Raw genomic sequence first — 137,493 nt, 5'->3', positions numbered from 1 at the left:
TGTGATATACAGTTTAAAATTAATTGTGGAATAATTCTGCACCAGTTATACCAAATGGTTTTACTTTGGTAATGTTGCCCTCATCAAGTTGCACAATATTATATATTATATATGTAATGGTTATTATTCTATTATCCAACAGAAGGGTTTTTTTTAAAATCACAAATCTGAAAGAAATATAAGTACAAAGAAAAAATAAAATGAAGAAGCAAGCAGTTCCAAATATATCTGTTCAAAACTTTTGTCCAAGCAACCATTTCTTTATATTAGCTCACCCTAAGAAATCTATTCTTTTTTAAATGTATTTTTATTTTTTATTGAGGTAACAATAGGACTCCCTCATCAGGTTCACTATTGTAGTGCACCCACCACCAAATCACCCATAGTCCACCACCATAGTCCATTGTGCTTCCTTCCCTCAAAAATCTGTTCTTAAATATTAAATATAGGAGTGAATCCCAGAAGTTCATAAATCTATTTGGTTTGAACTAGCATATGTTTCAGTTAAGAATTCTTCAGAAATTGCTGTGTATTCCAAGAAACAACATTAAACCCTTAACAAATAGTTAAACTCATCTGATCAATAGAGGTGTGTCAATGGTTGGAGTTATAATGAACAAGAGTAGAAAATCATTTGTATTAGAACCACCTAGTTTTCTGGGTATATATTCCAGCTTACAATTCATAACAGACTGTTTAAGATTCATAACTAGGATCAGTATTTAACAGACCATTAAGTTCTGAGTTGCTGAGGAATGTGACCTGGAAACTACATTTTAGAAACTCTATCATTCACTCTAAGAAAATTAGAATCAAAGGAATAATAAAGCATTATTTTGGTGTCACAAGAGATTTTTATCTCTACCTCCAGAAAAGCAAGTGTAGGACATCATTTTACTCCCCAAAATGAGCCTATTAAGGCCTTACTACTCTGCTAGAGGTTTCCTCACTGAAAATTGAAGTTCAAGAAACTTCAACTATTGAGAAATGAGGATAAAATAGACTGGTTGAAAAGTTTCAAAGACTAGTCCATCATAGACATAGATGGAGAGTTATTTTGACAATGTCATCACAAATTTTCAGGAAAAGAACTATGAGAAATCAGCTTTAGGAAAGTGGTGAAGGAAAGTTTATACTGTGTGACATGGACAAATGAGGTTGTCTATAAGTAGAAAATAATGTTGAATAAAAGGCTAAAATGAATGTACCACTATCATCCACCTCCTGACCCCCCTCACAAAATGTTACCTACACCCCTCAAATGCCCCAACTCTAGAAATCTGGATGCTGAGAGAAGAGTGACAGACAGCCCACACAAACACTCTGAACATCACCTCTTTCTTTCTGGCTGTTTCTCTGTGATTCTCAGTTACAAGAAGAGAATTATGAGAGCTGCTGTGACACAGAAATAAAAGTGTAGGTGGTGAGGTGGATTCATGAGTATTTGACTTTGGCATGTCTTATATTTCTTGCATCTCCTTGATGGATATTGGAGAAAATGATGAATAAAGAGAATAGACATAGTGCGTGTCCCGTGTAATCTTGCACAGATGTCCAAAAAAAAAAAAGGAGGAAACATAGAAAATGGAAGAGAAAAAATAATTCATTTGTGTGCTGATGAGAAGGTGAGAATGAAGAGTCTGTAAGGCTGCCCTTGTGCTACTTACTGTTGCTGATCCGTAGATGAAGAAAATTCACTTCTAGTATAATTTTAGGAATGATAGGAATTGAGACACTACTGAGAAATAAATACTTAATAAAGAGTTTGTCTTGGCCAAAAGTAGAAATTAGTGGGAGTAAATGTTATTCAAATAAACAGCTTATGCAAGAAATTCTGAGGGGTGTCCCCAGAACTCAGCACACAGTCCAGGTTAGATAAATACATGGGGTAAGATTTTGTTGTTCTTAGGAAAAATATATCAGGTTGTTTCCAAAAGCTCAAAAGTGTTGGAGATAAGAGAACTGCAGGTAGGCATCATATTACTGAACTTTGGCAACTATATTGCTAACAGAAAGCTGTATTTGAGGTTACAACAACCGCTTTCTGGGCATAAAGGATGGTTAGTAAAGTCTTTCCAATCTGTCTCAGTGGACAGGTGTCCATTCCTCTGGTCTTTATTGCACCAATCTATGTAAAGCTGCTACAACTGTGGAAGGTTCCAAGCACTTTATAAACTCAGAGTATTTAAATTCTCTTCACCAAAAGATACAGTTTTCCTTCCCAAGTGATGCCCTTCCATTTCTGCTTTTTCCTTTAAGTAGACATTACAGAAGACTCTGTCTTTTTTTTTTTTTTTAATTTTGCAATATTTAAATTTTCTCAAGTTTGCCCTACCTTCAGTCTTGGACTCTTTATCCCATCTCAGTCATCCACTGCCTGCATAAATTGCTGCTTAATAATGAATTAAGGGTGTCACTAAACATAGAATTTGATCCTAAGGAAGATTTTCAATCCTTTCAATATATAAATCTTCACTGTTAAGTTGCTTAACTAAATGTCATTTAATCTTGTAAAAGCTAAGCCTGACTCTTATTTCACTTGTTTATTAACAAGCCAATCTATTTTGTGTGAGTGGCATAGCATGAAAAGTAGAAATCAGTGGGAGTAAATGTTGTTCAAATAAACAGCTTATGCAAGAAATTCTGATTTCATAACACATTTTCATTGACCTGAAATTTTTGGAGATTTTTGAGATACCTGAGATCTTTTTTTGTGTTCCTTCCTTGTTTAATAATCTTTAATAACACAAAAGTGAAAAAATCCGTTCTGCATCTGTGACCAAGGGAATCTTTTTAGATACTTCAATATTTTTTTTAAGATTTATTTATTTATTTATTTATTTATTTATTTATTTATCTATCTATTTATTTATTTATTTATACAAGCACTGGGTATAGTCAGAAGCACGGGAGGGTGAAAGAATCCACCAGAGCGGGGAGCAAAACAGGCAGACTGATAAAGTACACCGCTGAGGGGAGCAGCGGGTGTGGCAGGAGAGGTCTGTGCACCATGTGGGACCCTCCCCAGTGGCCAGGGATGGAACTGGTGTTGCAGAGGCTGCGGGCAGCTTTGCAACCCAGCACGAAACCACTACGCCACCCGGGAGGTCCCAGTTACTTCAAAATTATACAAAAAAAATTGATATGCTCACCTAAGAACTAAGAATATTATTAACATTTTGCCTTCTTGGAGGTATCCAAAGTTTAGTGAAAATCTTAACTTTCTAAGATTTTTGGATGGGTACCCTGTTCTAATAATGGTCTGTTTAAAATACGAACCAAAGGCAAAAATGGAAAAATGGATGTTAAAGTCCTTGTGTAACTGTGATGCAGTAACTTCTTCCTCTTCCTTACTCCACATGTACAGTTCATTAAAATTTTTTACATCTTTTTTGAGCATTTGGGTTGTTTCCATATCTTAGCTATTGTAAATAGTGCTGCTATAAACATAGGTATGCAGGTGCCATTTGGAATTACTGTTTCGGTGTCATTTGGGTAAATACCTAGGAGTGGAACTGCTGGATCATATGGAAGCTCTATGTTTAGTAGTTCAAGAAATCTCCACACAGCTCTCCGTGGTGGTTGGACCAGTTTGCACTCCCACCAGCAGTGCAGGAGAGTTCCTTTTTCTCCACAACCTCACCAACATTTGTTGTTGCTAGTTTTTTTAATATGTGCCATTCTCACCGGTGTAAGATGGTATCTCATGGTAGTTTTGATTTGCATTTCCCTGATGACAAGTGATGTTGAACATTTTTTCATATGCCTGTTGGCCATTTGCATTTCGTCTTCAGAGAAGTTTCTTTCTAGCTCTTCTGCCCATTTTTTGACTAGATTATTTTCTTTGTTTTTGTTGAGTCTCATCAGCTCTTTGTAGATTTTTGTGATCAGTCCTTTATCATTAGTGTTGTGCGCAATAAACACATGCAGTTTGCAGCAACATGGATGGAGCTAGAAGGGATCATGCTCAGCGAAATAAGACAAAAAGAAAAAGAAAAATACTGGATGGTCTCACTCATAGCAGGAAATTAGAAAACCTAAATAAGAGACCAGGAAAAAGACTAATCAATACAAAGTAATAATCAAAATCAACAAGCAACTATAAACCAGAGAAACACTATTTTGGGGGGAGGAGGGATGGGAAGGGAGAGAAAGAACTAGAGTCAAAATAAGGGGGGGTGCAATGTATAGGGGATATAACCAAAATGAAAATGCATACATTGTGCAAAGATGAAAAATGATGTAAGAATTATATAAAATAAAATATTAAAAAAATTTAAAATTAAAAAAATCTTTTTACATCTTTTAAGAGTTTAAAGAATTGAGTCAATTGGGAACACACCATTTCATATCATTATCAAATTATACAATAACATATTTTCTAGATCTGTCTGCTATGGGACCTAAAAACAATGAAATATAGAGCAATGAGCATGCCAACAGCCAAGATCCTGGTTTATAAAAACCAATCTCTATTTAGAGGAACACAAGGAAATGGTTGATTTCAGAGGAGGGGAAAGAAAGGTACAAGTGCAAATTGTTATTATAGTGGAAAGTGAAGAAATACATAATGAATGCTAGAGACATGTCAAAAAAACCCCAACAGAATCAGCTCGAATTTCTTGAATTCAAGTAATTCTTGGGGAATTTGTATATAAAAATAAATGATAGTTACCTTTACTGGTCAAAAGCTTTTTAATTCCATATGGTCCTACTGTTCATTTTTGCTTTGTTTGCTTTTGCTTTTGGTGTCTCATGAAATCATCACAGATCTTCTTCAAGGAGCTGACTGCCTATATTTTCTTCTGGGAGTTTTATGACTTTAAGTTTTACATTGAGTCATCCATTTTAATTTTTGTGAATGTGAAGTTTACTGGTTCATTTCATTTTTTGTATGTGACTGCCAATTTTCCAAGTAGTGCTCATAGTCTATTTTCTTGTATCAATTTTAATCAGTCAGAAATGGTAAATGTGAGGATCTTCTTGTGATAATTGTTCAAGGACTAAACTGCTATGTTAATTCCCTGTCAATAGACCTAATGATTTTTTTTTCATCCACAAACCAAAGTCAGCTGCTAGACAGTTGAGCTCTTGTTGCAAATAGTTTATGGCTTAGTTGTTGTGCTAATCAGGGTGAACTGTGAAAAATTGCTGAGGAAAAGAAATGATCTATTTTCTTAAATGAACTTGAAACCAAAATACAATGTGAAACACGTTTATGTTGAATTTGGTGTTACGTTGAATGTTAATAGGAAATATGAATCTCAACATTTTTTCTTTAAATAAATTTGTAAAGTTTATTTATTTTATTATTTTAATTTCAGAGTTACCTTTTTACTCCTTCGGTGTATACATGTTCCACTCACCCTTCACCAAGTTACTCATGACAATATTCTATTTCCCTCCTAAACACTCTCCTCCCTCCCCTCTGGCCCTTCTGGTAACCAAAATATTTTCACAAGATTTGGTTTTCCTATATTTTTCCAGTATATGCTTTTATATATATATATACACACACACATATATTTAATATATATGTATATTCCACAGATGAATGAAACCATCTGATAACTTCTTCACTTTGTGGTTTATTTCTCTGAATATAACCACCTCAAGAGCCATCCATTGTTTTCCTAAAAGACACTATTTAATCCTTTTTAACACTGATGTATTGAATAAGTACTTTGTTTAGTTTAGAATGTACACCTTATCAGATGTGTGACGTTCAAGTGTTTTCTCCCAATTTTTAGAGAGTCCTTTTGTTTTCATGACAGTTTATTTTGAGATGAAGTTTTTTTGTTTGTGGTCCCACTTGTTTAGTTTTGCTTTTGCTTCCCTTGCCACTGGAGTTGCATTCCCAAATTCATCTTGTGGTTACATGTCTGGTGGTATCATCCCGTGTTTCCTCTCAAGTATTTATAGTTTGGGTACTTATATCCAGACCTTAATCCATTTTGAATTATTTTTGTGAAGGGAGTGAAGAATACATTTAGTTTTATCTTTGGCACGTGGCTATCCACTTACCCAAACTTCCCAGCCCTCCTCCCACCTACTCCTTTCTGCCGCAGACTGTGATTTATGAAACTTAAATCTCCTGATGAGGAGGATTATCTATGGACCACAAGGCTTATGCTCTGTGATCCAATGGGCCTGGCAGACAGGAGGCACCTGAGTGGACTGTGTGTGCTATTGCCCAACTATGGCCATAGGGCATGCCCACCACAGAACCATAGTCTCCTGCTACTTTCCAGGGCCACTTTGGAAGAAACTTTGCAAAGTATGACTTATCTGTATCTTTCCAAGCTCAATACTGAAGTGTCACAGCCTAGATAGGTAAGGATTTAGGTGAGAGATTGCCTGTTTCAACAATTTATGAGGCTATTTTCGGGTATCAAGGGGAAAAAAACATTGCCAGCCAGTTTAGTCTCTGGAGTGATTTCATCAATGGATCAAGAAGATCTAATACATATACACAATGGAATACTACCCAGTGATCAAAAAAAGGTAAATTCTGGCCATTTTTGGCAACATGGATGAAGCTGGAAGGGATTGTGCTAAGTGAAATAAGTCAGAAGGAAGAAGATAAATATCAGATAGCTTCACTTATATGTGGAATATAGAGGAACCAAACAAAGGGTCAGGAAAAAGACAACATTTGCAAGCTGACCAAAGATCTGAGGCACCCTTGAGCTTTGGTCTTTCTTTTAAATCCTACATTAAGACACTTTTTGCACTCAATCATTTCAACTCTGAATGAAACACTTTCTCACTAACACTTTCATATCAGGGCTCTTGCTGACTGCATATGGAATAGAGCATGTTCCACACCTGTGAGAACCTTACATGGTTGGGGAAGTCAGGTAGGGAAGATTATGGGTTCCTGATAAATGGCAGATGTAGTTTGACATTCAAGTCTTATTTCCCACTTTGATATTTCCCTCAGGAATTTTGTCACAGAGCTGGATGATAGCTGTGATATGTGTGGTGACACACTAATCATCAAAGGCTAACATCATGGCTCTGCTTGTCCCCCCTAATACGAGCCCCTTACTTTCTGGTGGATTCTGTGTGATACACAAACTTGCCAAGTTTAGAACTAAGTCAAGGCTGATTTTGTAACATACTTCAACTCAGCCAATTAAATTCAAACCCAAGGAGGTGTGCAGGGGTGGGAAGTGTGTATTTTAAAAGAACTGGCAACTTTTCCAGATTATTTGTAAAGACTTGAGGGTCATGAAAGAAAATGAGTTCAAATTCTAAGTGCTGCTTACCTATCACTTGAAAAAGTATAAAGTGTAAACAGAAGAAAATTCTTGGAGTGTCGCCTAGACAAATGAGAGCTGGTAGAAATTGCATAAGAAGGAGAGAATACTAGCTACCAAACAGAAAATTTGATCTGTGTTTTGAATCTCTACCCATCTAAATTTTTTTATGGGATAAAAATCAAGCTACTTTAGGGAAATGAAATTTTCATCCATTATTTTTCAAATTGACTTACATAGAAAGTGAAATAGTCATTGACAAAATTGGAAGATTTTTCATTATATAAGCATAACCTTTGTGCCTGGTCTATGTGAGGTTTCCTATATGTTGTCACTGCCCTTCTCACATGATTTAGAGGAAATGACTTGTCAATACAAATTGTGTAAGAACTTAATAAATTAATGCTTAGAGTTTGAGAAATAAATGTATGTATATATATAGATATATATTTTTAAAGATTTATTCATGCATACAAGAACTAGGGTGCAGGCCAGAGTTGCGGGAGAGTGAGAGAACTCACTAGAGACAGAGTGGGGAACAGAACAGGCAGACTGACTGAAATATATTGCTGAGGGGAGTAGCAGGCGAGATAGGAGAGGTCTGCCTCGCCATGTGAGTTTCTCCCTGGCAGGCTAGGGATCAAACTCATGCTGCAGAGGCTGTGGGTTGCTTCATTGTGCAGTGCTTAATCCCCTGCACCACCAGGGAGGCCCTCAATCTGCTTGTTCTTCTCCCCACTCTGTCTGTAGTGAATCCTCTCACCCCCTGCATCTCTGGCCTCCCGACCCAGTTCTTGTCTGCATAAATATTTAAAATGGATTTTTTTTTAAAAAAAAGTGTTTAAAAAAATAGAGGCAGAGAGAACTTTAGTACATACCTGGTTTTGGGCATGGGAATAGGAGTTAACAATCACAGACAGATTGTGAGGAATTAATTGAAGTTTTCTAAATCAGTTATGGCAATGTTTGCACAAGTCTGTCAATTATTAAAAATCATTGAATCATACACTTGAAATGGGTAATTTTTCTGTAAAAATAATCTCTTATTATCAATAATGATTTTACTGTTAATATGGTCTCATTAAATGCTCACATTTTGGAGGTAAATTATCTTCTCTTATCTTTCACCTCCAAAACAGGTATAGTAAAAGATAGATGAGAGTAGATACTTCAGCTCAGAATTCTCACTAATGGAAATGTTAACATGATAGCTCTCGGTTCTGTCTCTGACCTGAGTCCTCTGAATAAATATACCTATAATTATATCTTTCCACTCATATGCCTCACCAAAGGAGGGGGGGGTGATAGGATACAATGACGGAGAACATATAACAGTTTCACCAAAAATGTTTTATTTTTTGGAATCTATTTTAATTTTAAATATACATATTTTTTACATCATCTATTATCCTTCCATAGTTAGTTTCCCTTAGGTGTGCCCCTCCCGCCAATAACCCACCTCCTAGCACCACCCAGCTCTCCCATGTCTCCCTCCCCTGCCCCATCACTCCCACACCTCCCCTGCTGCCACACACAGCTGGATGGTTGGCCCATTGACCTTGTCTTGTCCCTGGAAACTTTCCGTTTCCTGGGCAAGGACCTGAGCTCCTGGACCACAGCAGACCAGGCTGCTCTAATCCTCAGGGGCAACTGTGAGGCAGGTAGCAAGGCCAAATCATTCAGGAATATTTTGTAGGGCAGGTGTGTGGAGTGGTTCTCCAGACTCCTTCATTTTGGAGCTTCCTGTGGTATAGGAGACAGCCCAGTTTTGTCTAGGCCGGTGCGGACTCTGGGTTTCGTGCCTCCCCGTCCCCACTAGTTGTACCATCCATTGCAGTGACTGCCATGATGCTGCTTCTGAGTCTTTTTTAAATTTATTTATGCATACAAGAGCTGGGATGTGGGCCAGAAGTGAGGGGGGGGTTGGGGGGTGAGAAGGATTCACCAGAGACAGAGTGGGGAGCAGAACAGGCAGATTGACTGAAATACACTGCTGAGGGGAGCAGCAGGTGAGACAGGAGAGGTCTGCTGCACCAAATGTGGGTTATCTCCCTGGCTCAGATCAAACTCAGGCTGTAAAGGTGATGGCACTGAGATTTAGCCCTGAAGCCACCGGGGAACCTCCCCCCTCACCCCCACCCTGTGTTTCTTGAAGCCAGTGTGAACCACAGTAAGAGTAAAACTGACTTGTGTGGGCAGAGGTTTACACACCAAATTATTGGCCTTGAGATTTAGTATCACTCTTAAATCTTATTTCGGCAGTAACAGAGTATCCCTCACTCAATAACTTCAACTCTGAATCTAAATTCTTATCACTAACACCTTCAAAGCAGTGTTCCTGCTGCCTCCATATGGAATGGGGCATGGCCCACACCTGGGAGAACCTGCCAGATAATTCAAATGCAAAGCCCTGAATCTGCTGTCCTTCTACCACCCCCTCCCCACCAGCACTAGCCACTTAGCTCCTTGGTAGGTCAGGACTTTAATTAGTGCTGTTTGTTAACTTTGGGAACTGGTGACAATCAAAAGCAATTTCCTAATTTTATGAATAATTCCTGTCTAGTTAATTTTCTGGTGCCTTGTTTTAGGGTGCAACTAGATTGAGCACAAAGTCCCTCTTCTGAAAATAAATTGCTATTATGTAGATGTGAAAATGTTAGGGGGAAAGGATGTCCTGAGCAAACTGCACACAGGTTTTGTGGCCTCTACCCCCACTCCAGACCAAAGCCATCAAGACACCCAGAACAACAAATCCCATCATCACTGTAGAGCAACCAGCCCAAACCAGGTAGGTTCATCACTGGTTCAAGCAGCCTCTTTGGTGTTTTAGCTATTCTCATGTTCTCCACTGTACTTCACTGCCCTGCCAAGCCATGCCATGCCATGCCGTCCTCTGCCACCCTGGCCTTATATGCCCAGTCTCTTGGCTCAAGTGTGCCCACCTATGCATGCCCACAGCCTACTCCAGGTGTCCGCCATCAGGCCTGCATCTAGGATCCCAGGGATCCATCATTAATGCTAATGGCGGGAGGGCAGAAAAGCCTGATAATCACTTACCTACAGTCACTGAAGGGAGGGTTGCTGGGACCTGAAGGTGCAGTTAAGCAGCCAGGTTTGGTATAAAACAAGACATGTGGGCCTTGGGGTCTCTTGTGTACTCTTGGCTCTTCACCAGCGCTCAGCATGCCATTGGGAGTCCAGGTCAGGGAAACTTGTAGCATGCATTCACCCATTTATTTCTGTAGCGCCAGCAAAGCACGGAGCAGGATCTCTATGACCTGGGCAGACGGGTTAAAGGAGAGTCCTGGAGCCCTCAGTGGCTTTTTCAGGTTTTTATTGAGTTTCTCACACCATTTGTAGTGCAGCACCCAGGTACACAGCAGGCAGGGAGGCCGGGGGACCAGGAGGCTGGCAGCCCTCCCAGCCCCTGCAGAATCTTCACTCTGGGCTCTCTGCTTCTCCTTTGCTGCTCTGCTGGTTCTGCTCTCGTTCTGCTGCTCTCTGCTCTTCTACTTGTTCTGCTGGCGCCCCCGTGACGCCACCCTTATAAGCCCAGTCTCAGCCCAGGTGCGCCCACCTAGCAGGCCACACCCTACCCCAGGTGCCCGCCATCAGGCACGCATGCAGGACCCCAGGGATCCATCATTAATGGTAGTCGCAGGAGGGCAGAAAAGCCTAATAATTTTTCACTTACCCTATAATCTCCCTCTCTTTCTCCCTGAGTTATTCATTTCTTCATTTCCCCTTCTTTTGTAAATAAACCCTTTATTAACCTTTTTGTGTGTGCCTGCAGTTGAGTCTTATTGTAAGTCCCTCTAAGCGCAGGGGTGAGGACCCACAACCAGGCAGCCCATTTTAAACATAAAGAGACCCCGAGGCTCAGGAGGGCCATTCCTTTTTGACTGCCTAACTGGGGCGCTAACTAGAGAGACCCAGTGGGTGGATTCTGTGAGGTACAAGCCCTTCCAGGTGCAAAGTTTGGAATCCTGTGCTTTATCAGGCAGAAACCAGAATGTCACAGCTGATTTTGGAACATACTCCAATTCAGCCAGTTAACTTTAGAGGACCAAGAGGTGTGGGAAGGGGGTATGGGGAAGAGGGGTGCTGGTGGAGAACATATATTTTAAAAGACCGGACAACTTTTTTTCTTTTCTTCTTTTCGCTTTCTTTCTTATTTATTTTCTTTTTTTTTTTTTTTTTTTTTTAAGATTTATTTATTTATTTATACAAGCACTGGGCACAGTCAGAAGCACGGGAGGGTGAGAGAATTCACCAGAGCCAGAGCGGGGAGCAGAGCAGGCAGAAGAACCGAAGTACACTGCTGAGGGGAGCAGCGGGCGGCAGGAGAGGTCTGCGCGCCATGTGGGACCCTCCCCCAGTTGCCGGGGAGCAGCCGGGGATCGAACCGGCGCTGCAGAGGCTGCGGGCAGCTTCACAACCCAGCGCTCAACCGCTGAGCCACCGGGGAGGCCCTTTATTTTCTTATGTTGTTCATTTTTGTACAATATTTTATTTCTCCCCTCAGATGTAGTCCCCATAATTCTCATACCCCCATATCCCCGTGAACCATCACCATAGTCCCTTTCTCTTTCCGCCTCTGTTTTGGCCCCTCTTCCTACCCCTCCCCTGCTGTATGCCTCAGATCCATAGTTTGCCTGCAAGTGTTGCCTTTTTCTTGACCTTTGTTCAATTTCCCTATATTCAGTTTTTCACCCTTAAGAATGGTGTTAGCTGTGGGTTTGAACACCAGACAACTCTTAAGGTTTATTTATGGAGACTTCCAAAGTCACAATCATGCTAAAAAAAAAAGGGGGGGGTCTCTTTGAGTCCAAGTTCTAAATCTTTGTTACCCATTACTTAAAAAGATAAGTGTAAATAAGAGAAAGTACTTGGAGTTTTGCCTGGCCCAGAGAGAGATGCAACAAATTCTTCTGGTTTTGCTCAGAAAAGTGCAAAGATCATCCACTGGCCATCAGGTTTGTGTGTTTTTTTTTTTAAATATTTAAAGATCATCGTGTATTTTATCCTTCATTTTGTTAATTTGATTTATCATCTATCTATGTTGAGTCATCCTTGCATCTCTGAATAGATCTGACTTGATCATGGTGTCTGATATTTTAATGTATTATTTATGAATTCATTTTGCTAATATTTTGTTGAGGAGTTTTGCATTTATGTTCATCATAAATATTGGATTGTAATTTCTTTTTTTTGTGTGTGATGTCCTTATCTAGTTTTGGTATAAGTCTATGCATGACTCATAAGAGTTGTTAGGGAGTGTTTCCTTTATATTCTATTTTTTCAACAATTTGAGAAAGATGCATATTAGTTCTTTGAATTGTTTAAATATTCATCAGTGAAACTATCTGATCATGAAATGCTGGTCTTTGATAGCTTTTTATTTTACTTTTTTTCAGTTTCTTTACTTGTGTCTCATCAGATTTTCTGTTTAAGATTTCATTCTTGTGAAGCTTGACTACTACCTCACACCATGCACAATATCCAACTCAAAATAGATTAAAGAACTAGACATAAGACCTGAAACCATAAAATATAAAGAAGGAAATATAGGTGAAACACTACATGACATACACTTTGGTAACATCTTTAAAGACTCATCACCCAAAGCAGTGATAGTGAAGGCAAAGATAAATAGCTGGGACTACATCAAATTAAAAAGCTTATGTACAGCAAAAGAGACAGTAACCAAAACAGACACCCCACTGACTGGGAGAAAATTTTTGCACACAACACTAATGATAAAGGACTGATCACAGAAATCTACAAAGAGCTGAAGTGTCTCAACAAAAACAAAACCAATAATCCAGTCAAAAAATGGACAGAAGAGCTAAAAAGAAACTAGCTACAACAAATGTTGGCGAAGATGTGGAGGAAAAGCAACACTCCTGCACTGCTTGGTGGGAGTGCAAATTGATCCAACCACTATGGAAAGCTGTGTGGAGATTCCTCAACCTGCTAAAGAGGGAGCTTCCATATGACCCAGCAATTCCACTCCTAGGTATTTACCCAAAGGACACAGAAACATTAATTCAAAAGGGCACCTGCACCCCTGTTTATAGCATCACTACTTACAATAGCTAAGCTATGGAAACAACCCAAATGCCCAAAAATAGATGATTGGATCAAGAAGATGTGGTACATATGCACAATGGAATACTATTCAGGGATCAAAAAGAAACTCATGCAATTTGCAACAACATGGATGGAGCTGGAAGGGATCATGCTCAACAAAATAAGCCAGAAAGAAAAAGAAAAATACTGGATGGTCTCACTCATAGCAGGAATTTAGGAAACCTAAATAAGGGACCAAGAAAAAGACTAATTATAATAAAGATCAAAATCAACAAGCAACTATAAACCAGAGATACACTATGGGGTGGGGGAGGAGGGATTAGGATCAAAATAAGGGGGAGGGGGTGGGAATTATATGGGGACTATAACAGATGAAAATGCATACATTGTACAAAAATGAAAAATGGTGTAAAAAATATATAAAATAAAAAGGAAAGGAATTTTAAAAAAGAAAAAAAAATTCATTCTTGGAAGATTGTGCAGTTCAAGAAATTAAGTCATTTCTAGGTGGTCCAACTTGTTAGTATAAATGTGTTGATACTGGTGTCTTATGATTCCTTGTATTTCACTTTTGATTATTTATTTGGTTCTTTTCTCTTTTTTAAATTAATGTGTCAAATCAAAGTCTTGTCAATTGTGTTTACTTTTTCAAAAGTCAGCTTTTCTTCTCATTTTTTATATCCAAACGGGCAGGTTTATTATAAAATGGAAGGGATGAGTAAAGGAGGTTTGCACAGACAAGCAGGCAGAATAAGCTGCCCCCAAAAGGGACAAGTTTGTTAAAAGAGAGACCTGATGGTCATAGGCGGGCAGCCGTGGGAGCAGAGCTGCCTCTGCTGCTTTGCAAAGGGAGGAGGTTGGTGAAGGGACACACCTGCATGGTCACAGGCTGGCAGGAAGGTTGCTGCCTGGTTGATATTTTGTATTCCTTTTGGTTTTTATCTCATTTTTTCCACTCTGACTTTTGTTATTTCCTTTCTTTCACTGACTTTGCCCATATTTTTATCTTCCTTTTTCTTACTCTGTAAATGTAAGGTTACATGGTTTAATATCAATAATTCCACATTGACTTTCAAGTTTTTATATAGTACATCATTGTTCATTTTTAAACAATATTTGCTTCCCCCCACCCCCTCAGGTCCACATTAATTTTCTACCTGAACTATCTATCCATTGATGTAAGTGGGGTGTCAAAACTCCCTACTTTATTTTATGCTATCTATTGTATTTCTCCCTTTAGAACTGTTAATATTTGACTTTTATATTTTGTTGCTCCTATGTTGGGTATGTACATATTATCACTGTTATATCTTCTTAATAAATTGACCTGTTCATCTTTTTGTTTTATTGCAGTCTGTTTGAAAGTCTATTTTGTCCTATATGAGTATAGGCATACCAGCTTTCCTTTTAGCTGCATTTGCACAGAATGTTTTTCTATCCCTTCATTTTCAGTGTTGTCTCTTATCCCATAAAATTTGGTCTTATTTTTATACATTCAGCCATTCCATGTCTTTTGATTTTAGAGTTTAGTCCATTTACATTTAAGGTGATGATATGTTTGTTGTCATTGCGATTTTACTAGTTGATTTCTTTTTGTTTCCAAGTTCCTCTCTGTGTCCCTTATATAATTTCCTTGACTAATTGTATTATCTTTAATTACTTTTACTACATTGGTCTTTTAATCTTCATTCTACTTTTTAGGTGATTGGTCCACTACTTTTAATATGAATATCTAATATGAGTAACAAAATTGAATAGTGAGGAATACAATGACCCCCTCCTCCTTTGGCCAACTTCTCATCCAAAATATCTATAAGAATCTCATGTCACCCTCAACCTCTAAACTGTGCTTGAACAGTAGATGCAGCACTGAATGAAGATGATAGTTGAAATAGTCATAGTCAGAAATTCTCTGCCTTTTGAGTACTGAGCTTTACCACAGGGCACATGTTCCTGTTAAAATCCAGGTACCTCAAGCTGATTAATGAGAGAATTTGGTTATCATCTAGGCTTTAGCCCCAGGTAGGAATAAGGCAGATCTTTTACATACCACAATTACAGGCTCAAATAATAGCCTCTTGTGTAAGGAAACACAAGTGATTCAGTCTGGCTCTCCCTGCCAAACAGACTCTAACTGTTCTTTTAGGAGCCACAGGCTGAACTAGATAATGACACTACATGGCTCTATTATTTCTTTAGTCACATACCCTCTGTCCTACATACCAATTCTGTGCACTCCTCTCAAGTATAGTTTCATGATTTTAAAGTCCTCAATATGGTCATGAGCCCTTGAGTTAACAACAGTAGAGACCTCCATATGACAGCTGCCCTCACCTTGTGGGTTATACCACCTCAAGTGGTTCCAAACACAGTTCAATTAATATTTCCTACCTCTTCAATCATGCTGCCACTTTTGATGTATACAGTAGTCATCTGTTCATATCTTTGCTTGGGGGTAATTTGGTTGCATATATGAGGATCAGTTGAGCCCATCATCTTTCCAAACCTCTGGAGGAATGATTTTACGAGACAACTTATGTTGCAGTTTGAGGAATCATTAGGTGTAAGACTTGTGCCAGCAATAGGGTCATGCATTTGCACTGCTTGCACTTGACCTATAAAGTCCTGTGATTCTCATTTAAGACCCACATTGTATGTATGTGAGGGTTAAAAAGTACCAACAGTAAAGATATTAAAAATTGTCAGGTGGCTCTTACTGCTACAATTAATAGACTAGACAACTTGAACTCTTCCGAGTTGGTGGGTGGCCATTGTAACTGGTCGATTACAGAGACTAGATGGGTACTTCTGGTGACCAAAACTTAATATCAATCATTAAAATTTGGATAAGGACTTTCCTTTCTGGAAAGAAAGAATATAATTAGGTTACATGAAGTCAGTCCTCCCATGGGGGGAAAAAATGAAAGCCAGATAAAGTAAAAAATTATTTTAAAAACCTGGGATCTCTGAAAACAATAAGAACTAGATTAAGCAAAATTCCAGAGGGAAGAGCCCTTTTTAGTTGAATTCTCTTTGGTTTTCTTTCTTGGGTACATTTGCCAATTCTGGGTTTATTGTGATTTTGAAATTTAGGGCAGGAGACTAAAGAACTACAGTCAACCATGCTGGTATTAAGAATTAAATACCTCCATTTTAAGAGCTAAGAGATATCTACATGTTTGTGAATAAACTTAATGAGCAATTGTTTTATAAACACCTTGTGTCTTTACCAAGTGAGTTAAAGAAACACAAATAAATAGGTGTACAGTATTTCTAGATGTTAATAGTAATACTATTGGTTTTTTAATTGCTTTTCAAGTATGAAGAATATTTAATGTAATTCCAACAAAATTCATTCCGGCCATTTATAAATTTATTTTAGAAATTGTCATGCCCTTGACTAAAGAAAAGTAGTCAGTAGAATAATATCTCATTATACATGAGTCAACTCTAAATACAATTACTTAGAACATGATAATATCTATTTTAATCAGAAATAAAGTGATAGATTATTCAACACATGATGTTGCCTCGATTTGTTATTTTTGGAAAAGCACTATATTTTCACAACAGAAGTATAATATCCTGATTAAAAAAATGAAATATGAAAATGTTTGGGTTAATGATATACCAATGTAAAACATAAAATCTAAAAACTTTAAAAGAAAAGTTGATTATTTCATTGTGCAAAAAAATTAAAATATTATACATGAACAAAAAACAAGGGCAGTTTTTAAAAATTGAAAAGGCTTCCATTTCAACATAGCAAATTGCACATGTGATGATCTCCCATTTTGCTCAAGACTCAGAATAATAAGTAAAATCCTATTTAATCAGAAATCACAGATAGCAAATGATGTTAAGGACTGCTACATTAATATTTATTAATAACTGATGTTTTCTAATAATGATGCAATGATAATCAAGGATGAAAGTGTATAAGAAAAGTATATGCTTCTGAAAGTGCTTTCATAGTATTTTTTTTGTGTGTGCTAAGTTTAGAATTCTATTCTTCATTTGTCTCCCAGACGAACTCCAAGGGAAAATCTTTCATTTTCTTTTGGAAAATCTTGTCAAACCTTTCATTCTGTTCCACAGTCATGTGGGTTTTCCAGTCTCCAACAGTGCCTGGTAAGTGAAGCAAAGAAATTATTTCATGGAAAGGGATAGGAGTGGAGGAACATGATAACTTAGTGTTAAGAGAAATATCATTTTTCACATTTTTTTTTAGGAGTATCTAAGTTACCAGTTACTCCTCTGCAAAGCTCTGACCCTCACTCTCTAACTTTAGGCAGCTGATAAACTATTCATTACAATTATATTAAATTAGGTACAAATTAATCCACCCTCCTAACTATCAGCTGGATGGGAGAAATACAAAATAATTACAATACAGTAACTATTTTTGTTCCAGGCTATCACTGGTTATTGCATTGTAGAGTCTTTAAAAATCCATTGGATCAGGTATCACTGAGCTACTATTTATTAGGAGAATTTGGATGCTGAGGAGAATTTTGAAAATTGACCACAGATCATACAGTTCATAATACAGAGCTGAAATTTCTCCATATTTACCAAGTTGGGATATGAGACAGGCTTCAACAACATATATAGAGTTAGAGAGTGGTGATGACAAAGAGCAGCTTGTAGGAAGAAAGTCAAGAAAAGAACAGTTAATTTCAAAATAGTCTGATCTGAAAATAAATAACTGAAATGAACAAAAATACTAAAATGCTAAATAAACAAGCAAAAACTTAGTCCAAAAGTGGCAAAAAGAATACAAATGATGTTCAGATAGATAACATCAAAGAGAGCAGTGTATACGTCTGCAAAAGCAAAATATGGTACAGGCTTCATTTTTCACAAAGACATTTTTCTAGCTCCCATTTTTTTTATTAGTCATTTCAGTATCTCATTTTGAGGGTTTTCTAAAGGCACAGGAACATAAGACATTTCCTTTTTTTTTCAACCAAAAACAAAATGCAAGTGCAACTATTTTGTTTTGTGCCCAAAGGTAGTAGCATCTGGAACACAATAGGGTGTGCTGGGGCTAAAGGTATAGGGCGTGGCTCCTCTTTGTGTTGGCTCAGACTTAGAAGTGCTTCATACATTTTAAGAGACAGGGGAAAGATATACCTAAGAGATAAAGGGGAAGAAATGCTACCTTAGAGGAATCAAAGTCGGTATTTCTTGCCACTCGAAAGAGAGGCCTAGAACATTACAAGTGCAAAATCTGTATAATTTTATATTACATGCTTTCCAGATGCTAATTAGAAAATCATAAGATATAATTTAGAATGATTATATAAAATAATAAAAACATTTTAACCTGTTCAACAGTAACAGTTGTATGAAGAATTAATTCTAAAAATGCACTGACCATTACTTAGCTACTACTTCAAGTTCTATAATGTGAGTCTGGTTTAATAAAAAGACATACAATTTTCCCTCCCAATAATGAAAGAGCAGCTGATCTGAGATCTCAATTTAGTCCTGGGGGATATTCAAGAGAAATCACAAGGATGTAAAAGCAGGTAATGATGGCCAACAGATTCATCATTATTACTTCAGCATCAGATGCTGTGGCCAAAATAATGAAGGGAAAGAGTCTAACACTGAGTGAACATCCATTTTGTGGCAGACACTGTGCCAGGCCTTTGCAGTTTTTCAGGGCCTATGTAGCAGGTCTTTTGATTTTAGGTTTCTTATATCTTCAGGGACCAATTAATGTGGGTTCATGAAGAATACTGAGTAGAAATCATGGAAAACAAACTGTGTAGATAAGAGAGAAAGGTCATGAAGTTTCCATTTTTGGAAACTTGGGGGGTGGGGGGCAAGGCCAGAAGCTAAACTTTTGTCCACTTGTTCTACAATCCAAAACAATTCACTGCAGAACTTCACCTTTGCGGAGGAAGCGGCCTGCAGTTCTTTTAAAGTCAGGATTTTCATTCAATACATTTTCATAATTTGCTAGTGGGTCATTCTTCATGTTCTGAAATGTGGCCTGTCTCACAACAGTGTCCACAGCTTCCTCACTCAGTTCTTTCCCCAGAAATTTGCAGATTTTTTTCACAGAACTTTTGAGATCCTGAAATGAATTGAGAATGTAGTAAATTACACAAATTATAAGAAAAAAAGCATAGAAATGTCACAACCAAATATCATGATAGAAGTGGAAGATGTAGGTGCTTTGGCTGGTTATAAATTCAAAATTGAACACTGAGCAATGCCTTTGTTATTTCTTCTTGGTAAATTAATCTTTCGTTTGTCTTCTGTTTTAGTGCTTATTTTGGTTCACTTCAAAGGTTCTCATAATTCATTTAATCTGTGTTCATTGGCAAATGTCTGAGGAGCAGCTGCTCTGTGTTGGACACTGCCCTGGGGGCTGGTGGAAGTGAACAGAGGGATGACAATGAGATCTGTGCTCAGAATTGATTATCAAGACCTACAGGGAGAGGATAATTGTTTAAGAGAATTCAGAGAGTCTCAATAAAAAGACAAATTTATTCTGAGACTTAAAGGAAAAATAGGAATTTTCTAGGTAGATAAAACTAGAAATAGTCTAGATAAAAGAAACAGTCTATCCTATACTGCAGTTGCATGGAATGGCGAGATGTTGGATCACAGCAAAGCTATAAGTTGAGCATTTCCGGGGTTAGTGGGAACAAGCCCAGGATAAGAAAAACAGGAGACATGACTGGAGGTACTGGAGTGGGTCCTCCTGTAAAGCGGATTACGAAAGCAGCCTCATCTTTGAAACTCTCCCTCTAAGGTGGCTCAACAGCAAAGTCTAAGCTTATTATCATGATTTAGAGGCAGATTTTAAGTAAAGCTAGTTGTGAATATTTAGCAGGTGGCAGCCATCATTCAGTGCCTGCATTTCAGCCCTAAGACTCCTTTCTTGCTGAAGGCTCCCTGGTGGTGTTCTAATAGCAGTACCTATTCCCATTCCAATTTATCCTAGTTGATCTAAGATCCTTGTGGAAATCTCATTCTCTGGGACAGATTAGTCTCAGGTGGTCATATGACCCAAATTTTCTCATTGAAAAAAATTAATCAACCATGCAAGAGAAAAAGCCCTTTTGTTCTAGCTTCCTTCTTTCTGCTGTAGATATTATTAGATGAGAATGTGAATGTGGATCCAATGACAACTATCTTGAATTTATGAAAGAAGTATCACTGTCATACAAATAAAAGATAAAAAATGCTTTTAACTTTCAGGTAACCCTTGAATTGCTATAGCCAGGCTCAGAATAGCCTACTTCTGGATTTCAGTTAATAAACAATAGAGGCTCTTATGTTTTAAACCACTTATATTGACTGTTACTTGGAACTGGACTTTTCTAGTAATACGCAGATATTTTCTTTCTTTCGTTTTGAAAGATTGATTTATTTTTATACAAGAACTAGGGTACAGGCCAGAGGTGCAGGAGGGTGAGAGAATTCACCAGAGACGGAGCGAGGAGCAGATCAGACAGATGGGCTGAAGACACTGCTGAGGGGAGCAGCAGGCGAGACAGGAGAGGTCTACAGCACCATATGGGTATCTCCCTGGCTGGCTGGGAATCAAACCGATGCTGTAGAGGCTGTGGATAGCTTCACAGCGCTGCGCTCAACCTGCTGTGCCACTGGGGAGGCCCCTACACAGATACTTTCATTTACCATATCATGCAATGCTTAACACAAGTCAGACAAGGTTAAATTTCCCAAGAAATGCTTCCCAGTGTGTGAACATAAAATCTAGAAAATCAGAGGGTGAATAATATATGAAGCAGAATCAATAACACATAACTGAATGGATAGTAGTCTGGTTCAAAAATGAAACATATATGGGACCACATTCAGACAGATAATCCCTCACACACATGATTTTTTTTTAAAAGAAATGTTATGGTATTAACTGTAAATGAAAACCTTGTAAACAAAATACATAAGATAGAGGGGAAAAGTCTCATAGTACACTTAATCATGGATCTCAAATTTCATATTGTTCTTAGGTGTTCTAGACAAGAACAACTGATACGTTAGGCTTAGGTTAAATCACAAACGTAATCTCATCTTACCTTCTTCATCTCCTCATACATCATGAAATGAATATTAAAATAATTCTTGTGCTCATACCAACCTTTGATATGATCAAACCAAAGACTTCCTAACACTGTGGGAAGAACAGATAGGTATTTAGGTAAAATTGTTGAAAAAGCTGAAAATTAATTTATACTCTTATTACGAGATGCAAGAAAATAATTAGTAACAAAAGAAGGAAAATGAAGTCTGTTGCTCAACCATAGATTTTCCTTTTCACATGGCATCAGAGAATCATCCCGCAGCCAAGAGGAATCAATGACATAAATACAAAGAGAAATTGACCTCTTATAAGTATATTTGTATAAACAGAAACACACCTTAAAGTCAATTAGGAAGAAAACAAAATGAAGAACAAACAAAAGAGCAAAGCCTCTCCTTCCTGCAAGCCCCACTATCCACCAGACACACACAGCTATTTCCCCTCTCCATTGACCACTGCAGCGTCCTTGACGAACTTGCATAGCGTACTATAACCTAAACTTTGACCTCCAGTGTAGAGATCATCTCTATCTCAACAGATCTTGTTCTTGCTCAAGTTGCACCAGCTCCTCAGAAAAGAATGTGGAACAGACTTCATCCAACAGAAGTTTCTGGGAGGCACCATTTACAGCATGCAGTACCATAACACCCAACCTACTGTGATCTGAACTGTGTTCCTTTCGCAGTTGAGCTGGAACAGAAACCTCTATGCAAGTGTATCACTAATCTCCTCTGCTGTTTAAATCTAAATATCTCCTGGCCATATGATATTAGGATCTAGACAATCTCCTGAGAGTGAGCAAAAGAGAGCAGAATGTGCATGAACATGGCAGAACATGGTCATCCAAGATAACCCTAACAATTTACTACTGACCACCCCCCTACTATTCTATTCTTTTCACTCTCTCAAATTCACTAAGCTTAAAAACTCACTTCAGGACAGCAAATATTAAAACGTGGTTTATAAGTTCAGTTACCTTTTCCCTCTAGAAATAGTTTCATGAATTCCTCAAATGTGGCTGTAGATTTAAAAGTTGACAACATGTTTGAAAAATGAAAATAGGAGCACATAACATCCTTGGGGTTTCTGTATACATAAATAATCTGGAAAGAAAGAAAGAAATTATTGTTTCTTATGTTTACATCCTATCATATTTCCACCTGAATACATTTCAGTTTTATGAAAGCCTGTTATTATTTTAAACTTTCACAATTTCTTAACCATGCTGTGTACAGGCTCAACTCTCCCCGTTGTATTTCAGGGTTCCCCTTTCCTGCAATGCCTTTCTTCCATGCCTGCTAGTGATTATCAATTACTCTTCAAGGCACAACTCAGAAGTTACTGAGTTACTTCTTAACTCCTCCAGGCAGAGAGAGCAACTTCATTCTTTTGCACCTACAAAAACTAGCTAATACATGTTAAAATGCTTCAAAATCTATAAAGTTACTTACTAAAATATTTTCAAGTCATGCTATAAAATTAAAGTGTGTTTTTTATCATCCTCGGGTGTATAGTTTACATATTCTTTTTTAAAAAAAATCTTCATAGAAAAAAGTATGTGTCCAGCACACAGAATTTATTTCTTATGTTTTTTATATTTCATAAGAAATATTAAATAATTCAAATATATCAGAAAAAAAATCAATATCTGTCCCAATCCACATTTAAGTGCCTTTTTCAGTGTCTGTACAGAGTATTCAGGTGCACTGGTTAAAATGCAGATATGATACCTGAAATGATGTATATCTTTTCTTACTCATCTTGGTAAATATACAAATTAAGTAAAGGAAACTTCCATCCACCTGCCACCTCCCTGGGCGCTCCTTAGAGCCAAGCCTGAAAACTGAGAGATGATTTGATGGATGCTGCTTGTTTCTGAGGATGTCCTTATCCCCAGTGACCTCTACTTCACTGAGGAAAATCTTTCAACCATGGGACTTGACAGTTGTCAGCAAATGAATTTTCTGATTTAAAAGTCATTAACTTCGAGTGGAATGTTGACATTTGTAAAGAGAAAACTAAGATCAAAATTCTTTTTGGAAAATGAGAAAGCAAAAATATTAGAGAAGTAGATTTTGAGAATTATGGCCATAAATTTAAAAACCAGGCACAACTTTTAAGTGCTTGGGTTTCCCCTCCACCCCTATCACTATCATATTGTGGAAAATAGGTAGAAAGCATATTTTGTATTTAACCAGTTAGTGTTACCAGTTGATTATAACAGATGAATGGAACAAGGGAATTTAAACAAAAGGGACTAAAGGCTAAAGTATGGAGTTTATAAGGGGTAAATGAGAAAAATGAGGATCCTTGAGGGTGATGAAAAATAGTGAAGAAGTGTAGGGTGAAGGAACTTGAAATTTCAACAATGACGAAAATCACTGGAATGAGACCACCAGAACAAGTGCAGGAAGAATAGGAGGCAGCAGTCATATAACATGATGTTTAAAGTCACAATTCAAGTTAAGACAATTGCTGGTGACTCCTTTATTCATTCATTCAAATCTACCACCTGCCAGCCACTGTTCTAAAAACTTAAAAACAACAGTGCACAAATCTTTACTTCTCTCATGGGTTTTGCTGGTCAAAAAGATAGAAAATAAATAAATATTATATCAGAGGGCAAAGGTGTTATAAAGTCAGGTTTATAACAAGTGGATACAGGAGAAGGTGACTGTATTTGGTAGAGGAAAAGATTACAGGAGTTGAAGTCAACAGTGAGAGGCCTGAGAGCTCTTGGACCTAGGAGAGGCAAGATAGAGCCGGAGGGGTAAATTTGAAGGAGGTCAGCCCTACATTTGCACAATGTTTGCCTCAACATTGTTTGGCCCTGCCAGAACTTTGAAATAATCCCATGAGTCACAAGAGTAGGAGAGAAGAAGTAAACGAGCCAAGTGCTGAATTTATCAATGGAGAGAGGTGATTAATCCAGGGAGAGATAGGACAGAGGGAGAGAGAATCATTCTGCAGAGATGAGTGATTTGTTATGCAATTCCTTGAGCTTCAAAAGAACTAAGTACTTTGGGGAATAAAGGGACAAAAGAGGTTGGAGGTGCAAAGGGAAGCATGGAAGTCACTGGGAGTGAAAGAGGTAAAGAATTGCTAGTTTTATAGATATACATATATGTAATTACTGCTAATTTTATATATATTACTAATTTCAAAATACTATTCCTTCCTTTTAAAATTAATTACATTGCTTATACATTTAGAAAAAATAAAAAGTGAAAAATAATTTCCAAATATTATGAAATAAGAATTCAAATGGATACTGAAAATTAACATAAAACAGCCATTATTAACAGAGGATGAGTGTAGGATTAAAGTAATATAATAAAATGAAATAATTTTAAATTGCAATTATCTTCCAGCAGTCATAGTTTTTCTGTATCTTACTTTGGCTTTTTTGTTCTTCAGTCCTCTGGGAACCAAATAGTAGGGGAGGTGGGAAGAGAATAAACGAGGTGATGGTCTTTCATCAAAATTCATTTTTCGAAAATTGTACTCAAGAAAAGGAGCTCGATCAATTGTTTCCACATTATCTGTTCCTTTGCAGTGTTCCTCAAAATAAATCAAGCTTAATAACTGTTGAGACCAGATGGTTCCTATAAAAAATAATTTTGTTTTCAATATTAAGGATTTCTCAAAAATGTACATAGATAGATATGCCATCAGTTTTTAAATCTTGTGAGGGTTATTATTATACTAGAAATAATGACAGATTTGTTTGGATGGACTTGTTTTTATAAAGTGGAGTTTGGGTACAAGGCAACAAATACTGATTTATTTTTCCTTTTAAAAACATAGCCAATTGGCTATTATGTGTAGAAAAACCCTAAAGACTCCTCCTAAAGTCTTCTAATAAACATATTCAGTAAAATAGCAGAATACAAAATCAATGAAAAAAAATTAATAAGTTGGGTTTCTATACATGAAAAATGAACTAAAAGAAAGAAGTTAGGGAATGGTCCTACTTAAAATTACATCAAAATGACTAAAATATCTAGGAATAAGTCAAGCATTAGTCACATTGGACTATCAACAGGAAAAGAGCAGGCATAGGGTAGGACGGTACCAGGCCCTGAAGCAAGATCTTGGGATTGAAGTGAGAGAAAAATAGCCCCCCTATCCTTTCCCATGCAGATTAGCATTTTGCTTTAATTGCACACCCATTTTAAGACAAACTGGAAATGTCTGAAGATTATTACATACAAGGTAAATAGCATAAGTTAAATTCCCCCTTCTTGTGAACTTAGTCATCAATTTAAATATATATCTCAAGTACTTGCCCATATGGTGAATATTCTTGCTTCCTTTCCTAGCTCATCTCAGAAACTCAGTGTTTGATAGATTGTTCCTCCATCTAAAAAGCATCAATATTTTGACCCTTTTACTGGCCAAAATCAGAAATAACTTTAAGCTGCATGACGAAAGATCTTATTTCATAAGATTATTAAATTTGGTTAACATTATAACATCTAATAGACTAAGAGTATAAAGTCTATATGTAATACTATTAAAAAGACTGAGTCCCCATACTGTAGAAGTACTATTTTATTTATTAGATTAACTACTGAAATAGATAATTTACCAGATTTGGGGTATGTAATTATGAAGACATCATCATCTCTGACTTCAAAATCATCCAAATTTTCTAAAAAGTCGACATCAAGTGTCTCACGTCCAAAATAAAATCCTTTAAATTTTAACAGAAATGTGTCCATGTCATCCATAATTCTGTTGCTGCAAAAGACACAAAGTGTTTGATAGAAAGTTAGTAGACATTTTTAAAATTGAATTTATTTTCTTACATGGTTATTAATTTTTGGACACTTTTTGATTTCTTCCCTCAGGTGTAGCCCCTTTTGCTCTCCCACCCCCATAGCACTTGTGATCCAGTGCCATCATCCTTTGTGTTCTTCCCTCCCCAGTTTTGACTCCTTTCTCTCCCCCTCACCTGCTGTGTGCCTCAGATCTCCTCCTCAGCTTACACACCATACAACTGATGAGGGACTGATATCAGAGATCTACAAAGAACTTACACAACTTAAAAAAAAAAACCCAAAGCTAACAACTCAATCAGAAAATGAGCAGAATTGTTAAGACACTTCTCCAAAGAAGAAATGCAAGTGGCCAACAGGCATATGAAAATATGTTCAACATCACTTAGTATCAGGGAAATGCCAATTAAAACCACAATAAAATACTACCTCACACCTGTGAGAATGGCCCATTTTAGAATTTTATATATTTTCCCCTTCTGTTTCTTTCAAGTGGGTGAAATATTGAGAAAATAATGTGATTCATTTCTTCCACAAATACTTATGACCTACTGACCCTGAAAGCTCTTATCACAGATTCCAGGTGTGGCACATTTGCCCCAAAGTCTGGGAACCTGCTGTTTTCTTTGTTTTATGTGTGTGTGCCTCATTATGTAGGTACAGGGAAAATGATTGAAAAGAAGTAATTGCAATTAAAGTTTCTGTGTCATTTGGGTAACTACTTAGGAGCGGAATTGCTGGATCATATGGAAGCTCTGTGTTTAGTAGGTCAAGAAATCTCCACACAGCTCTCCATAGTGGTTGGACCAGTTTGCGTTCCCACCAGCAGTGCAGGAGAGTTCCTTTTTCTTCACAATCTCACCAACATTTGTTGTTGCTAGTTTTTTTTAATATGTGCCATTCTCAGTGGTGTAAGATGGTATCTCATTGTAGTTTTGATTTGCATTTCCCTGATTACAAGTGATGTTGAACATTTTTTCATATGCCTGTTGGCCATTTGCATTTCCTCTTTGGAGAAGTTTCTTTTTAGCTCTTCTGCCCATTTTTTGACTGGATTATTTTCTTTGTTTTTGTTGAGTCTCATCAGCTCTTTGTAGATTTTTGTGATCAGTCCTTTATCATTAATGTTGTGTTCAAAAATTTTCTCCCAGCCGGTAGGGTTTCTTTTTGTTTTGGTTATTGTCTCTTTTGCTGTGCAGAAGCTTTTTAATTAGATGTAGTCCCAGCTATTTATCTTTGCCTTCACTATCACTGCTTTGGGTGATGTGTCTGTAAAGATGTTTTTGAGGTGAATGTCATGTAGTGTTTCACCTTTATTTCCTTCTATATATTTTATGGTTTCAGGTCTAATGTCTAGTTCTTTAATCCATTTTAGTTGGTTTTTGTGCATGGTGTGAGGTATTAGTCAAGCTTCATTCTTTTGCATGTAGTGACCCAGTTTTCCCAGCACTATTTATTGAACAAACTTTCTTTGCTCCAGTGCATATTCTTTGCTCCTTTGTCAAAGATTAGTGGGCCATAAATCTGTGGGTTTATTTTTGGGTTTTCTATTCAGTTTCATTGGTCCTTGTGTCTGTTCTTGTCTCAATACCATGCAGTTTTGATGATTATGGCTTTGTAGTATAGTTTGAAATCTGGGCATATGATGCCTCCATTCCCTTCTTTTTTTTTTCAGGAGAGCTTTGGCTATTCGGGGTTTTTGGTGGCTCCATATGAATTTCATCAATATTTGTTCTATTTCTTTGAAGAATGTCACTGAAATTTTTATTGGAATAGCATTGAATTTGTAAATTGCTTTTGAAGGATGGCCATTTTGATAATGTTTATTCTTCCAATCCATGAGCAGGGGATGTAGTTTCTTCTTCTATTTTTTTTTTTTAAAGATTTATGTATTTATACAAGAACCGGGGTACAGGCCAGACGCGTGGGAGGGTGAGAAGATTCAGAGACAGAGTGGGGAACAGAACAGGCAGACTGATGAAATACACTGTTGAGGGGAGCAGCGGGTGAGACAGAAGAAGTCTGCTCGCCATGTGGGACCCTTGCCAGCTGTACAGGATTGAACCGACACTGGAGAGGCTGCGGACAGCTTCACAGTGCAACGCTCAACTGCCTATGCCACCAGGGGTGGCCCACTTCTATTTCTTTTAACAATGTTTAATAGTTTTCTTTGTATGGGTCCTTTACCTCTTTTTAGGTTTAGTCCTAAGTATTTGATTTTTTTTTGTTTCAATAATAAAAGGGATGGTTTTCTTCATTTCTTCTTCTTCATGTTTATTGTTTATGTATAGGAGGGCTACTGATTTTTGCATGTTGATTTTGTATCCTGCCACTTTACTAAACTGATTGATTAATTAGTTTTTCTGTGGAGTTTTTGGGGTTCTCTATGTGTATTATCAAATCATCTGTGACTAATGCTAGTTTGACTTCTTCCTTCCCTGTTTGGATTCCTTGTATGTCTTTCTCTTGTCTTATTGATCTGGCTAGGACTTCTCCAGTATTATATTGAAAAGCAGTGGTGAGAGTGGACACCCTTAACTTGCTCTAGATCTTAATGGAAATGCTTTTAGCTTTTCACCATTGAGAACGATATTGGCTGTGGGCTTGTTATATATGGCCTTTATGATGTTGAGATATGTTCCTTGTATCCTGAGAATTTCAAGGGCCTTTATCATAAATGGGTGTTGTACTTTGTCGAAAGCTTTCTCAGCATCTATTGATATTATCATATGGTTTTTACTTTTCTTTTTGTTGATATGTTGGATTACATTGATTGATTTTTGGATGTTGAGCCATTCTTATGTCCCTGGAATAAATCCTACTTGGTTGTGGTGAATTATCTTATGGATACATTGTTGGATTCTGATAGCTAAAATTTTATTGAGGATTTTTGCATGAGTGTTCATTAGAGAGATTGGCCTGTAGTTTTCCTTTTTTGTGTTGTCCTTGTTCAGTTTTGGTATTAGTGTAATGTTGGCTTCATAGAACATGTTTGGTATTGTCCCTTCCTTCTCAATTTTTTTAAAAGAGTTTGTGAAGGATAGGCACTAATTCATTTCTGAATGTTTGGTAAAATTCATTTGTAAATCCATCTGGTCCTGGGCTTTTGTTTTGGGGGAGGTTTTTGATTACCATTTCAATTTCACTTCTTGTTTTTTTTTTTTATACACTTTTTTTTTTTTTTTTAAGATTTGTTTATTTATTTATTTATACAAGCACTGGGTACAGTCAGAAGCAGGGAAGGGTGAAAAAATTCACCAGAGCCAGAGCGGGGAGCAGAGCAGGCAGGACCGAAGTACACTGCTGAGGGGAGCAGCGGGCGGCAGGAGAGGTCTGCGCGCCATGTGGGACCCTCCTCCGGTGGCCGGGGAGGAGCCGGGGATCGAACCGGCGCTGCAGAGGCTGCGGGCAGCTTCGCAACCCCCAGCGCTCAACCGCTGTGCCACCAGGGAGGCCCTCAATTTCCCTTCTTGTAATTGGTCTGTATAGGTGTTCTATTTCTTCTTTATCTAGCTTTGGGTGATTGTAGACTTGTAGGAATTTGTCCCTCTCTTCTAGATTGTTGAGCTTGTTTGCATATAACTGCTTGTAGCAGTTTCTGATTATTCTTTTGATTTCTGCTGTGTCTGTTGTGATTTCTCCTCTTTCATTTGTGATCCTATTTATTTGTGCTTTCTCCCATTTTTCCTTTGTGAGCCTGGCTAGGGGTTTGTCTATTTTATTTATTTTTTTGAAGAATCAACTTTTGTTTTCATTGATCTTTTGGATTGTTTTCTTAGTTTCATTTCTGCTTTGATTTTTATTATTTCTTTTCTTCCACTCGTTGTAGGTTTTTTTGTTGTTGTTGTTGTTATTTTTCTAGTTCTTTGAGCTGTGAGATTAGGTTGTTTCTTTGAGTTCTTTCTTATTTCTTGATGTGAGCCTCTATTGCTGTATATTTCCCTCTTATTACTGCTTTTGCTTCATCCCATACATTTAGGAAATTGGTGTCCTGCTTGTCATTTAACTCAAAGTATTTTTTAATTTCTTCTTTGATCTCCTCCTTAGTCCAGTGATCTTCCAGTAGTGTGGGTTTCAATCTCCATGAGGTAGGATAGTTTCTTGCCTTCTTTTATAGTTTATTTCTGGTTTGATGCCTTCATGGTCAGAAAAGATGGTTGGTATGATTTCAATCTTGGTGTATCTGTTGATGTTTGTCTTGAGTCCCAGTATGTGATCGATCCTGGAGAATGATCCATGTGCTCTTGAGAAAAATGTGTACTCAGATTTTTTTGGGTTTAGTGTTCTATAGATGTCTGTTAAGCCTATGAGCTCTAGCTCCTTATTTAGGGCTTTAGTGTCCTTGCTTATTTTTTGTCTCATTGATCTATCCATTGTTGATAGTGGCATGTTGAAGTCTCCTACTACATATGTGTTTTCTCTGATGTCTGTTTTCAGAGATAATAATAGTTGTCTGATATATTTTGGTGCTCCTTCATTTGGTGAGTATATGTTAATGAGAATTATTTCTTCTTGAAGTATTGTCTCCTTATCATAATGCAGTGACCATTTGGGTCTCTTTTTATCTTTTTGAGTTTGAAATCTGTTTTATATGATATAAGTATGGCTGTTCCTGCCTTCTTTTTTGATCCATTTGCTTGTAGGATTGTTTTCCATCCTTTTACTTTCAGTCTATTTTTATCTCTTGTAGTTAAGTGAGTTTCCTGGGTATAGCAAAAGGTTGGGTTTTGTTTCTTAATCCAGCCTGCAACTCTGTGTCTTTTTATTGAAGAGTTTAGTCCGTTTACATTTAGAGTTAATATTGATACGTTAGTGTCTGTATTTGCCATTTTGTTTGTCTTTTCTCTGGTTTTATTTATTTTTTTTACTTGTTTTTGGGGGGGTCTTGTTTCATTCTTATTCATTCCTCTGTTGTTTCTGGCTTTAGGACTCCTTGTAGTGTGTTTTGGAGTGGGGGTTTAGTCATAATGAAATTTCAGAGTTTCTGTTTGTCTGGGAAGGTCCTTATTCTTTCTTCATAGAAGTAGGAAATCTTTGCAGGATAAAGGATTCTTGGCTGGCATTTGTTGTCTTAGAGTCTGTTGACTCTGTCCCTCCACTCTCTCCTTGCCCGTAGTGTTTCTTCAGAGAAGTCTGATGTCAGCCTGATTGGTTTTCCTTTGTATATTATCTGTTTCTTCCCTCTTGTCAGCTTCATTATTTTTGCCTTGTCTTGGATTCTTGGGAGCTTTACTATTACGTGTCTTGCTCCATTTTTCCTTTCATCATGGAAGTTTGGTGTTCTTCTCTCTTCTTGTATGTCTATTTTCAGCTCCTTCTTCATGTTTGGGAAGTTCTCTTCAATTATTTCTTTGAACAATGTCTCTGTTCCTATATCTCTCCTCTCCTTCTGGGATTCCTTTAACTCTTATATTTCCTTTCCCCATGGAGTCAGATAGTTCCCGAAGTCTTTCTTCATTTTGTTTCTGTCGTACTTCTCTTTCCTTTTTGTTTTGGTTCTTTTTATTTCTGTGTCTTTGAGAGTACTTATTCATTCTTCCATTTCATCTGTTCTGCCTTTTCTGCTTTTCCCAGAGTTCTTTAGCTCCTCCGCTAATCCTTTGATCTCCTGCATTTCTTTTACTGCCCTCTTTAGGGACTCAGTTACATTCTTCTGATAGTTGATTATTTTTCCCATATCATTTTTGACTTCTTTCAGTTTTTTAATCATGGCAATTTTAAATTCTCTTTCTGGAAGGCTCAGAAGTTCTTCCAAGTCACTGTTGTTGCAATCTGGTGGGTGATTTTCTTTTTGTGGTGTGTCTGTTCCCTGAGGACTCGCTTGATTGCTTGTAGTGTTTCTTCTCCCTGCTGCTTGTTTTCTAATTTGTCCTATGCATTGGGACACTGTATCTCTGGTACTGGCTGGCATCTTTTTGGTGCGCTCTTTTGGGATGTCAGAAACTGGTAGTCCAATTGAGTCAAAAACTGTTATGCCAGAAGTCCAGTAAGGCAGTGGTACTCTGAATATGTTAGTGGTCGCTGTCACAGAAAATCTCCTCCTTCTGTATTTGTTTAATTCCAAGGTGGGTCTTGTGATCCCACAGACTGCCCTGTGATAGCAGGATCCCCCTCTGGGCTCCGACTGGTGGCCAGATGGGCCTGGCTTGTGAGAGCTTTTCCGCTTACATCTGGCTGTGTGGGCAGCCCTTTCCCAGCTCCAGGCAGTCTAGGTGGGTTCCTCCAGATTCAACAGGTCCCTGATCTAAAATGTCAAGTTGGAAGGGCACTTCCCTGCACTTGCAGTCTGCCTCAGTGGAGACTGGATTCCCCTCTCGTGAGTCATCATTTATGTAAACATTTTGTCTTTCATTCTTTTCTGTTACTAGCCATATTAAAAAAAAAAAAATCTATTCATCACCTGAGTTATAAATTATAACAAAAAGAGGAAACAAGCAATTTTTAGGATACATTTTGACAATCACACTGTAACTGGAAAACCCGGGTTTGACACAACAAATCAAAAACAAATAGATAATTATAAACCAGAGATATCCTGCAAGGGAGGAGAGGGAGAGGGACCACAGGGAGGAAGGGAGGAACACAGGGGACTGAGGTGATAGTGTACTGGTGCATTGGTGAAGGAAATAGGGGGGAGGAGGAAGCAAACATTGTTTAAAAATGAACAATGATGTAAAAAATATATTAAAAAAATAAAGGAAAAAAAAGAAAACCCAGGTTTGATAGCCTCTCTTAAAATATTAGATTTATGAAAAGTAAAAATTATTTGGAAACATCATATATTTGGTTACCTTGGCTGAAATATTTTAAGAGATGCATCTGGGACAGAGCTTGATCATGGTCTGGATGACCCTTACATAGATCAAATGGTTTATATGATCCTTGGTGTAGAGAAATGGACACAGCAAGCTATAAGGGGATTCAAATATCCCACATCTGAGCTTCTAGAACATTGTAAATTGGACTGGAAGGAATATTGGATCTATGACATATGTAAACTTACACATGGAATGTTGGGGCTCATGATACAGAAGATATAGAATGTAGACTTACAATTCAAATGGTAAAGAATCACAATCTGTTCAAATGATCCATGCAGGCTATTTTTAAATTCTTCACATTCCATGAAATGCAACAAAAATGAGGGAATTTGTCTTTAACACTAGGTAATCAGGAGGAGCAAGAACATTCATAGCTCACGGAAATGGAATAGAAATTAAAAATACTTTTTGGAAATAACAGGGGGAATGTGAGTATACTTTTAAAAATTGGACAAAATAATAGATTAAAAATATTTGTGGTAGCCAAAAGATATTGCTTCTGAGTACAGCAATTGAGCTTAATTATGAGGGAGATTTCATGAAGAGATTAGGGCTGCTTGTGTAGATTTCTGGGAACATTATAATATTAAGAAACATTACTTTTCTTCTAGTATTTTACTATTCTAATAGAGAATAAAGAAATAAAGTAAGAAGATAAAGACGGACATATTATGAATGGGCTCTGTTTCCTGAGAAGATAAAAAGTTTGGAAAGATATGGAAAAATTTAGTTGAAAATAAAAAGGAATAGAATAAAAAAAATCATGGTAGACATAATAGTTCATTTAACTATTACACAGAATATAAATTCTACTATCTTTTATCCTACTTATACTAGGACCTAGTATAAATACTGCTATCATGAGAATTAAACTTTCTGTTTGTATGTATTTTAAAAATCTTGAAATAAATATTTTGGAACTATGTTGTAACTAGATTTATTGAAAAGCAAAATAGTTACAATATATCCTGGCCTCATGTTTAACAGATACAGACTTGTAATACATAATATATGTAATGTAAAATATATGTTAAATATATTTAACCTAGTATTTAGAAAATCACAAACTAAAACTACAGTAATACAGATAAAAAAGAAAGTACTCACCGTGGAAGTTAGCTGAAATGAAGAATTAGCTTCTCATACAAATACGAGTGAATAATTATTTTGCTACTGACAGGGGAAGATACAGATAGAGACTGAATATTCCACAAAGAAATTTTCAGATTGACCAATTAGCAGTGCTCCCAGAATCAGTGATTATTCAAAAGGATTAGAATGATATGGAGATCTCACAAGGAACCAGTGAAAAAGCCTGATCCATTTACCATAAATACCAGACCAGCTCAAAGCTACAAAGAACTGAGGGTAAGTTTCAAAATCTCTGCTTTGGAATAACTTCCAAAAATAAGGATGCTGTCTTTATGACCTATGTATGCCATAGATCACAAATACAAAGGATTGAGTTGCTTTTACTTCAATAACACTATAATTGAGGCCTTTAAATCCTTCTGTTGTTTTTTATAAAACAGAATTGAGGATGGGTATAATGTGAAAAACTGAGAAAATTAGAGAGAAAAGTCATAGGTCAAGTAGTAGATATGGCTACTTTAAAGAAGCAGGCATTTCCCCAAATTCAATAATACATTTGATACAAATGTTCATTTAAATACAAACCACCATTGTCTGCTGCAGGGGGCCTTGCTGTCCCAACCAGATAAGACAGCTGGCAAGCAGCTAAGAATAGGGCCTCACATCGTGTGGGCGCAAGGCTTTTAAAGAGTCTCACACCGTGGGGCTGAAGATTAATTAATTAATAATTAATTAATTAATTTCAGGACCATAAAGGGAAAGATATAAGCATAGCCTCTCCCATTTGCCAATAACACATCAGGGCCTTTCCATGTTCCGGAAAGGAGATCTTTCCACATAACTTGAGGTTTAGGGTCCAGTTGGTCAGGATCCCAATGTTTATTAATTGGTGACATCCCTTGAGAATTACAATTTAAATAATTGATGACAAACATAGCATGAGTTAAAATATGATGAGCCGAACTATGTTTAAAATCAGATTGTTGTAGTTTACTTATCTGAGACTTTAAAGTCTGGTGAGCTCTTTCAACAATAGCTTGCCCTTGTGGATTATAAGGAATTCCTGTAGAATGTGCAATTTGAAACGAAGTACAAAATTTTTTAAAGGCAGAGGATGTATATGCAGGAGTATTGTCAGTTTTAATAGCACGAGGTTTGCCAGCGTAGGCAAAACAAAACATTAGGTGTTGAGAGACATCTTTAAAAGTCCCTTTTGCCACAAAACACCGGTTGGTGTGTGTGAGGTGGCCAAAATTATGAACTCCCAAGGCTTAGTATAATCTAGCCACAACAGTTGTTGATTGTTGAGTGCATCATTGACCTTTTGTGAGGCTAGTGTAGCCTCAGGTGTTAATTGCCTAGGGGAGTTAGGATTAGAATTACCTTTTAACACATCAAACAGTGGACATAAATCAGCAGTGGTTAGCTGCAGATGAGCTCTTATCCAATTTATGTCTCCTAGTAGTTTTTGAAAATCATTTAATGTCTGTAAAGAGTCTGTTCGTAGCTTCAGTTTTTGTGATGTCACAGTTAAAGAACGAACAATCCTTCCTAAATAATTAATTGGCGGAGAAGTTTGAATTTTTTCTGGTGCCACTGCAACAGGGTGGTCCCCAGGAAAGGGGGAGGTTCCCTGCCCCACCCAAGGGAGGGTGGAGCTGAGCAGGAAGGGGAGAAGCTGAAGAAGAGACTGAGGAAGGAAGCAGGATGGAGCCAGAAGGAGACCTGGAGGAGGCGCATGGAGCCTAGAGACACGTAAAGAAACTGTGCTTGTCTTTTGGTCGTGGACTGGGTGACACAGATGTGGGTGAGACCCATGGGGAGGTGACAATGGCAGTTTTTATCTTGATGTTGATTTTGCTCTTTTCCTTCCGGGCTTGTCTGGTTATTTCTGACCCTTTGCTGTGGGTCCCCACTGGAAGATGCTTTAGACTTGTGGCAGGCTTTGGGGCTTTGCTCTGGGCCGATCCCATATGGATGGACTTTTACCCACGAGGGGACGGGTAACTTTGGGTGCTTCATTTAGAAACTAGACTCTTTGCCTTACCTGTATTGTTTCCTAGTTTTATTAAAGTTCCTTCCCATTAAAGTCTCCTATGTTTTGTGTTGATGCGGCGGATGGCAGAACCCATTTAGAATAGGCAGGTTTGCGGGGTTTGGGCTACCCCTCTCCCTGTCCTATAACAGATTTGGCGTCCAATGTGATTTAGGACAGAGCCATCCGTGGTTAGTCAGCCCCATGGGGAAATTGGGCTTCCCTATGGCACTGGCTACCATAAGCGCAAATGCGATTTTGGTTTCTCCAGTGTGTTTGTTTCATATAACAGATTTGCTGTTGAAAAACTGGCTTGGGCTTTGTGAAGATTCTGTGTGTTTGTGTGTAATTTGTTTGTAGTGACTTACTAAGAGATTTTAATTTGTGGAAATTGTTCTGTGCCAGTTTTACTCAAAAGATTAGGCAGTACATTGGACCATGTGGTCAGATCAAAGATGGCGTCTGAGGCCACTTGGAGTGCTCTTGTAAAATTCAGAGGTTCTTGTTGCTAGGACTTTGGAACTTTTTTTTTCTTTCTTTTTATAATCTCTGCTGTCTCATTAGCATTTCTAAAGGCAATAATGGTTCTTCGTTAATATGTTGCTTTGTCTTTGACTACTTCCTGCCCTGTGTCTGACCGGTTTTGCAAGCCAACTGTGGAGCAGTGGTGTTTTAATTAGCAAATGTATGCCTGGGTGTTAAGGAAAGAGTAGCCTTAAGCAGTAACTGGTAATCGCTGGTATCCTTGATGGATTCTTGGAGATAACTTGAATTTTTGCAAAGTCTGGATCAGAAAAATTAACAAGATTTTGTCTGAGTCTGAAAGGATTTGCTGCTGTGAATTTTGTCTACACAATTTGTTTTGGGCATGTTTGCCATTTTGAATCCTGAATTTGTTCAATTGCTGGTGTAAGACAAGATTCTAAGTTTCTGCTTCCTACTGAGGAAGGTCTGTTATGGAAAGCACTCTTTAGGGTGCATCATGTAACTGTACCAGGTTTTCATACCTGTGTTTTTGTTGTCCCTCCCTAGTGTGGGGGAGGTGTAATCTGTGCTTAGATGTTTAATCTGCTCTTTCAGCTTCTGTCCCAGAGTGGCTTACAGAAGTAAGGAGATGATTCCTTTTAATTGAAAGTTAATTACTGATATTTTGATTTTGCTTTTTCGGGTTCTATTCCAGGAAACCCAAGGAGTGCCTGCTTGGTGGCTAACAAGAGATGACTCCTTTTGCTTAAAAGTTAACTGTTACTTTTATTCTTTCAGTTGCTGTACAGAATACCCCAGGATTGACTTCTAATAAAAAGTCTTCAACACTGAAAACCCTAAGGTGATAAACAAGGTCATGTAATTCTTGTGATTAATAAAACTTTTCCTTCCTATTTCCAAAGTCTTAGGTTTGCAGGATGACAACTGGAATTTTTTCTGCCAGCAACACTCCACATTTTTTTTGGACTTTGATATTTTTTTTCTGAGCCTATGGAGTAAAACTGCAGTTACATAACATATTCTACGTGGCATAACTAAAAAAAAAACTGTCTTTGTCTATACGTTGTATGTCTGTATGTCCTTGTGTCTAACTGTCTTGACCTCCAGTGATCGACAAATTGGTATACATGGTGCCCATAGACGTTGAAAAAAAAGTCTCCAGTTATGATAAAAACAAAAAAGTTATGGTTTGATTGTCAACATTGTGCTACTGAACTAAGCCGGTGCCTTCATAGAGATTGAATATTGTTGTTTCTGCTAATTTTCTGATATTTATGGCAAAGCTTCCCAGAAATCTAAATTCAAGTACAAATTTGGTAGCCTGTCATTTGACTGATGCAAGGAAATTTTGTGGAACCTCAGTAGAGCTCCTGAGACACTCCACGAAGTTTCTCCCTTTCCTCCTGGGAAGGCATTAGATGAATTTGTTCTATTTGGCTTTTACCTAATGGAGTAAAACTGGAAGGGAAGCATTGTCACTTGGGAAAATGGTAAAACTTTGGTATGTACAAAATGTTAACAGTAGTTTTCTAAAATGTGTATGAAAAAACCTCTCAGTATCTGGTATGTATGTAAATTGTCAATGGTGATTGTCACCTTGTAATATTGTATAATTCAATTGTTTCACATCTACAGAAATTGTTTCTGGAAATATAGGGAGAAAAGGTCTCAACAGATTCCTATTGATGGAACTGTTGAGAGTAAAAAACTTTCCTACAAAGGACTAAATAGACCTGGAAATACACCTGACATTTACAAGTTTTCTTTGACATAATACTGGTAATTTTTTTATGCATTTTGTCCTGAATCCACAAAGTTTTGTTTTGTTTTGAGTAACCAGGATCTGCAGCAATTTTTTTCCAGCAAAGCTAACTTGTCACATTTTCTCTCCCCTTGATACCAACACAGCATACAAATAGTGGTAGTAATTTTTGCTACTTTTTTCAGAGTCTGTTTTTGCATAACTTCCATAGGGATTTTGTCTGTTTTAACAAAAAAATTGGACGTGAGTTTGATTGTGTGGCTTTGTGTGGAGTTCTTCCAGAAAGTTGAAAAAGAGCTGAACCAAGAAGAGGAGAACCTGTTTGCCTTGTTTGTAGGGTTCCAGAGACCTCCAAAGAAGGTGAGGAAGCTTGCCTCCATTGGCAGGACTGGACAACCCGGCCAACGAAAATGCCCTGGTACCCTCGAGAAGAGGAAAGCCCAGGTGGAGTCTGATGAGACCAATTTTATACCTGAAGCATACATCGACTGGATGCCACCGGTTCACTCTGATCCTGTATGGAGTATTTCAACAAAGCCAGCTAAAAATTGCTGTTAGTTATTTTCTGCCCTGTAATTTTATGCAAAAATAAGAAAAATGATTTAAAAGTAGATTTAGTTTGCAAACTTTTGCTATGCTGTTAAAAGTTTGGGATCAAGGTTGAGAAAATTTGTGTTTTACATCAGTTGAACCATTTTAAGATTTTTTTTTCCTGTGATTTTTACATATTTGCTGTCTTGTTTTAGCTAACGCTCCAATTTTTTTTCTTTTGGCTTGGATAATGGACTATTTTCAAGTAATGAAAAATTGTCATACTGGACATTCATGGACAATGCTGCTGACTAATTGTTGCTTCTCTTACACACATTGTAACCCTAAAAAAAGACTGTCTCCTAAGACTACACCCTAACATTTGTGCCACCATAGATAAGGTGGAATAAAAATTAAAAGGGGGGATTGCAACAGGGTGGTCCCCAGGAAAGGGGGAGGTTCCCTGCCCCACCCAAGGGAGGGTGGAGCTGAGCAGGAAGGGGAGAAGCTGAAGAAGAGACTGAGGAAGGAAGCAGGATGGAGCCAGAAGGAGACCTGGAGGAGGCGCATGGAGCCTAGAGACACGTAAAGAAACTGTGCTTGTCTTTTGGTCGTGGACTGGGTGACACAGATGTGGGTGAGACCCGTGGGGAGGTGACAATGGCAGTTTTTATCTTGATGTTGATTTTGCTCTTTTCCTTCCGGGCTTGTCTGGTTATTTCTGACCCTTTGCTGTGGGTCCCCACTGGAAGATGCTTTAGACTTGTGGCAGGCTTTGGGGCTTTGCTCTGGGCCAATCCCATATGGATGGACTTTTACCCACGAGGGGACGGGTGACTTTGGGTGCTTCATTTAGAAACTAGACTCTTTGCCTTACCTGTATTGTTTCCTAGTTTTATTAAAGTTCCTTCCCATTAAAGTCTCCTATGTTTTGTGTTGATGCGGCGGATGGCAGAACCCATTTAGAATAGGCAGGTTTGCGGGGCTTGGGCTGACCCTCTCCCTGTCCTATAACACCACCACAAGTCCATAACTTTGCAGCAAAGCTACCAGACGGGCCAAGGCCTGATTTAACAAGTCCACTTGAGCATTACTTATTAAAATATCATCCATATAATGAACACAGTAAATGGAAGGGTACTCATCCCTAAAGGATGACAAAACCATATCCACAAATTTTTGACATAAAGTAGGACTGTTTTTCATGCCCTAAGGAAGAATTTTCCATTCATACCGTTGAAATGGCCTTTTCAAATTCACTGATGGGACACTAAATGCAAATCTTTTGCAGTCTTGGGGATGTAAAGGGATGGTAAAAAAGCAATTTTGCAAATCAATAACAATAACATGTTCATCTTTAGGGATGGCCACAGGTGATGGCAAACCTGGTTGCAAGCATTCCATATCTTGCATAGTAACATTTATTGTTCTTAAATCCTGTAACTGTCTCCATTTTTTTTTTAACAATAAAAATTGGGGTATTTCATGGTTCTAAAATTGATTTGTATTAATTGATCCTGTATTGAGTCAGATGGAATTGATCCTGTATTAGGTTTGTTACAGCCTGTATTTTTTTTTTTTCTTCTGTAAGAGGCCACTGCTCAACCCATGCTGGTTTATTATCTTTCCAGGTGATTGGGTCCGCTGCAACTCGAGCATTGGCCCCTAGGTTAAATTTTGACCGTACCCCAAACCGGCCTTAGAACTGGCTCAATTGGAGCTGTTCTCCCATAAAGATTTTTTCCTAACCCTTGGTCAGGGTGAAAGCCCATTTGCAACATTTGTGATGTAACTATATCATTAGGGCTGAAAATTAATGTTTCTATTTGTGATAACACAGCTCTTCCCCATAATGTCATAGAAAGGGAAGGAATAACATACGGTTGAGAAGTCCCAGACACCTGTCCATTATTTTATTTTAAAATTTGAGAACTTTTTGCCACATTTTGTGCTGATCCCAGTCCGACCAAAGTAAAGGGCGTGGCTTTTGTGGGCCAGGCGTTAGGCTAATCATGCCCTGCTATACAAGTAACATCAGAACCGGTGCCTAACAATTCCTCAATTTTTTTTTTTTTTTATAGACATCACTAAAACGTTTAACAAATCATGATAGTGGTTTCTTTTCAGTAATCCAGAACACAAGGAGGTGCTTTGTGTGTTTGTCACCCCAAAATGCTACTTTAAACATTGCAGTTTTTAAAATTGACTTAAAAACAGTATAGCTTAGTTTCACTTGGTAAAGTTAATATGACAAAAAATTTACATATGTAAGTATAAATACACACACACACACTTTTCTAGTCAAGAAAACACTTTAAAGATACATTTAAACAGTAAATTATTAATATTTAACATAACTTTAATGCATATATGCTTTGAATTATATTATAAAATTTGAACTAGTTTTTGTATATTAAAAATTTTGGATTATGATCTCAAAATTTGTTTTTATGAGAACTTATATAGGCACCGTTTATGATTAATTCTCCAGAGGTAAAAAACAAAACAAAACAAAAACACAAAAGCAGACACAAACAGACACAGAGATTTCTTGATATACATTTAAAATTTTGGCCACGTGTATATATTTAAGACATAGTTATTTTACCAATATGTGTGAAGATACTGAGGTTTAGAATTTTGCTCAAAAATGTCTGTATTACCACTTTATATTTTACCAGGTTAATTAGTTTTAACAAGAAACTTAACTTTTCACAGGTCCAATAAGTAAATTTAAAAGCTTTTATTCAACCAATAAGTATTCTGTGTAGCTTGTTAGCAAGTCAAAAGTAACTCAACAGTTTTTGCCTAAGACAATTTAGACTTTAAAATCAGAGAAACACAGGGAAATAGAACCTTTTTTGTACAATGAACCAAAATAGTTTTTTTTAAGGTGGACAATAGAAAAGTTCAGTCCCCACAGCAGGAAGGCAGTAGAGACCTGCCAGTGATCCCAACACTGGAGAAAAAGTCCAGGCAGCTGCTTGTTGAGATCAAGGACAGCCTCCACCAGCCCACTGCAGTGGGTTTTTACTATTTTAATAAAAACCTTTTAGTCATATTATAGTCATATAATCGTACATAGTCATATTTAACCATTTTCTATTACTTTACCAATTGTGAATGAACTTTGAATGTTATTATTTAGAAATACCTTATTTATTTATTTATTTTAAAAGAAACAAATGGCAAAACTCCACCAGGGGGAACCTAGCCTCCTCCCCAAATAATTAACAGGAAAAGATTGGAGCATTTTTTCTTTCATTTAAGATCATGACACATTATCTCTTACTTGTTTTTGAGTTTTTATTTTTATCTCAACAATTTTAGCCAAGTCGGGGCTGGAAATTTGGGCTGGATTTTGGAATGGTCTCATAATTGGGAGCCGATGCCTCTGCAAAGAGGTCAGTACTAGCTCTAGAATCAACTTTTGGCTTTTGAAAAACAATTTCACTATCCCAAGAATCCTGATCACTTTCTCTAATACTGTTTTGTTAATACGGGGCTGTCAGCTGAGTCCTCTTTGATGTCCTTTAGGCATGCAGACAGCCATAATTTTCTTCTGTCTTTTGGAAATCAAGAACTACACATCTCAACAAAATTTAGGAAACTAGCCAATTGCGCATGAGAGATCTTAAGGCCTCTCTTAACAAGTATACTTATATCAATAAAGAGTCCTCTTTCCCTAGACTCAATATGGCCCAATAGCTTCTCAACGATAAGACACTCACTCGCCTTGTTGCGGTTCTGACTTACCGCTCCCCTCAAACCTGCTTTCTCTACAGGCGGGTATGCGCCCTACTCTATGGAGCAGATCCTAGCCGTCCCTGCACGGGAAAGAAATCTTACCTTTCAAGTCCCTGCTCCAGGTGCCACTTGCCCAGGACCAGCGAAAGGGCTGAAACAAGGGCTGAAGGGGAGGGGATGAGGTAGTGAGGAGACACTAACACTTGGATGAGGTGCAAGTATCTTCTGCCGAGAGACTCAGCAGGTCTTTATTTATGCATTTTTAGTAAGCAGAGAAAAAAAAATACATTGTCATGTGTAAAGCAGAAACAATTAGTGTATTTTATTCCCATGGACTACTGGCTCCTACGGGTCCCAGCTAGACGGTAGCCTTCAAGGTTAATAGATAAAAAACCAGACCTAACACTAAAACTTATTCTTTCAGCTAGACAATTATCTAAGACAGTGGATAGCCACCAGTGCATCCCTATCAGCTAAAGCCTAAGCATCAAAAGACTATTTTATTCACATGGCCTTCAGTCAGAGACCAGCTGCTACTCAGCTATCAGAACTTTTTCCACCTACAAACTTCTTAACACAGTTAACTTCATTTAAAAACTTTCCTAAGAAACTTTTAAATAAAAGGAACTTCTAAAAAAGCAAAAGAAGGACTTACTATAATAGTTGTGCTGGGTTGCTTGTCAGATATGTACAATAAATCATCTCCCATTGTCAAGTGGGCCAAATTGCTTAATAACTAATATCTAAACAGGTAATTTTCCATGCCAATTGCTTGCAGTCTACTGATACATATAATTTACTGCCCAATGTACTTTTCTGATAAATTTTTCTCTTTTTATGACCAAGAACAAAAAATGAAGGAATATTCGATCTTTAGCCCCACGGTGTGAGGCACAAGGAATCTTCAGCCCCACAGTGTGAGGCCCTTTACCTTCGGTCCCACAGTGTGAGGCCCTTTACCTTCCAGTGTCTTATCTGGCTGGGGCATCAAGGCCTCCTGCAGCAATTAAACATCCTTTTGTTTTTTGTTCTTGGTCATAAAAAGAAAAAACTTCTCAGAATATATATTGGGCAATAAATTATATGTATAAGAATATAGGGCCTCCCCAGTGGCGCAGCGGTTGAGCACTGGGTTGCAAAGCTTCCACAGCCTCTGCAGCGCCGGTTCGATCCCCGGCTGCTCCCCGCCCACCGGAGGAGGGTCCCATGTGGCATGCAGACCTCTCCTGCCGCCCGCTGCTCCCCTCAGCAGTGTACTTTGGTCCTTCTGCCTGCTCTGCTCCCTGCTCTGGCTCTGGTGAATTCTCTCACCCTCCCGCGCTTCTGACTGTACCCAGTGCTTGTATAAATAAATAAATAAATATTTAAAAAAAAAAGAAGAATATTGTAAGTACATGGCACAGAGAATTACTTGCTTAAAAATTAAATGCTGAACAATTTGGCTCACTTGACAATGGGAAATATTTACTGTACAAGAGCATGCCTGGTAAGCAACCCAGAGTTGGCTGCAATTTTCCTTATATAGAAGTTCCGTGAAGAAGTCTTTCAATGGTTCATAAAGTTAATTACATTAGGAATTTCTAGGTAGAAAAAAGTTTCTGATAACTGATAACCAGGAAGCAACTGGTCTCTAGCTGGAGGCCATATAGAGGAGTCTCCTGATATTGTAGCCATGGCAATAGTACCAAGGACTATTAGCTGTCTTAGGTAGTTGTTTAGGCTGAAATAAGTTTTTAATATCTAAGTTTTTTCATCTATTAACTTTAAAGGTCAAAACAGGTAAATGCCAAATGTCCATGAGAAAGGAATGTACTGATTGTTTCTGTTTTGCTTCTATGCATATGATGATGTAATCTCACCGCTTGCCTTAATGTATAAAGACCCGCTGAGACCCTCAGTAGGAGATACTTGCACCAGGTGGAGTGTCTGTGTCTGCCTCACTCCCCCTACCTCTCAGCCCTCAAGTTTCCCCAACACAGTCTCAGCTGGTCTTTGGCAATTGTCCGCCTTGGTTGAGCGAAAGTTATCGAGGTGTCCTTACACCGTATCACAAAGGGAGAGACAGGTCCTGGGGATGGCTCTTCACCATTGTTTTATGCCACCTTTTTTATGGATTCCACATTCTGTCCAGTTAGTCTTCTAAATAGAATGGCCATGAAAAATAATTATTCACAGTTTATACAAATTCCTTCTATATTCACTTAGATTATTGACCATAACTGCTACTTCTCATCTATTGTTAGTGCTTCCTGAATAATAGCAACTTCATGAAATAATCATGACTCTTTTGCATTTGTTGATTTTACACTGGACACATAGCCTAATTTGGAACATAACTCAAGCTCTTCCTAATACTGTTCCCTTCACCCTTATTCTGAGCACTGTACCCAGCAGTCAGCTGTAGTTCTTACTCAAACCTACTGTTGGTAGCTTTGGAGTTCACGTTTTCATCTTTCCTATTATCACATTTGAAAAAATATTTGATCCAAAAAAAGACTTCAGTCCCTTTCATTAGAGAGGTCTCAACTGGTAAGAAAATAAGGGTTTAATGTGACAGAAATTTGATCTTGTAATTATTCAAACTGCTTTTTTCCCACAGTGATTTCTAAATCTTTAAAAAAAAAAATGTCCTTTCATGGGGGGGGGGGGGGGGGGGGGGGCGGGCCTTGCTGCCCCAGCCAGGTAAGACACTGGCAAGCAGCTAAGAAAAGGGCCTCACACTGTGGGGCCAAAGACTTTTAAAGAGCCTCACACCATGGGGCTGAAGATTAAACATCCCTTTGTTTTTTGTTCTTGGTCATAATAAGAAATAACTTCTCAGTAAATACATTGGGCAATAAATTATATGTATAAGAATATTGTAAGTACATGGCACGGAGAATTAGTTACTTAAAAATTAAACACTGAACAATTTGGACCACTTGACAATGGGAAATAATTACTGTGCAAGAGCATGTCTGATAAGCAACCCAGAGCTGGTCATAATATTCCTCATATGAAAGTTCCGTAAAGAAGCCTCGTAATGAATCATGAATGATTACGCTAGTGGTTTCTAAGTAATTGAAAAAAGTTCTAATAACTGATTACTGGGAAGCAACTGGTCAGTAGCTGTAAGTCATATAGATAGAAGAGTCTCCTGATATTGCAGCCTTGGTGACAGGGTGGTACCAAGGACTGTTGGCTGATCTAGGTAGTTGTTTAGGCTGAAATAATGCGTCTAAGTTTTAATTATATATTAACTTTTAAGGTTGTTTCTTTTCTCAAAAACACATAGGTGACAAAATGCTATGGGAAAGGAGTGTACTGATTGTTTTATTTTGCTTCTATGCATACAATGCTGTAATCCCATCGCTTGCCTTAAACATATAAATAAAGACCCCCTGAGACCCTCAGCAGGAGATGCTTGCACCAAAATAAGAGTGTTTTGTATCTGCCTCACCTCCCCTTCCCTTTCCCTTCCCTTCCGCCCTTAAGAAAGTTTCGCCTAGGCTGTCTCATCCTTTCAAGGACACCTGACCCGTCATTTTGCCAAAACTGGTCTCCCGCACTTTCATGAAAACAAGGTGTTAATGGTTAGAAAAGAAAAATGGTGAGTCCCTTTCTAAAATGAATAACTTGAGGAAAGTAAATAAAAACTTATGCTTGTTGGGCCTCCCGGGTGGCGCAGTGGTTGAGCGCTGGGTTGCGAAGCTGCCCGTGGCCTCTGCGGCGCCGGTTCGATCCCCGGCTGCTCCCGGCCACCGGAGGAGGGTCCCACATGGCGTGCAGACCTCTCCTGCCGCCCGCCCGCTGCTCCCCTCAGCAGTGTACTTCAGTCCTTCTGCCTGCTCTGCTCCCTGCTCTGGCTCTGGTGAATTCTCTCACCCTCCCGCGCTTCTGACTGTACCCAGTGCATGTATAAACAAAACAAACAAACAAACAAATAAATAAATAAAACATGCCTCTATAAAAAAAAAAACAACTTATGCTTGTTAAACTTTTTAATTTTTGCCAATATTATAAGGATGAAAAGATGGGGCAGAAAGAACAGCTTATAGTTTTTAGACACAACTTCTGACCTATTATTTTGTATTGAGGTTATGTTGGTTTACAACTTTATATATAATCAAGGGATAGAGATTCACATTTCTTCAAATATATAAATCTTCAAGACTAGGAGAGGTTGAATTGCCTAAAATACAGAATCAAATATAGAGAAGCAGGAATAAACTATCTGATGAAGAATTCAAAGTAATGGTTACAAAGATGCTCATCATTCTCAGAAGAATGGATGAACTAGAAAATTTAAGAACAAATCAAATAGAAATCACAGAGTTGAAGGACAATGGAATAATATATACAGTAGAATACATCAACATCAGACTGCATGAAGTAAAGGAATAAACAAGTCAGTTGGAAGACAAGTAATAGAACTGATCCAGATAATAGCAAAATGTAAAAAGAATTGAAAAAATTGAGTATACCATACCCTAAGTGGAATAATATTCACTTACAGGATAGCAAAATGAGAAAAGTGAAAGGGCCAGAAAAGTTACTTGAAGAAATAATCACCAATAACTTCCCTAATATGAGGGTAGAAGAAAACATCCAGGTACAGAGAACTTAAAGAGCTCCAAATAAATAGAGCCCAAAGAGGTCACACCAAGACAAATAATTAAAATGATAAGATTTAAAAGAGAATCTTAGCAGCAGGGAAACTCCATAATCCTGTCAGCTGATTTTTGGGTAGAAACCCTGCAGGCTAGAAGAGAGAGGCATGACATACTTTAAGTGTTGAATGAAAAAAACATTGCCGGGGATCAGCCTCCGGCAAAATGTCATGTCAGGGGTTCCTGAAAGGATGAGACAGCATCGGTGAAAACGAAAGGACTGAGGGGAAGGGAATGAGGTAGAATGAGGAGACACTGACACTTGGTGAGGTGCTAGTATCTTCTGCCGAGAGACTCAGCAGGCCTTTATTTATTCCTTATTAGTAATAAAAAAATACATTATCATGTGTAAAGCAGAAACAATTAGTGTATTATGTTCCCATAGACTACTGGCTCCTACAGGTCCCAGCTAGACTGTAACCTTCAAGGTTAATAGATAAAAAACCAGACCTAATGTTAGGGGGAAAAGGATGTCCCAAAGCTAATTCCATACAGGCTTTGTGGACTCCACCCCCACCCCAGGTCAAAGCCAAAGACACTGGGAACTCCAAATCCCATCACCACCAAAGGGAAGGTGGCTGGGACCTGAGGGTGGGGTTAAGCAGCCAGGTGGATATAAAAGGCAGACACGTGGGCTTTGGGGATCCCCCATTTTGGCTCTCCGCCAGCTCGCAGCATCTGGCCAGCTCTGAGAGTGACTTTGGGTTTCCAGGTCGTCGGATCGGGTAGGATGCATTAAAGACTTTATTTCCCTATTTTCTCCCTGAGTTGTACATTTTCCTTATTTCCTTTTCTCTTGTAAATAAACCTTTTATTAACCTTTTGTGTGTGTCTGTAGTAGAGTATTCATAAGTCCCTTTAAAGCGCGCGGGTGAGGACCCACAGCTTGGAACCCATTTAATATCGGGGCTGCTCTATAACACTAACACTAAAACTTATTATTTCAGCTAGACAATTACCTAAGACAGTGGATAGCCACCAGTTTCTATTTAGAAACTCCTAACTAACTCAAATAGCTTCATTTAAAAACTTTCCCAAGAAACTTCAAGGGAAGGCAATAGAAGGACCTACTATAATTATTGTATTGTAATGCTTGTCAGGCATGTTCAATAAATTGTCTCCCATTGTCAAGTGGGCCAAATTGTTTAATAATTAATTTCTAACAGATAATTTTCTGTGCCATTTATTTGTAGTATACTAATGCATATAATATAGTGCCTAATGTACTTTTTGGGGAATTTTTTTCTCTTTTTATGACCAAGAACAAAAAGTGAAGAAATGTTAAATCTTCAGCCCTACGGTGTGAGGCACAAGGAATCTTTGGTCCCACAGTGTGAGGCCCTTTGAGTTTCACTGCTTGCCCAGTGTCTTATCTGGCTGGGGCAACAAGGCCTCCTGCAGCAAAACATACAACAAAAACATCTATACCTATCAGTTACTATTCAGCATTGAAGGAGAGATCAAGAGTTTTCCAAACAAACTAAAGGTGAAGGAATTTATTGCCACTAAACTGGCCTTACAGGAAATGTTAAAGGCACTTCTCTAAACTGAAAAGAAAAGGCACTAAACAAAAACATAAAAAAACTCACTAGAAAAGGTAAATTTACAGTAAAAGTAGTGAACCAGTCACCTAAAAAGAAAGTGAAGATTACAATATGAGAATGGTAAAATTAAAACTGTAACAATACACAACAGAATTTATATAACATAAAAATGACATCAAGTAATAAGACATCAAAAATATAGAACAAATGACATCAAAGATACAAAACAAATGGGACTCCATCAAACTGAAAAGCCTCTGCATTTCTTTTTCGTTTAAGAATGAAAAGGCAACCTACTGCATAGAAGACATTTGCGTTGTTGTAAAGCAGTATCACCTCAATATAACAAAAATTAACAGACTAAGAGACTTGTCAAAAACATCAATTATACCATAATATATAAAAGAAGGAAAGCAAAGAAAAAAGCAGAAAAAAAGAAATTATGACCCAAACTTCCCAAATTTGATGAAAAGCATTAATCCATGCATCCAAGAATTTCAATAAATAGCAAGTAGCAGAAACATGAACAGATCTATACCTGGCATATAAAAGTTAAACTGTTGAAAAAAATGTTTTATTTGTGAAGAATGCCTTGTGAATTTTGATAAGGATTGTGTTGAATTGACCAATATCTTTAAGTCAATGACTAAGTTTTTTAAATATTGACATTTTAATATTAATTTTTCCAACCCAGGAATACTGTCTATCTTTCCAGTTGTTTATGTTTTTGATTTCCTTCAGTAAAGTCTTGTAGGTTCTTTTTGTATGGCTCTTTCATTTCCTGGGTTAATTTACTGCTAAGTATTTTATTGCTTTTTAGGTTATTGTGAATAGGATAGTTTTTTTTTTTTTTCAAATATTTCCTCATTAGCATAAAGGGATTAAACAGATTGCTGATATTCAGTTTGTATCCTGCCACCTTCCTGAAATTGATTACTTTCAGCAGTTTTTCATAATGAATTCTCTGGAATTGTCTATATAAAATTACATCATCTACAAATAGTGACAACTTTACTTTTTTCTAAACTAGATCACTTATTTCTCTTAGAGTTTGGTTGCTGTAGAATTATCATTTTTCTTTTGTGATATCATATTACCATGATTTTTCATAGTGTTTGATGAAGTGTGCCTCTATCTCATTTGAAATAATAGACGCCTTTCTTATTTAAAGAAGGTTTTGTTTACTTTGCTTCTAGTAGTTTATGGGTCGTCAATTAGAAACCTTGCCTTTGTTTTCCATAAGGTGGTGCTATCACTAGTTTGGGGCTTGAGCAGCATGAACTGTTGAAGTTGGGTGCATGCCTTAAAAAGCTGACATCACAAAAAAAGCTGGAGGCAGTGGAGGACGGTATGGGTTCAGTAATTGCGGATTTGGGTGTGCCCATAGTGTGTCAGGGGATCCTCAAGTGGGAGTTATCCCAAAGTCCATGAGTGACTGCTGAAATCCTGGAACAGATAACAAGAAACAAGTTCCTTTGACTCTGCTTTTTTCCAATCCCCAGTCAGAGTTTCCTACTCAGAAATCCAGGTTATGCTATAGAGCAACAGGTCCTTCAACTATAGCCTAAGCATTTTCATTTTCCACTAGCTGTGCAAAAGAGTGTTGCCGATGCTGCTGCCACTCCCTTATTAAACGGTCACCTCCTCTGCAATCCGACACACCTACTTCCAGATGCACAGATGGATGGACCTCTCAAAGTGTTCTGCACAGGCACTTTTGTTCAGTTTTGGAGAATTATTTGTAAACACAGAGGGAGAGAAAAAGGAATGACTATTGTCATCATGATGCTGACTCACTCCCTATTTTTCTTATTTCAATGGAGGTGATTGAGAGACTAAAAGGAATCTCTTCTGAGATTTTATCTAATCAGGACTGAGATGAGATTTAAATGAAGTACAACAGGTATGTGGACAACAATAGGAAGGCAGGAAGAATTAGGCAGGGAACCTAATGGAGGCCAGATTCCAAGGAACAATTGCAGGTGCCTGTTTTTCTTTATGGAATATAAAAAGAAAAGAGACTCCTACTTGGAAGGTCAGGTTTTGTCTGAGATCACTCTTGTCTAGATGAGTTGAAAGCTCAATGTGGCTACTCATAGCTCCACAAAATTCTAGAATCAAAATACTATTACCTGAGTTCTGATTCCAGTATAGCAGTGTAATCCTCCTTCAATTAGTCTTCAAACATCTTAGGAAAAAAAGACTATTATGAATAAATCATTTCTTACAAAATGGTAATAATGTATTTGTATTATATGGCAGTTCCAAATGAAATTCACATAAATCTCATTTCTCACTTTCACCACTTCAGATAAACTTATCTAATGAGCTTATTTTTGCACATTTGCCATCATAAGAAATATGGAACAATAAAAAGAAAAGCTTGGTTTATTTGCTCCAGCACAAGCACTACTATCTTTTTGAAACAGCTAGTACTAAATATTCTTGGTGTGTAACAGCAGTACCTACATGACTTCCATACTTACAAGTATCTTTAGTGGAGTATCCTCTATGCATATTTATTAGCTAAGGAATTTGCTCCCTAGAAGTCACCTGATTGCACTGATTCAAATTCAAGGCAAGGCTTTAATTATATTTATCTCATTTAATTCTCCCACAACCAAGTAAAGGGGTTATACTTTGTGACTCAGCAGCATATGCTGAGTATATTTCTTGTTACCAATCTCATCTTATTCTCAACCCTCCTTCCCTCTACAAAGAAAATTAAATCTATGGATTAAAAATCATATATCTTCTCCAGTGATAAGCAGTGACTTGAGGGAGGTGAACTTAATAAAGACAATTTAAATTCCCTGTGAGAGCTGTTTCTCCCCTCTCCACAGTTCTTCCTTATCCCTCCTTCCCAGAAGGGCACATGCGTTGGAAGAAGCCCAGTGTTCAGATATTGGTGGAGGAAGACCCTGTTAGTCTGAACGCAACAAAATATAATCCTTTCTCAATTTACATAGCAATTGCATTTGTACACAATTCAGTAGTTTGTACAAAGCAAATATTGAGTTTATATGCAAAATGGGAATGAAGCTGAACACTCAGGTAGTTTTTTTCAGTCACAAAAGTACAGAGGAATATTAGAAAAATTGTGCAGGATTCATAAGTTTTTTTGTGTTACAATGCTCCCTACACCAGGAAATGTCTTCTATCCCTAGCTTTTACCTTTTCTGATATACTGTGACAACCAAAAATACTCCCCCACATATCCAACCCCACCCAGAACCACTTCCCTATCTCCACTTGGGGTGTGTGGGTAACACAAGGGCACAAACTCAATACCCATCTGTAGAGGCAGGACTGGACACTGAGCAGGTTTTCTGATCCAGCAGACCAGGTAAAGGAGGAGTCAGAGTCCTCAGTGGTTTTGCCGGTTTTTGTTGGGATTACCAGGTACAGGGCAGGCAGGGGTGCTGGGAGGCCTCCCAGCCCTCAGCAGGTCTTCACTCTGGGCTCTCCCGCCTCCTCTCAGCTTCTGCTGCTCTTGCTACTCTCTTGGCTTCTCTTTTGGCTTCTCCTGGCGTCCCCGTGACGCTGCCCTTAAAAGCCCAGTCTTAGCCCAGGTGAATCCCATCTACCTCTGCCCACACCCTATTCCAGGTGCCCGCCATCAGGCATGCATTCAGGACCGCAAGGATCCATCCTCTATCCTGATGGCGGGAGGGCAGGAAAGCCTGACATTTTTCCTTACCCTACACCATCTGTAGGGGCAGGACAGGCCACTGAGCAGGTTTTCTATGATCCCATGCAGACAGGGTAAAGGAGGAGAGAGTCCTGGAGACCTCAGCGGGTTTGCAGGCTTTTATTGGGATTTACCTGGTACACAGCAGGCAGGGATGCTGGGGGGCCGGGAGGCTGGCAGGCCTCCCAGCCCCCAGCAAATTCTCACTCTATCTGGACTCTCCGGGCTTCTCTCACGTTCTCTCTGCTCTTCTTATGGCTCTGCTTCTATCTCAGCTTCTCTGCTCCTCTCTTGGCTTCTGCTGGCGTCCCCGTGACGCTGCCCTTAAAAAGCAGTCTTAGCCCAGGTGAATCCCATCTACCTATGCCCACACCCTACTCCAGGTGCCCGCCATCAGGCATGCATTCAGGACCGCAAGGATCTGTCATCTATCCTGATGGCAGGAGGGCAGAAAAGCCTGACATTTTTCCTTGCCCTACACCATCTGTAGGGGCCAGCAGGAAGGCACAGTGCAGATTCTCTATGACCCAAACAGACAGGTAAAGGAGAATTCTGGAGCCCTCAGTGGATTTTTTTCAGGGCTTTATTGAGCGTTTACCAGGCACATGGCAGGCAGGGGTGCTGGGGGGCCAGGATACTGGCAGGCCTCCCAGCCCCCAACTCATCTTCACTCATTCTGGGCTCTCTGGCGTTCTTTCGTGGCCTCTGCTTCTCTGATGGTTCTGCTGTCTCTCTGTTGCTTTCTCGTTCTCTGCTCTACTTCTGCGTGATGCTGCCCTTCTAAGCTCAGTCTCAGCCCAGGTGTGCCCACCTATGCATACCCACACCCTACCCCAGGTGTCTGCTATGAGGCCTGCATTTAGGACCACAGGGATCCATCATTAATCCTAATGGCAGGAGGGCAGAAAAGCCTGATACTTTTTTCACTTACTCTACACCATCACACTGAACTTTTGCTCTGAGCAGGTTCTGTCCTATCGTTATTCTGCCATCAGGTCACCATGATGCTAGAATTTAAATCACTTTGTAAGATGTTTTAGTTTGTGTTCTCCCAAGAAACAGACATAGGTGCATGTAGATCAAAGAAGTGCTCTCAGGACCACCTGTGAGGGAGTGAAGAAAGCATGATAGACCAGGGAGAACCTGACCTGTAATACTGTGGCCACAAAGGCCAAAACTGTATGTATTGCATATGGAAGAAAGGAGCTGGGACTCCCAGAATTGTTCGACTTAAAGTGGTTTTGCTGCCACAGATGCAAATGTAGCATAACACTTAGGCAACTGTAGCTGGGGGGAGGAGGGAAGCCAAGCTGGTGTTGTCCAAATTGCTAAATAATCTGTTCTCTCTCTGAATAAGTTTTTGATGAAATATTGGTAAACAGAAGATGGAATGTTGTCTTAATCTCTTTAGGCTGCTATAACAAAAGAGAAAAATATAAGACTGAAAAGTCTATAAACAAGAAATTTATTTCCCAGAGTTTTGGAGGCCAAGAAGTCCAAGTTTATGATATCAGCACATTAGTGTCTGGTGAGGCTTCCCTGCTTTTTCACTGTAACTTCATATGCCAGAAAGGACAGGGAATTTTCAAAAATCTCTTAGGAGAGCACTAGTCCCATTCATCACCTCCCACAGGTCCCACCAGCTAATATCATCACCTTGGGAGTTAGGATTTCAACATATATATTTGAGGGGGTCAACATAAACTTCAGTCCATAGCAGTGTATTTCTTCGTAACTTAATGGTAGGGCAGATGAAATAGGTGGAATGGCAAAGTTGAGAGAGCTCAAAGTCTTGCAAAGAACTTCACTGGTAACACACTACCAATACTGAACATGCTTATTAGTTTTCCCTTTTAAAATAAGTCTTTCATAATAAGAAAGTATTACAATCCCTACTTTACAGATGAGAAAACTGAGGATCAGAGGGTAAGTCAATTTCTTTCAAGTTCCCAGAGTTAGTAGAGGAGTTCATTATTCCAATTCTCATCCTTACCATATATATTCATTCCAAGGTGCGCACTAAATTTCAGTGGTGAACAAAAACATTATACTTTAGTATTAAACTTTTTCCCCCTGTTCTCAAGTTCCCTGGGGCTGGCTCAAGTGTGCCAGTAAATTATCAATTGAATACCTCTGTCAGAGACAAATCCTAACCTCCCTATATAAAACATACACATGCACAGATACAGTTCCCATCTCAAATACAATCCCATAAAATTAGTTGATAATAAAGGACTTTTAGAACTTGGAGAATTTGCCAACACTCTCCTTTAGCATTATTTTGCATAAACATCAATACTTATCTTTTAAAACAAATACCCTTAGTATCATATGCTAATCTCTTAAGGGCCTTTAGATAAAAATGGATAGATACATTTAACACCTGAAAAACAAAATTAAATCAGAAGGTACATTTAAATTAATATCATGAAGTTTTATTAAACTATCACAAAAGTATATGTGAAAAATGTTCTAGATTCCTATTTTCAAAAGTCTAAGATCCAAAAAAAACCAATCTATTACAGTTACCATTTTGGATTCATTTTAACAACCATCTCATATTTAGATATATTTGGAACTGTAATGATCAAAACGAACAACCTATTTCTTAATATCTTAGGCATGTGGTCGTAGCCCATATTCCAGTAATTTCCAGACCCTGAATTTTTTTTTAGCTTAACTATTTGTTTGCAGCTGCCAGTAATAATGATTTCATCTGTCCACTGAGCCTCTTCATTTATGCAAAAAAAGTCTCTTTACCTGAAAATTCAAAGATTCCACCTCCAGGCTTTTCTAATATTCTTGGGGATTTGTGCGCTCCACTTCAAAAAACCATAGTTTCTGATTAATTCCCAGAATATAATGTCAACTTGCTGCACCTCCCCCTGCAGTGACCCTTAGAGCTAATGGCTTTCGCCACCCTCCCTAGGTCCGGCTGGGCAAGGAACCAGCGTGCAGGGGGAGAACAGCAAAACACCCTGAAGCAGGGGAAGTACAGCAAAGTTCCCTGAAAAGACAAGCTTATCAAAAGATAACGACCACCAGGAACCACTACAAGAATGCTAAAAAAACCTTATCCCTTCTTTCTAGAACTACTTTCTAGAACTACAAACTTCAATCCCTTATTGTCTTTCTAAACTTCCTTCTTTCTTCTATAAAGGTCATTGCTTGTTAATTAAAAAATCATATGAAATCCTTAAAACAAGGCTGACTCAAATGAAACATTACTAAACCCTGTAATAATTAAAATATAGTTTAGGTAAAAAAGTAGTTAGTAAAAAATGCGATTATATAGTTTAAAAACAAAACTAATGGTCTATCTACTTAAGAATGAGGCTGGGTCCAGATGTAAATCACTGCCCTGTCAGTGATGGCTGAGCCCATGAGCAAGCTGATTTCGTTGATATTCATTGTTCCTGTGCTTTTGGAAAATATATATATACTGGTCACAAACTCAAAGAAAATTACACTCAGATTTACACTCTCTCTTGAAGTGTGTCTGTTTGTCATTTCTTTAACTGAATCCCTGACCACCCTGCGCAATCTCTCAACCCTGAGACGGCCTCGAGACGGCCTCATCGTTAACTGCTGTGCTGGTCCGCGGCATCAACTTACAAAGTTTGTATCTACTTTGGATAAAAATATCTGGAACCATTATTAGAACAAATCAGCTTGTCTTCCTATTGCAACAGGGTGGTCCCCAGGAAAGGGGGAGGTTCCCTGCCCCACCCAAGGGAGGGTGGAGCTGAGCAGGAAGAGGAGAAGCTGCAGAAGAGACTGAGGAAGGAAGCAGGATGGAGCCAGGAGACCTGGAGGAGGCGCGTGGAGCCTAGAGACACGTGAAGAAACTGCGCTTGTCTTTTGGTCGTGGACTGGGTGACACGGATGTGGGTGAGACCCGTGGGGAGGTGACAATGGCAGCTTTTATCTTGATGTTGATTTTGCTCTTTTCCTTCTGGGCTTGTCCGGTTGTTTGTGACCCTTTTCTGTGGGTCCCCACTGGAAGATGCTTTAGACTTGTGGCAGGCTTTGGGGCCTTGTTCTGGGCCGATCCCATATGGATGGACTTTTACCCACGAGGGGACGGGTAACTTTGGGTGCTTCATTTAGAAACTAGACTCTTTGCCTTACCTGTATTGTTTCCTAGTTTTATTAAAGTTCCTTCCCATTAGTCTCATGTGTTTTGTGTTGATGCGGCGGATGGCAGAACCCATGTAGAATAGGCAGGTTTGTGGGGTTTGGGCTGCCCCTCTCCCTGTCCTATAACAGATTTGGCATCCAACGTGATTTAGGACAGAGCCATCCGTGGTTAGTCAGCCCCATGGGGAAATTGGGCTTCCCTATGGCACTGGCTACCATAAGCGCAAATGTGATTTTTGGTTTCTCCAGTGTGTTTGTTTCATATGTCGATTTGCTGTTGAAAAACTGGCTTGGGCTTTGTGAACATTCTGTGTGTTTGTGTGTAATTTGTCTGTGATTTTGATATATTTGCTGTCTTGTTTTAGCTAACGCTCCAATTTTTTTTTTCTTTTGGCTTGTATAATGGACTATTTTTCAGAATGCAAAACTGTCATACTGGACATTCATAGACAATGCTGCTGACTAATTGTTGCTTCTCTTACACACATTGTAACCCTAAAAAAGACTGCCTCCTAAGACTACACCCTGAGATTGTGCCACCACAGATATGGTGGAATAAAAATTAAAAGGGGGGATTGCAACAGGGTGGTCCCCAGGAAAGGGGGAGGTTCCCTGTCCCACCCAAGGGAGGGTGGAGCTGAGCAGGAAGAGGAGAAGCTGCAGAAGAGACTGAGGAAGGAAGCAGGATGGAGCCAGAAGGAGACCTGGAGGAGGCGCATGGAGCCTAGAGACACGTGAAGAAACTGCGCTTGTCTTTTGGTTGTGGACTGGGTGACACAGATGTGGGTGAGACCCATGGGGAGGGGACAATGGCAGCTTTTATCTTGATGTTGATTTTGCTCTTTTCCTTCCGGGCTTGTCCGGTTGTTTGTGACCCTTTGCTGTGGGTCCCCACTGGAAGATGCTTTAGACTTGTAGCAGGCTTTGGGGCCTTGTTCTGGGCCGATCCCATATGGATGGACTTTTACCCACGAGGGGACGGGTAATTTTGGGTGCTTCATTTAGAAACTAGACTCTTTGCCTTACCTGTATTGTTTCCTAGTTTTATTAAAGATCCTTCCCATTAGTCTCATGTGTTTTGTGTTGATGCGGCGGATGGCAGAACCCATGTAGAATAGGCAGGTTTGCGGGGTTTGGGCTGCCCCTCTCCCTGTCCTATAACACTATCATTAGGTTCTGCCTACATTTTGAAATGACAGGGCAAAAATTCACTTCAATATCTGTAAGAAATATAAGATTTTAAAACATGTGTGAACAGAAGGTGGAATCATGAACACTTCAAGTCTTCACTGACCTCAGCACTACGTTGCCCACCATTACTTTTCTAGACCTTACTTGAATAGCCTTTTCAGATTCTTTTGCATCTCCTAGCCACTTTCAAAAGGGATCTCCTCATAGAAAAAGTAAAGTCTCATTTAACGTAAACTTTTGTACTTCTCTCTGTACAGAAATACTGAGTATTATTGCTATTCCCTTCTACTGGTCTAGAGTCAAAGATAGTGAAAAACATTAAATTCCTCAGTTATTAGGTTTTTACCTTAAGGTCTGACTCCAAAAATAAACATGGATTTGATATTGCTTTGTTTGTATGTGGCATATGTGCTCTTGAATAGTTATTTTCAATAGCACAAGTGATTTCTGTTGGGGTGAGCTTCTTCCCACCAATAAGAGGAATTTGACATTTCATATTTGAAATTTTAAGCTCAGTTTATTAAGTTCAATGATGAAAGTTATCAGAAGAATATTCTCCTGAAAATTATTTTTTCTTAGAAAAAAAGAAAGGAAAATTAACACCCTCTCAGCAAAGCCACAGATGCTGTGGCAGTCAAGCCTCTCTGCAGATGGGTTTAGTCCATTAGTCAGTCAAATCACTCTCTGGGTCAGCAGGATTATAGTCTGGATCATCCTCATCATCTTCCAGCTCCAAGTCATCCATTTCCTGGAACAGAGACTCATCTACCTCCACATTGTTTCCAGCTGCAAAGAGAAAAGATTTCACCTTCAGTTTATTCTCAGGATGAAAGATACAACTCATTGGCAGAATCAAACAGAAACTTGATGCAATCCTAAACTACTACTGCAAATCACACCAACAATGATCTGCATTGGTGGGCAGAGATGCACACTTTTTAAGAGCAACTTCATGCTTCAGTTCATAGCCTAAAAAGAGAAGTTATTACCAAAAAATCCTGCCTAGAATGAATTATTTATATGGCAGAAACTGAAGACAATGATGATATGTCCTCATTATCCAAAGTTGATTATTACTGACCATGAGACTGCTATCAGTTTGTCTCTTCCCACAGTGGCAGCAGATACATTATTAAATAAAGCTCAACTATTCTTCTCAATTAAATGATAGATTTGATTTGATCTTTGCCCTCATCATTCAGTTCTCCTGTAATCAGTGGTATGCCTTTCTTTTTTTGTGAGATTCCAAGTGTTTATAGGAAGGCCAGTAAGGGAGCAATACCCAGACTTTGCATTAAACCTCTTGCTCCTCAGTTTGTCTAAAGTACAAAAAGGTAGGCTATTTCAGCACTCTCAGATCATCACAATCTCTAGCCCATTGCAATTTAACTCAATGAGTCTTGCTTCACGCATATGAGTTCAGTAATAAAAATAACTGGTAAGTACAAGCCAAACAATAACAGACTTTTGACTCGGAGAGGTAAAAAAGGCTTCAGAGCTGATGACATTTGAAATAGTTTCATGATAAATTTGAATTCACCAGTAAGAAAAGGGACCAGGATGAAGTCATTCCTAAGTAGAAGTATATATAAATGCAAAACGACCTCAAAGGCTTCCAACTGGAACAAAAGATTCTTGAGGAAAAATTATCTGGGAATAACACAGATGAATAACACAGTTGACATTATATTCTGGGAATTAATCAGAAACTATGGTTTTTTGAAGTGGAGCGCACAAATCCCCAAGAATATTAGAAAAGCCTGGAGGTGGAATCTTTAAACTTTCAGGTAAAGAGAGTTTCTTTGCATAAATGAAGATGCTCAGTGGACAGACGAAATCAGATTAAAGGATTGTATAAATCAACCTTTTCCTCTAAAGAGTAGAGAACCATCAATGGGTTTTAGGGAGTGAAATGCTATGACTACATATGGGTTTTAGAAATATCACCTCAGAGGTAGTAACTACAGAGTACATCTGAATGAGGAAGAGACTAAAGCAGGGAAATAATTTAAGAGGCTCAATGTGAAAAATAATAATACTTTCAAATCAGGAGGGAGGAGCTGAAAAGACATTTCAGAGGGAAAAAAAATAGACAGATCCTGGTATCAACTATCAGGAGATACTTGATCTACTGGATAGGAAAGGAGTCTAACGTGAATGAAGATAGTAAAACTTCTAAAACTTCTAAATTGTTGTGAAGCTTAGTTTTTTCAATCTAAAATTTCTTAACACAATAATTGGTAAGGTGAGCTCCTAATGTGAGAAGGGAAAAGATGAGGATGTCCTTGCTGTTTTATTTTGCTTTGTGTTTTTTGAGGTTCTAAAGATCTTGGGACAAAAATGTAGTAAGATTCTTGTATGAAAAATTATTAAAATCAGTATTTAAAACTTGTCCTGCAAACAGTCCAGGAACAAGGTTGAAAGGCGAGATGATACATGATCCCCAACTAGCAAGAAGGGCATGACATGCAAAACTGCAGTTTGCATGAGTGGAATGGCTAAGGATGGAGCCCATTTAAGAAATAATTTAAGTCATAAGCTTCCTGAGGGCAGGGAATTATCTATACTATTCTCTGCTGTATCCTCAGCAGCCAGGACAGTCTTTGGCTTATAGCAGGAATCAATAACTATTTATGAATGGATGGATATAAGACTGAATGAGTGGTAAAGATTAGGATATAAAGGAAAAGGCAAGCATAAGGGACTAGATGCGTCAGAGACTGCAAGAGTAGCAATGAAGTGTAAAATTTTTGGTTAGAGGGCCTCCTAAGAGTTCCAGATTTGAAGTTTTCATAGAGCTTCAGGACAGACCATGGAATACAGTTTCCATAAATTTGTGACACTAGAAATTTGAAGAAAGCAGGTCACCTGAGTCAGGGTGGCTGGTTTAAGTTGTTAGAGGCCAATATGACTATAATTGTTTAATTAATGCTATCTTTACAGTTGGTTAAGTTATCAAAATGTTTTAAAAAAATCAAACACTAGACTTTATTCTCAAAGTGTATTTGTACTGTTGAGAAGAAAAATTAAGTTATCACTCTGATCTTCATGGTTCAATATTAAAAGCAGCACATCATATGGAATTATCTTACCATCCTCCAAAAACTGGATATCAGATGTGTCAAGATTATGATCTGTTTCAAATAGCTGTTTCCCTAAAAGAAATAAATATGTTAAATTCAAATTAGAGAGTATTCTTCCATTTTCCCTACAACCTTTTAAAAAGTACAATAATCTAAGAAAACAGGTCTGAAAACCTGTTTTTCTGTGAATTTCAATACATTTATGAGATCAGTAAGCAGCTAAGAGGCATATAAAATGTATCTTCATTAAAATGGAACAAGTAAAAACTTTGTCTGCCTAAGTCTTAGAAAAACAAATGAGTTTGACTCCACTACTTCTAAGGTATGACCCTGAAAGTCATGATAGCCTTATCTGGGGATTTATTACTACAACATTTAAATCAAAGTCATAAAAATTAATTATAGTTATGTGTGAAGAAACGTCATGCTGTAGAGGTTACATGTTCTCTTTTTGTCGTAGACACCTAAGGATTATTATTTTCTTGTAGAAATCTGTCCAAATAACCCTGTCCAACAGGAGGTTTTGCGGAAAACAGGAATGGAGAGAGGGGGGTTCATACCACTCAATTTATTTTTCCCTGCTTGCTCTTCTTCTTTCATTCGTTTCTTTTTTATTTCCAAGAGTTCTGCATCAAACTTGGCTTTCCAACTTAAGAAATTCTCAATTGTAACAGGAGTGCCATGAAATAATTGCTTAGAAAATAAAAGACATAAATCACCAGATAAATGAGACAATAGTTTAAACACTAAAGCCTAATGTCCCCTACACAAAAGAACAGTTACAGAACTTACTTTACATAAAAATTAAGATTTCAAGTTTTGAAATATTTAATATGATTTTTAGCTACACCAGCTACTCTCACTGGTTGTGGCAATTTACTCTGGAAAAGTCTACTTTTAATTTTTATTATAGAAAACAAAGATAATATGGAATTTATCCCCATTGCTATTCACCATTATGAACAGTTTTTGCTGTCGGTATTACTTTGTTTTGCAACCACATCAATTTATAATGCTAATATAGTTTATCTTTTCCACTTCATTTCAGAAATTGGGGTTTTCTTTACATTTAGTAAATACCTAAATCACTCTGGTGGGGATTTTATAATTATAAATTCTATGCCATATTTCTCAATCTTACCTGCATGAGCTTTACTAATATTTACTGATTATGAATCATTATTCATGCTATGCCAACAACCCAAAGAGGGACTTCTAAAATTTTCCTTAGTAAAGATTTTCTTAAATTCTCTTTATAAAGCTTTACTAAAATTTATTTTTATGATTTCAAAAAAAAAAAAAAAATCACTGAAATTTCCAAAAACTAAACAAACAATTAAAAAAAAACTAAACAAACAAACATGGATTTAACGGAATAATGAAAGATGATTTGGCTTTTAAACACACCTTTTCGGCTTCTTCTGCTTCTTTTTCTTTTTGTTTCTTTTCTTCTTCTCTTCTAGTTTTTATTTGATCGACTATTTCATTTAATTTTTCTTGCACAGCTGTCACTAAAGTAAAAATCATCACCATACCAAGATTTTCTTCTGCCTATTTTAACAGTAAAAAGAGTTGTAGTAGGAAATGTAATCCTCAGATGAATAAAAATTAATCTATGAAAAACATCTAGCCATAGTCACTGAACTCTATACATTTATATATACTATATATACCCTCTCTCCCTCTCCACACACACATGCACACGCACGCACACACACAATATGACCACTAGTTCAATTACACCACAAGTTCAGACACCTGGATAAATGAACATTTAAAAGCTAAACATATATGTGATATTAAATGATATTAGAGTTAGTATGTCATTCTGGTAACAGTGAACAGGATACAGGATCAGTTTAAACTCATGTCAGATATGTCCTCTTTCAAATTGTACTCTCTAATAGCTCTAGATATTTTTAAAATACCATAGCTGCCATTTATAAATTTAGGGAGAATGAGAGGTGAGAAAATGAAAAATCCATCACCAGTCCTCTTCCCAGATAGTAGGCAACTAGCCTGCAACTGATCAGAGGGAGTGGGAATTTTTAGTATTTCAAAATTGGAATTTTAAGCTGCATGAGACATTCGGAGAACCAAATTGAAATGGTGTTTATTACAAGTACCTACTGGGCTTTTTAATCACCTAAAAGTCACAGTGCTGACTAAGCTTCAAACAGGGGTAGAGAAACAGCTTTTCTTAGTCAAATTTTAAAGATACGGTGCAAAACAAAAAGTAAGATGCTTAGGGAATATGCGTGTGTGTGTGTGTGTGTGTGTGTGTATACACATATATATCATGAACTTTGCTTTTTCAATGTACTGTTATATATATATATATATGTTTAACAGCATTTTCTGACTTTTAAAATTAACCTGTAATTAATTTTATAAATGTTGTTAAAAGTTAAATGTTAATTACTTACCTGCAATGCTAATAATTTTAAAATGTCTGAGACATCATTATCTTCTAGATTTTCCTGGGAGAATATTTCATAAAGAGGAGCTTCATCTGGGTATTTTTCACTGTATGTAAACTTGAGGGTAGTCTGGACAGCTAAAGAAACAAGAGTCTGATATGAATACCTTAAGATATAAAGTATGGAGAGATCAACATTTTGGCTGAACATGTGTCAATGAAAAGAAGCACATTAGATTTTTCCGGCAAAGAAAAACAAGGTTACTATGGAACCAGATAATCACTAACATGAACAAGTCAAACCACAAATATAAGTGAAAAAAATATGTAACTCATGATATGCTTACTTCTTATTAGTATTTTACCATACTGCATATCTGAGAAAGAGGATGAATGAAAATTATTCTTTTTAAAACCCCCCTTAAAGTGAACAAAAAATACTGAATCTAACGTATAGAAAAAGTACTACCACCTGAAACTCTCAGAATCAGTTTCCACTCTAGAGATATGGCTTTAGTTCTGGAGACTATATTTCTATCTGTACAATGCCAATAAGTAATTGCTAGTAGGGCATCGCTATAGAACATGGTTCTGAAATGGACAGTTTGAAAAGTGGTTTAAGAAACTTTTCTTTTTTAAAGATTTATTTATTTTTAGACAAGAGCTGGGGTATAGGCCAGAGGCTAGGAGGGTGAGAGGATTCACCAGAGACAGAGCGGGGAGCAGAATAGGCAGACGACTGAAATACACTGCTGAGGGGAGCAGTGGGCGCGACAGGAGAGGTCTGCCACGCCATGTAGGAATCTCCCTGGCCTGCCAGAAATCGAACCAGTGCTGCAGAGGCTGCGGACAGCTTCACAGCACTGCGCTCAAGCCGCTGCGCCACTGCGGAGGCCCAAAGAAACTTTTTATCTCACTCATCCATACAATCTTACTCACTCTTTTGTCCTGTGCCAATTCATGGATCTGAAACAGGAGTGAGATTTTTACAGGCATATCAGTGCAAGGTATCTCTTTCTGCAGCCCAGACCCGTAAATTTTCAATTCTATGGAAAATATCTGCAATTAAATAGTAGTGTTCAAGAATTTGTGTTATATTAGCAACAAGTGATCCTTTATCTAGATTTCACCTTTCTTGTAACCCACATTTTTAGTTACTAAAACCTGATTTAAACTCAAATATAGATGTTTCTCCATGAGAAGGAAAAAACATCTTAAAATGTGCTGGTTTGATTTGGTTTTAGAATTGTATGAATCAATGGATATATGACGGAATGTTACATCAGTAATAAATGTATAGTATTGTTGATGTTTTTCTTTCTTTCATCAGCACATTTCTAATTTTATTTTATTTTTAAAAAATATTTAATTTATTTATTTATGCATATAAGAGCTGGGGTATAGGCCAGAAGTGCCGGGGGTGAGAGGATTCACCAGAGACAGAGTGGGGAGCAGAACAGGCGGATTGACTGAAATATGCTGCTGAGGGGAGCAGTGGGCAAGACAGTGGTCTATGCCATGTGGGTTAGGTCCCTAGCCGGGGATCGAACTTATGCTGCAGTGGCTGCTGATAGTTTGAGAGTGCTGAGACTTAACCCCTTGTGCCACGAGAGAGGCCCCACATTTCTAATTGTATTACTAGAATAAGAATTTTTAGATTTACTGCTTATTGATTTATTAATATATTGATTCTACTATATGATGTAATGGATATTCATTACAGAAATTTAGGATCACACTAAGGAAAAAACAGAGTTAATAATATTAATACAATTAACAATTCCATCAATAGCCATCACTGTATAAAATATATATGTAAAAAATGATATCCAACTTTTAATTTAGATTTCAGGAATATCTCAATGTTAACCTCAGTTTCAATGGTTAAAATAGGTTTAGAGTTATCACAGGATACCACTGAAATTGTATTATTGACTGCTAATGCAGAATTTTAGTTGACAAGCTTAGAGGGAAAAAAAATCCTTGAGGTTAACACAAACTTACATGTTTTCAATACACTACAATATTAACTGAACTAAACGAAAGGTGGCAATGAACTTTAGCCACTCCACCCCAACATCTGCCAAATTTGAATTACTTTAATTTTAATTTACTAGTTTTATCATTGCTTTATTTCAATTTGTGTATTTGTCTTAGTTCTACAGTTGTACAAAAGTTTTTATGCTGATACACATTTAAATAACAGTATACTATCCATTCTGAAAAGAGAAGGAACATCTAAAAATGTGTTTATCCATCCTAATTTATAACAGCAAATGTCCAATAAACAATCAAAATAAAAACACACTCAATGGAATACCACAGCAACCACTGAAATATGTGTACATACAGACTTGTTTTGAACAAAAATCTCCTATCTTTTTGTTATCTGCTATATTGTTAATGTTTCTGTTTCACTTAAAAAACTAAGCTATTTGTGTCAAAATATATTTCACTGACTTCCTATATGTCTCTAGAAATCATGTTTTACATAGTAAATACTGGCTAGAAACACCATACTCATAATAGGACCCTAACAGCACTGCAGCACTTCTACCCCTGCAATGGCCAGTACAATGGCGGCAGAATGACTAAAATTCCTGAGAGGCTCTAAAAGTACTCCAGCAGGGATTTTTATATAAACTTACTTTCATCATTTTCCCCAGCCTCAGATGTCACAGTAATGGTGAAGCTGTGTGGACTTTCTGATAATACTGCAAGAAAATATACAGAGAGGTTAAGTTATTAAGATCCTTCCTAAGACAGATGTTTTTCCTTATTAGCAAACTATCACTGCTCTCTCCAGAAAGTTGATCCCTAGCTTGTCCTGCCATATCCACAAACACAAACTGAACACACCATTCAAGTGAAAAAATTTTCACCTATTTTTCTATTCAAAACTAAAGTCATCATTAATCTGGAAAGACATCCCAAATAGTAGATACCTTTTAATCAACTCAAAATAATTTACCTTTTAATTCCAAACTTCCATCTATACATAGGAAATTACCTTCTAAAACATTACCAAATAGAATTGCAAAAAAAAGTTTATTATTTCCCATCAAAAACTTTGCACTAATAAATATGCATCACGATCACTAACTTTTGTACTTATATATTCCAAGGAAAAATTCAGACTCTCCATGACAAAGATTAAATGTTAATTTGTTAGTTTTTGTTTTCTAGCTATCTCTTTCCCCCACATCATGCCTAAAACCAAATTTTATTCTTTTACAAATTACTGAGCTTATACCATCTTTCATGGACTTACAAAATTCACCTTGAACCCAAGTATCAACTTACTTATAATTTGTTAAGTAGACAAGACATGTAATCAATATTTACATAAATAAGAAAGTTCTATATGCTATTTTACGGCCTGATTTTTATCTCATACTATATATGTTTAGTACCTATTTCCCCAGATGAATACTGTAAAAACTCCATGAGCGCCCCTAGATTAATGCTTGGCAGTATTGACAAACACTAAATTCTGGCTTACTACCCTAAGGGGAATGAAAGGAGAAAAATAATAACAAAGAAAACTTATATTCAGAACCATCAGAAAATAAACAAGGAAAGTTCAATTCACCCATGCCTGTTGCTGAATCTCTAAGAAAAGTTTGTGCTGCATTCCTGACCTGGGAAGCACTGAACCCTGTCAAGAATGGTAGCAGCTCAGGGCCTTTATCTGAAATGTAAGACAAGGGGGGTGTCTGCCCAGTCACCAAAGAAATGACTTAGCTTTCTCTACTTGAGAACTTCAAAGGACATCATAAACATTATCAATGAAACTTTTAAGATAAATGCCTTCATTTTAACTGAAGGTTAGAAGTACTTGAAGCAATGATGAGCATCGTGATTATTAGAACAGTGCTTGCCAGGAGATAAAAGACTCAATGAACTCATTTTAGTGGGTATCAGGCAGGCAGTCCATGCTGAATAAGTGCCTAGAAGGTAATTATAATAAAGATTTTATGATTGGACCTACCAATTTTTTTAACAAACATCTGTAATACATAGTGTCATTTTCGAGGACTCCCTGAGGCTCTATCTCAGTAACAGCTAACGCTTATTAAGCATTACTTTGTGATGTGTTGTATATTTATATGAAGATCCTTTCATTCTTTTACCAAGGCCATGATTTCATACTGTTACTGTATTTCACCAAACTTAAGGCCATCAAGTATGAGAGGCACCCTACTTTATGTAAGTCAGGAGACTTAAGAAAGGAAAAAGAAGCTTCCAATTAAACTATTATATATAATCAACTGTAAGGCAAATTTCTAATTTGGAGAAGTGTAAATATGTAAAAATACATCTTAGAATCAATGAACTATAATACCCCAATTTTATAGATGCAGAAGTTAAGACAAGGAGCTTTCATAATTTGCTTACGACTATCCAGCTAGTAACTGGCAGAACTGAATAAATTAACTTAAGAGTTTCAGGATGAAACTAGATAGCTATTGAAATTGTCCCAGTGAAGTTAATGAGGTTCTGAACTTGGCTGGCAGCAGCCACAAGAATAACAAGGAAAAGGGAGGAATCTAAGATAGTGACAGATGGTATTTTGAATTCCCACACAGAGGAAGATGGTACAACTAACAGACACAAGAAACATATACCAAAAAATCAGCTACAATACATTTGAAGGACACAGTGTACTCTCAGTTAAGTATGCAATTAGAAATGGGTAAATGGAGCCAGAGAGTTGAATTTAATTTGGGATCATTCAAAGAGAGCCATTAGACTAAAGGACACAGTCAGAGAGAAAGCAGAGAGAGAGATTAGGGCTAACACCAGCTCTCCCCTCTAAATTTGGAGGGGAGGGAGGAGTAAGAGAAAAAAGTGCCCGGTTAAAGGAAAAGAAGCAGTCAGGGAAGGTAAAAACAAACTCAAGACAACAGCATTATGAAAATCAAGGGATGAGTTTCCAGAAGAGGTGAAGGATGATCCTCCCCATCCCACCCCATGCTACCCCACTGTCTCTTGTCACTGAGTTTCCTAGCAAACAGATGTTCACATCATCATCAGCCTACTGTATGCTGTACACAGTGTGTTGGGATCAGCTGTGAGCATGGGTTGGAATCATAGTCAACACACTAGAAAGTATCCATAATTTGAACATGAGTTTATTTGTGAGGCCACCCCAGCTATGGAGAGCTGAGTATGACATGGCTGCGTGTGTGGTGGAGGTGGGAGGGAGGGGGGATAAGTGTGGGTAGATATAGGTAGACAATGATCCCCTGGCCCATAGGATCATATTTAAATCCCCAACAAGGCCCTTTGTGATCTGGGCCCTGCTAACTTTTCGGGTCTCATTTTCCATGACTCACTTCTCCCTTTATGTTCCAGCAATTTCAAGTCACTTGTCCTTTGAATAAATTTTGCTCTCACAGAGTCATGCTTCTACAAACCCTGCGTCCTTCCCCAGTCTCATTCACCTGGAAACTTATCTCCCCTCATTCTCCAAAACAATTCAACCCCTCCTCCTTCCTATGCTCCAACTGTATCCTATATATGTCTCTTTGCAAGAATTAACAGAATGTTTTGTAAATAGTTACCAGTTGTCTTTTTGAATAGATTGAGCTTGTAATAATGCACATGGCAAATATTTGTTAAATGAGGAAATATGGAGGACATGTAGATTCTAGCAAGAAGATCAAAGAACTGTTCGATGTTGGGAGATACACAGAACTGGGAGGCGAGATGGACAAGAAAGAAGTTTATGAATTATTAATCCATGAGAAATCATGAAAAGAGGCATGGTCAATAAAAGATGGGAATGAAAGAACTGTAGGGCTACAAAGTTATAGTGAGAAAGAAAATTTCAGAATACAAAATTTTTAAAAATGCATTTCCAAGGTGTGGCTTTGCATCTAAAAGAAATGGAAATCAAAACTGTTAATTGACAAAGATAAGGAATTATGAAGTCATATCAGAAAAATGAGCAACTAAGATAGTAAATTTCTAGTAAAGAGTATCCTACATTTAACAGTTACAAAATACTTACACTTACATTATTCCTCCTTAAACAGGTACGGAAACTGAGGTATGGAGAAATTATATAATTTGTCCAAGGACATACATACAACACCCTCGCTGCCAACACAGAGAAAAAGTTATGAGCCAGGTACAATAACAACCAAAAAAGAAGATAGTGGAGAAAACTACTAATAGTCCCCCAATACTCACTCTCCTCCCATATATTCATCCCCTCCTCCAGTTATACCATTTCCAATTGAGCACAGTGACCCACAAGAATAAAAAGAGGCATGAAAAGACCGTATTTTTCAGACTCCCTTTCAAGCAGCCTGAGCAAATGACTAAGTTCCAGTTAATGAGATAGAAGCAAATAATTCCTTTGACAGTTTCCCATAAATTTCCTTCAAGAAACTGCTCTTTCCCCCCTTCATTCTTTTATCTGCTCTACTGCCTAGAAAGGAAATGCTGCCATCTTGACCATGAGGGTGAGATTACATCTTCAAGATGCCAGAGAACTAAGACTCCTGGGTCCCTGAGGAGCTTTTGGAATGGAGCCACATCTCTCTTTTCATATGCAAGAGCAATAAACATTAACCTTTTTTAAAGGTTTGGTTGGTTGATTGGTTATGGGGGGTGGGGGGGGTGCAATTTCTGTCAAAGATGAATCTAATCAAACAAGCAAGGAAAGAGATAATGTTTCTTTCTTTTTTTGTGTGTGTGGCCGGGGATCGAACTGGCGCTGCAGAGGCTGTAGGGGCAGCATCGCAACCCAGTGCTCAACCACTGCGCCACCAGGGGAGGCCCAAGAGATAATGTTTCAAAGCTTGGAAGTGACTAAAATAGGAATGGGAAAGTTACTTAACTGGATTCATGAGTTCTGATGAAGGAATAATTAGCCTTCACTAAGCTACCAGATTTTCACCAGTATAAGTGTATCAATATACTTCTGAGACAAAAAGTAAGGTTGTTGGGCTGACATAGGGATAGATGATGGTAAAATGGACAGACTAAGGATTTCTGTCAAGAACAGAGATAATGGAGACAGTAGCAAGAGGTACACTAAAAAAACACACAAAAATGACATTAAGGTTTTCACAAAGAACTAGACAATTGTTATTAAAATAAATCCCTTTGGTTCTTAGGAAGTATCTGTCTTAGAAAAACTGTTTTCACAAGATCACTTCTGTTCCATCTCTAAGATGCAATTATAACTGTTATATGTTTATGGTTGCTACTGACAAGCTTCTGGTAAGCCTGACACCAACCAATTTGTTCCAACAAAACTTCCTATACCCAGAGGTTTTGATACAAAAATAGAAATAACCAAATTCTACTACCTTAGCAGGGCCTTGCAAAGGAGATAGTAGATCGGGAGAGACTAGTATTTATATTTTAGAAGGATAGCTGTTAGGAGGGTTGGTTCAATATACAATCTAGCCACAGAATAGGCAAAAAGAAAGTGAATAATGGTTTGTTATAATTCATAACAAATGCAACACCAAACCAAAAGCTATTTGCAAGAAATCAAACAATGGACTTGAAGTTAAATCAGGTCTATATGGTTAGGACTATGCCTGGCTGAAACTGTGCCTCTTCAGCATCCACAAGAGGATCATGCTGTTTAACCAAAGCTTCAATGTCAAGCACTCAGCAATCTATTTAAAAATAAATATGCAGATTTTTTTCACTTCCATCATCAACAGTATTAAACAATTACCAAATCTAATATTAAATGCGATTCAAAATGACATTAGAAAACTACCACAAGTGGGGCCTCCCCGGTGGCGCAGCGGTTGAGCGCTGGGTTGCGAAGCTGCCCGCAGCCTCTGCAGCGCTGGTTCAATCCCCGGCTGCTCCCCGCCACCGGAGGCGGGTCCCGCATGGCGCGCAGAATCTCCTGCCGCCTGCTGCTCCCCTCAGCAGTGTACTTCGGTCCTTCTGCCTGCTCTGCTCCGTGCTCTGGCTCTGGTGAATTCTCTCACCCTCCCGCGCTTCTGACTGTACCCAGTGCATGTATAAACAAAACAAACAAACAAATAAATAAATAAAAAAAAAACATGCCTCTATTAAAAAAAAAAATTTAAAAAAAAAAAAAAAAAAAAAAAGAAAACTACCACAAGTAAGTTCTTCCCTAAACCTTGTATGAAAATATTAAAGTTTGGAATCCTCAAGATTTCAAAAGAGGAAACATTTTACTCCAAAATCCTGAGAGGTTTCACAAAGATCCTGATTAAGTGTAAGGCAAAGTTCCTCAAGAACTATTAATCAAGGCGTTTTAGTTTATTTACTGCAAAACTTGTAGGAATGTTTAAAAGGATGACAGACAGGCTCAGCTGATATTGCTGAATACTTGAATGCAGCAAAGATTCATAAATGGCTTTTCATTATCCTGGCTCAGAATCCACAAGGGCCTTTTCATCTGACATATCACATACTAAATTGTATCAGAGCCTAGTACAATTTGAAAGAACCACAAGATTGTTTTAGAGTTAAAATGAATCACTGTTATAAATGTTTATATGTACAGTATTCAATGAGAAATACCTTTATGTCCAAAGAAATGAAATGAATGGCACATTTTATGCTTTCTTGACTCTGCCTACACAGTTTTCATGCCTAATTACATTTCCAAAGCATTGGAAATGACCAAACATCACAATTGAGTATATTCAACAACTGACCCTATGTTCTTTTGTTATTTAGACATTGATATACAAGCAAGGATAGAGAAGGGAGCTAGACTCCATACACACTCACCCAGTTAATGACACTTTTAAACCCCTCTTCACTCATCCCCTTAAACATCCTCACAGCACAGCTGTACTGCTGGTGAAAGAGAACATGAACAGGACTGGCGCTATACAGGGGTAGCTGAGAGACATCTGCCTGTTGGCAAAGCAGAACAAAATTTGCTACCATTGCAAGCAGTGGTCAAAAAGTGGAGCTAAGGAAACTAAGCTAAACAATGAAAGGGAGAGGGGCTGGAGTTTACTAATTGAGAAAAGGTATCTTAGGCTCTGAATTCTCATAACCGGTGATGGGCAACACTAGAAGGAAGGGATGGAGCACTTAAATACCAGAAATTTAGGTTCTATTCCTTGTACTGGCTGTATTTGATCACTTCTCCGAAATGGAAAGTAAATGTGAAAGAAGCCCCATTGCTATGGTTATCTTACAGCATTTTCAGACTCATCTGGGCCAAGACCCAGTTTATACTTAATGAACTTGTCAATCCTATTTATATACTTTAGGCCAACCTATCAAGTAATCTTTTGCTCCCCCTCATCCCACCTGGGGCTAGATCCCAAGTCCCACACGTCTATAAGGTAAAAGAGGGGCCTCCCTGGTGGCGCAATAGGTTGCCCACCGCACTATGAAGCAGTCAGCAGTCTCTGCTGCACGAGTTTGATTCACTGCCGGCTAGGGAACTACCCACATGGTGCCGCAGACCTCTCCTGTCTCGCCTGCTGCTCCCCTCAGCAGTGTATTTCAGTCAGTCTGCCTGTTCTGTTCCCCAGTCTGTCTCTGGTGAATCCTCTCACCCCGCCCCCCCCACACCCCCGCAACTCTGGCCTGTACCCCAGCTCTTGTATGCATAAATAGATAAATCTTTAAAAAAAAAAAAAAAAAGAAAAGAAAAGAAGAAGAAGAAGAAGGTAAAAGAACAGGAAAAGGTTCCAGACCTAACTCAGTACCAATGCTGCCGCTGAGGGCTGGGTAATCCTGAGAAATCCACTTGCCAGTTCTGGGCCCCATTACCTTGCTTGTGGCAAGGGAGTCCAGGCTACAAGATGATTAATAACCCTTCCAGTTTAACAACCTGTGCTTCTACAATGGAACTGAAACTCGGATCACATCATTCATTCATCATTCTGCACAAAATCAGTATATTTAAAAAGGAAAGAGAAACGACAAATGTCAGGGACAACACTACCCTCAAACTGATTTGGGGTAACTTTAAGGCAGCACTCTGAATCCCACGGGCTTTAAAACACCATTATACGAAAAACATCGTTTACTCAATGGAAGTGAGAGCTGACACCTTTGTGGCTCTACAAAGAGTACTTCACTCCCCACCTGGCGAATGTGTTTTTCATGTAGTTTGGCTAAACCTCGAGTTTCTGGAAGTTACACCGAAACCTAAGTGCCCCTGACTCAATTTCAGGCCTGACATGCAGGGACCTCCCCCAGACGCTTAGATTGCAGGGAATAAGCGCAGAAAGGGAAATACTCCTGGAGTTACCCGATAAGTGCCTGAACGTGTCAGGAGAGGAACTTGAGAAGAAAGTGACGGCCCAGGTAACCACGCGGCCTCGCGGTACCCGGTTCCATCCCCAAGCCGGAGGCCGAGGGCCGCGGCGGCCCCGCCATGCGGCCCCGGGCAGTCGGCCACACGGCCTTCCAAGTCACCTGTGAAGGAGTCGGGGTATATGGACTCCAGAGCCTCCAGCTCATTGCGCTGCTCCTCGCCGTAATCTGTCATCGTGGCCCTCGCTGCAGCCCATGGATCGCCCAACACGCAGGCGGCGCGCTGCAGCGGGACCGCGGCCGCGCCGGTACAGCTGGCGGCGGCCACACGGGCGCAAGCGCAGAGTCCCCGGCTGGGAGGCCCCGGGTCCAAAGCCAGACCCGGCCTGCTGAGCAACAGCCCCGCACCGGCCTCCGCCTGCTCCCTAGTTCTGCGCTCTACTGGTTTGGTCTGATCCAAGGGCCACTGATTAGCTGCCTGCCCCACGCCCGCTCGGAATTTGCTTGTCTGGTGAAAGCTCCCGGTCAGGCATTCGCCACGGACACCTAGCGCCGGTGCCCGAGCTTTGCAGCGCCTGAGTCTGAGAAGCCCCTGAGCGCGGCATCCGCGCTCGATGTTTCTGGGCTGAGGGCCGGCCTCTCCAGCTTGGGCTGGACCGTGTCTCCGGAAACTGCTTACCGCGATGTAGGCGACTTCGTCACTTCCGGATGCCGAGGGCGCCCCTCGGGCCCCCGCGCGGTGGGCGGGCGAGTTGTGAAGTAGGCTAGTGGCGGAGTACAAGGGGTTTCCACGCTGTTCGTTAGGTCCAAGTTCCTTGGGCAACCTCCGGGAGTTGAACCAGGGACCTAGTCCAGTGGGCAGAGGGGCGGAAGTTCTGCTTGTGCGTCGGTGGGTCCGGAAGGGTCGACCCAGTTGTTTAATAGCCAGTCGGGGTGAATCCGGGGGCGGCATCTACTGGAAGTTCGGCGGCCTGAGTTCTAGGTTCAGATTTTTAGGTTCCACTTTGGAATTTGTAAATGAACGCGACTGGACATAGATTTAAAGATGTCTCTGATGGCGAATTTCTACGAGTTGATAAAGAGGGTGGAGATTTCAGTAGCAGTTTTGATAAGCAGTGGAAATCAGTCCCCTGAAAAATGTCGAGAAACTTTGATTCAGGAGAGTAAAGTTGAGGAAGTCGTACTTAAAATATACATGTGTGGTTATCTCCAAGTTCATGGCAACAGTTATAAAGTCTGAATAACAATAGCGAAAGCATGGCACTTTTATGAGGTTAGATAGCTGCTTATGTTTCTAGTAAAGTAAGATAAGATTGGAAAGTAAGATAAGATTGGTTATAAGATTGGAAAATGAAAGAAAATACTCCCAACATATTAAAATATTTCTTTCTTTGTATTTTGTTTTGTTTTCTTCCCAAAGTTGATTTCACTACACTAGTAGTGGAGGAAAGTTTTTAAATAAGAAGCTAGTGTAAATAAAGTAAGAAAAAAAAAATGGGACTAATCAGAGTTTGGGTAACAATCAGAGCTGGGAGGCTGTTGAGGTGGTCAGCAGTCCAGGCACCCCGGGACATGCTTAGATGTGTTCAGAGGCAAGAAGAAAATGAAACCACACCAAACAAGCCACACACCAACTTGGAAACCATGAATCACTGCTTGACAAACGTTCCACCAATCAGAATTGCACTGACTGAAAACTTTTACTTAAAAGTGGACCTGCCCTGTCCAGTGACCTATATAAGCAAACTTCTGTCAGAGTTTTTTGGGTATTCAGCTCAGGTGCTTCTAGAGGCTGTGTCCCTTGGGCTACATTCTGCAAGCCCAGAATAAACTTTTTTTATTTATTAATCCATTTTAACACATGGATGTAACACTGGTGGTTGTGATGCAAACCGAATTTGGCATAGAGTTGGACACTCCCTAATAATGAAGGCTCAGATGTTTTCCTCATGGACCAGAGATGCATCTTGATCTTTTCTCGGGAAGTATTCCTTACTGTAGCTGAGGTCTACATTAAAACAAGCATGGGGAGGGGAGTATTGGGGAACAAAGAAAAAGGTTGAATATAAACTGGCAGTGATAATCTAAGCAAAGGACAATAATGACATGGACCAGAGCTGTAAGGGTAAAAGTGGTGGAAGAGTGAATAAATTCTGGATATATTTTGAAGGTAGAGCTGACAGGATTTGATGTGGGTTAAAGAAAGGGTTGTCAAGGATGATTTTTGACTGGAAAAATTGGAAAGATGTTTTGTTAACCAAAATGAGTGAGGAAGAAATGAGTTTGGCAGGGAAGTTGGTAACTTTTCAATAAACCATAAATGAAAGAAAAAGTACATGTTTTAGAAAAATTTCCTAACTGAATATAAAAACCTAGCAAATATGAGGTGTGCAGTAAATAACTAATTTAAGATTTATATTAGAAGAGTAAATAATGGTTACACAATTTAAGCATGGCATGGCCCCCTATTTAGTTAACTATTTTTTAACATAGCAATAGAATTTTCATTTAAACATCCTTATTAAACCAATTATATATTTACTGTAAAGCCGTCATATTTCAGAATGCTCTAGTTATTTTTTGTTTTGTTTTGTTTTTGTCTTTATAAGTAACTTCCTAAGAGAGTTCCCATGATAAAATAATCAGGAGAATGTACCCCCAAATCTTTGTCACACTTACATGGGCATCGTGATCTCTAATTTCATTTTGACATTTCACAGATTCACTTCATTTTCTGAAAGTGAAGATTCTTTATGAGGCAAATTGTTTCATTTTTAATTTATAGTTGAAGATGTTATAGGAGAAATGTGGTTCATGCTCTGCAGGGGGGCAAACCATGTGAGCATAACCGTCTGGAGCCAGAAGTGAGAAGTCCAATCAGAGTCATTTACAAGCTAAATACACTTAAAAGATAAGTCAGATAAGATGAAATAATATATATAAAAGCACATTGCAAATTCTAAAATACAGTATCAGTGTTATTAGTAATCGGTGTGTATATATATAATATATATATTATCCTCTGAAGCACTCATGTTCTCTATTACTGTTCTCCATCTTTATTGCTAAAGAAAAATTTCTGCTAGAGATTCATCAACTTGTTTCATTCACCTAACTTTCTTCTGCAGATAGTGGAAACTCACAGTTGCTATTTCCTAATTTTATCAGTCTTTAAAAATTGTTTTGGTGGGGGCCTCCCTGGCGGCGCAAGGGGTTAAGACACAACCTATCAAGCTGTCCACAACTCCTGCAACACAAGTTCGATCCCTTGCCAGGGAGCTAACCCACATGGTGCAACAAATCTCTCCTGTCTAGCTCACTGCTCCCCTCAGCAGTGTGTTTCAGTCAGTCTGCCTTTTCTGTTCCCTGCTCTGTCTCTGGTGGATCCTCTCACCCCCCTACCCCTGCATCTCGAGTACCCCAGTTCTTGTATGCATAAATAAATAAATCTTTTAAAAAATTGTTTTGGTGTTTATTTTTACTTTTCTGTGCCAATGTAGCTCTTGTTACTTCCCTGAACTTATCTCCTATTACTCTTCACCTAATTTTCTGCTCCAGCTACACAAGCTTCCTTGCCACTCCTCAAATGTGCAAGGCAGGTTCTCCTCCTGAGGCTTTTGTACTTGCTGTTCCCTCTGCTGTAATATTCTTCCCATACCCACATGATTCACTCCATCATGTCCTTCAAGTTGTTCCTCAAATGTAACTTTCTCAGTGGGTTACCCAGACCACTCTACTTAAAAGTTGAACAACGCTCTTCTAGCACTATCTATTCCCTTTATCCTCATGTATTTTTCCCATGGCAATTTAAAAGTTGCACTAGAATTAATGCTTATTCTCTCTCCCTACTAGAATGTAAGTTCCATGAAGGCAGGTATCTAGATTTATTACTGTTGCATTTTAGCACATAGGAGTGCCCTACACAGAGTAGGCTCTCAGAAAATAAATGTTGTCTGAATGAATGAGTGAATGAATCTAATTGAGTGGTAAAATGGAATGGTTTTAAACACACTGTACCAGGGACTTACAGGACTAGTATATAACTCTTCTTCACAATTGGTTTACCATATGTATTCAGAGAAGACACATTCTCTTTCAGCCCCAGATTTCCCATCTATAAAATGAAGGAATTTGGAAAAATTATCTTTGAGATATTTTCCAAATTTTAGAGACTGTGATTCCTTAAGATTGTGCTTATATTGGAACCACACTTCAGTTCACTGTTAACAGCTCCAACCCAAGGTGTCATGGTCAAAAGAGTGATGTCTGTGGATGGAGTTGTTACCCGAACATCTGTGATGCTAACACTTTTGAACCATGTAACAGTATGGGAGCCTCAATTCTGAGTAACAACAAAGCACAGATGATAGGAGTTTTAAATGGGCTATACGTCCAACAATACCTTGCCTGTAAGAATGATGTACAAGATGGACAGACAAGAAACAGCATATGTACATGTTTCTTTTCTCCTTCCCTACTACCATTTTGATCATTTGTATCTTTGTAATTTTTTTTTCTCCTCTTCCTCTCTTCTTTCCTCTCCACTTGCCTCTCCCTCCCCAGGCATATCTGTTTTGGATTTGAAAGGACTAGGTTGGGAAGGAGGAGAAAAAAATCTTAAAGGAGCAAAAGAGGGATAGAAAAAGAGAAGGTTAGTGAAATTCAATATGAAATACTTAAAATATGCAAAGGAAAATGAACTTGAGAATTAAAATGAAAAATAAAAATTTAAGTCCAATTCATCTTTCATCCATCTTCCAGTAAAAAAACATAGTGAAGGGTTGAGTCAAGGATACCATAATTGTAGACAGGCTCCTGGGTAAATTTTTTTTTATGATGTTCCTCCCTATAAGGTAATTTTATTTTTTTGAAACACATGGACCCATGTAATATATAGTGATTTATGGACAGATTTAAATAAGAAAGTGAAGATATTATGCATTTGTTTATTGTTTAATAAGTATCCTAAAGATGCTCCATAGTGTCTATACATCTTCTCTTCCTGTTCTTAATCTTCAAATACGTTGTTGCTGTCTAATTTCATTGTTGCGGTCTAATATCTTACACGTGATTACAAAATTACAAGTAAGTAGCAGCGCTGAAGTATTCAAAATGCCTTGGCTATTTGTAATTTCTGTTGAAACAATATAGTTCTTGCCTTTGCAGTATCTTAATGCCATTTATGCAATGCTGGTCAAATCATTAAGTTTCACTAGGCCCTCATGCTGCTCTCTCTGGTTTCCTCAAAGAATGTGATATCCAAAAATGCAAATCTTATCCAAAGTGTGCCGGAAAATGTGAATGATCATTTGCTTTCAAGTTTGTTAAATTTAGCACACATCTTCCAGCCATCTTTATTTCTTCAGCCCATAATCACAGCATTCCTAGAATGAGATCTTTTTCAATTTTAGCTGTTCCCTGCCGCCCAGGCTTTGCCACCCAGAGCTGTGCAGACCACCAGGCCCGTCTGTGTCAAGGCTACAAGTGCCATTTGCCGGCGAGACTGCCATTGCCCAAAGCTGGAAAGCACAGCGTAACCCGGCGATCAGGACTCGAGAGGACGGCGATCTGAAGGGCTGGATGTCACCTGTGACATAGTAGTCGCTCCAGCCAAGAGGATTGCCTAATGCTGGTCGCGCGATCTGCGCGGGTGCCCACCCTGGGTGCCAGCGGTGTGGCCCCCTGAGTTAAGGACCTGCCACCTGTGTGCAACTTCGGTGCAGTAGACGCGAGATGCCGCTGGTGATGGGACTACCCCGGCTCCTCTCGCTTGGGACTCATAGTTCACCAGTTATCTAGTAAAATAATTACATCAATGAGAAACCATTTCATTTCTTTAGGACTTTGCAAAAATACCTTCCTATTCTCTATTTTTAATGTTATGCCAGCAAGTTATTTCGTAATGTGACTGCTTACCAGTTTGTTGCAAGGCATAAATGGGGTAATTTGTTTCAAGTGGCTTGTTTGTAGTAAGCATTAGAATTATTTTTACTGTTGCTGTGACTATGAGGACAGATGGGTCCTGTGGGGGCCACCAGGGGGCAGCAGAGGAACAAAAAGGAATCTGAAGTTTGGGCATACTGAGATTAAAGGTTTCATTTTAGTTGGTACAGAAAAAGTTTGGGTGGAAAATGTAATATGCTTCTCTTGAAATACCATCCATTGCTCTTTGGTCTACAGGTCACATGGATTGTCTCCGACACCTCTAGGAGTCGGCTGTGTTGCTGTCTACTCTGAGATCCACCTGCCATTATCTATTCTGTAGTAACCAACGACAAATTTCAGTAGACTCATTTAATAAGATAAAATTGCATCTCTAAACTTTTTATTTTGAGGTAGCAAATAGCTGCCTTCCCTTGTATTTGGAAGGACTTTAGCTGACTGTGATACTCCAAAGTTTTGAAATCAATATGATTTTCCTTTTGTGCTACACAAAAAATGCAAAAAAAAAAAAATTGAAAATCACTTTATTTCATCTTACAAAGATGCATTCTTTTTTTAAAAATGGAATTAGAGACCACGATGGAAAGGGGAAAGATGATGAGGGTAATCGTGGCTCCACACTTTAGCTTTGGAAAAGATAAAGCAAGCCGAGTAAAACACTTCATAATTCCAAGCATGGTGTAAAATATTGATTTAGCTAGTAGGTCCCAATAAAGAGAAATATCAAAAAAATTTCAGATAAAACATAGGGATTATAGTTGTCTCCCAGAAAGGAGGTAACTTAGATTATAGTGGAAAATGGAGTAGTTGACCAAGTTGAAGTTAGGAAATGAGCAAGTGTGTATTCATAACCAGCCACAGCATGTGAGGTAGTAGCCAAAAGCATTTGGCAGCAAATGATAAGGTAGTATTAGCGCTTAATTGATTTTAATTATACGTCTCATAAATTACATAAATCCATTAAGCATAAAGGTGAGGAAGTACAATGTTCTTAATGAAAAAGTCTTCTCTAACTGTGAAACAAAAGAATATACTTGACCAAAAACATAAAATATTGGGAGCTTAATTTATTTCACTTGAAATGGATAATACACCATGAAATCTCAAAGATGGTACTACCCTCTAAATGTTCATGTAAATACTATAAGTCATTTAGAGCTAGTAGTGAAACCAAAAAATACTTATAATCCTGTACTACAAAGCAATGGTGGAAGATCAGAAGTGGTTCAAAATATAGTCTGTGTGTCATTCATATTTTCTTTGATCTTGTTCTTTACTGAAAATCTTGTCAAAGTGTAATTACTATGTCATATTCCCAGAAAACTAATAAAATAATTCCAAGCATGGTATATGTCCCAATAAAGAGAAATATCAAAAATTTTCAGATAAAAATAAAAATTTTTAGAACTGGAGGAGGCCATATAAAAACTGGACTTGATCTTTTTTATTTATTTACACAGCTCATTTATGTTAGAGCCAAACTAGTACTCTAGTTCCTTTCCATAACTTTTATTTTTTTTAAGCTCCCTCTTGTAATGTGAGTACTGACTTAGGAGACAAAGTAGAATAGCTTTCCTTGTTCTCTAGAATAAGATCAGTATATTAACATTCTATTAAAAGTGGATGCCAGCAAATATCTTTAGAGAAAACTCAGGCTTGAACTCAATGATACTTTCCTGTTCATAGAAAACTCCTGGGCCTACTATTATTCAAGAAAATTGTATAGTAACATATTGACCTATATATACACATATAGCCATGCACATAAAACTCTTATTAAATTTAAAAAGGACATCAAGAATTTATTTGGTTCTGTTCCTTGCCTTCTAGCAGGTAATGTAGTCACTATCTCTATTGTATATCGAAATAATTGAGTGCCAGAAAGACCAGTTGACTTAATAAGTAATGGAGGGCCTCCCTGATGGTGCAGAGGTTAAAGTATCAGCACTATCAAGCTATCAACAGCCACTGTAGCACAAGTTTGATTCCTGGCCAGGGAGCTACCCACATGGCTGAGCAGACCTCTCCTGTCTTGCCCTCTGCTCCCCTCAGCAATGTATTTCAGTAGATCCACCTGTTCTGCTCCCCACTCTGCCTCTGGTGAATTCTCTCACCCTCTGTACCTCTGCCCTACACTTCTTGTATGCATAAGTAAAATCTTAAAAAAAAATAAGTAATAGTGTGGAAGTGACAGTTTTTTTTCTAGCAAAGCACCATACTACCTGCCTCTTATTGGTCAAAAAAGAAAAAAGGTGCATTCTTAAATTTTATTTTCTATTTGTCCCTACTAATTTTGAGGAACCCCTAACTTCACATAAAATAGACTCTCCCATAATTGTGTAAAAATAGATTACCAAGTAATTGATTATTTATTGCATTTTAAATAGTGCAGTTCTCTGGGCTCCTTGAAAGTGAATCTTGAGTCAGTTTGACCATTAGCAATCAGTCTAATACCCAGAAAGCAGGCATTGTTTGGGTTAAAAATAAATCAATAAAAATCCTCATCTTGCTTACTTTAGCCAGTGAATCAGTTGCTTAAGTGAATATATGAAAATCAGGCACTGCATATATTAGAAATAATTATGATAATTTAGAAAACTGCCAAATATTAAAAGTGCAAAGTCATGCAGAGAAAAATCAGGCCCATCATTTCCTTTTGGAGTTCTGCACAATGGATGCACAAATGTAGCTTGCAGTCTTCTCCAAATGGATTTTGAGTGCAAGGGTGCAATTTGATAATAAAAAGGCCCAAACTGTGTCACTGTGGTAGAGTACAGAGGGGAAGCTTTTCAGAATATACTTTCATGTTGTAACTATAAAAATGATGGTGGGGTGGAGGTGCTTCAGACAACATTTATGATGCTAGTGATACAGCAATGAGTCAACTTCCCCTGGGTATGAAGGATGATGAAAGACCCTCTTGTGTGGGCTTCTCTTACATGTTACCAGTTTTATAAGTTTTTTTTTTTGTACTGGTTCCCAAAAGATCATGTATTTAAGCTACAAAAAAGAGGAGGAAGTTGTGAAGTTTCTGAAGATTGTGTTAGAGGTAGAAGTAAGAAATCCAGAAATGGGGAGACAGGGAAAATAGTGGAAGAAGACATAGAATGCAAAAAGAAAGGGAGAGAGTAATATTTATTGGCACTTAATTTATGAAAGGCACTGTTTATATTCCCAAATTTAATCCTCAAAATCTCTATGAGGTAGCTATTATGTGCAAATAACAAAATGGTACTCAATATTAATTTTCACACAGCTACTAAGTAACAGACCAAGATTCACATTTTGATGTGATTTCAAATTGCATAATGTTTAACATAGAACAATATGACAATAAAGACATTACCAGATCATCAATGAAATTTCAAAGAAAGAGAAATTGTCATAATTAGCAGACAAATTGATTTTGGAAATAGCATTATGGATGGACTTATGAAACAAATATCAGAAGAGAGAAAAAGATGATGTTGCATTGAAATTCCATCGTTATAAAAATAAAATGGCAGTTAAGCAAACTAAATTAGGAAATGTGCTATAATCAAGGTTTTAATTCAATACCTCCTGATTTGTTTTCCTCATTCTCCTCATCTACCCTGTCTCCAAGGAAACTATAGTGACCTTGAAATTCATCTCCCATGCATAAAAGACTGGGTGCTGAAATGTCTTTCCAATCCTGATACGAAGGAATTCGGATGTTTTTGACATCTTCACTTCCAGGAATGAAGCCAAATAGTTTTTTTATGCGCTGCATGATGAGGATTCGTGAGTGCTGCTCTGCAGCTTGTTCAAAGAGCTCTCTCTCATTTTGCAGGTGGTTGTTCCAGTAGTAATGTTGCAGAGAAGTGAAGGGGGAACAGCACCTTGCCAAACAGCAGGAGAAAAGTACAGCAATGGTTGCCAAGGTGATCAAAATCCAGCCCAGCATCTTCACATTATTATAAACAGAAAAACAGAAAACACCACATCAAATATTCAGAAAATCAGTGATAGAAGTTCCTGCAAAGCCAAGGACTAAGATGTAAATAAGATATTTGCTTTCCTCGTTTTTAACATATTGACAAAATGCTGATTGTGGGATGTGGATGTAGATGTGATGGAGGGTATAGGTCTAACCAGGTTTTGGGATTACAAAGGATTTTGATCTCTTAACTTGGACTAGATTCTAAGCACTGCCCTTGAAATGGCAGATGCTATAACCCACCAATTAATTACCCTTGTATAAGTTACATAAACTACCACTGCTTTTAGCTCAACCTTACCTTTCAACTATCAGGTACTGACCCATACATTCTCTAAGTGCCTAAGGAATATTTTATTATAATAAAGATGATGAAAATGAATATGATGGATAATAATGGCAGTACCTTAAGGTGTCAATGATATGCCAACACTATTTACTGACATTCCTGACTTGTTCTTTCCTTTTATTTTTTGTCACCAAAGAAGAAAGTCAGCGCATAAAATTTTATGTCCCTAAATGAATGGCATCTTATTATATTCCTCATCTCCCTGCCCTTTCAAATAGTCATCTGATGATCAGTTTTATGATTCATTTATGAAATATACTTTGAGTGGAAAACTAACTAGATTTTAGTTTCTACCTTTGAAGACTGACATAACTATTTTCTGCTTTTAGAGTCTTTTTTAAAACTATTCTTTTTTCAAGATAAACACATGCAATTTGCAGCAACATGGATGGCGCTGGAAGGGATCATGCTCAGCGAAATAAGCCAAAAAGAAAAAGAAAAATACCGATGGTCTCACTCATAGCAGGAATCTAGAAAACTTACATAAAGGACCAGGAAAATGAATAACTATAAGAAAGTGAAAATCAAAATCAACAAAAACTATGAACCAGAGACACTTTTTGGGGGGTGGGGGGTGGGAGGGGAGGGATTGGGGTCAGAATGGGGGGGTTGCAATTGTATGGGGAATATAAAAATAAAATTTATTATTTAAAAAAAATAAAAATAAACCAATTATTTAATTGAAAAAAAAAAAAAAGACACAACCTATGAAGCTATCCACAGCCACTGCAGCACGAATTCGATTCCCCAGACGGGCAGGGAGCAATCCACATGGCGCAGCAGACCTCTCCTGACTCGCCCACTGCTCCCCTCAGCAGTGTGTTTCAGTCAATCTACCTGTTCTGTCCCCCACTCTGTCTCTGGTGAATTCTCTCGCCCCCCAACCCCGCACCTCTGGCCTGTACCCCAGTTCTTGTGTGCATAAATAAATCTCTAAAAAAAAACTATTCTTTTTTCAATATTTAGCATGTTATATAAATTGAGACAAGTTCCACATATTTAGGGAAGCTAGCAACATGAGACACAGACTGGGAGGTAAGTTGTTGTTTTTTTTTTTTCTTTTCTTTTCTACAGCTTGTGGTTCACCAACAAGCCTGGCATGACCAATGTGTGCCAGATGCACTTCTTGAAGGCAGATGCACTTCTTGAAGGCTAAAACATACCAAGTGATTCATCACAATTTAAACTAATGGAGGCTGGTATGTGGAAGGAAAGGCCATCTCAGATGCCCATTATTTCATGAGCTATCATTTCTTCAGCCCCAGGTTGACCTCTAACCACAGTTAGTACATTGTGCTTTGTTAGGGGAACTCCAAGATGAATAATTTATGACACATTCATTCTTTCCAGGGTATTTAAGACTAAAGAGAAAGACAAACCAGCAAACCAAGAAATAATGGTAGAAAGTTTTTGATATGAGTAAACACAGGGCTCATGGAAGCACAATGGAAGAAAAATCACTTATGTCAGGGAGAGGAGTATCAGGAATGTGTCCTGGAAAAGATAATGCTCAGTCTTAAACTATTAAAGAGGATTTCACCAAATCCAGGAAGCTGAAGAAAATTTTTAAAAGGGAAGTAGACAGAAAAATAAGAGTGTGAAGAGCTGGAGAACCTCAGAAAGTTTGGATTCACAAGGTCATAGAAGCCATATGAAAAAAGTGACCATGAGCCAGATATTGAAGGAATTTGAATGGCATGCCCAAAATTTGGCTTTGTATGTAGGGCATCAGAAAATCATTGAAGGATTGGGGTGGGAGGGTCATTATCTAATTTGCACTTAGAAAGATTTTTGGGGGGCTGGGTGTAGAAGAGATATTGAAATGGGTTGGAAGTAATGTCAGGAAGATGTTTTAGGAAATATGGATGGAAAAGATCTTTGAGCAAATAGGATCTTATGTCAATACAGAACAAACCAACTGTGTGGAATGTGTGTTCCTCAAATAAATTGAAGTTCAAGGTTGCAAAGACATCTTGGTGAAATAGAAACAGCATGATCTTTGGCTATCTTGTCATTTACTAGCTCTATGAACTTATGAAAGTAGCATGAACTCTCAGAACTTCAGTTTTCACTAAAATGGGGTTGTTTATAACTGCCTCTCAAAATTATTAGGATTAGAATTAAGATATGAAATATTTTTATACTATATAGTATCAGTAAATATCAGTTTGTTATCACTAAACAAAAAATCCTCTGACATTTTGAACTACAAAACTATCTTTTCACGTAAGTCTGTGCAAGCATTAAATAAGACATTTTATTTTGACTTTAAGAAAATCTTACCATTGTTTATTACATCTTAGTATTTCTTAAGCAAGAACAGTTTTTTGTTTTTTTTTTTTTTAAGATTTATTTATTTATTTATACAAGCACTGGGTACAGTCAGAAGCACAGGAGGGTGAGAATTCACTAGAGCCAGAGCGGGGAGCAGAGCAGGCAGAAGGACCGAAGCACACTGCTGAGGGTAGCAGCGGGCAGCAGGAGAGGTCTGCGCACCATGTGGGACCCTCCTCTGGTGGCCGGGGAGCAGCCGGGGATTGAACTGGTGCTGCAGAGGCTGCGGGCAGCTTCGCAACCCAGCGCTCAACCACTGCGCCACCGGGGAGGCCCAAGAACAGTTTTTAAAGTTAAAATTTCCCCATTGATCTTTTTACTTTTCACATATCTTAACTCTTGTGTCTGTACTTTAGGGCTAATAGAATAAGGTTTTGACAAAACCTACCTAAGGGATTTCTAATTTTCAGCACTTCCATGTTGATAGTAAACAGCATTAGCACTTCTAAATTTTAATAACTGAAAAGTTCTGAGTCAAAGAACGTGAATGTCTTAGCAATAAGTGGTTTTAAAAATAACAGGTGTTTACTACACTGCATAGTTTGAAATGCATTTCCCCCCAAATCCTTTGGAGACATTGATGAAGGCCAATGACATTCAAATGACAAAATATCCCTTTTTGCAATTTAAAATATAACATAAATATAGTAATTTCAGTCCTCTCCTCACCTCACCCCACTACCTGACATAAACCTGTTCATGGACACTAAATTTGGAAATGTCCTTGGAATTTATTTTTAATCATTAGACTTCCTATCATTTTAGATGATATTCTAATATACAAGAATGCATATTTAAGGATATATATGCAGAAAGACGGAACTTAATAATATAGTAATATAATATTAATAACAATGTCTAAAATTCATTGTTTTAAATGTAGATTCTGCACCCAGTACTGAGCACTTTAAATGTTTAACTCATTTATTCCTCACACCAGCCCTTTGTGGGAGATACTATTAACATTTAATATTTAATAAAAGTGAATCATGGGTAAGTCTTGTAATTTTCTCACTTTTGCAGGTTAATAAATGGCAAAACAAGACTCTAATGCAGGTCTGAAGATTCCAAAGACCAACATACTAACTATATTTATGCAGCCACTCAGAAATCACTTTGATGAATGGCTTCTAGTTTATATTCCATACAGACCATATGAGAAGCAGCAGGACTATGAAATGTTGCCAGTGGGTCTAGTAGCGTATCAGGGGGAAAAATTAAGAACTTACTTGTGACTGGTATCTGTGCAGAAGAGTTATATCATCTCTCACCAGCGTCATATCGGGTAAATCTGATGAGTAACATGGAAAGCTAGCGAGGAGCTCTTCTCGTTTGCTGGCACTGATATTGTCAAACACTGGGTAATGGTCCACAGATGCAAATTCGCTCGCTGCACATTCATAGTAGGTACCTGTCAGCAAGGTCACCGCCAGCCAAGTTAATGGAGCCACAAGTGCCCTCTTGGTGATGCTGAAGAACCTAAGGCAAGCCAGCTTGCGTTCCAGGAGGCTGATTTTCCGGTGCCGAGGGGCACAGCTGCAGCAGTATTCAGTAGTAATTGTCCACATCTGGCTTCTCAGAGCATAGCCCACAACCAGGAGGATCAAGGTAGGGATGACTAGAAAAGCAGACCCGTAATAGAAATTTTTCCCAACCTGACAGGGACATCCAAACGTGAAAGAGGAGAACAGTTGTTGCCCACCAATAGTCAAAGCACCAATTAAAGAATTAATACAGGTTCCACTTTTCTGCAGAGAAGATATAAGACTCTGAAAAGTCGGGCTCATCTTGGGAAGCTCTTACACAAATCAGCTGTGGCCCTTTCTGATCGCTGGACTCCAGCAGCTATAATCATTTTATGGAAGCTTACTGGTTAAACTGGTTGTGTCAAGTGACCCATCATCCTTACATGTTTAAAGGATTCTAGCATCTTTCCTTGTGTAGCCCATGAATCCTGAAGCAATAAATGCACTTCAGATTACAGCTGGAAGAAACCACAGGAGGGATTCATCTGGTATAGGTGAAGGGAGAAGATTCTTCAGTATATCTTTGCACTAACAAGAGGATGATTTGTTTGCAAAGCAATAAAATGATCAAATATTTAAGAAGTTTTCTCTATGTAATCAGAAAATATTGTATAGCTTCTAGATAAAAGGCATGCATGGATTAGATTTGGTTGGACTCAAAAAATGAATATCATTTTTTATTCTCAAATAAACAATGTTTATTCTCAAATAAACATTCTCAAATAAACATTCTAATATATAATCAATGAATTAAAACATCATGTTGAGGAAATCACCCAAAGACCAGTACACAAAGACAATGAAATTAAATAATATATTTTAAAAAGCAGTTATGGAAAACAGAAAGGAGATTAAACACCTCCATGGTTTGTATAATAACAGTTCCAGAAGAAAAAAAATGAAAGTATAGGCAGAGAAGTAATATTTGAAGAGAAATAACTGAGAATGTTGTGGAATCAAAAAAAAAATTCACATCAAAAGAGTGTTAGATGTTCTTAGCAGTGTTAAAAATAGACCTAAGTGTAGTTGTATCATAGTAAAACAGCAGAATGTGAACAATAAAAGACATAGTCTTAAAAGAGAAAGAAAAGACATAACCCACAGAACAAGGCCAATAGACTGACAGGGTACTTCTCATTAGGAACAATAGACACCAGCCAACAATACCCACAGTGTGCTTGATACCAACTAAATTACCACTTAAGACAGAGCAAGATAAAGATATTTGAAGACTAAGGGAATTTAACACCCTCAAAACTTCATTCAAAAGATTATTAAAAGATACAATTCAGCACAGAGAAAAATGAATTCTGACGGACGATACAAGTACATATATATTCTAAAATTCCTTTATTTAAAGATTAGCTGTAGAAATATTTTTATTTCAAAAGTTACAACTAAAACACTACCTAGTTATCATAAGATATCACTACTAAAATCAATAAAATTGAAAAGACTGACCTTGCCGGTCAGGTGATAATGCAAGGTAGCTGCAACCCTCACTCTTAACTTTGGAAATGTAAAATGGAACAGCCAGTTTGGAAAATTGTTGTTTTCTTTAAATGTTAAATATTCTCCTGCCTTATAACATAGTCATTTATCCCCTAATTATTTACTTGAGAAAAATGAAAATATATGTCTACATGAAAACTTGTATGTCCATAGCAATTTTATTTATAATAGTTGCAAACTGAAAACAACACAAATGTCTATCAACAGATGAAAGAATCAACAGTGTTATATACCTATATAAAAGAATACCACTCAGCAAAAAAGAGAATAAGCTATCAACATATATACAATAACAGGAAGGAATTAAAAGTAATTTTCTGAATGGAAGAATTCAGGCACACGACTACAAAATGTATGACTATATTTAAATAAAATTCTAAACAAAGTAAATTGATCTATATGGACAGAAAACAGACTTGTACTTGCTTAGGGGTGGAGGAGTAGGAATAAGAAGAATCTCCAAGAGCATAAGCAGACTTTTGGGAGTTATGTCCATTTGTAGCTCTAGGATCTTAATTTATGGAGGTGATTGAATGATAACCTGGAATGGTCAACGCATGGAAAGAAGAATTATTGTTTTGCCATTTGAGGAAGGCACAGCAGGCTGCTCAGGCCACCAGAATGGGACAGAAGGCAAAAAGAGGAGGGGAAAGGCTTAGCCAGACCCTTTACTGGGGTTTCCATGGGAAAGTCAAGGGAGGACAGGGGAAACATCTCAGGACTGGTGGACTTTGGGGAATGCAGACTATGGCTACTTGGCTACTCTGCAGACTACGCAGACTACAGCTACTCTGTTACCTGGTCCTGGGTCCATCTAGAGCAGGGGAAATGTTGGCTTTGTGTATGAGTTGGAAAATGTGGTTCAGGGTGGGCTCTGGATCACAGGGGAGATATACACTATCTTGACTGTTATTTTGTCCTCATAACAATTACCATCGATGCATGAAAAATAGGCAAATAAAGAATCTGAGAAAATAATTAAAACAGGAGTGATGGAAATGTTATTACATTGATTTGATGATTTCACATGTCAAATTAATCAAATTACACATCAATTATAACTCAATAAAGCAACAATAATTGGATAATCACTAAATAATAATCACTAAATAATAGAAATACAATATATAGACCATTTAAAACAGAGGAAATGGAAAAAAAATGAAAGAAATAGTAAACAAAGGGGAAAGGATGGTAAAAAGAATACACAAAATAATGGTCAAAATGAGACCCAACACATCAATAACGACAGAAACAATTTTAGATAACAATTTACTACATGCCAGAAACTATTCTAAACCCCACAATAACTTTATGACGTAGTACTAATGTTATTATCAGCTTTATACAGATGAGAAAACTGAGGTGTAGAGAAATAATGGAAATAGCTCAGGCCTCACAGAGATGAAAGGGAGAGCCAGGATTGGGACCCAGGTGGTCTGGCACATGCTCTTACCTATCACATCAGAGCCAGAGTAAATTCACAGAGTGAATAAAAATTAATCATGCTGCTTACAAGTGACACACTCCAAGCTGTACCATAAAAATAAAAAGTATATCACCAGAAACAATAATGTTTTAGTATAGCCAAGACTGAAGGCGAAATTTGTCAAAAGGGCTAATTTTAACTACTCCATCATAATAAAATTAGCAAAGATATTATGCCTTTTGTCATTTTCTGTGTGCCCATTATATCCTGAATTCTCAGGGTGGCCCTGATGTCACCACACCAGAATCATCAGAGCTCAATGAAACTGATTCTTACACCACAACTCCCCAGCTACCAAGTACATAGAATTTTTCTGTTTTTCTTAAAGAATCTCTCATTCAGAACCTAGAACTGCCAAGAGCAGGGAGGATGAATAAGAAGAGAGCTGCTGTCCCCATACCTTAGTAGCTTATATGACTCTAAAATATTTCACTTTAACATGGAATGAGCAGCAGAATTTTTTTTCATTTGGAGTCAGCAAATTTAGTTCAACCCCATCTTTTTGTGCCTACTCTCAAGCTAACATTGAACAAATTTCTTAACCTCTCTGATTTTCAGATTCCTATCTTATAAAATGGTTAATAATTCCATATTGACAACCTCACAGATTGTAGATGAATTAAAAGGAGATAAAAAAGTGAAAATCATGTTGTAGTGGTATTTCTTATATAGATAGAGGTATTATTGATTTGCTGTTAAAAGTTCCCCATACCCCACAACTAAGCAAAACTGATTTTCCTGAGAATGGAACATACAGCATAGGTACCAACAGAATTACCTTCAATATTGTAGCAGATAGCCACCTACAAGAACAATCTATAGTAATTAGTGTTTGTATAGTTCATTAGAATGTGTTTTATAGCACACATTATCTCTTTGATACTCACAATTATTCTGTGAGGTGGTATTATGACTGCCATTCGGCAGATGTGGAAACTGAGCCATAGAGCAATAAAATAGTCCAAGGTCATGCAGCCTGTAAAATGGTGGCACTGTGGCTTAGCTTGAGTCTTCCAACTCCTTCCAGATTCTTTCAACTACACCACAGTTTGCTTCAAAGACAGTAGTCAGTCACTTTATAGGAAGAATTTTCCATCAAATAGGGCTAATGGATTAAAACCTTAAGATGTAGAAACTATTTACTTAACCTGCATTTTATACTTCTATTTTTGGAAGAGTTTTGACCTTTCATGTCCTGCAGTTGTCAAGATCAAAGGGTTTGTTGTTTTAACTTTAAATATCTACACTTCTACATAAGTAAAGAGAGCCTTAAAAGCAAACATTTCAGGGACTATCAAAAGAAAACTAAGATGTTGCTTTCTCTGCCAGAATCATTATACATTATTAAACTGTAGAACACCCATTTTGATCAAGTTTTATAGGAAAATACCGGCACGCAATTCCATCACTCCTTAAAAAATTGCTCTTTATGATGACTTGAATTTTGTCATCACACAAAATATAGTTCTGTGAAAGCCTTTAGAGTTGCTTAGGTCTGAGCCCAGGATTTAGTGCCTATGGATTGCTGATGCTGTCTCTAATTCACACAGCAATCAATAAAAGACAGAATGATGCTAACATTTAGGTCTATCTTGGATTGTGAAGATTTCTGATTGTGATATTACAACAATGTCTTGGCATGAGAGCAAAACACCACTCTTATACTCCCTTGGGCTAAAGAATTTTCAGTAACTGGTGCTTCTGGCCTGACTTCCCATTATCAGCTTTTATGCTTCTAAATTACAATTCCTCTCCACCAGTGAAGTAGTGTTGGTCAGTGGCAAGGAACGTGGTTACAAGATTGAGTCCTTTTCTGACTGTTTTCCTCTTGGGCTCAGCAAAGAGCAAAAGCAGTAGAGTGCAGCAGTAGCGCTGTGTCTCCAAGCAAGGAAGAACTTGGGAAAACAAAAGAAGATCAAAGATAAATAATACCTTAAAGGTAAAAGCCAACAAAAGAAAATCACATTGTTTATCAAGAAATATGTCTCGACGGGCACACAGAAGACCGGAATATCATAAAATAGTAAGAACTTTTGATAAAAATATTCCCAAAGAGATTTTTTTCTGTTTTGTAGAAAACTTTTTTGAGTGATTTCTGATTTATTTTGAAAGGTGATGCTATCAGCTGACTTTTTCAGCAGTACTAGTATTTAGAGGAGTAAATCATAGATGATGCTAGGGTCTCCTTTTCTGACTAATTTTAGTTACAGAAGAGGCAAGTTTTTGTCTCTGACAGAAAATATGAAATGATTAAGCAATGCTTATATTTCCTTATAATTTGTTGTATTTCCTAATTCATGGACTAGGAAATGAAATGTATATAATTTATGATATAGTAATTTAAATAGGAATAGGTCAACAAAAACTCAGTATCAAAATTATATCTCCTAGTCTTAAGTAGTTTTGATTGTAAGTTTGTATGTACTATTATCCTTCTGTATAGTCTAAGTGTAGAGCGATATTTAAAGCAATTATTTGTAAATTACATTTGGGGAAATCTTCAATCCTCTCTGATTATAGTTTTAGGCATTCAAAAGTTACAGATGTGAAAATGCATCATTAAGTTTAAAGTCCTGTTAATTATTTTGGAAGACTGATAGACATTGCATAAAATTATGTAATTTCAGCCATAGTTACTTAGAATTGTCTGACTAACTGGCACATCTCAGGGGAATGACTGCAGACGTGCCCTCTGATATTCTAGGATCTTGATTTATTTTTATGTGGGACTTTCAAATACTAAAAAAAAAAATGTAGATACCTCTTTTTGTACCTAAATTACCTGTTTTACATATATCCAAAACCTCCTGAAAGAATTAATAGTGTTCTATTTCTCATATATGAAAATAATTGTTTTTTATTTTAACAACTATGGAGATAATCTATGTTGACCTTTCTTATGATCAGTGGTATGAGTTTGAGGCCCTTTTGGACATGTCTTCAAGGTACCGATTTGGTCATGAAACTGAATCAGAAGACTGGTATTTGTGGGTATTAAACATGAAAGTCAGCTGGAAGTTAAATATAATTAATAACCATCAGAATAACAGAGAGAGAGAGAGAGAGAGAGAGAGAGAGAATGGGTTTTTGCTAGCAGAAGTAAAACAAAAGAATTTGAAAAAGAGAAAAAGGAGATAAAAATATGCCCTAACTACATGGCAGAGCTTCAGCATTGTGTTCATTAATAATTATAATTTAGACCAACCTGAAATAATGACATTCTCTCTCTCTTTCTCCCCCCACTCTCCTCTTCTTGCTTCCTCTCCCAACCTTTGCTTATTTTCTGCAGCAGTATCAGAACACAGCAGTAATTAATCTTCTGCTGCGACCCCTTAATGTTTGGCAGATAGTTCATATATAATTTACAGGCATTTTCTGTGATTTATGATTAGGTTTTTGAAAGATTTAAATAGGAACAAAATTAAAATTGAACGTATGGCAACCCTTCAGTGATTTAAGAATATTTTTGTTTAAAATACTTGCTTTACATCCCTTGTTTCCTAGTAGAAATATTAATGTACTCATTGTTTTTCCATATCTGAATTGTATATATTAGTGTCCTTAATGTAATGTTAATTAATGTATATAATATATATTCCACACATATTTGATATTTTGATCTATACTTTTCAATATTAAGTATGTCTCCATGTGCCATATAATAGATTATATCTATTAAAATTTATTTAATTATAACATTCTACCCAATTACAGACATATATTGTCATGATACAAACCCTTACATAAGAGAGTGAACATTGGTATGTTGGGTCAATTTTGGAAGAATTTGAATTAAAATTATGTAACATTTTATAGAAGTCACTTTTTTAATTTATATTTTTATTGTATCGATTTATACTGAGGTAACATTGGCTTACACACTCTAGATGATTTATGGATATAGGTTCATACCTCTTCAGATGCATTTTCCGCACTATGCCCACCACCAAAGTCCACAGTCCTTTAGTCCACTGGACACCCCTTACCACGTAGACCTCACTCCCACATACTCCCCTCTCATAGTCTCAATTCCACAGTCATATCTAGGGTTTGTTTTGGTTTACTTTTTACCTGTTTCTGGTAATTGTCTTTCTCCTGATTTATTTTGTACTTTTTATAGCTCAGTCCCCTCTCTTTCCATCCATGCTGTCACAAATGTTGATTTGTTGAACCATTTCCGCCTACACTTAAAAGAAAAAAATAAAATCCATACTATAAAGGCCTTATTTTCCCCCCACCCCCACCCCAATGCTAGGTTACGCAAGATATCTGGGCCTAGAGTAAGGATACCTCTTGTACCCTGGAATCCATGTTTGACCTTTTTTTTTTTTTTTTTTTGTGGGACCCTCGCCGGCGGCCGGGAGCGGAGCTGCAGAGGCTGTGGGCAGCCTCCCAGCCCAGCGCTCAACCTCTGCGCCACCAGGGGGGCCCTCCATGTTTGACCTTTTATGAAAATGCAAGATCATGCAGAAAAAGTTATCTTCGACAGTGCTTCCCTTTCTTACCTCCACCTCCCACCCACTTGTATTCCAAACAGTGTTTGCTTTTGTGCCCTTCAGAGATAATTGCTATGTCAGAGTGGAGCCTTCAGTCAAGGCTCCAACCCAGCTCTGCCAAATGCTGGGCAATTGGGCAAGTCACTCATTCCTCCCAAGACCTCATTCCTGCTTCTGTAGGACTGAGAGAATTTGAATAAATTGTCTCTAAAATCCCCTTTCCTTTCTTAAATAGTATTAAAGCATAGAAACAAAAGATTAACAAGAGAGCAGAAACAAATAGATTGATTGAACTTAGCATTTTGTTTCTCTTATTTTCACCCTATCTATGCTAAACTAAACCTAAACTATCCTAGTATTAGTTTTACTTTTAATTCACTCCAAAGATTATTTTGGAGATCCGGAAAGAAAGTACAAATTCTTTTCTCTAAGTGTAAAGAAAAATATAACTTATAAACTTCTGCTATAATTGGGTTCATCCTGATGGTCCCCTTGGCAGATCTGGAACCCATGAGGATTGTGCAGATTCCTGAGAAGTCCCCCTCAATTCTTTATAGCATGGTCAGCATATACCAAAGGCCATTCTAGAACAGTAAGAATTTATTTTGTCAGTTTTTTAAAAAACTTCCTCCATGTAAATGCATCACAACTTACATTATGCAAGCAAATGCATAAGATGTTTTAATGTTAAGAAATGTGTATTATTAATTTCTTCTCCCCCCCTCAACGATATATCCAAATATGGGTGCAGTGCTCTCAAAAAGTAAAAATTGTTAAATAATTGTTAAATAAAATTGTGAAAAAACTGTTAAATAAAATTGTTTAAAAAATTGTTAAATAATTAGTAGGAGATAGAAAAAAGGAACACATGATCTTGAAGACTACTTTTGACAATAAGATTTTTAATTTTAGGAAAAAAGTAATTTATTGTTGGTAATTTTATCATTATCTTTCTCCAGAACAAGGATCTTTTTGTTCTAACCTATGGAGCCCTGGTTGCCCAACTGTGTAAGGATTATGAAAAAGATGAAGATGTGAATAAATATTTAGATAAAATGTAAGTAGAAGTCTTTCCTTATTGTGGAAAACACAGCATGTCTCAACATCCTCTGCATTTTGTCTGCCTCTAATGACTTCCCTTATTCCATTTCACCAGCACTTTTAGTGCAATAAATTGCATCATAGACTTGACATAATTCCCTACAATGGCATTTGGGTTGGTACCATAAAATAAGGAATTTTTTTCCTATGAATTTCAAGTATCGGACTTTTTTAAAGTTAGAAATAATCTATTTGCTAGTCACTTACAAGCAAAGGGTGTGGTAAAACTGAAATAGTTCTCTTAACAATATGATGGCTAATTAAATTGGGTCCTTCCAGTCTTTTAATAAAACTCTTTCAAACATAAATGTATGCTTATACAAGCATAGACCATCTGTGGAAGTCTACGCAAAAAGAACTACTAATTGTAGTTGTTTAAGAGAACTGGGAGATTGGGAATTAAAGATAAAAGGGAAATTTTCATTTTCTAACATAGTGTTTTTATTATTTGAATGCTTTTATCATTATTATTCTTTATTCTAAAATCTATACTGAATAAAAAAACCGACACCATCCTCTTTTAATAAAGCTCATTCTCCCTGCTTAAATAATGGGGATTTCTCTGCCTTTTAAATTCCTCAGAATTATAAGATCATCAGTAATCATCAGATTATTGTCCAATAATCAGATATCTGTCAATATTTTGAATCTTTCAATTATGGATCCTGGAAAGGGTAAAGATTAGAAAACCTGTACTAATTAGAAAATTTAGTTAGACAGGAGGGGAAACAACCTTATTGGGCATTCTAGAGCTTTTTAGAAAAATGATTTATTGCAATTTCTGTTAGAATTCAGAACAAAAAAAAATAGAAAGTTTGAAAGATTTTATTTGAAACTTTGGTTCCTTCCTTTCAGTATGCTTAGCCTTTCTCTATCGAAATTTTCTTTTCCCATTGTCCTGTGTTTATTTTGGCCCATGTGATTTTTTTTTGTTACTGCATTTTTTCTTAATTATTCAAAAGCATACTCTCAACTAAACTGTGGGAGCTTCTTAGTTTGTTTTACTTAGGGCACACTTACACATGTGATACAGCATTTCCAGAAGTTATTCCATTTCATTTAGCTTATGTTAAGTTGCATTATTGTGTGGAATAGCTGTAGAAAATGAAGACACACATCTCATTAAAAAATACCTTTTTGTAAGTATTTAACCAATTTTAACACTATGAATGAAATATTGAAGAATAAATTTTGAGTCTCCAGAAAGACCTTAGAAAAAGCAGTAGTTCACATTTGTATTTCTTTAATAGCTTTTGCTTAGTCTTTTTTTTTTTTTTTAAGATTTATTTATTTATTTATTTATATACAAGCACTGGGTACAGTCAGAAGCGTGGGAGGGTGAGAGAATTCACCAGAGCCAGACTGGGGAATAGAACAGGCAGACTGATGGAGAAATACACTGCTGAGGGGAGCAGCGGGTGTGGCAGGAGAGGTCTGTCACACCATGTGGGACCCTCACCGGCTGCCGGGGATTGAACCGGTGCTGCAGAGGCTGCAGGCAGCTTCGCAGCCCAGCACTCAACCGCTGCGCCACCAGGAGAGGCCCTTAGTCTTATATTTTTAATGTAATATAGACATAGTATATATAGTTAGGGGAAATATACTTTTCCCCAAGGGCATATTTCTCATATATATATACATATATATTACATATTGCTCTGATCACAATATTTTGACATTCCACCACAGTTTCCATCATGAGCAACCAAATTTGTAGATTTGCATAATGATATACAAAACACTGGAAACATTTTTTAATCCTGGTACAACTATATTTGCAAAGTTCATGTTCTGTTCTTTTAAGGTCTTGTAAGAGTGAACATCCTGGCTAGAATTATAAAGCATTTTTCTCAAAAGGCAAGTAAGCTAAAGGAATTATTTCTGTGTGTTCAGAAACATAACATAGATATAATGACTTCATGAGCACTGTGACATTAACTCCTGTTCCTTCCCAACCATTCAGTCATCAAATCTCCCCTATATTACATGCTATGTGGGAAGTATTACCTCTACAAACTGTGGTGCTTTTATCTCTTGTATCCTCTATTGCTTCATCCAAATCATTCCACTTGTCTGCATACATGTTGCTATGAAATTAAAATATTTTTTAAATTTATTTTTTATTTTTTGAAATTAAACCATTTTTGTGACAGTGGTTTATAAAAGTATCTTTATTCCTCTTCATTTCCACTACTAAGTTATATTCCTCAACTAGATTGAAAGTTCTCAGGCCTATCTCGTTGAAGGTGTCTGCCCAGCCATTTAGCCACACTCAATTCTGTGAGCGCATCTTAGTAAATGCTTTCAGAATTGTCCTTCAGCCATTGGCTGTGTGGTGGTGTGCACAAATAATACAAATACCCTCTCTCCCAAGTCCCATAGATTCAATTTCCCTGGAATGAGAAATAAGTTTTCTAACTTGGCTCTTGTTTTTCTTTTCATTAAATATCAGAGTTCTAAGTGCTAAAATCTGCATTGGCAACAAAAATTGATTTCTCAATTTCCTTCTTCCTCTCCTTTGAGAACCTATCCTGGACATGTCTAGCCGCCTAGCCTAACAGCTATAGTAAGCAAAGAGTGAGAATCCAGGTGCCCTCTCCTGTAGCAGACAAGTTAGCTAGACCTTCGTTCTGATCCTCTTAATAGCTAATTATAAGAAAGGTAGTTGCCAGTGAGAAACGTTAGGCTAAAGACACCAGCCTTCTTTGATTTTAATTTACACTGTCGAGTTTGGATTAGTCTTGATTCCAGTCAGACTCCATTGCTCGTAAGAGACTGAACAATATTTTCCAAATGTATTGGTCTCTGCTTCTGCAAACTGTGGGACAAATAAGGAACCCATTGCCAAATAGCCATTTGACAAGTTTGGTTTTATTTATTTTCCACTTGTGCAAGTGCTACACAGAAAAATCAACACTGCCAGATTTCACTAATTACTTAAATATCATTTTTAGAATACACTCTTTCCTTCATCTACAGGGGATATGGCATTGGAACACGCCTGGTAGAAGACTTTTTGGCTCGATCCTGTATAGGAAGGTGCCATAGTTATGCAGAAATTACAGACATAATTGCTCAGGTAAATGCATTTCAGCCCTGTCAATATGGTTTTAAAATCTTTGATTTCTTGTAAGTGTGGGGGGTTTCTGCTCTGGTTGAACAGGTTTCATCTATATTCCTTATCAGGTACTAGAAGAGGAGGTTCATATTAATAAGCCATTTTATTTTAGCGCAGAGATAAAGCTATTGTCAGCAGAAATACTTTCAGGCATGTAAGCATTTTTAGCTTTTCTGACCACTTGGCATATGAGGATTGTATGTCCTACATTGGGGAAAATGTTATATGAACAGAAGTAGCATGTAATAACAGTCGTATGGCATGCATACTCAATATCAATTAATTTCTTTATATAATCATTTTCAGCACATGGGAGAAGGTAGACTTTGACTGTCTCAGAGAATATTGTTGTATCATTTTATTCTCTGAGAAATGTTTTCCCAAGAGAAAGATAAAGCTTCCCATAAATGTTACGTACTCTAAGAACTTTCACTTCTGTAATACATGAGAAACAACTTGGAATCATGTGAGACTTGCTCAAGTTTCATAGATGAGATCAGGAAATGCATATGTACACAAAGTTCCTTTAATCTGCAGGTCTATTGTGGTAAACATAGAATTGTTCATTTGTGGGAGATCTAGAAAGTTTAAATGGATATGAGATATAAATTTATGAGGGCCAGGTATTTTGCCTCCAGTTTTTTAAAAACATCCAAGTAAGTCATTCTCTTTCTTCATTACTCGCCTGATTTTTGATAGTTACACAACTTGAAACTGATTCTTCATCTAAATCATCATAATAGTTCTACATAGGGTTTGGTGATTCCAGATGGTTTATTTTATCTTTCATTCTTATAGGTTCCCTGAGAAGTAGGCAGCAGATTATCCCCATTTTATAGATAAGAAAACTCCCAGAAAGAATATGATAAAAACTGAATACTAGTTGATGTGAAAAAATATATACATTCAAAAAACAATCCAAATAAATTGTTTCCCATTTATTACTTTTATCTCATGACGAGTGAATTATCATGTTGAAATTGAAATCTATATGTTCCAGTCCTACTGCGGTGAGTTTACTACCCCGCTAAAGAGTTTTTAAAAAATCTCTTTCCATGTTTGCAAAATGTAACTAAGATCCTGAAGTGGTAGGTTTGAGAAAGAAAAAGAATTTTCACTAAACTAATTCTATGGGCAATGCTACTAGAATAACAACTATTTCATGGAAAGTAAATAGTTGAATTATAGATACAGATGTTGTGTTCTATTTCTGTGAAAAAAAAAATGCCTTTGAAATTCTGATAGAATTACTTTGAATCCATAGTTCACTTTGGGAAGTATAGAAATTTTAAAATATTGTCATGAGCAAGGAATGTTATTCCATTTGATTGTGTCTTGCTTAATTTCTTTCTTTTTATAGTTTTCTATACACACGACTGTCGCCTCCTTACCTAAGTTTATTCTCCTTAGTTAACTTTACTCTTAGGCATTTTATTCTTTCTTGGTGCTATTGCTTAATAGGAGTGCTTTCTTCTTTTTGAATAATTGTTAGTATATAGAAACCCAGCTGATTTTTGTCTGTTCATTTTGTATCCTGCAAACTGAAATCATTTATTAGTTATAATTTATTTTAGGAGTCTTTAGGGTTTTCTACATATGAAAAAAATATCATCTGCAGAGATAATTTTACTTTTTCCTTTCCAATTTTTATTTTATTTTTTTTAGAGGCATGTTTTTTATTTATTTATTTATTTGTTTGTTTGTTTGTTTTGTTTGTACATGCACTGGGTACAGTCAGAAGCGCGGGAGGGTGAGAGAACTCATCAGAGCCAGAGCGGGGAGCAGAGCGGGGAGCAGAGCGGGGAGCAAAGCAGGCAGAAGGACCGAAGTACACTGCTGAGGGGAGTAGCGGGCGGCAGGAGAGGTCTGCGCACCATGTGGGACCCTCATCCGGTGGCCGGGGAGCAGCCGGGGATCGAACTGGCGCTGCAGAGACCGCGGGCAGCTTCGCAACCCAGCGCTCAACCGCTGCGCCACCGGGGAGGCCCATTTTTTATTTTTATTTTTTTGCATAGTTGCACTGGCTAAGACTTTCAGCACTGTATTGAATAGAAGTGGCAAGTGTGGGCATACTTCCTTTGTTCCTGACCTTAGAGAGAAAACTTTCAGTTTTTCACCATTGAATATGGCAATGAGGAAAGAATTATCTTCTCAACAAATGTTACTGGGAAAAATGATACTTACTTGCAAAAGAATGGATTTGGAACATATCTTATACTCAAAAATAAACTCAAGGTAGATTAAAGACTAAAATAGAAGTTCTGAAACTAAAAACCCTAGAAGAAAACATAATGGAAAATCTTCATGATGTTGGTATTGGCAGAGATTTCATGGATATGACACTAAGGGCACAGATAAAAAAACAAAATGAACAAGTGAGACTATCAAACTAAAAAACTTCTGCACAGTTATGGAAGCAAGAGAGTAAAAAAGACAACCTATGGTATGGGAAAAATATTTGTAAACCATTTATTTGATAAGAAGTTAATGTCTAAAATATGTAAGGACCTCCTATAACTCTAGTTTAAAAAGAACCTAATAACCCCATTAAGAAAGGTTAAGGATTTAAATAGATGTTTCTACAAAGAAGACTTTTATTTTTTAAGATTTATTTATTTATTTATACAAGCACTGGGTACAGTCAGAAGTGTGGGAGGGTGAGAGAATTCACCAGAGCCAGAGCGGGGAGCAGAGCAGGCAGAAAGACCGAAGTACACTGCTGAGGGGAGGTCTGCATGCCATGTGGGACCCTCCTCCGGGGTCGGGGAGCAGCTGGGGATCAAACCAGCGCTGCAGAGGCTACAGACAGCTTGGCAACCCAGTGCTCAACTGCTGCGCCACCGGGAAGGCCCCTAAAGAAGACATTTTTAAATGCCCAACACTAGTCACTAGAGGAATGCAAATCAAAACCATAAGATATCACCTTATATCTGTCTAAATGACTATTAAAAAACACACATACAGGGCCTCCCCTGGTGGCGCAGGTGATAGAGCACAGTGCTGTAAAGCTGTCCACAGCCTCTGCAGCGCCATTTTGATCCTGGCCACCCTGCAGGCGAGGGTCTGACATGGCGCAGCAGACCTCTCCTGTCACTCCCTCTGCTCCTCTCAGCAGTGTATTTTGCCAGTCTGCCTGTTCTGTTCCCCACTCTGTCTCTGGTGGATTCTCTCACCCTCCCACGCATGTGGCCTGTACCCCAGTTCTTGTATTAAATAAATCTTTAAAACAAAAACACATGTACACACAAAGATAACAAGTGTTGGTGAAAATGTGGCAAAATTGAAACCCTTGCACACTATTGGGGATAACAGTGCAGGCACTATGGGAAACAGGAGATGGTTCCTCAAAAAATTAAAATTTAACTACTATATGATCCAATAATTTCACTCTGGGTATTTATCCAAATAATTGAAATAGAGATCTCAAAGATATATTAATACTTTTATATTTATTGCAGCATTATTCACAATAGCCAAAATGTGAAGACAACTTAAATGTTCACTGACAAACACAAATAAATGGATACAGAAAGTGTAGTTTATAAATTCAATGGCATAGTATCCTATCTTTTATTTTTTAATTTTTTCTAAAAAAATCATTCAGCAACAAAAGCTAAAAAGATTGTAGGCTGATTTTAACAGAGTATCCTATCTTTTAAAAGGAGGAAATACTGCGGTATACAGCAACATGATGATAGACAAATCCTTCGTGATTCCACTTAATATAAGTCTTCTAAAATAGTCAAATTCATAGAATCAAAAAGTGAAATGGTGGTTGCGAGGAGTTGAGGATAAAGTAAAATGGGGTGTTACTATCCATGGGCATAAAGTTTCAGTCAAGCAAGACGAATGAAGCGTAGGATTTGATGTTTTTTAGGCAACATAGTTTACACTTAAAAATGTGTTAAGAGAGTAAGTTTCATGTGTCCTCACCACAATAATTTTTAAAAGCTTAAAAGATAGAGGTCTGTTTGATATAAAAATAAGAACATGAACAACATCTACTTTTCAAATATCTCTTCTCTAAACATTTCACATCTTTATGACCTTTCTGATGTCATGGAAATTCTTGTCTGCTCATGCTCTCAATGGACTAGGTAATGATCCACTTCCACTCCCAGGCGAAATTCTTCCATCACCCTCACACCCTTTTGTGTAAAGGGTTTGTCTTTTGGTCTTTGCACTTTTCTTCAAAGGTCTGATTTCTTCCCTCTTAATCATTTCCACTTCTCCAGCAAATGTTCTTTTGCATGTGGTGATGTTGTACCCAGTTCAGGCGTACTTGAGCACAGGTGAAGGCCAGACTTCAGCTGTGTAGTCACCTGCCCATGCCTTGCTTGTAATTAGCAACGTTTATTAAAAGGTCTGAACTTCAGCAGCGTTATCACATTAATCCTTGTAATCACTGCTCAGAGGAAGCAGGTGTTAAATGTGACAGTGTCAGTTTTATAAACAAGGTAGGGTCCGACGACTTTTAGCATAGTCACATGCTGCCTGTGGATCACAGCAAAGTCAGAAGGAGGACCTAATGGCTGTGACTTTTGTTGGGCTAGCCTCTCAAACATGCTTTCCCACAAAACACGGCCACCAGCCTCTCCAGGTACTCAGCACGTATATACCGTGGCTTCCCCAGAACTCATGATCTCCGCCCCAGCTCCAGAGGAGGAGAGGTTGAAAGAGAAAGAATGCATATGAAGATAATCTGTTGGATGAAGAAAACTGCCTAAATAAGTGCACAATTCCTCTGAGAGTCAGTCAGTAAACTACTGCAAGTAGGAGTAGGTCTCCTGACCCGATACCTTACTTTAAACTCATTTTCCTCTGAGAGAGGATTATGTAACTTCTGGCATTAATAACATTTCCCTCTCTTGTTTTCCTCATTTTGCCTTTTTCAAAGGGGCGGTCACTTGGTTTGACACAGCCTTTTGACAGGCTTTAGGCAACAAATTGCGCCATCTAGTGGTCTGAAAAGAAACCCATTGGTGGATGCCAAATCAAAAAGGGCAAAAGAAACCTTAGTCTTTGTATTTTACATAAAAAAGGGCAGACTAATTCTAAAGTCACCTTCCTGCAAGATTAAAGTGTGTTTGAAATATTTTATTTTGTCATATACAGTCTATTTTTGCAGTGATTGCCTCAAAGTACAATTAAAAATCTTAAATTAGACATAATTTATAAAAATTTGTCATAGCATCATTATCATATTGAAAAACCTCAGATTTTTTTTCAGGAAAGGTCAATGTAACTCCCATCTGTTACCAGTTTTTCCCTTAGTAACCTTATAAACTAAAAAGTGCATCTGCCATTAGCCCCAGTGTACTGACAATGTAATTGAAACTTAGATCATATCACCGTGGACACATAGAAAAGTCATCTTAAAAGTCTTCTGACCTTTTTTCAGTGATTTTTTTCCCCAAAAATAAGTTGCTTCTTTAATATACCTTAAAGAGTTTCTCCAACTATGATCATTGTTATAGAAAAATGAAAATGTGGAATTTACAATAATCATAGCTCACGTGTGTGATGGTAGTGAAAAATTAGAAAGTTTAACTGTAATTTAACAAGCATTAATCTCTTGCAGTGTACCACAAAGGCTAGTAAAACTTACAGTTGTATCTTTTCTGGTCCAAGGTCTAAAACACATTTCCTTAGTTACACAAAAATGTAGTCCATGGTTTCTAAACACATTTATAAGTTTTATTATTTGGAGAAGTTAATTAAAAGTAAACTTGATGATTTAAATCAAGATCATCATAAAGTTATACTTTACAAAAAAATTATGTTGCTTTTCAAATGTAATTTTTTTTTTTCTTTTTGAGGTAACATTAGTCTATTAACACTCTAGACTTAAGGTGCACAATTTCTCACCTCAGCAACTGTTTATATCTCACCACGCCCAATACCAAATATACAGTCATTGTGTACCACTGACAATTAAAAGTAATTTAAACAAAAGGAGCTCTGATCCTCATCAGATTCTGAATGATAGTCTCACCAAGTCCAATGTAGTAGAGATAAAAAGATAAAACCCCACATCCTGCTCAGTTACATTCCAATTGTGTGAGCCTGTACCTCATTTAGCTTGTTAGTACCTCAGTTTCTACCTGCCAGATGAGGCTTCATTTAGTTGTTCTCCTGATTTTGCATGTCTTGCTTTTCCCACCTAAAATCTTGACAGAAAGCTATAACCATAAATAGGGAGTATGGTGGGTGTTGTGTTCAAGGCCTCCTCAGAGCACCTCTACCTTCTGGTTCTAGATCATGCTTATACTGCATAAATTCTGCTCATCAACTCTGAGAAAGCTTTTTACTGTCAAGTCAATGTGATGATGGTTCCTTAAGGGGTACAGAAGGAATTTCTCACTTTAGTATAAACATCATATCTGCGCAGTTATCACAGTAAGAGGAAATTTTAAAATAGAGAAAAATATTATGTAATACAGAATATAAAAAAACTTGTTAAACTTGAAATACTGATTTTTGTATTTTTTAAATACTTGTATTTTTTAAATACTTAAAAAATTGGAACTCAAAAGCTTGCGCGTGTTTTGGAAATTCTGGAAAACAAAACTGACATCCTTTCTCTTTAATAGTAAAAGTTGAAATTTTATCTTAATTAAATGTGAGCAATGATGTTTTGGGTGAAGGATATAAAAATCAATGAGATAATTGAAAGGAAATGTTCATAGGAGGCAATATAAATGAGGATGCTTGAAGCAATAAACGATGTCTAAATGGTGAATGTTGTGAGCATAAACTTGAGGGCAAAAGATTTAAGAATATAATCTAGAGAAAAATCTAAATAGCAGAAGGAATTGCTATTGAGTCATTTTTACTTCAATAAAGTGGTCCATTTAAGATTCAAGCTGAGTCCACATTAAAGAGTTCCAGCAAAACCAATTTCTCATATTTAAAAAGTTCAGATCTGAATGTTCAAAACTGCCATGGCTCAGTCTATACAAGTAATTCAATTATTTTGCAGCCGAAATGCCTGAGTCATTTTAGAATGGTAGCAGCTCCAAGGTCAGAGAATGTAACCTCTGATACGAATTTGTGTTCAGAAGCACTGATTTCACACTTCCATAGAGACATCCAAATCTGACTATTTTAGTCATTTCAGAAAGCAGTGCCATGGCATGCGAAATGAATCAGTGAGGGCCATCAGGTGACAAAATCCAAACAAGCATTCCCACAAAGCAGGCTTAATATGAAAATTATTAACTATTTTGAGGGGATTATTTTACAAGAAAGAAAAAAAATGTTAAAAAACATGTTGGTGTATGGGGAATATAAAAATAAAATTTATTATTTAAAAAAAAAAACATGTTGGTGCTGAGTGGATACCCAAAGAAACACTTTTGAAGGTATCCCCTTCCCTAGGCTGGGATTGCGACGTCCTTGGAGATAGGTGTTTGTGGTCCATGGAAAAGGTTGCCAGACTGAGACTAACAGGCTGGGAATTATAGGTCAAAGTTGGTAAACAGGAAACCCCCATGGGGGCATAAGTGGGCTGAGGCAGCCATGAGGGAACTCCAGGCTGGATTTAGCAAACTGGAAAGTGAGCACCCAAGTATTCCATGTACTGCCAGTTGCAATTTCCAGCAGGAGCAAAACAAGGAAAATCACAGTAAAGGCCAGGAAAAGAAGTCCCTTCCTCATGCTGCATTTATACAGAATCTCCTTCTGCTGGCAAAGAAGAAATGTTTCCAAGATTCAGTTCCAGCCTAAGAAGGTGATGAAGAGTATACGGAGTTGAGGTAATACGTCAACAACTAACACCAAAGGCATGAATTGGTGTACTTGTTACAATGGTTTTATGGCCTTTTTCAACTTTGGCAGCCTCATGTATGACCCTTTCCTAACACTCTTGCCCACACAGGAATTATTCTCACCTCCAAGTTCAACTCTCACTAGCTTATAGAAATGAGGCAAGGGCAGCCACAGTCTTTTCTCAGCAGGGTGGTATTAACTTCCTGCAATTGAAGACACAAAATAGACTAAAGAGTACAATTTTCAATGTTCAAACTTTTCTCCTGAAATAGTCTTTTAATAGACACTAAAGTTCATTAAAAGTAGTCACTGTCTCTTTTTCTCCAAGTGTCTCTATAACAAATTTATGTTCTCTCTCTCCCCTGACTATTAAGTTTGTTCTATTTTATTACTGTCAGAAATGCTACTAAATGACATTATGGCCCAACCCCCAGTATATAGCTGGCTCAGAACTTGTGCTTTCTGCCCTGGAAGTTCAGGTAGTGAGATGCAAAGCACAATGTAATTTGTGTTGAAAGCTGGAGGTTTAGACTTACAGTCTGTATAAATATCTCACAGGCTTTAAATCGACCAGGTCCACTCTCTGAACTATCCAAAGTTCTTAATGTGCAAAGGGTGAGACCTTGTTTGCATTGCAGGAGTCAGGAGTTGCACTGTTGAGATGAGTAAGCAGATATGGCAGAACAACTTTGAAGGGAACTCGTGATTAACTTCCCTCAGAACATCATCACTATGAAAACAGAGCAACAAACATCTGCATTTCACTTGAGTGTCTTCATCATCAGTGTGTGAAATATAATTTTATTGTGTTCTGTTTATTAATTTTCCCAAAATTTGCTGTTGACCAGTTTCATTCTATATATTTCTAGTATCCATCTAAGTAGAGCAAAAGTTTGCACAAAAAAAGGGAAAGAATACAGAGATTTCTCAAATCACAATGAACTGATATGATACTTATTTTCTATCTAACAACCTTTTCTAATTTCTGGAAAGTTCAATTACCCATCAAGTCTGTACACTTTTCAAAAGGAGGGATAATTTCAGGTATTCTTGGGATTTGGCCCACCAGGCCAGGCAAAACAGAATATTGTAGACATTCATATTGTTGAAGTGAATTTAAAAAATGTATGCAGATCTTATCACTCATCTACCCCTTGATCTGCCCAGAAGGGGGCAGTGGTCCACATTTATTTCTAGATTAAAGACTTCCTCACCCTCCCCTTCCACCATCTGCAGATGTAATCAGTCACAACACTGAAAATCCAGTACTACAAAATGTTCAGTAGCTCACAATAACAAGATTTGGGCAGTGACAGGATCCTGGACAGGAAAATAGCTCATTCTCATTACATAATAGACAGTGAATTAATCTTTATAATTTTCTTTTTTTTAAAAAAAAAAAGATTTATTTATTATTTATTTATACAAGCACTGGGTACAGTCAGAAGTGCGGGAGGGTGAGAGAATTCACCAGAGCAGGGAGCAGAACAGGCAGACTGGCGAAGTACACTGCTGAGGGGAGCAGCGGGCGGCTAGGAGAGGTCTGCGCCATGTGGGACCCTCGCCTGGCAGCCGAAGATCGAACCGGCCCTGCAAACGCTGCGGGCAGCTTTGCAACCCAGTGCTCAACCGTTGTGCCATTGGGGAGGCCCAATCTTTATAATTTTCTTAAAACATTTCTTCTGTCCAATCTCCCAAACTGACTTCTCTGGGTGTTTCATATTCAAAGTCCCCTAAAGAGAAGCTGCAACTGCACTTGGCCTCTGTTAGGTCAGCTTTTGTGTTAGGCCACTTCAAGACTCCTACTTCAACAATGAATGGACCACTGAGTTCTCAAATGCCCATGCTAGTCCATTAACTGCAACCAGAATGGCAGGGTAATGAGGCACAGAACGTGGCAATCACAGGAAGAGGGGTGTGGGTATGGAAAACATTCTGAAAGTTCCCAAAATGGGACAGAGTATTTAGCAGTGACCTTGTTTGACCTGTCTAGGAAATTAGCAACAATAATTTGAGTCTTACTTTACCTACAAACCCTCTTCTAACTCTATTCATCTTATTGAGGCTGAGGTTTGTTTTCTCTTGTTTCAGAGGCTAGATTTCATTTATAGAAAGAATAGTATAGCAGGCTCCATTTCACATGCCAGTTTTAAGTTTTTGAAGTATAGAGAATTGTCTTTGTTATACATTATGCAGGTAATAATCAAGTAAGCAAATCTCAGTGCCACCCCCTACAAAAAAAAAAAAAAAGAAAAGAAAAGAAAAGAAAAACACTTGCCCTAGGAAGAAGTCTGAGGAAAACCATATTGTTAGTTGAAAGAAAGTGTTTTAGGCCATTAGCAGACATTTCTCAGAACAGACTCAGAGGGATGCTTTGACAGAAGGCAGATAAGTAAATTCTCTTGAGAAAAATGACTTGAAACAGAGTATTAAATTTTCTATTGAGTGTCTCACAAAGAAACCAATCATAAAAGTTTGCTCTGGTCTGCTAATCCTCTGGAGATTTTTCTTTTGTTTCTGTTTTCGAAAACTTTTACAGTTCTTTGTCTTAAAATTCTGTGCTTTTTTCCAAGGAATGTTACCATGATGACCTGATTTTTTATTTTAGTAGGGTTTAAAACTGCCCAGATTAAATTATCTTGAACCAGCCACTCAAGTTGGAGACATCAGACATCGTTTTAAAAAAACAAAACAGTCTTGCTCCTTATGCGTCTGTGTCTTACTGATTTCATTTGGCTTCCTTCATTTCCTAAACATTGTACATTTTATAAAGAACTATATTTCCTAGGACCTCCCTGGTGGCACAAGGAGTTAAGTCTCAGCACTATGAAGCTATTGGCAGCCATTGCAGCATGAGTTTGATCCCCGGCCAGGGAGCTAACCCACATGTCACAGCAGATGTCTCCTGTCTCACTTGCTGCTCCCCTCAATAGTGTATTACAGTCAATCTGCCTGTTCTGCTCCCCACTCTGTCTCTGGTGAATCCTCTCACCTCCCCGTACCTCTGGCCAACACCCCAGCTCTTATATGCATTAATAAATAAATCTTTAAATATATATATATATTTCCTAAGTCAACATATTTCCCAATTCTGGGTACAAGCCTAAATATAATGCACCCAGTAAAATGTTCAGTACTTCAATTGTGCTGATGTAATTTTTTGCATAATACTGTCCTTTTAAGAATAAAATTTAAATCTCACCACGTTTTCCTTTTACACTAAGTTTCCATTAAGGAGCAGACTAAAAGATGCAGCCTCAGATGCATAAAATTGTGGGGGCCCTGGGATCTTTTTGTTATTAGGCAAACTCCTGCCCTTTGTTAAAATCACTCACTAATGTGGAGGCCTGGTTTTTGCTGATGATCTTCTCAAAAAATGATTCATTCTTGCTGCTTTCGCCTCCTTGGCACCAGGAAAACATCACTGCCACCCCTTGTTAGTATCACCAGATGGTAATGTGTCCTGGCTCAGCTCTCTATCCTCTGGGACATGAGGCCGAGGTACTGTGTTCCTGGCACAGACAGTAAATGAAGGGGAACTTCCACTCAGCCCAAGTCTACTCCACCACAGGCCGCTTAAGGCTGTGCCGAAGTCAACCTGTCAGGAAATGTGCACAATGCCAGTGGGAAGGGAGGGTGAAGGTGCAGGGTATCTACCACTTATTTCACCTACACCAATCAACTGACAGCTGTGACTTTGCAGTTGCAGTCGCTGAACGCTAAAATATTTAGGCATCTTGCCATTGACTTATACTAGAATAACTTGGAAATAGAAGTTTGCAAATTTAGCCATTATTGCCTGTGCCTCTCACCCCCCACCCAAAATACCAAAGTAGTAAACTGAAGAGCTGGAATGGTAGAAGCTCAGAGTCTAGGCTGGATTTGGGAGCCAGACATTCTTCACTTTGTCACTCTTGGGGAGCTGAAGGGGTGGGGGGGGGAAACCCAGAGAAAGGCTCTATCATTAATCAGAGGGTCTAGGCAGACATCATTAATCAGAGGGTCTAGGTGACCAGGTCACCGAGAGCCATTCCCAGGTTAGGACAGGCAGGGTGGATCTGGAAACCTCAGCACCCACTTGCCTCAATTCTCAACACTTTGCAATGATTACATCTTCCTTTCATTGCTCAACTGGACAATGGAAGCTAGCTAGAGAGTCTAAATAGAATATATTTTTTTGCTATTAATTAGTATTTTTCAAAGGTTAACTCAAAATTTATTCATTTGGGCCTATTGAATTACCTTACTTTTTCCAACATATGATATTAAAATAAGTGGGAGCTCTTGCTAAACAGTGGTTGAATTCCATGGAAGTCACAGCACAACACCACACAGCATTCCAGAGAAGGCTGGCATCAGCTTGCTGAATGTCAAGCTATTTTCCTACTTCATAGCATTTTTGAGCAGGGAAGAAGGGAGTGGAGGAAATTAAAGGAAAGAAAAAACCCTTTTTAGTCATAAAATTCTTAATACTAAAAAAAAAAATGAATATTAACAGCAAAAGCAACCCATAAAATATTTTGAGAATTCCTACCATGTGGGTCAGAATCATGGTAGCCGGACTTAAAAATAAGAAATTGTTTGAAGCAAAACAACTTAGTCTTCCTTCTCTACATAGGCAAAAAGTGCTTTATGTAAACATCCACACATTTGGTCTATTCTCCCTTGTACCTCTGGAAAGGAGGAGAGAAGAAAAGCGTAGGATGTTTTCGTTTGTGGGAAAACGTTGTGCATGTAGCCACAAAGTCTGTGGATTCTGCAGAGTGAGTGTAATCCAGAAGCACACCGCAATTACTGATGGCAGCGTTCCAATATGAAGGCAAGTCACCTGCAGCAAAGTAACCCTTAAGCCTTTATTATGACTGTATTTGCATAACATTTTAACATCAGTCACAAAAAAGTATCTTTTCAGACTCAATTCTCAGTGAATTCTTAAAGTTACCTTCCTTATAAATGTCCACCTTCCACTTCCACTTCTGTGGAAAGTTTCCAGCATGAAATAGGTTGTCATTTCTTTTCTTCTGAGTGGAAAAGCCAAATTTAGAATGTGATCTCACAGAGAGACAAGCATTCTTTTGAGTAATTCAATTTTAACAAACAACTGAACATGAAAAATATTTCAACCTTACTAAAAGATTTCCTTCCAGAATCAAATATGAAACTTTGTATTTATAATAAGCATGTTCCAGCCTCCAAAGGGGATTAAGCTACCCTAACGCTCTTTATCAAAATCTCACTCAAAAAGGTGTAAGTTCAGGGCCTCCCCTGGTGGTGCAGGCGGCTGAGCGCAGCACAGTGAAGAGGTCCACAGCTTCTGCAATACCGGTTTGATTCCAGCCAGCTTGGTGAGGGTCCCACATGGCCCAGCAGACCTCTCCTGTCTTGCCCGCTGCTGCCTTCAGTAGTGTATTTCATCAGTCTGCCTGTTCTGTTCCTACTCTGTCTCAGGTGAATTCTCTCCCCCTCCTGCGCATCTGGCCTATACCCCGGTTCTTGTATAAATAAATAAATAAATAAATAAATAAATAAATAAATAAATAAATAAATAAATCTTTAAAAAATAGTGTAAGTTCAAAGTCACAGCCACTTGCCTTTCCTACAAGTAATATAGGTTCCCTTCTGAGTTTACCCTCCGTGATCAGTCTCCAACCGTAATAGCTCAGTTTGCCCTTTTGCATCTCCTAAAATCTCATGATGTCTCATGACACATTTTAGGCTTCATTAGGCTTAGTCAGCCACTGCTATAAATGATTTGAATTAGAGCCAGAGGCTCCCCCATGTCAGCTGTGCAGGGCAGTGCAGGCTCCTTGGGAATTTTGGGCAATGATGGCATCAGATTAATTACATGATAATGATCAAAGCAACAATCACACAAAGGAGAAAAACCCTCATCCTTGCACCTGCAGTATAAGAGGTTCATATGGAGATCCTCTGCTTGCTACTATTTGCCTCATGGTTAAGGAGCTGCAAATGCAAGAGAGTTGAGTCTTAACTCTATTCTAGTTGCATAGGAGGGCAAAGGGGAAGGAAAGGGAGGAATAGGTAAAACAAGAAGCAAGACCACAATATTAACTTGATTATTCTAAAAAACTACTATTCTTTGGTTTCTTTCACTAAGCATAAAATACCCTCCAAGTCCATCCATGTTGTTGTAAATAGCAGGATTTCATCTTTTTTATAGTTGAATAATAGTCCTTTGTATATATGTACCATATCTTTATATTATTTCACTCCTATGTGGAATAAAGAGAAAACAAACAGATGAACTAAATAAAACAAAATAAACAGACTGTAAGATCAGTTAATGGTTACCACAAGGGAAGGGGATATGGGTAAATCAGGTAAAAGGGGACAATTACATGATGAAGGATAACATTGGACTTTTAGTAATGAACTTAACATATATACATGCTGATTTTCAATGCTACACATATGAAACTTATACAATGTTATAATGCAATGTAGCTTCAATAAAAATGTTATTATTAAATTAATAAAATTCCAGTGGGATGCATAGTAGTGGCTTAGTTGTGAATCCATATCTATGTTGTTTCTTGGAAATCATGTGAAGCAACAAGGAGAATAAAGGAAACTCACAAACTCCATTTTCTTTAAACAAACAAACAAAAAAGATTCTCTATAATGCAAGAATATTACTTGTAGCAGGGAGAATGGATATAAAAGACCTATATGAATGCATATTTAATAATGTTATTTGACTTGTGATAAAGAAAAAACCCTGTGAGAATATAGACAAAAGCATCATATCAGTGCACAAAGGTGCTGTCATGTTTTTCCTTAGCAAACTTCAATGACAAAAGAAAATGGAGTAACATTTACAATATATTTAGGGAGAAGAAAATGCAAACCAGCGAAGCTGTCTTTCAAGTGTAGAACAATTTGAATATCTGAAAATTTGTATTCCTGAAAATCTGAGAATATTAGAGGGCAAACACCACAATCTTGATGAAATTTCAGTAAAATAATGGAGAACATATAATTTGTATCATTGTGTAACTATTATGAAATATTTTAAACATACACAAATGTAAAGAGAATGTAATATATCCCATGTACCCACTATACAGTTTCAACAAATATTAATATTTTGTCAGTCTGGTTTCATCTTTTAGCTCTCATCTTTTGTGCTGAAATATTTTAAATTCTGGACATTATCATAATTCATATATATTTCAATATTCATCTCTGATTCATTAGGATTTTTTTAAGAACTATTATAAGTCACCATAATAATATGTAGCAAAATGAAAACTTCCCGTCAATCAAATACCCTTTTAATACCATTCGTTATTTCCCTAAATATCTCAGAGACGACCTAGTGCAGTGGGATAATTTAAAACAGGATACAAATAAGGTCCACTTCTTGCTTCGACTTGTTATGTCTCTTAAGCCTCTTTTTAACTTTCCTTTTTTATGCCATTGGTATAGGGAAGACTGGGTCGTATGATCAAATAGCATGTCCTATATTCAATACTTGATTGGACTCAGGATTCCTTCTAGGAATGACCTTTCACAAGTGGTATGTGTGCTAACTCTTGTACATGTCTCATGCAGAGGCACATCTGCCCTTCCCGTTTTTAGGGACACTGAGATAAACAGTTACATGGATGGAGCTGCAGGGGATTATCCTGAGTGAAGTGAGCCAGACAGAGAAAGAATGACCCAGTGGTTTCATTTATATGTGGATTCCAGAGAAACCCTTTGTTTTAAGGGTCAAACACAAGCTGAGAGGGATCCTTGAAAGCAGGCTGTAGATCTGAGAATTTTGGGAGAGGAGGAACAAGGAGATTAGAAGGGGAGTGGGGTGGGAGGGGATCGCAATAGAAAACCTAGAAGAGTGGCTTCAAGTTGCCTGCTCCTGACCCCATCATGCCTTCATCTAGTTTAGAATTCAGTATTGTCCACATTCATTATGTCATTTGGGGGTTGCAAAATGGTTATTTTCTAACTCTGAAAGGCTCTACAAAGAATAAAAGAATCAGCAAGGAGGGTGGAGGTAGATATTCACAGAGCAGTAACTTTTTCATGGATTGAAATAACCATCACTCAGAAGAAATGTGGAAAAAAGAAACCATTTACAACAGCAAGAAAGAATACCTACAAATACAAGGAACTTGCAAAACTTAAGTGAGAAAAACTAAAATATTCCTAAAGACCAAAGGTAACCTTGAATGACTATTAAGGCACCCATATTTTCAGACAGGTTGATAGCATCATAGCAAAGATGTCTAAAGCAGAAGCTATGAGAGGGTACAACATACTGAATTTCTTCTGGCCTGTTTTGAGCTGTAAGGGGGTTGTTCTCAAGATGTGATCCTTGGACCAACAGCATCAGCATCCTGTGAGAACTTGTCAGAAATGTAAATTCTCTCTTGTCTCACTCATACCTACCAATTCAGACACTCTGGGTGAGGCGCCACAACCTATGTTTTAACAAGCCCTCCAGATGGGTTTGACTTGAGCTAAAGTTTGGGAATGGGGCTCTAGTGCTTCTCAAATTTACATTACATAAAATCACTTAAGAGCTATTAAATGCGGATTTGCAAAGGTGAGTCTGGGATGGAGTCTGATTCTGCCTTTCTAACAAGTTCCCTTATAATGCTAATGTGGATAATCTTAATATTTTGAGGAGCCCCATTAGAAGAACAAGCTGTTTTTGATTACTAAGTGCCCACCTGTCCTACACTAGCTACTCTGATTTTTCCCAAGTATTAAAGACAACTAATAAGTTATTCTTCTTAATAATGTTTATTTTCAACAGAATTAAGCACAGCAGAGCGTTTCTTTCAAACAACTCTTAACCAACAATAATTTCACAGTCTTTGTATAACTATTTTAGAACTTTTAGTATCCATTAAGCATTGTAGTGCAACAAAGACAAGGGTAGGGGCCTCTGGGCTCCTCTGGGCCCAGTCCTCTTTGACGCTGCACTTTTATGCTCAGTGCCTCAGCTCAGGTGTGCCCACTCAGGCACGCAAACAACATACTCCATGTGTCCACCATCAGGTATGCACGCCCCAACCCATGCCCAAGTACTGCAGGGATTGCCATAGAGGCCAAAGGTGCAAAAAGCCTGAGCAATCTTCATTTACCCTGCAATCCACCCCCTCAGGGTTTTTCACCCTACCCGACACTTAAGTTTCCCTTAGTGAATATGAACACTAAACTTTTCCCGCAAAATTAAACACAGTGCAACTGACTATAACAATACAACAAAATACAAGTAAGCCCAGGCAGGACACCAACCTAGGGGCAAAAATTTAGGATGTTTACGGCACCAGCAGATGACCCATTAAGTCGGTTGTTGAAGGCGCTGCTCTTTTGAGGGGGGAACCACAATTCACTCACTGCACCTGCTGCCACACGCCAGGGACCATCAGGCTTCTTCACCTTCTCTGGTTATGGTCTCAGCCACGAGCCATACACTGCATCCACCCCCAAGATGTACTCACTGAAATTGGCAACAACCTCTATACTCTTTTGGGGGTAATTGCCCAACCCCCAAGGGTACTCACTGCTGTTACTTCAACACAAGGCTGTCGTAGCCACCAATGTGACAAGCAAATCTCTGCACTAAGGCCAGCCCTTTGCACATGCACATGGGTCAGGGGCCTATGGATAACACATTCCTTATGTGGCCTCTCTCTGGTTTCCACAAGCCATTTTCCCCACTGTCCCCAGAGGAAAGGTTCCTCAGCACCTGACCCTTATTTGAAAGTGAACAGGGCATCACTCACAGGTGATTTTAAGAGGTTCACCTGCCTTCATTAACATCCTTTGCCTAACATCAGCTCAGAGCTTCCTGACCTTAGCACCAGCTTTTTTGCCTTATCTAAGTTGGCTTTTTGATATATCTCCTCTGCCTGGCTGCAGAGAACCTCACACAAGGCTGCTTTAGGCCATGGAGGCCCACTGGCCACCCCTTGATTCTGTGTGTACAAATGACCCCTTCCATCCCCAGTGTCTCATAGACATAATATCAACAACCAAAGGTCTCCTACCTTCTGGCGGAATTGTCAGTCCAAATCCATCAGCCTTTTCCTTGCATCAGCACTGGGCAAACTACGAATGACAAATCATGGGCTTCTTTCATCTCTGATGAGTCTGCTTCCTTGTCCCGAAGTTCCTGGACCTTGTCCACCTCCTGTGCTCCAGCAGCATCTCTAGTTCTTCCTGCAGCTCCTGGACTCTGGTCACCACCTGTGCTGCCATGGTGCCTCCAGCATTGCACTTGACTCCACTTGCAGAGCTGAAAGGAAACACTCAACCCCCAGCCCTGCCTCTGAGCAGGCACCATGTCCTTTCAATGCCTCCCCTCTGTGTGCAGAGTCCTCTCCCTCTGCAGTGGGGACTCAGGAGGTGCCCTCGAGGAGGAGGCCAGTCCCTGAGCATTACATACTCATGGCCTGTCACCCCTCAGTCCCTCCCAAGGTCTTCGGAGGGCTCCACACATGTCTGCATTGACCTGTCCTGCCATCTGTGCCATTTGTAGTGCAGGCAGGCAGTCGGGCAGAGCGGGCAAAGGAGATTCCAGGAGTCCTCAGTGGCTTTTTCAGGCTTTTAATGATCTTTCTATGCCATTTGTAGTGAAGTAATCAGGTTCAGGGCAGGCAGGGGGGCCGGGAAGTTAGCAGGCCCAGCCCCTGGGGAATCTCTGAGCTCTCTGGTGCATTCCGCCCATTCTCCACTGGACTATGCCGCAGGTGCTCTGTGACACCACCCTGACATGCTTACTCTCTTCGCACAGGTGCACCCACTTACGCATGCCCATTTCATGCCCCAGAAAAGCAAGATCCTGGCCTTTTTGTTGATAGAATAATCTTACAGCATCAGTTGTAAGGGGAAAGAGGAAAAAAGGAAAAGGTGAAGAATGTAACTAGAAAATGTGCTGAAATCTATACTATCAGGATGTAAGTCTGCTCTCTAGGCACTTCTCATCTGCTTGATGACTCGGTATTGTAATTGAGATCAAGCCCTATTTCCTCAGCCATGGTTTCAATCTTATCAACTAGGCTTTCCACTAATCAGCTTCTGGGGTCCCTTGTTATATGTCTGGTGCTCAGCACCCCCAGGCGTTCATGGTCATGCCTCTGTGATGCATAGCCTTCCCAGGGTGATCCAGCTTTGTGCTCTTGAATGACTTGAAAGGCACTTTGCAGGGTTGGGCTCCTATACTTAATTGGCCGGGCCCTTCTGACCTTGCTTAGGCATTAGAACTGTAGGTAACAAAATGGTGGCCAAACAGGCCTCTTAGGATTAGCAGACCCACATCGATGTTAGGCTTTATTAAAGTGAAAGCCAGATGGAGCAAAGATGAAACAAAGTTATTTGCACTAGAATCAATGTAAAAGCAAAATAAAACCAAAAATTTGACAAAATGTGACAAACTGTTAGTCTTAAAAACCTTTGAAACATGGATGGAACTCGAGGGGATCATGCTCAATGAAATAAGGCAGAAAGAAAAAGAAAAATACCTCATGGTCTCACTTACAGCAGGATTGTACAGGATCCAAATAAGCGATCAGGAAAAAAAATTAATTATAATGAAGTAAAAATCAAAATCAGTAGGTAACTATAAACCAGAAACATACTGCAGGTGCGGAGCTGTAGAATCAAAACAAGGGTGGGAAGAGCACAAGAGACCATGGTGATAGTTCACTGGTGAATGGGTGGTGGGAATTTTATGGGAACGATAATCAAGATGAAGATGCATGCATTGTACAAAAATGAAAAACTATGTAAAATATATATGTGTGTGTATACATACATATATATATATATATGTATATATACACCTTCGAAAGCTTATACTGGCTCAAGAAAACCCATGGTTAACATCTCTTACTACCTCTACATTACTGACATCCCTTGATTACTTAAAATTTCATCAAAGAAACTGGCAAACATGTCAAATTGGGGCTTATTAGAGGGGACAATTATTAACATTTGTCAGACATGTTTAAACCCAAGATTGCAACCTCATAGCTCCCACCTCTTACTCTCCCACCTGCTTTCTCTTTCCCTGTCTCTCTGTCTTTGTCCCTCTCTCTCACACATGCACACACACATACACACACACACACAAACACCCCTGACTCTTCACCTATACATTTCCAAGAATAAATTCTGGAACATATTCTCCAATTTTGCAATCCTGGTCAATCCCCAGGATTCTCAAATGAGGAGAGTATTCCCTATTATATAAGGTACCTGGTGCTTCATACTTGAGCATCATTCCATTCAGCATTTTGGGGGAATCGAAATATTTTTATATAGATGTACATGTATATATGCATATGCATACACATATGTGGTTAAACTAACACGTATATATATGATGTAGTTGAGTGCAAAGTTTGCAGTATTTCTGATGAATATAAAATTGCAAAAATAGTTATACACCAAAACTGCTTTGAACAATTTCCCCAGACCTCTAGTCAGGAATAACTTACCCCTTCAGCACCCCAGGCGCTGTGTCTTGGGTCCACAGTAATTGTAGGGACTGTCAAAAGTGTTGCTAACTTCTTTTAAAATCAGAAGGAAATAAGTGAACTTTTAGGTTGAAAAAATTTTTTAATATATGTTATCTGTCTTTATATTGACACTACCATAAATCTCAGAGTTTGTTTAGAGTGGAATGGGGTCCACAAAGACAAATGTGCCTAAGGCCACACAAGCCACGATTCAGCACTGCCCAGCGGGGTGTACTTTCAATGCACAGAGGACAGAGGAGACATAAAGAGCTCTGAGGTGTAGACACCATATGCTGCCAATGTGTTATTTTTGAGAACTAATGTCTTCAGATTCCAAAGGAGTAAATTTCATACATCCTGGAAAGGAGAGAGGATAGATTTACTGACTACAATGAAAATTCCACTGTGTGGGGCAGTCTGTGTTCAGAATGCCTTGCTCACTCACAAGCCCACTTCTGCCCTGAAGCATAATCATTATTTAGAGCGGCAGTTTCTCTTGCATGAGTCTCATTGTGGAATCATAAAATCATAGAATTTAAGGGGCTAACTCCCAGCCTTAATCAGTGAAGAACACCTTTGTTACCATCCTTGACCCATTAGGTGGCATCTTTGAGTATATCCTGGCACTGTCTGTGCACGGGAGTTGCAAAGCTTAGATCTTTATTGTCTTATAAAGAAAACCAAATGTAAAGAAGTCCAGAGATCACAGGTTGCTGTCAATGCAGGAGGCAGATGTCAGAATGAGAGTATCCCTTGATGCAGTGAGTCACGCTGGTGGGCAAGCTATACACTGTGGGCACTACCCACAAGAACCATTGTGGTCTCATCATTCTCGGGGTGATGGTCCAGCCCATCTTCTACCACCTTATGGAGAGTGCTGTAGTACTGCGGGCCTTGGTGGAAAGAATGCAGTTGTGAAGCAGCCTCCCAGGCTGCAAAAGTGGGCATGGGAAAGACATCTGGTCTCTTGTTTTCAAAAAAGCACTTCAGGTTTCTCTCACTCAGCTTGTTGGCATAGTCCAGAATGGTATCTTCCAACTGCTCCTTCTCCTTTTGCGCATACGTCTTCCAAAAGTTTAGCTGAAGGTAGCTAACTTTAGATCGACAGCGAGCATAACAAGTGGTGAGCAGAGAAAAGAAAGATGCTGAACAAATCAGGAACCACCCTAGAATCTTAGAAAGAAACAAAATTCAGGACATGTAAAAGCAAAGAACTTCTCAGGGACCTGGAGTAGTGTTACTGGGGAGTGCATGACTACATAATACCACAGTCACTGCCATGCTTCTGCTGAATTAGTCATTTTAATTTTTAGTAATACTTTAACAATCAAGAATAATTTTAAGATTTAGCTAATCTCTATTCTCCTATGCACCATTAATGATATGTAAAGAATAACTAGAAGGGAGCCTCCCCTGGTAGCGCAGTGGTTGAGCGCTGGGCTGCAAAGCTGCCCACAGCCTCTGCAGTGCCAGTTCAATCCCCGGCAGCCAGCTAGAGTCCCACATGGCGCAACAGACCTCTCCTGCCATGCCCGCTGCTCCCCTCAGCAGTGTATTTCATCGGTCTGCCTGCTCTGTTCCCCGCTCTGGCTCTGGTGAATTCTCTCACCCTCCTGCGCTTCTGACTGTACCCAGTGCTTGTATAAATAAATAAGTCTTTAAAAAAAAAAGTCATTATGTTTAAAAAAAAAATAACTAGAAGGGAGGCAGGCGATAAAGAGCAGTAAGTATAGATTATCCAAGAATCAGAAAAACCAATAGAATTAATTATTAGAAGGATGAATTCTGTGCATGAATAATGTGGTAATTGAGCAAGTGACTAGTCCCCTAAGCCAGATGTCTTCAGGCATTGATAAATGCATTTATGGCTAGTGACTGGTTTTTTCTCATGTTACGTTTTGTGCAGAGAACAGCAGCCCTCTCGGAGAAAATATATCATTCCTCATTATCAATGATAAAGTGAGGCAGGCTAAAACAAAGAAACTGAAACTTTGAGAATTTAAAGCCTGGACAAAAGCTAGGAAAAAATGAGGATCATTTCAAACTTTCAAGATTATTGATTCTGAATTTTGGTAATTGGAAAAAAATTAATTCCTCTCTCAATACGAACTGTTTCAGCTCAGGGGGAAAGTTCCCCACCCCCTGAATTTTAAAAGCAGAATTCTAATTAGCTTAAATTATCTTCTAAACTTTGTTGTTCTTTGTTGTTCTAATTATATTTTTTTCACATTTGGAATTAATTTCATATTTGAAGAAGTAACAGATTTCTGTCAATGTTTCTCTTGGCATTTTAGTTAAGTGACTCAATATTTCTCAATAGATGTGCCTTTTTGAAAATAGAAATGATAATCAGCAAATGAACCTATTCAGACTGTAACTGAGCTCCAACTCTTCAAACCAGTAGTCCCAAACTCTGCCTCTTACATACAGTCAGATTCTGCATGAATGCCACCTTTGGATTGGGACTACTTGGGTTTAAATCTCAGCTTTCCCCTCACTATGGATATTCTCCGTGCCTCAGTTTCCTCAATTATAAAATAGGGGTTATCCACCTGAGAGGGTAAATTGGGGAATTAAAATGAAGTAATATAAACATACCTGTGCATTCAGTGTTTGCTAATATCATATGCTGTTATTTTTCAAATGTATATACATTTATATAACATTCTTGCTGAACTATAGTATCTTTCCATCATCATGATTAATGAATGAGGCATGACTACTGTCATGTGAAAGTCTTAGTATTTACTTTGAATCACTTGTGGTTAGCTACCTCATATCTTCCTCTTTTCTTCATCTTCTGCCTTCCTCTTTCCCCACAGCTGAGCCATCTGAAGGCCATTTCATTATCTGAGTCAATTCTGCTCGAGTTATAAAGTGGTCATATTCAAAAGTGTCCATCCCCATCATTGCATGACATTAGTGTCAACTTGTTCTCACCTGAGTGCTGACCACTGAGCCCCCTTGTTCTTTCCCAATTGAGGCTACCTGGGGTTTCATTGACATGACGGATGCTCCCACCCAGTCCTCAATAGTGCCCCATTCTGTATGAGTCTCCTCCTTCAAGCCCTGGCATTTTTCTAATTAATTTAGGACACTTACTGTGTGCCAGCAGTTATAGGTTCATTTATGTCCATTTTCTCTCCACCTTCCAGCAAACCTCCAAGGTAGGTCTTATAAGGAAACTGGAGCATGTGGGTGGGGATAGGGTCTCAAACCACCGACCCCAGGTCTCATAACTGGTAAGTGGTAGAGTCAGTATTCAAATCCGAGGCTAGCCAACGCCAAGGTTGAACTGTGGCCACCACGCCGCTCTACCTTCCTGAAGAATGGAGCGTCATCCAGCTGGATTTCTTATTTCTCTGCCCCACCCAGGAATGGGCCACATTTTCCACCCCCACCTACACACTCAGCTGTTAGTCTGGATTGTATGTTGTTTCTGCCTGTCTGAACCGCTTCGGTCAGTAATTGCTATTGATACAGCTCCCTTTGTCTGCATCCCTCATGCACCTTCCTCTAAGAATCAGCCCTAGATCATTCTCAGTGTGCCCAGGCTCAGCTATGACAGGATGTACGTGATTTCCTTATACCTGTGTTTAGAGAAGAAAAGCTCACACACTGATAAGTATTTGGATCTGGCGGTAATTGAATGGAGCCTGATGCCTAAGAACACAATTCATAAATTACTCATTGTGTCATATCAGTTGTAATTAATACCTTCCTTCAACAAAAAAAAGGAAGACTTTTGGGAGCCTGGCATGTTTTTATCTAAGATTTACTTTGTGCATTAAACAAAAGACTTAGGCTTTTTAGGCTCATAGGTTTAGGAAAAGTATATGATTAGACTGCCAACCAGTTTTCGAATGTATGATTTTAAAAACAGACTTTGCCTTCATGCATTGTGGTAAAGACAAGTCCTTGTTGAAAAAAATTTTTATACTATTTTCAGTGCATTTATCCTGAAACAAAGAGCATTTGTAACAAATTGTGCATCTGTGTTTATCTACTCTTAGCATTTGTTATGGCTTGGGGACTGCAACGCCTACTACTCCCGGGTAGGAATTCAGTCTTTTCCTGAGGCCAGGGCAAGGTTTCACATCTGGATTTGGGCTCACTTACGTGGGAGGATGACAAGCTACTTCCCTGTGTCAATTAGGTAAATCCATTATTTCCCTTTGTTAAATAAAACAATGCCTCAAATCTCAAGCTTTTAAAGTAATATAAGAACTTCTTTAGCTGCACAGCACAAATAGCACAGGACATAACCTCCCTAGAGAATATGGTCGCTTTTCACAGAAGGTTATTTAAAGACTGCCAATTCTTACTTTGTTTGCGAAATTCTTTTCAATCTTGGCAATGTTTATACAATGAGATAGTAGTTGCCAGAAATAATGCAAAGGAATCACACCGCTAATTATATTACATGCAACTTTGAAAAGTATTAGCTCATTTGGTTGAACTATGTTTAAATAGATGAATGCTACGTGCATGTTTTTCCTAGAAGCCAGTTTGAAAAAAAAAATAATTGATAGAAGTCATTCATTTCTAATTACAGTTCTGCCATTAACACTCAGTTATGAGTTAGTGTCATGAATTATTTACAAAGTCAATCCAGAGAGATTGTTTTAAAGTACCTAAGTATTTATGAATGCATAACCCAGAGGATATTTTCTTTTCGGAAATGGAAAAGACAATCCAATTAGCAATCTTACTGAGCCATCCAACTTCTAAAGAGCTTTTCCTGGGATTGTCTTTAACTCTGAATTATTTTCTCATTTCCATTGTTTCAAAATGTCCTAACAGGATTTTAGCCTTGACTGAAAGGAGGACAGAAAGATTAGTTCAGGCTTACACTGGGGGGAAAAAAATGCAGATTTGTCCTTTCTTACCTGAGACTGGGCTTGCAGGGACAGTTTCAGTTCTTCGTTGTCCGAGGTTGTCATGCTGGTTTTACCACAAGATACTTTGTTAAGTTCTTCCCAGCATTCTTTGGGCTTCCCCTTGCAAATCAGTTCCAGGAGTCTTTCACTTTTTGTCCCACTCATGGCACATTCATAAAAAGTCCCATTGAGCAAAGCCACAGAAAGCCACATCATTGGAGCCACCAATGAACTCAGAATGATCTGGCCAAGGACGTAGAAGAAGTGGCAGTTGTGGCCTCTGGGGAACATTTTCCTGGGATTCACACAGCAGCCTGTGAAGAGTTTCCACGACCTGTTGTTCACAAAGAATCCTAAGATCAGTAACACCCAGGCAGGAGCCAAAAGGAAAACCAGCCCATAGACCGTATTCTCAGTGCTGCAGGGACACTTAAAAGCCACAAGTGAAAAGAGACGCTCACTTCCCACGGTCAGCAGAGCCATGAAGCTGTAGCCAATAATAGTTTTCTGGTTAACGAAGAATTTTATAATCCCTTGAAAAGCATCCATGTTGAAGACACACAAAGGGGAAATGCTTTGCCCTTATTTATTAGCAGAGCAGCTGTGGCAGCAGCCGAGGGTGGAGCTCTGTCTTCATTAGAAACAACAGTCCTCCTCAGCCTGAATTCAGCCAGATAAGGAGACAATGTCATTCCCTAGGAATGAGGATTTCCCAACCATGTTCAGATAATGCCTCCTACTGGCGGATATCAGGCTATGAAATGAGAACCCAAACACTGAGAATTAGAGTAAAATCAAGTACACAGGCTCCATTTTCATACCATTTCCATGTGGTTTAGATTGAGCATCACAGTCAAATCTCACTCATACAAAAAATAGTCTAGGAATTTTCCAGTCAGATGAATCAACATTAGCAGAACTGTATTTCAGCCAACTGATGGGGAGCCAAATAATATCTCTTAGCTTCAAGTTTCATGATTTTAATTTTTTTGTTCTCTTGCTGCTTAGGATCTGGAAGATACATATTTTATCTTTTTAAACTGGCTAGTGTCAGAGACTTGAACAAATTTTAGAATTTGAGTTATATGAAATTTATATGGAAAAGTTTAGGGAGGGTTTTAGTTTTGGGTAAAAGACAAAATGGAAAAAGTCCCCGGCATTCCTCTCCTAGGCTATATCACAGCAGCCTCTTGGTTGGTAGCTCAGCCTTTTACCTCATGCCCACCCCACTCTCAACCCTAAATCTACACCCTCTGTGCTGGTGAAAAGGAAATCCCTCAGAAATAGAATTTCAGTTCTACTTTAGCCTACTCATACTGTCTTATCTCTGTGCTGACCACAAGTTGATTGATGCTAACCTCTCCAGAACCCTCATCATGGTATTTCATGCCCATGAATGTGCCCTCTACTCAGAATAACCTACCTTCCACTTTGTCCATCTGGCAAACTCTTATTCAATCTCCATGAACTGGGTAGAAGTTTCTTCCTTATGAATATTTCCAGTATTACTTCCTAATACATTTCTAAACGTTATACTCGCAGGACTTATACCATGCACTTACTTGTTTAGTATCTGTTATCCTTTTTATATTATGAGCTCTTTGAAAATAGGAACTTTTCTGGGCCTAAACAGAATGAATACTCATTCAATAATTTGCTCTTCAAATCATTATTGAACTCCTACTGTGTGCCAGGACAGGCAGTACCTATTGAATGAATAAGTAAATGATTGATGGACCTTTTATGCTTATAAATAATTTAAAGAAACTGTTTCCATTTCTTTCTTATGCTACTTTTAACTTTTAAAATTAAATTAATTAAGGGACTTGAAAGATGACAAAATATTAAACTGACAATATTCATTCATACACTTCAAATTCCAGGCCTATTTATTATGTAAGAAGCAAATACCTTGTACTAAAGAGCTAAGAAACTAAGTTACAGAAGAGCCAAGTCTTGTCATTTTACTTTTATTCATCCCAGTTTATTAATGTACAAAACTGGGAGTATGAAAAATGGCCTCTTGGTTTTCCTCCATTGCTATTTTGTAAACCAATAAACTTTTTCAGAAGTTACTTAGATTCATATATGTACTTCTCACCATTAGCCCTTGCTCCTTCTCAGAGGCAAGGATTGTCATCCTTGGTCACACAACTCCTGTCACATCTAATCTTCCCATGCCATCCTCTGCTCTTCCACCACCCTTTTGGGGCCCAAGACCCTTCTAATTCAGGATCCTACTTTTTGCTGGGCCCATATAACAATTATCATGCTAGTATATTGATGATTAATAATATTTTAATTTCTTTTAAATATTTATTTATTTAAACAAGAACTGGGGTAGAGGCCAGATGTTTGGGAGGGTGAGAGGATTCACCAGAGACAGAGAGGGCTACAGAACAGGCAGACCGACGAAATACACTGCTGAGGGGAACAGCAGGCGAGACAGGAGAGGTCTGCTCGCCATGTGGGTATCTCCAAGACCGGCGGGGATGGAACTGGCAATGCAGAGGCTGCAGACAGCTTCATAGCACTGCGTTCAACCGCCTGCACCACCAGGGAGGCCCAGTATTTTAGTTTCTTAACCTCCTAAAAGATATTTACTTTTGAAAAAGATTTTTTGGAAGTACTGTCTTAACTCTGTTTTATAAACCATATTTTTCCAGCAAAAACAAGTCCCTTCAGCTGTTCCAAATTAAATTTATAAAGTTTAAAACTTGCAAAAAGTTACAGGGTCAGTCAATTTCAAAGCTGGGTGTGAACCCAAACTTCTTGACAACGATGTCACCTGCTTAATCATTGTGATGTATGGTCTGGAACAGGATATTTTGATACCTTGCTAAGAGATGTCTGTTCTATACCAAGTTTTAATTTTTTAATTTTTAAATTTTTTCCCTCTTTATTAGGTTGCTTTCAAGATGTACTTGGGAATTACACCAACTGTGACATGTAACAATTCCAGCAGAAATGAATTTTCCCTGATTCTAGACAAGAACCCTCTGATAGAGTTTGTGGAAGAGCTCCCTGCTGGGCGATCTTCTCTGTGCTACTGCAATTTACTCTGTGGGATTATCAGAGGTGGCCTGGAAATGGTAAAGCACTTATTTCATTTTGCCTGTGTATTCATACTTTGTTTACCTCAAAATATAGCAGCTTGAAACAACAAACATTTAGTGCTGACCTCAGCAGTACATATCCTAAATTGGGAAGAAACCAAGGAAGATTAACATGGCCTCTGTGCAAAGATGACACTTAAATTCCTGAGGTTTTCTGTGTTTTTCATTAAGATGTGAAAGTATATACTATGCAGCTGAAATTTACATAATTATATAAAACAATGCTTCTTCACAAAAAGATTTTCAAAAGGATTTATCACCTTGTACAATTTCTAAGGGTCAGAAACCTGGGAAAAACTTAGCAGGGTGTGGCTGTTTCATAGCTAAGTAAGAACACAGTCTAGTTGTTGGTCAGGCCTATAGTGTCTGAAGACTTGACTGACACTGGAGACTCTAATTCCAAGCTCACTTACTTGGCCTTAATACTTTTTTGGCAGTCGCCTAGAGCATTTGTGAAGTTCTTTACCACATAGGTAAACCTTGGTGCACTGTAAAGGGGACTGCTAAGGACATAACAGGAGGCAGGAATGATTATAGACCACTTTGGAGGCTGGCTGCCACACCTGAATTCTTCATTGATTTCACTAAGTCAATTAACATCTGCTCATAGTCAGGCAGTGAACTTAGAAAGATGAGCAAGACACCATTGCAGCTCTTCAAGAATTTTATATCCAATTGAATGTATAAAGAAGTGTGATTAAAGTTTATGGGAGGACCTAGGTTTGGAAGAGGGGAGTAGGAAAGACTTTCTAAAGAAACTATGAGCTGGTATTTGAAGAATAAATAGGAATTAGATGAAGGTCTTAGGTTAAAGGGAGCAGGGGGAAATAATAGTCCAGGTAAAAGGAACCACAAGTCCCAAAGGCACAAAAGAAATGTGTCATGCAGAAATGTTTCTTGGATTAAGTCAGTGTGACTTCCATGTAGATTGAGAGAGGAAATGTAATGAAAAAGGAGATACACATTCTTTACAGAGGTCTGATTTAAAAAGAAGGGGGTTATAGGATAAGCTTTAGAAAATGGACTTTTATATAGAAAGTAGCTGAACTAGTTTACAAATGGGAATAATATTCTGAAATTTGTGCTTTAGAAATTTTATCCCTTTTCAACAAAGTAAAAAGTATACAAGAGGGGACAATGCTGGAGGAAAGGGAAGAACACTTTAGAAGGTAATAATGGCAACCTCAGGTAAAACCGGAATAAAACCTTGACAGTGGGAATAGTGAAGGCAAATTTGAATTAAGAAGGTAGAACAGATAAGACTAGGTTATCAGTTGATTGAGAAAAAGTTTCAAGAATCATTAAGTTTCTGAGCAATATATAGGGCTGGTGGTGTCATTCACCAAGAAAAAAAAAACCAGCAAGAATACATGGGGAGAGATAAAGCAAGGAATTCAACTTGAAAACCCCTGGAGTTGAAGTGTCTAACACATGCGAGAGTGAAGATATTATTATGGCAGATTGTCATTAGGAAAGCAGGCAGCACTCAGAGAGGAGGAGGGAAGCTCTTTATTTACACCAGTGGGCTTTATACCAACAAGCCCAGAGGAGATTTCTCTCCAAGTCTGAGCCCCGAGCAATCAGACAACAGGATGTTTATTGTCTGTCAAAAGCAAGGGATACAATCAGCTGGGATGCATGAATCAGGTATGGCCTTGATAGCACTTATCAGTTGTTCCCTGAAACTTTCAGTCTACAGGTTATGTGCCAACTTCAGCTAATCAACAGATCAGTCTTACATTTTCCATTTCATTTCCCCCCTTTTAATTTTTATTCCACCATACCTATGGTGGCACAGATCTATGGAGGCACAGATTTCAGGGTGCAGTCTTTGAAGACAGTTTTTTAGGGTTTTAGTGTGTGCAAGAGAAACTACAGTCAGTCACCTGGCATTATCCAGTGTGGCAAAGAAACCCAGTCTAAAGAATTGCAGCATGGCAAAGTAAGTGGCCCCTTATTCACCAAGAAGTTGATTCTTTTTTGCCTGCCACTTTTAGGGTCACCCGAGGCTTTTCTCAACTCTGGGCTTCTTCAGAAAACATTTTCTTTTCCTGTACCTGGTTGTTCACAGTCAGAGGCAGCTGATAGTCAAGACTGTCCTCCCATTTTGGCCTGTGGTTTGGGCTGACACCCCCTTCTTTCAGAGACTGGAACAGTCCTTCTTTCAGTGGTCTGTGCGATGGCACTGAGGGCATGGCCGGGGTGGGGGGTGGCTTCTGCAGACACTCGTGGCTGAGGTGTCCCAGTTACTGGCGGTGGAAGCAGGGGCAGCCCATGAATATGTTGAGGTCCCAAATGCCTGGGATGCAAGAGGCCTCAGGTGAGTCTCAGCTGGCGGGGTACCAGCAATGGCAGCTGCCATATACACTGGGCCCTTCTCTTTTTTTTTTTAATTTATTAATTAATTTATTTATTTATTTTTTATAGAGGCATGTTTTTATTTATTTATTTATTTGTTTGTTTCTTTGTTTATACATGCACTGGGTACAGTCAGAAGCGCGGGAGGGTGAGAGAATTCACCAGAGCCAGAGCGGGGAGCAGAACAGGCAGAAGGACCGAGGTACACTGCTGAGGGGAGCAGCGGGCGGCAGGAGAGGTCTGCGCGCCATGTGGGACCCTCCTTCGGTGGCTGGGGAACAGCCGGGGATCGAACCGGCGCCGCAGAGGTCGCCGGCAGCTTCCCAACCCAGCGCTCAACCGCTGCGCCACCGGGGAGTGGGCCCTTCTCTTGTCCTTCTCCCTTTCTTTTCCTCAGCCTGCCTGGTCTCCCCCCTGTCAATGTAGGTCTTCAAGTCCATGTCTAACCTCTGGAACTAATGAAGTAAATTGCTAGAATGACTTGTCCTTTTACAGTTTGTAGTTAGTCATTGAAGCACATAAAAAAATTTTTTTTAAGATCCTTCTCTCAGACTGTTAACTCTTTCTTTTGCTTTTTTACTTTTAACACTTTCTTTTGCTTTCTAACAATTTCTTTTCCTCCCTCTTTCACACCTTTAACACTTGTGTTAGCACTTTTTACTTTACTTTCAGGACCTTTAAAATATCGATTCTTAGTACCTTTCTTTCTTTTTAAACACACGTCTCACTTTACTTTTACAGGCTCTGTTTTTATTAAGACATTGTCTGAAAGTTTCAGTTGTAGTTTTAGTTTCTTTCGGGACTGGAATTCCAAATTGCAGGGCTGTTAATGAAAAATTCCACAACATTTAGAAGCCAAAAGGTCTGGAAGGACCTTGGTTAAAACTATATTGGCAATGGAGCGCAGGCCTCTCCTGCCGCCCGCTGCTCCCCTCAGCAGTGTACTTTGGTCCTTCTGCCTGTTCTGCTCCCCGCTCTGGCTCTGGTGAATTCTCTCACCCTCCTGCGCTTCTGACTGTACCCAGTGCTTGTATAAATAAATAAATCTTTTTTTAAAAAAAACTATATTGGCAAAGTGAGAGGGAGAAAGAAGAAAACAATCTGTTCAAGGAAAGGTAATAGTCAGCAAAGTCTCATTTTTCTGGAAACTTTACTATGAAAAATGGTGGACCAGGTGGTAGCCAAACACTAGATATGAGTTGACCTACTCAATAATGAGGGATATGTTGTATTTTAAACTATTGGTGACAATCAGGAGAAGGATATAACAATAGGCAATCCAAAAGAGTAAAACAATGGAAATACTGTATTGTTCACATGGATCTTCCATGCTTTTAACCTACTATATTTTTTTAGACTTGCCCTACAATCAGTGGTAATGAAATCAAGAAAGGGAAAGGAGAAAGTTCTGGGATCTTATGGGTTTCATGGGCTGAATATAAAACCAAGTCAAAAATAAGATGAGAAATTATCTAGCTTTCATGAATAACAGATGATTAAATACATTGAATGATAAATAGGATTCATACCTCATGTAGACCCCAAGGATCCAAATAACTTCAAAGTAGCCTCCTCATTATTCGATTTCTGTCAAATATTAACAAAGACAAGATCTTCTTGGGGGAGAGAAGGAAGTGAGGACAAATTTAGCTGTTGCAACAACAAATGTTGGTGAGGATGCAGTGAAAAAGGAACTCTCCTACATTGTTTGGGAGTGCAAACTGGTCCAGCCACTGTGGAAAGCTGTCTGGAAGTTCCTCATTCTACTAAAAATGGAGCTACCATACGATCCGGCAATTTCACTACTAGCGATCTACCTAAAGGACACAAAAACAGTGATTCAAAAGAGCACCTGTACACCTATGTTTATTGCAGCACTATTTACAATAGGTAAAACCTGGAAACAACCCAAATGCCCAAAAATAGATGACTGGATCAAGAAGATGTGGTACAAATACACAACGGAATATTATTCAGCAATCAAAACAGATAAACCCATACCATTCACAGCAAGGTGGATGGAGCTAGAAGGAATTATGCTCAGTGAAATAAGGCAGAAAGAAAAAGAAAAATATCAGATGGTTTCACTTATAGCAGGAATATAGGGGAACCAAATAAGACATCAGTGTAAAAAAAATAATAACAGTACAAACCACAACAAAGCAAAAACAGACAATTATAAACCAGAGACATACTGCAGGGGAGGAAGAGGGAGAGGGGTGAAAGGGAGGGAGTGAGGAGCACAGGGGACTGTGGGTGATGGTACATGGGTGCCTTGGGGAAGGAAATTCTAGGGGGATCAATCTGAGGGGGTGAGGTAAAGCAAATATTATCTAAAAAAAGGTAAAAAAATGATAAATGTTAAAATAAAAAAATACCCCAAAAATCAGCATGTTTAAAAAAATAAACAGTTTAAAAAAAAGAAAAGAAGGGTAAAGTAAAATGTGAAAAAAAAGTTTAGCTTTTGTATTTCAAAACTCAGTCTACATCCTTTTCATTGTTGATGGGCATCATCAAGGCATGATTTTTGCACCTTGTGTGAGTCAGTTAATCTGAGGAATAGCAAGATCTATGATTTCACGTATCCAGACTGGTTAGTGAAGGAATTCTTAGTGGGAGAGAGGAGTGAGTCAGGTAAGAGTCAGTAAACACTAGTTGATTGACTACTAAATGGAGGCATTTTCATTTATTTGCTTTTACTAGGTTCTTTTGCTTATTTTTCTTTTTAATCCAAAAGCCTCCAAGTAGGTGAACAAATACTCTGTGGAGGGTCAGTTAGCAATACCATGCTGCTCTCATGTGAACACATTTTAATTAATAGAGAATAAGCCCTAAGAGTACTTCAATGTCTGGGAAATGTGAACTGCTTTAGAGGGGAAGAGAAGTCTGGATAGCAAATATTCCTGCCTATAAGTTCAATCTTTGATTGTATATTTATAATTTATTTAATTGACACTTGTGGCAAGCTCTCAAAGCCTTAAGTGATTGCTAAATGATGTTAAGATGCATGATGATGTTATTTAGGTAATGTCAGGATGATCTATAGCAAGTGACTTAGAACAGCATTAGTTAGGAATCCATTTATCCTTGGAAGTTCTGCTTGGTGAGGCACACAGTGCCAAGTGTCTCCTTGAACTGGGAATCTGTGTTCTTGAGAGGAATGCAAAGTGAACAGAAATGGGTCCACATCTTTCTGCTTGCCCCAAGTTGGGACTGACCTGACTGCCCTTCTCTCTGCAGACTCACACCGCAGCGCTGACCCCCAAACAGAGCTTCTCTGGAGGACACATAGTAAAGGGGCCCTCACCCACAGACAAGTTTTTTCTGATTATTCCATAAGAATTGTCACTGCTTTTAGGATAAATCAAACTTTAAAAAGATACAGAAGAATTTTCAGATTTTTTTTTTTTGAAAATCTGAATGACGAAAACCTGTTTTCTTTTTCTTTTTCTGTTCTAGGTCCATTTGGCTGCCGATGTTACATTCTTACAAGACAGACTAAAAGGCGACAGTGTGACAGAAATAGGAATAACATTTCTGAAAAAATTAGATGGGAAAAAATACAGGCGGAACAAGTGAAGAATAGCATGTTGGATGCCACAACTTGTTGAGGAATTAATACTCTCTAAACATATACAGCCACATTTTGAATTGCTAAGTTAAGCCTATAAACCTGTCAGAAATCCAGCAGGGCACTAGGGTTCAAAACTCTTTTTTTCCCCTTTGCTTATAAATCACATTTGCAATCTCATGTCCATGAGATTTCTTATGCAAATAATTCCTTGTAAGATAGCAAGCATGAATTCTACATATTTCATAGTTCATCCTAAGATGCCTTTTTATTTGATTTATTTTTTCTGTTTCTAGTGGTTATTTACACTTGTTGTGTAAATTTAGCCTTGAGAGCATGTATGAACAAACTTTGCTGCTTCTCAGTAATCTTCAACCTTTCTTTCCCTCTCAATTATTTTTTTGTCTTAAAAGGTACAAAATTAAATGCTCTGGTCACTTTTCTAGGTCCTGTACATATGGGGCCTTCATATGGAAGAAATTAAATTTGTTTTTTTTCTTCTATTAATCTGTTTTATCAGAGCAGTCCAAGGACCTCGAAGAAGATTAAAAAAAAAAAGAAGATAAAAGTATTTCTACCCTAAGATTTTGGAAACCATGAAGGAACAGTCACTGCTGAGTCTATTAGTCAATATAACTTTGAAACATTGACAAATTGTGCTATGAGGAAATGCATGTTTCTAGAAATAACAAAATATATTCATTAATTCGGCAATCTAAAGAATATTGGTGTAAACAGTTCACAATTGCCTGCATCTCAGTTCTCTCACTGGAAAGCAAAGAACACAAGTAGTTTTAAAAGTTGGAATAAAAGCTGAGAATACAAAATGAAGCAGTAAGAACACGGCAGAACACTTACCCTAACCCTGTACATTGATGTAACAGATGCAGGCAGAACAGCAGGTGCCTCTTTGGAAGGGGACAAGTATTGGCGATCCAGTGAGGATTTTCTCCTACTTGGAAGGATTTACTGTAACTTCTTATTTTTTCAACTGGAGTCACAAACCATTGCTTAAATTATGATTAACATTTATTTAGTTGAAAATATGTGCATTATCTAAATTTACCTACATGAATGGATAAATGATATGGATTCAGTTTTATTGATAATTTAATATAGATTTATCTATATATAAATGAAAGAATAATCCCATAGAGTACAAAATAGAGTACATACAGAACACTTGCTGAAATAAATACATGTCAATTTATTAAACTTCTATTTCAGTTTCTTTTTGAAAGCTCTTATCTTGGGCAGTCAGATTTGTTAGCTGTGGCTCTTCTGACATTCTGCTTAGAGGATATAGTCTGAATGTAGAATTCTAGAAGTCAGATTGGGTAAGAAGACTGGAGAAATGAAAATTCACTATTTATATGTCAACTAATTCACATTTGTTTCCTGCCTTCAACTATGCCTAATGTCCTTTCATTCAAAAACTTTTTGGAACATTACATTTAGATTTTAAAACTCCCATTTAAATATTTATTTATTTATCTATGTACTGGGTAGGAAGAAGCTATTGCCAATTACTTGGAATAAGGATAGAGTTTTGAGGAACCAATTCTTAAACAAGTTTTCAACCAATCCTCCAGTCTCCTTTTCAGAAGACACTAGTGCTACTAATTCCTGAATCTTTTATAGATTTCATGATTCAAATCATATTACTTCTTCCTCCTTCTAGCTTGAGATTCATATTTCTCAGATATATCAGGAAAATTATCATTTACCATCTGCTTTCCAACTTCCAAAACTTGTGCTGCCTTTTCTCTCTCTCCTGCTTTCTAGTTGCTTTATACCACTAAAAAAGATCCCTTTGTTTTTGTTTTTAGTGTGGTTGACTACATACTTTCAAATCAATAATTTTGGCCAGAGGTATCTTTTCTAGTGGTCTCTCACCAACAACAATCATATTTACCAAGCAGTATTTTTAATAAGCACAAATTGTGTTAGAGCTCTAATTAGAATGGAAATACAGAGTGCCTGGAATGAAGGATTAGATTTAAGAAAATAAAATTTATTACAGAGAGTTTCATCAAACATGTATGAGGAAAGTTGACCTCTTGTTGGAATTAATGTGCTTACAGAATTGGAAAAGTTGTGGCATTCTATTTTTAAGAATAGAGGCAAGCAGATTTAAAGTTTAAAAAATGTGGACTCATTAGTCTTAGATTGCCTATGAATATAATAGGAACAGTTGTCTCATCAAGAAATCTTGAACAGCACTGGGAACTGAGAAAAGAGTTAGAACTGCTTTGATTTTTTAGAGGAAAAACATTTGTTTTTGATTTAATGCACTGCCCTCTCTCCAAGCACTTTCAAGTATCTTTAAAGATACCTAGACACATGATGATCTAGTCTCCATGAAATTAACTATGTTTTAATGAATCCCCTATGAATCCATCTACTTGAAGTCATTGAAGCAAGTTGCCCCACAGCTTAAGCATGTTTCAGACTGGAGTCTATTACTTTTTTCTCAATAGACAGCATGATTTAAGAATATTGAGAAGTAAGCTAGACAACAGTTGATTTTCCATCTGCCTCTGATAATGTAAATACTGTTTTCCAAAACAATTCTCTAGAAAACTGATATCATAAGATGTTGGTTAGTACTGCACGATAAAGAAATCACTTTGGTCCTTTAAATTTTGTTTCTTTATGTATATAGGGAAAAAATGAATATATTTTTATAATTGTTTTTCTTATACCATGATCTGCCTTTTTGAAATGGAGCGCCATACACAAAAATTGCACAAATAACAAAACAAATCACTTGACTTATAAAATATGGCCTCAAGTCTCAGTTCTCAATGATATAACATTGGCCAAAATGGAGCCACTGACTATGGATTTATTTATTTTTTTTAGAGATTTATTTTTATTCAAAACTGGGGTTGAGGCCAGATGCACGGGAGGGTGAGAGGATTCACCAGTGACAGAGCTGGGAACCAAACAGGCAGACTGATGAAATACACTACTGAGGGGAGCAGCGGATGAGACAGGAGAGGTCTGCCTCGCCAAGTGGGATTCTCGCCAACTGGCCAGGATAGAACTTGCGCTGCAAAGGCTGAGGACAGCTTTGCAGTGCGGCGCTCAACAGTCTGTGCCACCAGGGAGGCCCAAATTATGGATTTATTATCTATGTTTACATACCTTGTAATTAAAATTTTGAAAAACATTGGTCATACTTTTAAAAATTTTTCTTCTTAATAAACTATATAGTAAATATTTAATCTTCCTCATTTGTTTCATGATTTTTATTGTTTGCTTTGTGGCAAATATGAGATTTTTTCCCCAAGCCTCTAGAAAGCATAAAATCAGGCTAGGAAGAGAAAAGACATAGTTTTAATTACGAAGAGATACATGATGTAGTGCTATAGTGCATTTGAGATAATCAAGTCGTAAGGGTTGAGAGAAGGAAGAAGTTGCGGTGGGTTGATGTAGTTGGGAAAGATATTGAGGAGGAAAGATGGTTTGAAATGTGGCTTGAAAGATGGAAAATATGTGTTGAGAGAATATCTTCCATGGGTCTCTCATGCTTTTATATGTCTTAATAGTGGGCCAAGAATGTAATACCATGACAGCTTTTAACCCAGGGCATTTCTCAGGGATGTATTTGCAGCCAGCAACCTTGATAGGTAAAATAATCTTCTTGGACAAAGCATAAGCTTGATTACTATTGCCTTTATAATGGTAGTTATGATGCTCTGTGTTCTCTCCAATAATGCACCCACCCTGTAAGTAGATATCTTGTAGGATTAGAGAGCAAAGGGAATCAGAGTAAACATGTTGCTCTTACTGTTTACTCTGCTGTAATTAATACAGTTTTGTCATTGGTCCAGAAATTTCA

At 38.1% G+C, this 137,493-nt stretch overlaps 5 protein-coding genes, 1 long non-coding RNA gene and 1 other non-coding gene across 11 annotated transcripts; 2 read left to right on the top strand and 5 right to left on the bottom strand.

The window, feature by feature from the left end:
* Positions 1–16,638: 16,638 nt before the first annotated feature.
* Positions 16,639–42,939, bottom strand: LOC119252816 (amine sulfotransferase-like). Of its 2 annotated transcripts, none has more exons than XM_037520290.2 (7): positions 34,133–34,477; positions 26,015–26,166; positions 24,820–25,028; positions 22,400–22,526; positions 21,419–21,513; positions 19,257–19,443; positions 16,639–17,483 (listed from the first exon to the last, which is right to left on the bottom strand). In XM_037520290.2, exons 2-7 carry the CDS (start codon positions 26,154–26,156, stop codon positions 17,362–17,364), a joined length of 882 nt encoding a protein of 293 aa, XP_037376187.1. In that variant the 5' UTR covers positions 26,157–26,166; positions 34,133–34,477; the 3' UTR covers positions 16,639–17,361. The 2 variants fall into 2 exon arrangements, with proteins under 2 accessions (XP_037376187.1, XP_037376186.1); XM_037520289.2 differs by lacking the exon at positions 34,133–34,477 and adding an exon at positions 42,781–42,939 and having other exon boundaries at positions 16,640–17,483.
* A 6,965-nt stretch (positions 42,940–49,904) lies between these two features.
* On the bottom strand, positions 49,905–52,365 carry LOC129146342 (uncharacterized). Its single transcript, XR_008552911.1, has 3 exons — positions 52,271–52,365; positions 51,004–51,059; positions 49,905–50,317 (listed from the first exon to the last, which is right to left on the bottom strand). It is a non-coding gene; the product is annotated as an uncharacterized LOC129146342 (long non-coding RNA).
* A 6,023-nt stretch (positions 52,366–58,388) lies between these two features.
* On the bottom strand, positions 58,389–73,959 carry RWDD1 (RWD domain containing 1). Of its 2 annotated transcripts, XM_037520286.2 has the most exons (7): positions 73,794–73,959; positions 66,044–66,109; positions 63,403–63,533; positions 62,384–62,527; positions 61,537–61,669; positions 60,986–61,048; positions 58,389–58,679 (listed from the first exon to the last, which is right to left on the bottom strand). In XM_037520286.2, the coding sequence occupies exons 1-7, from the start codon at positions 73,864–73,866 to the stop codon at positions 58,558–58,560; spliced, it is 732 nt and encodes a 243-aa protein (XP_037376183.1). In that variant the 5' UTR covers positions 73,867–73,959; the 3' UTR covers positions 58,389–58,557. The 2 variants fall into 2 exon arrangements, with proteins under 2 accessions (XP_037376183.1, XP_037376184.1); XM_037520287.2 differs by lacking the exon at positions 66,044–66,109.
* An 8,548-nt stretch (positions 73,960–82,507) lies between these two features.
* CALHM4 (calcium homeostasis modulator family member 4) lies at positions 82,508–117,289 on the bottom strand. 2 transcript variants are annotated; one of them, XM_037520282.2, is made up of 2 exons: positions 117,250–117,289; positions 82,508–83,499 (listed from the first exon to the last, which is right to left on the bottom strand). In XM_037520282.2, the coding sequence occupies exon 2, from the start codon at positions 83,497–83,499 to the stop codon at positions 83,113–83,115; it is 387 nt and encodes a 128-aa protein (XP_037376179.1). In that variant the 5' UTR covers positions 117,250–117,289; the 3' UTR covers positions 82,508–83,112. The 2 variants fall into 2 exon arrangements, with proteins under 2 accessions (XP_037376179.1, XP_037376178.1); XM_037520281.2 differs by lacking the exon at positions 117,250–117,289 and adding an exon at positions 87,445–88,155.
* On the top strand, positions 92,703–133,654 carry TRAPPC3L (trafficking protein particle complex subunit 3L). 2 transcript variants are annotated; one of them, XM_054699122.1, is made up of 6 exons: positions 92,703–92,765; positions 96,198–96,295; positions 96,949–96,960; positions 99,307–99,418; positions 127,508–127,693; positions 133,535–133,654. In XM_054699122.1, the coding sequence occupies exons 1-6, from the start codon at positions 92,724–92,726 to the stop codon at positions 133,652–133,654; spliced, it is 570 nt and encodes a 189-aa protein (XP_054555097.1). In that variant the 5' UTR covers positions 92,703–92,723. The 2 variants fall into 2 exon arrangements, with proteins under 2 accessions (XP_054555097.1, XP_037376185.1); XM_037520288.2 differs by lacking the exon at positions 96,949–96,960 and having other exon boundaries at positions 99,319–99,418.
* CALHM5 (calcium homeostasis modulator family member 5) lies at positions 119,781–125,215 on the bottom strand. Its single transcript, XM_037520283.2, has 2 exons — positions 124,611–125,215; positions 119,781–120,894 (listed from the first exon to the last, which is right to left on the bottom strand). The coding sequence occupies exons 1-2, from the start codon at positions 125,148–125,150 to the stop codon at positions 120,505–120,507; spliced, it is 930 nt and encodes a 309-aa protein (XP_037376180.1). The 5' UTR covers positions 125,151–125,215; the 3' UTR covers positions 119,781–120,504.
* LOC119253597 (U6 spliceosomal RNA) lies at positions 127,775–127,881 on the top strand. Its single transcript, XR_005127134.1, has one exon. It is a non-coding gene; the product is annotated as a U6 spliceosomal RNA (small nuclear RNA).
* Positions 133,655–137,493: the final 3,839 nt, after the last annotated feature.

Source organism: Talpa occidentalis, unplaced genomic scaffold (assembly GCF_014898055.3).
Source record: "Talpa occidentalis isolate TD23 unplaced genomic scaffold, MPIMG_talOcc4v2.1 talOcc4.2, whole genome shotgun sequence".
NCBI lineage: Eukaryota > Metazoa > Chordata > Mammalia > Eulipotyphla > Talpidae > Talpa > Talpa occidentalis.
The sequence above is the reverse complement of the archived record's forward strand: the minus strand, read 5'-3'. Positions and strand labels throughout refer to the sequence as shown.

Bases quoted from the DNA above. Each gene is read 5' to 3' on its own strand.
- CALHM4 (XM_037520281.2), bottom strand. From the start codon at position 88,002: ATGAGCCCGACTTTTCAGAGTCTTATATCTTCTCTGCAGAAAAGTGGA. The intron at 83,500-87,444 runs GTAAGTTCTTAA...AATAATGTGAAG, and splicing joins TGCACAGATACCAGTCACAA to ATGCTGGGCTGGATTTTGAT.
- RWDD1 (XM_037520286.2), bottom strand. From the start codon at position 73,866: ATGACAGATTACGGCGAGGAGCAGCGCAATGAGCTGGAGGCTCTGGAG. The intron at 62,528-63,402 runs GTAAGTAATTAA...CTGTTAAAATAG, and splicing joins TAAAATTATTAGCATTGCAG to GCAGAAGAAAATCTTGGTAT. The intron at 58,680-60,985 runs GTAAGATAATTC...TTCTCTTTGCAG, and splicing joins TATCCAGTTTTTGGAGGATG to CTGGAAACAATGTGGAGGTA.
- CALHM5 (XM_037520283.2), bottom strand. From the start codon at position 125,150: ATGGATGCTTTTCAAGGGATTATAAAATTCTTCGTTAACCAGAAAACT. The intron at 120,895-124,610 runs GTAAGAAAGGAC...TTTCTTTCTAAG, and splicing joins CCCTGCAAGCCCAGTCTCAG to ATTCTAGGGTGGTTCCTGAT.
- LOC119252816 (XM_037520289.2), bottom strand. From the start codon at position 26,156: ATGGATGACATGGACACATTTCTGTTAAAATTTAAAGGATTTTATTTT. The intron at 22,527-24,819 runs GTAAGATACAGA...CTTTCTTTCCAG, and splicing joins TGAAGAACAAAAAAGCCAAA to ATTATTTATGTATACAGAAA. The intron at 19,444-21,418 runs GTAAGATGAGAT...AATTCATTTCAG, and splicing joins TGTATGAGGAGATGAAGAAG to GATCTCAAAAGTTCTGTGAA.
- TRAPPC3L (XM_054699122.1), top strand. From the start codon at position 92,724: ATGTCTCGACGGGCACACAGAAGACCGGAATATCATAAAATA. The intron at 99,419-127,507 runs GTAAATGCATTT...CCTCTTTATTAG, and splicing joins TTACAGACATAATTGCTCAG to GTTGCTTTCAAGATGTACTT. The intron at 127,694-133,534 runs GTAAAGCACTTA...TTTCTGTTCTAG, and splicing joins TCAGAGGTGGCCTGGAAATG to GTCCATTTGGCTGCCGATGT.